The sequence below is a fragment of the Schistocerca nitens genome, chromosome 2 (genome assembly GCF_023898315.1).
Source record: "Schistocerca nitens isolate TAMUIC-IGC-003100 chromosome 2, iqSchNite1.1, whole genome shotgun sequence".
Classification (NCBI taxonomy): Eukaryota; Metazoa; Arthropoda; class Insecta; order Orthoptera; family Acrididae; genus Schistocerca; species Schistocerca nitens.
In genome coordinates this window covers 319,838,765-319,982,943 of record NC_064615.1, presented here as the reverse complement: position 1 = coordinate 319,982,943, position 144,179 = coordinate 319,838,765, and the positions used below count along the sequence as shown (strand labels likewise).

The window sequence follows — 144,179 nt, the reverse complement described above, 5'->3', positions numbered from 1 at the left end:
ATGCATGGCAGCATACAGCACCTGTGACGATCCTATTAAATATACAAGTATTGAACCACTGCACAGACCAGTTTAAAGTTTCATCACCTGTACTGTAGAAGGATGATCGTATCCCACAAACTATGCTGTAAGTCGCAAGAGACGCCCCCTGTGGCCCTTGTGGCCCTGTCTTGTAGTTTGAAACATTGTTTTTTTCTGCTCTAACACGCTTTGTACACTGCCAAGCATTTTGTTTTTTTGCCACAACTTCGAGATCTGTGTCAGGTCATAAACTGTCATTAAGTCGTTCTGAACCATGACCTCATGCAGACACCAAGGACATCACCCCAAAGTACCGTTATCCAAGATGTCGCACTGTGATGCGATTGACGTCATTCAAGACGGTTGCTGTAAAGTCAGCTGATGACGCGACTGACATCATTGTTTAAGACATTCTGATCTGTGACCTCTTGCGACAACATGGACATCACCCCAAAGAACCATTATCCAAGATGTCGCACTGTGCCGCAATTGACGTCATTCAAGACTGTTGCTGTAATGCCAGCTGATGACGCGATTAACGTCATTCAAGATGGCTGCTGTGGCGTCAGCTGATGACACGAGTACCGTTACCCAAGATGGCTGTAAAGTGCCATACCTCCCCTCCTGAGCCTCCATAGTGGGAAGTTTGAATTTTGGAGGGGAGGTAGGTCAATTGGGTTACCTCTAGATGTCGCATTGTGTAAATCATATCGTTACTGCTGTTACCATAATACACCACACACACTGGGTGATTTTATATAAAAGTCGTTGACAACATAAGGAAATTGGAAGAGTTTTGCGGCGTTATCATGGGTTTCCAAACTACATTTAAACTCTTCTGTTACATTGATGGAATAGCTGATTGCTCTGCATTTCATTTCAACTGATTCCTCATACTGCCAACATGTACACGATCACTGTTTCGTTGCTAGCCATCCCCAGAAGGTGTCACCCCTCCACCAAACTCTTTCTCCAACTCAAAGAAGCATTGTCGATAAATCATTATATGGTAACCAACAGCGTGACAGTGGATGTATGGGATGGAAAAGACACCCCTGATGTACTGAAATAATAAGCATTACAGTTGATTGTGTGACCAGTTTAGCAATTTTACAGTAATTTCAACACCGACCAATGATGTGACAGCATGTTTCCCAATTTTCCTCTCACTGGTGTTTTTGCTAATTTTTCACAAAGTGAAGGATCAGAACTATGCATTCTTTCATTTGCAGCTAACTGAAGTTCTTTATCTGCTTCATGTCTTTTTTCTAAATCTTAATTATCTCTATAGGCAATACCACGTTTTTTGTGAGTTTCATCTAGTGGATTTATTCCTTGCTTTCCTCTAGCTAGTCTTTTATGTAATTTGGTTCACAGAGCACAAAATCAATAGCCTGGTAGATGCATTTCAAATGATAGTTTGTTAATCAAAGTGTTAACTATGTCTTTCCCATAATTTTCACTTTGTCTTAATGTGTAGGAAGATTATTGAGAAATCTAATCAAATATGGAATTCCTTTTGGATTGTTGATAATGAAATCACTAAATTTATGCGTTAACATATGTTTTATTCCATCTTATTCATTGTGATAATTTCTATTTCCAGTTAATATTCACCGTAAATTACTGCTAATCCGTCAATTAAACTTCTAACATCATTTATCCAAACATATTCACTTGGTTTTTTCCCTGTTTCTTTATTAAACCTCCACCTAATTTCTCATCTTCAGTTGAGTCTAAATATGCTTCTATTATTGGGAAATCAAAATCTGAAAATTCTGTATTTGATTGTACTCATTTTAACTTTTGGATGTAACCATCAACAGTTTTCTACCGAACTATGTATTTAATACCCACTCTTGATTTTATTTTATTTGGATTCTTTTCTAAATATAATGTTTTTGAATGAAATAATATATCTACATAGTTTGATAAATGAACACCATCAAATTTTTCACCGATATCATCTATAATAATGTGTTCTTTAGTTAACAGGTTCTTTAGTCATGTGTACCTTTATATTCCTTTCCATTGATTGTTAACATATCTCCATCAAATTTTACTTGTTTATCACCATGATTTAAATTTGAATCATCTTGTCTGAAAGTATTTAAAAACCTTAGATTATATCTGACTAATTGTTTAGATTTTTTAGAATATGTCTGAGCTATGTAAAACCAATGTATTCTTTATGTCAACCGGGAGTAAAATATTTCCTAACTACATCCTGATTTTCAAGAATTTTCATCGAATACTACAAGTGAATTGTCTTGGCACTGATCTAGTGGTATAATTCCATCATTATTCTCGATGACAGTAATCTTCTTATTCTCTTTATCTTCAACCTTTTTCACATATTTTAATATTCTTTAAAATTTAAAAAACCTCTCTCACACCAGCCTGATTTAGCTTCACTGATCAGGATAGTAAAACATGTGTATATTAAGGGAATTTTCATTGACAAAGCAGGCTTATCACATTCACACAGTTCAATACTGTTCTATCCTGATTAAATTGAGCTTAACTTAAATTCCATAAGGCAGTGAAGCAATTTCGAAGTCTCGGTGCGACGAAAATTGTCAGTCGATCTCCTGGAAACATTTGTAATAATTATTAACTTTTGGTGATCACATGGGGAAGACCAGAGATCTGCTGGAAAGACCATGTTAGCCTATTTATTTGAAATAACTGGATATCTTGAGCATACAAAACGGCAGGTTCGTCCTGTGTAAATCAGACGTTCCCCACTGATCCCGCGCAACACAGCGTAGTAAGCAAACACTGTCAATAATAAACAGTTAAATAATACGCGAACACACTTACTTTAGTTTAGTTCATGTATTAAATTCCTTCTCATACAGAATCTCATCAAGATAGCGACTAGCCCAACGATACATACATATACATCCTTCTTTCACGACTAATCCGCAAGAAGTCCCTATTCTTTTCACAACAGAAAACATAGATAGCAGAGAAGCTATTCCATGGAGTAAATGAACGCTCCAAGGAATAATTGGGCTTGAAACTACTTTGCATTGATAATCGGTAAGATAAGAAGAGATATTTCGAGATATGTACTGAGTTATATAATTTATAAAATTTCTGAAAATATCGTGCAGAGACCGCTGCAAGAGACATTACATCACACCTTGCAGCGAGCAAAGTTGATATGTATCTATTGGCTTAGCTAACTCGTTAGTATTTGTGTAACATACGTTCCTATAAATTTTAAGAAGTTAGTAAGTTTTTTTTATTATTACAAGAATTGAAAGAGATTTGGTATCTTCGTTACCTAGATACCTAGTTTTTGCTTTCACGTGTACTGCGGCATACCCGCATCCCACGTACACAACCAGGGAAGATGGACTTCTATAGTTGTTAATCAGGTCTACCTATTCAGGAACTGGCCTTCACAGGGAAACCCCGGAAAACCTGGAGGCTTAGACCCCAACTAGGTATCACAGATGATAGGAAAGACAGAATAATTTAGAAATTTGAGAGATATTCTAGAATTCATAGGAAAGATAAAATCTGCCTCATAGCAAAAAAAAATCTTTACACATGCATATTTTTTTACAATCTTCTGAAAAATTTTCTACATCGATGTCTTGCTGAACTGCGGTGAAACAGGAACATGGAACACGGAACGGAGGACAGGCATCGCATTGGCGTACCGGAAAGGAGACGTAACGGATTTGAGAGACCACAAGGAACCTCAGGAACAGGTACTCAGGATTGTGGCATGAAACAATCAAAATTCGTCTAAGGAATGGTCAACTATTAAAGATTCCTGGAAGAGAAGGGTTAGTCGAATTTTCCAGATTCATTTTGAACTCAAATATGGACCTGATCCATCCAATCTTCCATCTGAGGAATGGAAAAATCCATTCGTCTTATACTTTCCACATCTAGATGTTTTAATCGATACTGTAGTTGCACAATATCACAACTCCAGATCGGAAAGCAATTTTGAAAACATGGATAATTTCATCCATCTTCTTGAGTAAGCCGAAAGGTTCTAATCCTGGTTTTAATTATTTATTTATTTAATTTGTTTTTTCGTTGGCTTTTCCAGGTGGAAGTAGATCTGAATCTTTCCTAATTTGGTTTCAAGTACGAATGTGGATAGCATGCCAGAATATTAAAACTTTATTATTTGAGACAATTTCCAAAAAAAATTATATCTTACTCATACATGATTAAAATGAAATTTTGCTGAAAGAGAACGTTTAATTAAGTCTTGCTGCATGATCTCTCCAGCTGAAATTAATCTTCGTTATTGACGATCAAATTTTTCTCTTTTATACTCCAAATGCCGCATTTTCTCATGAACATATATGAATGCAATATAACAATAAACAAATCCAACTGTAAAATGACACATTATTACAAATTCAATGAAGAACTTTCTTATTAACTCTAATTTTATAAACTCACACTAAGCTAGTTAATTAAATTCTCTTGAATAGAATTTAGCTCGCGCCAAAAAAAACCAGCAAGTCTTTATATCTGTGGACAGTAGCAATCGATTCTAATTTCCTAACGCGGTTCATTTGTTCTCCTGTGAACTGTCAGTTTACAAACACTAACTTCACACGAAAGCGCCGTATTCGATCATATAGTTTCAGTAAACTTATTCTCACTGGAGATTAACACTCCCTGAATGTATATTATTTCACACGCACAAGCTTCTTTGGTGATCATCGTGTAGACAGATAATCCGTAAGTCTTCACAGCAGCAATAGCTACAGTTCCACTTACTTTTCTAAATATTCCTGTACTATCACAGAAGCAATCGCTTACTGTTCATTAAACTATCACAGATGCTTGGCATGCTGTCATTTAACCTATCACAGTAGCTGAGGCATACTGTCCTTCACACTTCATTTTTAACACCCAAATACTTCATGCAGACTTTTCATTTAATTTGAAACACTTCCCTTAAAAGTACCTCTTTAGGTCTACATGGGGAAATAATCCTTTTATTCTTCCAGAATCCGGATATGCTAATAAATACGCACCAGGATTCGGTATATCAACTATTATATATGGACCTGTATAAATTAGATTCCATTTTCTGATGGTCTTCTTCAACCTTGATGACTTGATGTGTCTTCTTAAAAGAATTTTTTTGTCCTATATTGAAAGTCTGAATCCGTTTGATGTTTCTGTCATGGATTTCCTTTTGCTGTCTTGCTTTCTCCGTAATATTAATGAGAGCATTGCGAATTTTTTCTTCCCATGAAATAAACAAGATCATAATCCCACATCTGATGAATCAGTGGTTAAACAGAATCCGACGTTCATATCAGGGTGGTATAATAATGGAGCATTTATCAGTTGATCCTTAATTTCACAAAAAGCCTTTTCACAATCATTAGACCATTGCCATGGTACATCTTTCCTCAGGAGCCGGTTTAGTGCTTCAGAGTTCATTGCTTGAGTTTTAATAAATCGACGAAAAAATGAAGCCAAGCCTATAAAGCCTTTCAGTTGTCTTCTGTTTCTTGGAGTTGGAAAATTTTTTATCGCACTAATCTTCTTTTCTGTTGGAAGAATGCCTTTTGCATTAATCATATGTCCTAAGAATTTAATTCTCTGTAGAGAAAATTGTGATTTTTTTTAGATTTGCAGTTATACCAATTTGTTTGAACACAGCAAAAATCCTCCTAATAAGTTGTACATGTTCCTTCCAAGTTTTAGAGGCAATTAATAGATCGTCCACAAAAATTGTTATTCGACTACGTAGTTCTGGTCCTAGGGCATAGTCCAATGCAGAAATAAAAACTCCAGAGCTGATATTGAGACCAAACAGAACGACCTTGAACTGATAGCTTCTCCCTCCATATATAAAAGCAGTATATTTTCTTGAGTCCTTGTCTAACTGGACTTGCCAGAACGAACTTCTCAAATTAATACTGGTTAAATAGGATACATCTTGAAATTTCTGTATTAACTCATCGATGTTCTCCGGATGTGTGCGCACAGGTACTATAATTTTGTTAATTTCCCTTGCATCTAATACCAATCGAACTTTTCCTCCTGGCTTTGGTACAACAAGCAACGGAGAACAATATGGGCTGTTCGATGGTTCAATAAGATTCCAGTTTAACATTTTTTGTATCTCTTCCTGAACTGGTTGTTTTAATCGCCAGGGAATGGGATAGTGTGTGCGGCAAAATGTCTTATGGGGCTTAATCTGTAATGTACAAACATATCCTCTAATAATTCCGGGCCTTTCATCGAAAACTGACTCATATTCTGTTAATATATTGAATAATTGTTCCCTCTGACTATCCATTAGGCAATCTGACTCAGCAATCTTCTGTTTGACTGTTTGTCTCAAATCCTCTTCTTGAATTGACTTGATCGGTAGTCGGTACATATTATTATTTTCAGCACAAATCAACTGCACAGCAGCACCACGGAAATATCACCTATACACTGCCTCCTTTCTCAGTAAGATCAGTGTAACAAATTGATCTTCGATTTTAAAATGCACCTTTCCTTCTACCAAGTCCAACTTGCAATTGCAGGCTTGCAAAGTTCCAATGCCAAGAATACAATCTGCTAACAACTTTTCCACTACAAGGAATGTGCATTGTTTAGCTACATTTCCCAATTTTATCTCTATAAGCGTTTGTATCTTGACGTTCCGAGATTTTGCTCCCACTGCACCTATAACTCGGCAATTTTGTACTGGTAGGACAGGGATTTTCTTAATTTTACTAATTCTGCGAAACAAAGTTCCGAATACTACGTCTGTAGATGAAGCTGTGTCCAATACAGCATTGGTTAAAATTCCTCCCACTTCTGTGATGATCTCAGACACAGTAACCCTTTTATCTTCGACTACACAGGCCTCTAAGTCTCTCGTCAATTCATCTGTCATTAATTCGCCTTCATTATATCTCAACATTGCACCGGAATTAATTTCGTTTAAAACAGGTTTGCCCCTTTTGTATTCACCGGCCGACTTTATGGAGCATAAAGCGGCCCTCTTCAGTTTAAATGTCGATTAGTATTTCCTCTTGAATCATCTACTACTTCTGTTATGACTGGTTGTTGTTGATGACTGGTTGAGTTATTTGCTTCAAATCTAGGGTCAGAATTTCTGTACGCATTATTATTATTTGAAGACTGCTGGTTCTGCTAATCTCTTGCATTTCCAAACATTGGGTTGTATCTGTGACCCGTTCGATTGTCTCTGAATCTGCCCCTCGCAGCACTGTTATTGAAATTTCCATTTCCGTTGTAATTGTTTCCGTTGAATCTCTGACTATTCCTAGTATAATAATTATTAAATCCGTTTCCGTTCCGGTTTGCGTTTGGCGCCTCAATCGCTCTCCTCTGCATAACCGGTTGTCTTGACCGATGTTCATCTTCCTCGATCATATCTATAGTGTCAAGCGTAGTCATGAAAGAGTCAAGGTCATGCTCATTAATATACAGCATTCTGTTTCTGATGCTGGCCGGAAGTCGAGATTTTAATATGCCAATCACGTCTTGTAGAGGCATAGGCTTATCCCAATACCGCGATTTGTTTATATATTTCTCAAAGTATTTCTTTAAAGACCCATGTGAAAAGGAAAAAGGTTCCGGGTATAATACCTCCTGCCTTAAACGTTCTTGTACCCCTTCAGACCAGTATTTGGATAAAAATGCTCGTTCAAAATCTTCATATGTGTCCCAAGTTGATATCATATCAGATGCCCATATAGCTCCTGACCCCTGAATATAACCGGTCACGAAACTAACCTTTTGCCACTCACTCCAATTTTTTGGCAATACTCCCCTAAAACTTCTTATAAACACTACGGGATGAACATTTTTCTTGTCTGGGTTGTAGATCTGGAATTGACGTTGTTTCAACATTTTCTCCTCAGTATTGCTTTTACAATTACAGTCATTATGACTACCCTCATAGTGTTGTGATTGATGTTGATTGCAATAACGAACGTGTGCATTAATGTCCCTGCCTGTACTTGGTCGGGTAAATAATGTAGCTTCATTGATAGATCTTGTTATGGGTTTATTTCCTTGCTTGGAACACAAATCTTCTCGAGATAGATTTAAAGATCTCTCAATGTTTTCTTTCCATTGTTTAAGTTCTTCGCCTAGTTGCTCTTTGGCTTCTCGAAAACCTTTATTAAATAAATTTTCTTCAGAACTCTCGGTCATAGGTTGTATAGCTGCTCTGACCATATGTTCAATATTGTCTGAATAAATGATTTGCCTTTCTAAACTTAACTGCGAGAATTTTCCCTGCGAGAATGTTTACCTTATGATCAACCTCGTCTTGTCTTTCTTTTATGTTATTTATGGATTTATCCAAATTTTGGATGTCCTTCAGGATCTTGTCTTGTGATTGTCTCAAATCCTGCATATCTGCTGACATCTCATTTACTTGTTGCTTTAATTCATCTTGAACTTCAACTAATACCGGAATTACCGCCATAGAACATTGCATCTGTTCTTGTGCTTGAACTATCTGTGGGACTGACTCGACCTGCTCTTTAATAGTATCAAGTTTAGTAGCAACATACTCAGTTAGCTCTAGGCGTAACTTCGCATTTTCATTACACTGCTGAGTGACTTGCTCAATTTGAGCAGCTAATTTTAATTCTGTCTTTTAATTCTGAATTTTCAATTCTTCCGCAGTTTTATTTAATTTATCATCAAGTTTCTGAAAACACTCTACTAATTTATTATTTAATTCCGCTTGATTAGCTTCTAATTGCTCCTGGACTTTCACTTGATTGGCTGCTAATTGTTCATTCATTTCCCTTTTAATCTCTATTTGCACTTTAGTTAATTCTGTTACATTTTTGGCTAACAGTGTTAACTGCTGCATGATTACAGTCAATGGGTTTATTTCGTCCTGCTCAGATGACATCGAAACACTTAAGCTTTGTTGTGGGGCCTGACTAATGCTGCCGCTAGGCACTACTTCAGTTAAGCTAGCGTCTAATGTTTCACTAACCTCAGAAACAGCTGAGGGCTGTTTTGACTCGCTCTACTGTTGCATTGCCATTTTATCAGCCGCCCTAGTAAGAACCATTAATACACAGAACAACAAATATATAAAGTCATTCGCATCTGAGTTAATAATGTCACTGACCTAAATTTTGCATAATACTCACTTATAATAAACACTTCCTGTCTAAAGTTCAACTCAACATTCACTTAATGAATCTGATTCAAACCGATAGACATTTAAATAGATATTCTAAATTTCTATCTACAAAAATTTAATTGTATATTGTCTAGCCCGAACGACGTTCTCGTAGGTTGTGGCGAAATTGTGACTTCTGGAACAGGCCTCGTCTTCTTTTCTCTCGTGCACATGCAACATAAAATTCACACAATGTTTAAGTAATGCTCAAAAATGTGTCCTGTCACGGTCGCCAAATTTAATATTTTTTAAAATTTAAAAACCTCTCTCACACCGGCCTGATTTAGCTTCACTGATCAGGATAGTAAAACATGCGTATATTAAGGGAATTTTCATTGACAAAGCAGGCTTATCACATTTACACAGTTCAATACTGTTCTATCCTGATTAAATTGAGCTTAACTTAAATCCCATAAGGCAGTGAAGCAATTTCGAAGTCTCGGTGCGACGAAAATTGTCAGTCGATCTCCTGGAAACATTTGTAATAATTATTAACTTTCGGTGATCACATGGGGAAGACCGGAGATCTGCTGGTAAGACCGTGTTAGCCTATTTATTTGAAATAACTGGATATCTTGAGCATACAAAACGGCAGGTTCGTCCTGTGTAAATCAGACGTTCCCCACTGATCCCGCGCAACACAGCGTAGTAAGCAAACACTGTCAATAATAAACAGTTAAATAATACGCGAACACACTTACTTTAGTTTAGTTCATGTATTAAATTCCTTCTCATACAGAATCTCATCAAGATGGCGACTAGCCCAACAATACATACATATACATCCTTCTTTCACGACTAATCCGCAAGAAGTCCCTATTCTTTTCACAACAGAAAACATAGATAGCAGAGAAGCTATTCCATGGAGTAAATGAACGCTCCAAGGAATAATTGGGCTTGAAACTACTTTGCATTGATAATCGGTAAGATAAGAAGCGATATTTCGAGATATGTACTGAGTTATATAATTTATAAAATTTCTGAAAATATCGCGCAGAGACCGCTGCAAGAGACATTACAATAATTTTATAAGTTCTTAGTATTTTGGTTAATCTACACTTTTTGAATCAACATACAAGTGATTTATATTATACCAATTTAACCATCCTGGAGTTACAATGTAATTGTAGTCACTGATGTTTTTCTATAACCACTTGGTCGTATTAATGCACATGAAATCGAATTTGGCAAAAGTTTACCATGTTTATTTTTTTGATTCCTTGTCTATATTTCTTATCACAATGAAAAATCAATTGATAATTATGTTGCAAAGCTATTTGAGTTTGTAACCATAAAGAAAGGAAATAATATTCTGTCTAGAATTGAACATTATTTGTTTTGTCATCACTTTTGTTACATTTAACTTCATCTGTTGCAGATAAAATAAGTATGGAAGGACATATGCTTGATAAATGAAAAATGAGGAATAAGAAGAGTTGCATTATCCACTTGGAATGCTTGGTGGATTTTTCGAAGATTAGAAGGAAATTATGTGGGAGGGATATCTTATTGTAATCTTTACTTTGAGTTCAGTTGCTGGAGATTCTATTTTTAGTTTGGCTGATTACAGTGTTGCTAGAATTGAAATAAACGAAATGTTACTATTAGAAGATAAGATTGCAGTAGAATCTATGGAAATTCGCATCCTGTTGTTAAATATGAAGCAAATTATGAGCTTGAACAACGATAAAATATAATGAAAAATTCGAAAGTTCCCATAGGAACTTCAAACAGTTTCGGTAGCAGGCTTAAGTGATCACAAATTTCTATAATTCAGTAGAGTTTTATATACCAAGCTTCGTTTTTTGTTGCTTTTCAGACAAATTGTAAAAATTATCAGCTGGCTGATTCTTCATTATTCGGTCACGTTAAGTTACAGAATATATACCTTAAAAATTGAAGAAAACAACTTTTTCCTCAGAAAATATGGAATATTAATTCACCAAATATTTTCTTAAAGTATATGATGCATTTCTCGATTGGAAAGAGTTACACTACTGAAAGAAGAGTTACATTTTAGTCCATATAATTTCATAACAAATTATACAATTTATGTGATTAATATGACTCACAGAAAAATACTGCTACAAGTCAGAAGAAAACAATGAAATTAGTTGCAGCTTTTAATGAAAAAACCCTGCAGATATTCTAGCATGGAGTTGTGTAGCAAATAGGAAACTGATAATTTTTAAAATGAAAAATTGTGTTAAATATTATTTTTATGATAACTCTTTTTATGTAGATTATAGTAGCATTTTGAATTAATATTTGGTTGAAAATCGATCTACTTGGAATACTGTTGCCAACTGAGCGGCTGTGAATGAGTAGTCTGCTTGCTACAGGAGATGAGATAAAGATAATGCCGTTTCTGGCAGTGTGCAGCCCGCATCTCGTGATCGTGCAGTAGCGTTCTCGCTTCCCACGCCCGGGTTCCCGGGTTCGATTCCCGGCGGGGTCAGGGATTTTCTCTGCCTCGTGATGGCTGGGTGTTGTGTGATGTCCTTATGTTAGTTAGGTTTAAGTAGTTCTAAGTTCTAGGGGACTGATGACCATAGATGTTAAGTCCCATAGTGCTCAGAGCCAAAGAAAGAAAGAAAAGGCAGTGTGCAGACAAATTATATGTCCCAAGAAATTGTAAACATAGAATTGTATCGTTGAATATCGAGAGTCGCTCCTCGCCCGAACGCATAGCAACAGTGGGGAGTCGTGGAGCGTGGGCGGAGTGTTGTGTTCATGCCGTGGCTGCAGTGCGTATCTTACAAGTTATGGTAAAGTAATTGAGAGTGTTTGCTACACAAATTGTGCGTTTAATTTCAGTGATCACGAACAGTACCAATGGTTACCCAGGAGGTTATGTTTCTCTATGTCGTGTGTCGTCACGGGAGAACAACAATCAACCGCGTCGCGACGGTTACGTAAAAATAATGTGGACTGGTATGATCCTAATTGCAAGTTCTAAGTGAAAGAAACACATATCGTTTTGACTGGCTGAATATCACGAGCGCAGGTACTTTCTCGTATGTATATCGTACCCGAAATTTTATGGAGCATTCGCGTCGCGATTCGGACACGCGCACGCTCGTGTTATAAACTGTTGAATTGTTTAGCACTGTTGGAATTACTGTGGCAACCGTCGACTGATAAAACATCCGTTGAACAGTGATTATTTTGTGTTCTATGGCAGGCCGGAGTGGCCGAGCGGTTCTAGGCGCTACAGTCTGGAACCGTGCGACCGCTAAGGTCGCAGGTTCGAATCCTGCCTCGGGCATGGATGTGTGTGATGTCCTTAGGTTAGTTAGGTTTAAGTAGTTCTAAGCTCTAGGGGACTGATGACCTCAGAAGTTAAGTCCCATAGAGCTCAGAGCCATTTTTTTGTGTGCTATGCACCGTGTTTTTTGCATTGGATGCCATCATTTAGACAGCAATTTATACATCACAAAGGACATGGAGTACAGATACTGATCACGTCCATTGTGGAATAATGTTAACTGTGAACCCTGCAGCCCCATTCTGTGCAAGTGTTTAACAGAGTACAGTGAATTCTATCAGATAAACTTGATATTGTTGGTGTGAGTGGCTCCTCTCCCTGCTAGGCAATACTGATTACAGGACACATCATAGCAGGCAGTGCAGAGAGCAGCAGATCAACCGCCGCACGAAGGACCACGTACCTGGGTTTATGAACACAGTCGTTAAATATCCAGCCCCCTTCCTGTGTCTAGGGAGTGGCGTACAGTCTCGAGTGCATTTCTCAGTACTTCATATCTACTCCGTTTCCTCCCGGGCGTGTTATAAAATTGTGCTTGCACAGTAAAGCACCATATGCTACTTAGTATCTGTAGCGCATTAGGTGAGTGGATACAAATTATTAAATGTTTGGTAGCTGCATGTCATGGTTCGAATCTTGCTAAACTGTGAGCATTTTTTAAAAACCTTAGGTAGTGTGGCCCATGGTTTCTCCAAACAAGACAGGAGTTTTAATGAGAAAACTGTATTTTGAATAGTAAATATTCAACTAAAATTTAATTTTACATTTTTTACTCGTCATAATAGAGTATATGCCTAATTTGAAATTTATTTTTACTATTCAAGAATTTCATAAAGATAAGCATCAAAAAGATGGATATCATAATATATATTTTTTATTCTTTTAATGTAGAAACAACAGTTCATACAATCTTATGTCTGCTAAAAATCGAAGAACATATAAAAGTATAATAAATGGAACTTGTTTCCATTATTTACTTAAACTCGATTTATTATGAAGAAGGAAACATAACAGAAAAAATCATGCTCATCCCTTTTCTCTTAATTTAATAAAATTTATATTTTTTATAATTTTTGTATGAAAAAAGTGAGCCAGAAATTAAAAATTGGTACAGTAGGCTAAAATTGTAGGTATCCAACTTCAGACTATTCTTAGAATGAAGAGCTGTCTGAAACCTGAAGAAGAAAGCTCTGAAATATTTAGCAAGGCATGGAATGTATTTCAAAAAGGCAGATTAGGCACCACAGGAGGGGGAATGTTTATTGCAGTTGACAGACACCTTGTGTCTATTAAGGTCGAAACTGAGTCTGACTATGAAGTTATCAGGATGTGTGTAACAGGTCTAGGTGAACTCAAGTTAATTACTGGATGTTTTTACTGACCACCAAATTCTGCCATGACAGTTTTAGAACCATTCAAAGAAAGTCTACCCTCTGAAGCACGGAAATACACATATCTTGCACTACTATCTGAAGATTATAAAGGAGCAGAATGGGCTGGCTCTTCATGAACACCATGACTACCAGCCAACTGGACTATTCGATAGTGCTTCGCAATGTACACATGAAGTAGGAAAACTCTGTGAGCACATATTTTAATCATACTGAATGGCTTGTTTAACTTTAAAACATAATTATGATGATCAATAACTAAACTGATTCTTTTTGGAATTAGCTATGGAAAGTGTAATGATATGCAACAAACCAGGTTTGGAAGTGTATTGCAGTGATCAATACCATAACTATTAGTTCATTTAGGGCAAGTAAGATTTCTGTTAATAGGACAATTGTAACATCAGAACAATATAGGGACCAATAATCTCTACCCTGTCGATGATAAAAAATATAAATAACTATGAAACATCAACCCATCTAATTTATAGAATTCTGTTAATTGGTAGAAATGTCAGAAATTATCACATAACGTGGTAATTAAAGTGTTATAAAATCATGTTAGCCAAAAATATCTGAAATAACATATGAACACCTACCGTCAATCAGTAAAACAAACATAGGTAATTTTCGTAGTAATTAAAATAATTTGCAAAATGACAAATCCCAAAACATGTCAATGAAATTGTGAAAAAATACTTTTCATGCAAAGGACAGAACTACTGTTTATTCAGCTGGAAAGATCTAGGAACCTTGAATGCAATTTCGATTTCATACAATTAAGGAAACTAAGAAACTGATTGTTTGTTTTATATATTTCATGTAAATTCCAATAACAACATGGTTATCTGGCGGAATTGTATGTCTAAAACTCATAAGTGTACTTTATCCTACTTTGTAGGTATGTCAAACGGATTTGATGTGGTAATGTTTAATTTTAATAAAAAAGTGTAACTATAACAATGAATGAATTCTTTAAAAAGGTGTATAAGAACGAGAATTAGTGCACTGGGCATCATTGTTGATCAGAGATTTTGTGATATGCCGCCTATGTCACTTTGTGCTGTAAAAACGCAATGGAAAGTATAATTGCTCATCTGTTCCTTAATCCACAAAGCTTGCTGAATGCACTTAAAATGTTAACCCAGTTCTCAGAAAGAATTCCAGGACAACAAGAAGATATAAGTTAAGTATTCTGAGATGCACTGTTCATATTTCGCCAAGTATAAAATTAAAAGGAACGTATAGTAGCACCTCAGAAAAAAATCTCAAAAGTTATATTTATAAAATTTGTACATGAAAGCCAATTGGTAATTACTGAACAGCTCAATGAAAAGATCGAGGAAGAATGTTACTAACAAAATCCAATTTGTAACTAAAACGTTATTACATTTTGTAAATTAAGTATTATTGCAAACAGATATCTTAAATGTTTTTGCAATGATAACTGTTTTATTTTGGCGTATTTATTACTCGGAAGTAATTGTCATGATTTACAAATCTGAACTCTGTAACTTTTTCTCGAAAATTATTCAACTTATGTTTGTAAAATACGAAATCAGCACTTTAAACAAAGTTTGTACTCACATTTTAATTATTGTAAAGTATATAAAGAATGTCATCAATAGCCAGATAGAGTATTGTTGTATCATTATTTGGGCATAAAATATGTGTCACTTTGTAATGGAAATAAACAACAGTTCTAAAGTAATTAACTGTTTCAGCCACATCATTTTCTAGAACTGATCAGTTAAGACACACAGATCCTGAAATTACAGCAAATAAAGACTTCCTTAAAGTTGGAGATATTTGCAGCAAAGACATACACCCAACCTTCAGTGTCAAGAACCTAAGTTGAATATTAACTTTCATAGCTGACAAAGAAGTTGTGTTATAAGGTGACTCTACCTACTGAAATAGACTGGGATACCTATGGATTTATTGCAGGTGGTATAGACAGGCAGTCTTGTGAAGCACTTCTGAAGACGTTTTTCCAAAAACTGTCTTGAGCAGCTAGCTCAACAGCCCATACACACTGGAAATCTTGTAGACTTTGTAACTTCAAACAGGCCTGACCTTATCAACAGTGTCAGTATTCAGAGACAGATTAGTGTTCATGATGTCATCATACTGGTAATGGTTACATAAGGTAATAAATCTATCAAGAACTCTAGGAGAGAATTTTTGCTAGAAAGGGCAGATAAGCAGTTGTTAGCATCCCATTTAAAAAGTGGATGGATGTCATTTAGTTCCAGTAAGTTGGATATGTAGGAATTATGGGCAAAGTTTAAATGGATTGTGAATCATACCCTGGAGAACTATGTGCCGAGTAAGTGGATTAAGGATGGAATACATCGACTTTGATTTAATAACAAATCCCTGGTAATTGTTGTGGAAATGGAAACTCTCAGTTCAAAATAACGTTTAGATGGCGACAGGCAGAAAAAGTAAGTAGAAATTTATATATTTGTAAAAAGATCAATGTTTGAAGCACACAACAACTTCCACCATCATACCCAAGCAAAAGATCTAACCAAGAACTGGAAAAAATTCTGGTCCTAAGTAAAATCGTTATGCCGGTCGAAGGCTTCTTTCCAGTCACTCATTGACTAGTCTAGTATTGCAATACAAGACGGAAAAAGGAAAGATGAAGTTCTAAAGAAATAACTTGCTGACTGAAAGTCAGCTGCATAGCTCATTAACACATCAGCATCCATTGGTGACAAATCAGGAGGGTAACAAGTTGCAAACTAGAATTCTGTCTGCTTTCATAGTTTACCTCCTCAGTTAGTCTTGCTAAGATGGCTAGGATGTGCTCCTTCAGTAGGCTCCAAGGAGGGAAGGGGTTTACTAGTTATTGGGAACTCCAGTGTTACGCACATTATGGAACGCCTTAGGCAGATAGCGCTCAGGGCTGAAAAGAAAGCCAATTTGTACTCGGTATGTCTGCTGAGGAGCCTCATCCAGATGTGGAGGTGGCCATGCCTGTGCCTATCGAGCGTGCTGGGTGCAGTTGTCTGCAAGTGGTGGCTCACGTCGGCGCCAACGACGCCTGTCACATGGGTTCTGAGGCGATTCTCAGTTCGTACAGGCGGCTGTCGGAGGTGATGAAGACTACTGGCGCTGCGTGCAGATGTACGTAGAGCTCGCAGTTTGCAGCATTGTTCCCAGAGTTGATCAGGGTCCTTAGGGGTAGGGGCCAAGTGGAGGGTCTCAACCAGAGGCTTCGTCGACTCTGTGACGGTCTTGGCTGCAGATTTCTAGACTTTCGTTATCGTGTGGGTGCACTACACAAAGGAAGCAGCTACTCGGGAAGCAGAGTACTTGTAGAGTGCATATGAGGATTTTTTTAGCCTAGGCAGTTGTTTGAGGTGCTCTGATGAACACTCGCCAGTCGATATGCAACAAGGGAGGTCAAACGGCGTTCAGAATAAAGACGCTTCGACTGTCATAATTTTATCAGTAAACTGTCGAAATATTCGTAATAAAATTCCCTAATTTACTGCCCTCCAGGAAATTTCTCGCACTCAAATTATTCTTGGGACCAAGAGCTGGCTGAACCCAAAGTAGAAAGTTCTGAGATATTTTGCGAGTCATGGAACGTATATCGAAAAGACACATTAGAGGCCATAGAAATGGTTCAAATGGCTCTGATCGCTATGGGACTTAACATCTGAGGTCATCAGTCCCCTAGAATTTTGAACTACTTAAACCTAACTAACCTAAAGACATCACACACATCCATGACTGAGGCAGGATTCGAACCTGCGACCGCAGCAGTCGCGCAGTTCCGGACTTAAGCGCCTAGAACTGCTCGGCCACCGCGGCCGGCCCGAGGCCATAGATGGGGGAATGTTTAATGCACTTGACTAAAATATTGTCTCTAGTGACGTCGAAGCTGAGTGTGATAGTGAAGTTATCTGGTCGCGTATAATAGGCGTACGTAAAACCAAGTTAATTGTTGGATGTTTTTATCCCCCAACCGATTCTGCTGTGACAGTTTTAGAGTCATTCAAAAAAAGTCTACAGTCAACAGCACGTAAATACCCAGATCACGTAATACTAGTCGGTGGCGACTTTAATCTGGCAAGTATAGACTTGAATGTCTATGGATTCATTGTGGGGGCTACAGACAGACAGTCATGCGAAACACTTTTAAACACGTTTTCTGAAAACTGTCTTGAGCAACTAGCTTGGCAGCCCATATGCAATGGAAATATTTTAGACCTCCTAGCTACAGATAGGCTGGACCTTATCGACTATGTCGGTATAGTAACCGAGATAAGCGATCGTGATGTCATTATAGCAACTATGGTTACGAAAGTTAATAAATCAGTCAAGAGGGTCAGGAAATTGTTTCTACAAGACAGAGCAGATAAGCAGTTACTAGCATCTCGCTTACATAGTGATTTGTCTTCACTTAGTTTCAGTAAGAATGATGTACAGGAATTATGGGCAAATTTTAAGCAGATTGTAAATCTTGGTCTGGAGAGTATGTGATTAGTAAGTGGATAAAGGATGGAACACACCCACCACGGTTTAATAACGAAATTTGGAGGATGCTGCGGAAGCAAGGACTTAAAAAAATGGTTCAAATGGTTCTGAGCACTATACGACTTAACTTCTGAGGTCATCAGTCGCCTAGAACTTAGAACTAATTAAACCTAACTAACCTAAGGACATCACACACATCCATACCCGAGGCAGGATTCGAACCCGCGACCGTAGCGGTCGCTCGTCTAAAGACTGTAGCGCCTAGAACTGCACAGCCACTCCGGCCGGCGAAGCAAGGACTAATGCACTAACGGTTCAAAAGGGAATGTACAAATGACGACAAGCGAAGGTTAGCAGAGATTTGTGCATCTGTGAAAATATTTGCCCAACGAAATATGAAGGATTATAAGTCAGTAGTACCTTTGGTTTACCTATTCTTCTCAAATAGTCTTCCTCAATTATTTTTCTTATATTTGTGGCTGTTGCATTTTTAATGGCATGCATTTTGATATGTTTCGATAAAATATCAAATAGTGCTGCTACGTATCTTACACCTCCTTTACTTCTTGGATATGGACAAGCTTCGTTCAGGGATACTATATCTAGAGGTTTTTTTTGTGAGTATTGGGCGTAGCTCAGTATATTTTGACACATGGGATTGTTCTGATTTTTGACGTATTGCACACCTTCTTAATACCTGTAGGACTCGCTGTCTCAAATTTGGAAAATAACAAGGTTTTGCAATTTTTTCAGTACATTTGCCTACTCCATAATGTTCCCATACTTCATGTGTGCGTCTTATAAATTCGTCGAATACACCATTGACCAGATTTTTCATATTTCCTACGAAACAAAACGCCCTTGTACTCCTGATACCATTACTTACCTTTACACCTTCATCTTGTTTAAAGTTTTGCATGACTTTACTCTATCTGCTACCTTGCTGTTGTATAGTTTTCATTTGCTTACAAAACTTTTAATAATACGACTGTTGTGTTGAACTTTGAATTAATAACGTTTTGATTTCTGCATCTTACTCTGTTAATTCACTAAATTCATCTAAACCTTGTGGTAACATAGACAAGGCATCTGCAATAACGTTTTGACTTCCTTTAATATAAATTATTTCGAAATTGAATTCTTCTAAATATAGACACCATATAGCTAATCTATGGTGCAATAGTTTACATGTTAAAAGAAATTTCAGTGACTGATGGTCACAGTAAACTTTGTTATTCTTACCCCACAAAAATATGCAAACATTTTAAATGCCCATATTACAGCTACACTTTCCAATTCTGACAGAGAGTAAAATCTTTCTGCTTCTGATAATGTGCGACTAGCAAAACTGATGACCTTGGGTACTTCCTTACCTTCTTCTTCTTCTCGCATCTGGAACAAGCATGCCCCCAGCCCCAGAGGTGAGGCATCTGTGCATAGACAAAAATCCTTGAACATGTCAGGGTGGCTAAGAATGTTTGCATTGACTAATGCCTGCTTAATGTTATTAAAGTCCTCCTGACACTTATCATCCCATAACCAAGGCCCATTTCTGTGTAGAAAGTTGAGTAATGCATCACTCTTCATCAGTTGCTGTGGTACAAATTTACAAAAAAAGGACGCTAATCCTAAATGAGCTTTAAGTTGTAACCCTTCAGGCTTTCCTGGCGATCTAATGACATCTTGGGTTGTCGGGTGTTCTGCCGCATATCAGCGTCGTTCTTGCACGATATTTCGGTCACGTAGCTCGTAACCTTCATCAGGTGCAACCTGAGACTGCTCCTCGAGTAGACCTGATCCAGTATTTATGTCTGTGGCCTTCCCCCTCCACCGGCGGCAGCAGGCGTTCCCTCTGCGGTCTGTGTCCGCTCGCTGCGACCTGCTGGAGCGCTGGCAGCTAGACATGGTAGAAGACTGGTGTATGGGAAATAAAATCACACTAAACGCAGGAAAAACTGCAGATGTCTACTTCACAAGAAAGCGCCCAGTACTCAGAACCCAGCTTTCTCTAAACACTATAGCGTCCCCAGTGCTATATTACGAAAAGACTTAAAAAACAGTATCTATAAAGAAGAGACATTAAAAAATTGAATAATATATTTTTATCATGTAGCCGTAAAGTAATAATGCCTCTGTGTAGGTTTCGATTACAAAGGAATAATTTACAACAAAATGATCTAAAGAGACGACAAGATACGCTCTTTTGTTAATTTTTTAGTCGATTTCACTTCTTCTCTTGTCTTGATTGTGTATAGACGGACATCTTGCGAGTGCTGGCAAATGTAAGCATATTTGTATGAGTTAAGCAGATTATTTATATATATTGATTTCATATTATTGTGCACTTTTAATTTGTAAGAGGTGATCCCGATTTCATGTCCGCCTTCCTTGAATTAATCTGCATTCAAGTAATTTCCAGTTCAACAATCGCAGCGACCGATGCAGCCAACGACGCCATTACGTGGCGATATTAACTTATGAAAAATTAGCGGAAGCGAAATACTCGCCCGCTATTAACATAATATTAATTTTTCTCTACAGCCGCACGAAGTTGCAGAAATACGTAGCTTTAAGATTCTTATTTTCAGTACCATAGCCGAGAGCCAGAGCCAGGACTCCGACTACAATACAATGGTTAACAGAGGTAAGAAAAATACTCTCGCGCGGGTGTGGGTCGCAATTGTAATTAATAACTAAAGATTTCTTGCTTTAAAGTGAACTGACTAGCCGAGGAAATTAATATGAAAAGTTTATTACATTGTTCAACTTATATGCTCATGTTTTAAGATTCAGCGAGTCTAACATTCATTAACGTAACAAATAATTTGAGATTAATATTGTTAAAAAGGAGAACTTCAGGAAAGCATTTAATCGTAAATCAAAATTAAATGAAATATCATTTTTATTAAGGCCCACCACGTAAGTCGGCAACAATCAAAAAATAATAAAATATTAAATTACGACGGCCGACGGACGCGAGAACACCTAGGAATTCCCTCGCAGAGACTCCGTACAATACCTGGGCGTTACGTTAGATAAGAAAATTATCTTCCACCTACACATCGGGGAAAAGAGGAAGAGAGGTATAAACCTCGCAAAAGCCCTCCTACCCTTCTTCCTCAGCAGGGAGATGTGGATGAGAACAAAAAGAACGCTATAAAAAGCAACTGTTCTGCCAGCACTGACGTATGGGTGCTCTGCATGGGGAATCACGTGCCAGACCAACCACAAAAAACTGCGAAGGGTGCAAAACAAAGTTTTAAGGTGGATTCTGGACGCCCCACCATGGACACCCATACACGAGCTCCAAGAAGCAGTGGAAATCGAACGCAATTCCGACACAGTAAAGAGATTAGTGACCACACTATACAATAAATTAGATATATTAAGAAACAACTGAAGACACCTGAGGGACACAGGCACAGTGACACGCAGAACGTGGCACAGCCAGAGAGTGCCACGCCTTATCATCGAAAACCCTATAGAATAAGCCACCAGGCAACCATTAATCCATAGAAAAGTGTATATTATGTTTTGTTAGTTAAAGCAGTCATCACCACAGCAGTCAAATGTTGAAAAAATTGTTAAATCGTTTAGTTAATGGTACACCATCATGTAAATAGTAGATTAAGGATCTGTTGTTGTTGTGGTCTTCAGTCCTGAGACTGGTTTGATGCAGCTCTCCATGCTACTCTATCCTGTGCAAGCTTCTTCATCTCCCAGTACCTACTGCAACCTACATCATTCGGAATCTGCTTAGTGTATTGATCTCTTGGTCTCCCTCTACTATTTTTACCCTCCACGCTGCCCTCCAATGCTAAATTTGTGATCCCTTGATGCCTCAAAAAATGTCCTACCAACCGATCCCTTCTTCTAGTCAAGTTGTGCCACAAACGTCTCTTCTCCCCAATCCTATTCAATACCTCCTCATTAGTTACGTGATCTACCCACCTTATCTTCAGCATTCTTCTGTAGCACCACATTTCGTAAGCTTCTATTCTCTTCTTGTCAAAACTATTTATCGTCCATGTTCCACTTCCATACATGGCTACACTCCATACAAATACTTTCAGAAACGACTTCCTGACACTTAAATCTATACTCGATGTTAACAAATTTCTCTTCTTCAGAAACGATTTCCTTGCCATTGCCAGTCTACATTTTATATCCTCTCTACTTCGACCATCATCAGTTATTTTACTCCCTAAATAGCAAAACTCCTTTACTACTTTAAGTGTCTCATTTCCTAATCTAATTCCCTCAGCATCACCCGATTTAATTTGACTACATTCCATTATCCTCGTTTTGCTTTTGTTGATGTTCATCTTATACCCTCCTTTCAAGACACTGTCCATTCCGTTCAACTGCTCTTCCAAGTCCTTTGCTGTCTCTGACAGAATTACAATGTTATCGGCGAACCTCAAAGTTTTTACTTCTTCTCCATGAATTTTAATACCTACTCCGAATTTTCTTTTGTTTCCTTTACTGCTTGCTCAATATACAGATTGAATAACATCGGGGAGAGGCTACAACCCTGTCTCACTCCTTTCCCAACCACTGCTTCCCTTTCATGCCCCTCGACTCTTATAACTGCCATCTGGTTTCTGTACAAATTGTAAATAGCCTTTCGCTCCTTGTATTTTACCCCTGCCACCTTCAGAATTTGAAAGAGAGTATTCCAGTTAACGTTGTCAAAAGCTTTCTCTAAGTCTACAAATGCTAGAAACGTAGGTTTGCCTTTTCTTAATCTTTCTTCTAAGATAAGTCGTAAGGTTAGTATTGCCTCACGTGTTCCAACATTTCTACGGAATCCAAACTGATCTTCCCCGAGGTCCGCTTCTACCAGTTTTTCCATTCGTCTGTAAAGAATTCGCGTTAGTATTTTGCAGCAATGACTTATTAAACTGATAGTTCGGTAATTTTCACATCTGTCAACAACTGCTTTCTTTGGGATTGGAATTATTATATTCTTCTTGAAGTCTGTGGGTATTTCGCCTGTCTCATACATCTTGCTCACCAGATGGTAGAGTTTTGTCATGACTGGCTCTCCCAAGGCCATCAGTAGTTCTAATGGAATGTTGTCTACTCCCGGGGCCTTGTTTCGACTCAGGTCTTTCAGTGCTCTGTCAAACTCTTCACGCAGTATCTTATCTCCCATTTCATCTTCATCTACATCCTCTTCCATTTCCATAATATTGTCCTCAAGTACATCGACCTTGTATAAACCCTCTATATACTCCTTCCACCTTTCTGCCTTCCCTTCTTTGCTTAGAACTGGGTTGCCATCTGAGCTCTTGATATTCATACAAGTGGTCCTCTTTTCTCCAAAGGTCTCTTTAATTTTCCTGTAGGCAGTATCTATCTTACCCCTAGTGAGACAAGCCTCTACATCCTTACATTTGTCCTCTAGCCATCCCTGCTTAGCCATTTTGCACTTCCTGTCGATCTCATTTTTGAGACGTTTGTATTCCTTTTTGCCTGCTTCATTTACTGCATTTTTATATTTTCTCCTTTCATCAATTAAATTCAATATTTCTTCTGTTACCCAAGGATTTCTATTAGCCCTCGTCTTTTTACGTACTTGATCCTCTGCTGCCTTCACTACTTCATCCCTCAGAGCTACCCATTCTTCTTCTACTGTATTTCTTTCCCCCATTCCTGTCAATTGTTCCCTTATGCTCTCCCTGAAACTCTCTACAACCTCTGGTTCTTTCAGTTTATCCAGGTCCCATCTCCTTAAATTCCCACCTTTTTGCAGTTTCTTCAGTTTCAATCTGCAGTTCATAACCAATAGATTATGGTCAGAATCCACATCTGCCCCTGGAAATGTCTTACAATTTAAAACCTGGTTCCTAAATCTCTGTCTTACCATTATATAATCTATCTGATACCTTTTAGTATCTCCACGATTCTTCCAGGTATACAACCTTCTTTTATGATTCTTGAACCAAGTGTTAGCTATGATTAAGTTATGCTCTGTGCAAAATTCTACAAGGCGGCTTCCTCTTTCATTTCTTCCCCCCAATCCATATTCACCTACTACGTTTCCTTCTCTCCCTTTTCCTACTGACGAATTCCAGTCACCCATGACTATTAAATTTTCGTCTCCCTTCACTACCTGAATAATTTCTTTTATCTCGTCATACATTTCATCAATTTCTTCATCATATGCAGAGCTAGTTGGCATGTAAACTTGTACTACTGTAGTAGGCATGGGCTTCGTGTCTATCTTGGCCACAATAATGCGTTCACTATGCTGTTTGTAGTAGCTAACCCGCACTCCTATTTTTTTATTCATTATTAAACCTACTCCTGCATTACGCCTATTTGATTTTGTATTTATAACCCTGTAATCACCTGACCAAAAGTCTTGTTCCTCCTGCCACCGAACTTCACTAATTCCCACTATATCTAACTTTAACCTATCCATTTCCCTTTTTAAATTTTCTAACCTACCTGCCCGATTAAGGGATCTGACATTCCACGCTCCGATCCGTAGAATGCCAGTTTTCTTTCTCCTGATAACGACGTCCTCCTGAGTAGTCCCCGCCCGGAGATCCGAATGGGGGACTATTTTACCTCCGGAATATTTTACCCAAGAGGACGCCATCATCATTTAATCATACAGTAAAGCTGCATGTCGTCGGGAAAAATTACGGCTGTCGTTTCCCCTTGCTTTCAGCCGTTCGCAGTACCAGCACAGCAAGGCCGTTTTGGTTAATGTTACAAGGCCAGATCAGTCAATCATCCAGACGGTTGCCCCTGCAACTACTGAAAAGGCTGCTGCCCCTCTTCAGGAACCACATGTTTGTCTGGCCTCTCAACAGATACCCCTCCGTTGTGGTTGCACCTACGGTACGGCCATCTGTATCGCTGAGGCACGCAAGCCTCCCCACCAATGGCAGGGTCCATGGTTCATGGGGGAGGAAGGATCTAGATTGGCCTAAAGTTCTAGTGAAATAAGTCTAACCCCTCCTCCCCCCCCCCCTCTGTCGGATGTTAGACCGCCAAAATGATATAGCTTTAGAGCAAGATTACTTAGAATTTAACCAGCAGCAATAGTAAAGCGTAGGCGCCGACCAACTGCGCGCCTACGCCTGTTCTCGGCGGCCAAGTGGTGGGGAGCACTGCGCCTCAACCAGGTAGGGGCTGTCAACACCCTGGCAGTACGAGAACAGCGGCCGCCGAGGAGCGACGAGGGCAACGCTCGCCGAGCCACCGACTGGTGCAAAAAGTCAAACAAAGCAGTGGGAAGCAGCACCCACTGCACAGATCCTCACACCCTTTATCCTACGACGCATAAATCGAGGATGGTTGCGGGGCTGCAAGGCCTTATTGTTCCAACCATGCCCTCCAAAGCCAACGATTTATTTTTGTAAATAAATAGATCACAGAGCGTAACAACAATATCTACACACAAGTACATGTAGAGCCGAAGGCACTGCCATCACACACACACACACACATACACACACACACACACACAAAATGCCGATCCGTTTTCCGTCCGCTGCAGTTCTGGGCGTTCCCTCCGTGGTCCACGCCCACCAGACCAGCTCCTGGGTGTTCCATCTTCGGCCTGGTGCGTTTGGAGTTCTGTCTGGGTTGCCAGGCGTTCTCCCTGCGGTCCCCTCCCCCTCACTGCCATCTTCTAGAGCGCCGTCGTTCCGTTTTCGGTCCGCTGCGGTTCTGGGTGTTACCTCTGCAGTCCGCGCCCTTCGACCCCGCCCCCGGACCTTCCATTTTAGGTCCGGCGAGCCTGGCACTCTGTCTGGGGATCGTTTTCTATATCCACGCCATAAGTTCCTCTGTTCATGGAGTGCTACAGCTGTCCCCGTTGGTCCTTTAACAATTCCAGAGCAGTATCCATGGCTCTGCTTAGCTGGTAACCCATGTCGCAGTTCATGAGATTGTCAGTTACTTTTATCTCTATCGATTCCCTTATAACACTGTCCCAAAATCTGGGTGTCTGTGCTAGAATCTTGGTTTCATCATAATTCATGGTATGATCTAGTTCTAGACAGTGCTCAGCAATGGCAGATTTCGTCACCTGTCTTAATCGGGTGTGCCTTTGCTGTTAATTGCACCTGTTACCCACTGTTATTGTCGTCTGGCCAATGTAGCACATGCCACATTGACAAGGTACGAGGGTCACTCTAAAAGAAATGCATACTATTTTTGTGAAAATACAGTTTTCATTTTGCATGTGCGAAAGTTTTACAGTGTGTAGATACATCCTTCCTACTTGTTTTCAAACTTAGGTCAACCTGTTCCCGTGAGTGGCGCCGTTACAGCATGTCTTCAAGATGGCTGCTACACTTGACGTTCGTCAGAAGCAACGTGCTGTCATAGAATCCCTGTGCTGTGAAAACGAGACAGTGGGAAACATCCACAGGAGGTTGAAAAAGGTGTATGGAGATGCTGCTGTCGATCGCAGTACAGTTAGTCGGTGTGCAAGCAGGTTATGTGATGAAAGCAGGCACAGCAATATTGAGGATTGTCCTCGCAGCTGCAGGCCTCGTACTGCACACACTCCAGACAATGTGCAGAGAGTTAACGAATTGGTGACTGCTGACAGACGCATCACAGTGAACGAATTGGTCACGCTACTTTGGGATAGGGGAAGGAAGCGTTTGCAGAATACTGAAAGTGTTGGCGTTAAAAAAGGTTTGTGCCAGGTGGATACCTAGGATGTTGACAGTGGCTCACAAAGAAACAAGAAAAACGGTATGCAGCGAACTTTTGGAACAGTACGAGAATGGTGGAGATGAATTTCTTGGAAGAATTGTGACAGGTGATGAAACATGCTTCCATCATTATTCACCAGAGACGAAGATGCAATCAATGGAGTGGCATCATTCAAATTCACCCAAGGAAAAAAAAAAAAAAACAAAGCCACACCTTCTGCTGGACATCATGCCAAGTGGAACCACCATAAATTCTGATGCATATGTGATGACACTGAAGAAACTTCCAGCTCGACTGAGTCGTGTTCGACCACATCGGCAAAAGAAGGATGTTTTGCTGTTGCACGACCACATGCCAATCAAAAAACCATGGAAGCGATCACAAAACTCGGATGGACAACACTGAAACACCTGCCTTGCAGTCCTGACCTGGCTCCATGTGACTATCATCTCTTTGGGAAACTGGAAGACTCTCTTCGCGGAACAAGGTTTGAAGATGATGACTCCCTTGTGCACGCTGCCAAACAGTGGCTCCAACAGGTTGTTCCAGAATTTTACCGTGCGGGATATACAGGCGCTGGTTTCAAGATGGCGTAAGGCAGTTGAGAGGGATGGAAATTATGTGGAGAAATGAAAATATTATTCCTAAAGGATGTATCTACACACAGTAAAACTTTCAAACATGTAGAATAAAAGATGGATTTAAAAAAAAATTATGTGCGTTTCTTTTGGAGTGACCCTCGTATATTGTAAATGCCTGGTTTCCGTAACTCCAGGTCATCTTTAACATTTCCCACAAGTCAGAGCAGATAAGCACTTATTAGCATGTCACTTAGATGGTGATTTGTCTTCACTTAGTTTCAGTAAAAATGATGTAGAGGAATTATGGGCAAAGTTTAAGCAGATTGTAAATCGTGTTCTGGAGAGTTATGTGCCTAGTAAGTGGATACAGTATGGAAAACACTCACCACGGTTTAACAACGAAATTCGGAGAATGCTGAGGAAGCAATGACTGTTGCACTCTCGGTTCAAAAGGGAATGTACAAATGACGACAAGCGAAGGATAGCAGAGATTCGTGCATCTGTGAAAATATCTATGCGTGAAGCACACAACTGCCACCGTCACACCTTAGCAAAACATCTGGCAGAGAACCCGAGGAAATTCTGGTTGTATGTAAAATCGCTAAGCGGGTCTAAGGGTTCCATTCATTCCCTTGTTGACCAGTCTGGTGTGGCAGTTGAAGATAGCAAAATGTAGAGCGTAAGTTTTAAATTTCACGTTCAAGAAATTTTTTACTGAGGAGAATCGTACAAACATACCGTCATTTGACCATCAGACAGACTCCTGTATGGACGACATAGTAATAAGCATCCCTGGCATAGAGAAACAACTGAAAGATTTGAAATCAAATAAATATCACTTCGATTTTACAAAGAGTATTCTACTGCATTGGCTCCCTACCTAGGGTGCATTTATCGCTATTCTCTCGTCCAGCAAAAAAGTTTCAAGCGACTGGAAAATGGCGCAGGTGACTCCAGTATATAAGAATGATCAAAGAATGAACCCGAAAGATTACAGAGCAATATCCGTAACTTTTGTTTTCTGCAGAATCCTTGAACATGTTCTCAGTTCAAATACACTAAACTTTCTTGAGACTGAGAAGCTTATGTCCACGAATCACATGGCTTTAGAAGGCATCGCCCCTGTTGTGTAGGTACACGGGGAAAGACCCTCCGGATATAGTAAAGCTAAAATTTATTAAAAAATGAAACAGCGGTAACGATATAATCGAAGACCGACTATAAACGTCGCCAAAGACATTAGTTATGAATGCACAGTAAAGCCAGACAAATGACCGTAAAACATCATTCACTTTTTTGTACCTGACTTTGTTTCACTCTCTCGCACGTAGAAGTTTTGTTACGCTGTACAGCACGGAGTATGATGGGCTATGAGTCAACATATGTGTTTCTGAATAAGAGAAGACTTAATAACAGTATTAAGTATTTTTATTGAAGTGGAACAGAACTAAGTAAGAATAATTTCTTTATATTTTATCTCATCTTGAGGGGCACTGGTGTTCCCTGGAATCTGCTGCCTGCAGCTACAATTGAAGTTGAGGAAAAGAAGTCCACAGTCATAATTTTCGTAAAATTGACGGAAGGAGAAGCTTTCAGAAGACGAGAAATATAATTAAAATATATATAGTGATGGACACAGAAAAAGAAATGACGCAAGGTAAAGTGAATGAACAATAAGACCATTTCGTACACACAGAACATTGCATAATAATGCAATTGTACTAATATTCTCTTTTCCTTGCAAAGAAAAAGACAATTGCCAATTTCTTTCATTCTTTCTTTTAATTATTTTTTATTATAATACACTGTGAAACTCAGCTTAGCCTATGCTCACATGATATACTGCGAACTATGTATAAAGGGCAACAGGTAGATTCCATATTTCTAGATTTTCGGAAAGCATTTGACACGATGGCCCTGCTTGCTGTTAACGATGGTATGAGAATATGGAATAAGGTCATAGAGAGGCGAGTGGCTCGAAGACTCCTTAAATAACAGAACCCAGTGCCCCAGGGAAGTGTGGTAGGAGCGCTGTTTTTCTGTACATACATTTATGGTTTGGCGGACAGGGTGGGCAGCTATCTGCAGTTGTTAGCTGATGATGTACAGTAAGGTGTCGAAGTTTAGTGATTGTAGGACGATACAAGGACTCAAGACAAAATTCCCAGTTGGTTTGATGAATGGCAGCTAGCCATAGACGTGGAAACATGTAAGTTAATGTGGGTGAGTAGGAAGAACAAAGCGGTAATGTTCGTATACAGTATTACTAGTGTCCTGCTTGACACAATCAAGTCGTTTGTGTATCTGAACGTAACGCTGCAAAGCGATATGAGATGGAACAAGCATGCGAAAACTGTGGTAGGGAATGCGAATGATCGACTTCGGTTTATTGGGAGAATTTTAGGAACGAGTGTAGAGGAGACCACATTTAGGATGCTGGTGCCACCCATTCTTGAGTAGCGCTCGAGTGTTTTGGGATCCGTACCAGGTCGGATTCAAGGAGGACATCGAAGCAACTCAGGGGCGGGCTGCTATACTTGTTACCAGTAGATACGAATAACATGTAAATATTATGGAGTTGCCAGACGCATGTGGAATTGCAGTTCGGCTTTACATGGAGTGCTCTACGGCACTGTCCTCTTACTTAGCTTTCATTTCTCGCGATTCTTTTGCTCATTGCGAAGTCCCAAGAGACTGGAAAAAGTTGCAGGTGGCTCCAGTATATACGTAAAATTTCCGTCAGAACAGGCCTCGGCAAGCCCAACGGTACCGACCAGCCGCAGTATCATCCTCAGCTGATAGGAAATGGAGTGGCATGTGGTCAGCACACCACTGTCCTGGTCATTGTCCGTATTAATGACCGGAGCCGCTACTTCTCGATCAAGTAGCTCCGGACACTCACCCATCCAAGTCCTACCCAAGCCTGACAGCTCATAACTTCGGTGTTCTGACGAGAACCCGTGTTACTGCTGCGGCAAGGCCGTTGACGACTCCAATACAAAAAGGGTAAAAATGCACCAACAAAATTACAGTGAGTATTCTTAAAATCAGTATGCTGCATAATTCTTGAACATATTCTCAGTTCGAATATAATAAATTTCCTTGAGATGGAAGAGCTTATCCTGTGAACCATGGATGATGGGTAACAGCCAGATTCCATATTGCTAGACTTCCAGAAAGTTTTTGACACAGTGTCCACTAAAGACTGTTAACAGAGGTATGAGCTAGGGAACAGGTTCACAGATATGTGTGTGGCTCAAAGACTTTTAAGTAATAGAACCCAGTACACTATCCTCGATGTCAGGTGTTCATGAGAAACGAGGGTATCATCAGGAGTACCCATGGAAGTGTGATAAGATCACTCCTATTCTCTATACACATAAATGACGATGATGGACAGGGTGAGCAGCAGTTTGCGGCGTATGGGAAAGTGCCATCATTCAGAGACTAGGAGCACACAAGATGACTTAGATAAAGTTCCTATTTAGGTGTGATGAATTGCAGCTTGCTCTAAATGTAGAAAAATCTAACTTAATGGAAATAAGTAGGATACACAATCATGTAATGTTCGAACAAACAATAGTAGTGTACTGAATGACACATTTCCATGCATAAATATCTAAGTATAACATTGCAAAGTGATATGAAATGGAATGGGCATAAAAGGACGGTAGTAGTGGAAGGCAAATAGTCGACTTCTGGTAACTGAGAGAATTTTAGGAAAGTGTGGTTCATCTGTAAAGGAGACCGCATTTAGAACACTAGTGTGACCCATTCTTTAGTACTGTTCGACTGTTTGGGATTCCCATGTGGTTAGATTAAAGGTAGACATCGAAGCAATTCAGGGATGGGCTGCTAGATTTGTTACTGGTAGGTTCAGTCAACACGTAAGTGTTAGAGATTTGCTTTGTGAACTCAAATGGGAATCCATAGAGGGGAGGGATGACGTTTTTCCTTGAGGGACACTGTTGAGAAAATTTAGAGAACCTGCATTGGAAGCTGACTGAACGATTCTTCCGTCATTCGGTGGCTTGCAGAGTATGATGTACATGTAGAATTCTTATACTGTCCAGGTCTCGTTTTCATTTATTAACTTGCCTCGCATTTGCTGCATTGCGATGCCATTATTTTCCACCCAATCTGCTGTATCTATCATTCAAAGTCTCCAGAACATCCTCGAAATACATTTCTGCATTCAGAGCTAATACATCCATGTCAGACATCTTTCTTTTGCACTCTTGGAGATTTCAGGAGATATCACATCTTCAGCCTCATTCCTTCCAAGTAGTTCAGAAGGACTTTTAGAGCGATATAATTCATATGTCCTAGCCTCTCATGCCAGATTTGCAGTGTTTATATTGTTTTTGGCGAATTTCACCGAATTAGACTGGCTTCAAAACGGTTCCAGTTTTTTGCAGCGTTAATAACTAGCTGTCTTCCAAGTATTTGCACTTTATCAAGTAATTCACAAAGTTTTCACTTGCTGAGTCCAAATACCAGGAATTTGATTCATGAAATGCGTCAGCCGAAAATGAAATTGCTTCAGAACTTACAGAAGCCTCTTGAGAATTCCCACTAACTGAATTTGCAGAAACTTTTTTGTTTTTCTTTCTTTTATTACAGTCAGCTGTTTTGTGTACCAAGTCACCACATTTATGACATTTAAAACTAAACCAGTTTTTTCATCTGAAATGTGTATGTCACTTTCGCTAACATTCGTAAATTTGGATTTACTTTTAGATTTCCCATGACTGAAACTTTTTATTTACATACTAAACACCACATTCTGTCCCATGTATATTGCAGGTTTCTTCTTAGAGTTTGCACGTTTACTTTGCGATTCATCAGCATATTTTATACGTAGCTTAGCTTCAGACCTTCCGTAAATAGTATCTCGATTGCAGTTAGAGTGTCAGCGTATTGTTGTGGCTTTGTGAACCAAAGATTACACATAGCATCAGCTTCTTCAACCAGTCGACCAAATGTCACATATCAGTTTGTGAAATTCTAAGAGATGCTCACTCATTGAACTTTTTGTTGGATTTAATTTATAGAAGTAACAGACTAGCAATGCTTTTTGAGTAAAAAATGTCACACAAGGTTTTTCCCCATTCAAAACAGAACTGCAGCGTTTCATGTATTTCAGGTGTCTGACCTCAATTCGTTCTGTTGTATTTTAACATTTTTATTACGTTTCATGAGATTTTTAGTTTGTATTTTTCAGGTTCTTTAATTCCCATATCACCATATAGAAACATCTCTTGTACTGTGTATCCTTTTGTAGAGGGATCTAATTCAACTGTATCTTGGATTTTGAATTTCCAATTTCGAAATTGTTTCAATCGAAAAGTGGCATTTGCTTTTATATTCTTCTGATACAATAACTTTCTAAGCTGACGAACCAGAAATACAAAAAATAAACACTTGCACATTAATTACGTTTTAAAATTCCAACAATTTATTTTCCATCTCGGGACCGATAAACTGATGAAAAAAGTGATAGCAGAATGTGGTTGCAAGGGAGAAATTTTAGTTTTATTTATTCACTGAAGAAAGAACAATATGTAAGACATACTTTACAGCAACACATAATATTTGCACAAATCAAGTTGATTGATACTCAACGAGATGGCTGACAAGAGCGGCTGTAAATGAGAAATGCGTTTACGTTTATTCCCGTCAGCCACTAAACTGCGTGTCAACTTGCCTTTGTGAGCAGTAAGGTGCGTGTCCACTCGCAAGTAACTTCCGCTAGTAACTTCTGCACATCCTTGTGAGGTGTTTACGTTATAACAAAACTCTGTAATAGTTTATTTCTACAAGTCACTTTTGCTGGATAATTTCAAGAAATAACTGCAAGCAGACCTACTCGCCGAAATGTTTCCATTGGAGCTGCGTTATGAGATATCAAGTGGAAGATTATGGTATCATGGCTAAAAACAGAGCAACTGCCCTGTTGTTGCTTCATTATTATTGAAGAAAAAGCGTTACAAAAAGCAAAATTAACCAAAAAAGATATGTTTGTGTGAAGAAACGGATACAGAGAAGTACATGTTTAAGTTATAAGGAAACACTACTGGATCAAAAAAGAATCAGAGGGCTTATCTCAGATTAAATACTTTGTGAGAATGTCGTATGCTAGTTTCGAACATCTCTTGTCTATTGTACAATCAAATATTCGAAAACAGGATACAAAAACTTGGCAGCCTATAACATGAAAAGATAGCCTTTTCAAATACTCTTCGATTTTTGCAAACAGTATTTATCACTTTCATTAGAGTGCATTTATGGTTATGTTAAAATTTAAAAATCTGTTTAAATTTAAAGATGTCTGTACTGTCATTATACTTCTCTTCTGGTGAAATAAAGTAATCATCAAATTAATTTCGTACCTCCACGGCAGTGGTGGCTAATTATATATGGTTTGAAATTCCAATGCCGTAAAACAAGGTAACTTTGGGACAGCAAACAATTTTCAGCATCTGAATTACACGTCAACGCTACTCGTTTTCCATTTACATGCATCACTGCTACTTTAAAGCTAGTACGTGCTTCCGTCTGTTCAACATTTGGGAGCTATCGCGCCATAGTTGTCTGAGCACATTGGATTTGTTTCTGGTGACAAATTTACAACTTTGTTTGTTTTCCGAAAAGTTTCATACGGCAGCGGGAAACTCTGGGAACTGTGCATGTTACATTATTGACACACAGTACTTGATTTTTGACGTTTCGCGCCAGTAACCCATAACAGTACCTCTGACGAAAAAAAATCGTAACTGCAGATATTGAGATATGTTACGATAGAACTTTTGTTACGTTTGAAGCGACGTAAAATTATGCCTACATGGTGCGAGACTAGATTGTAGTTTATCGAGACGAGTGCAGTGGCGGACATTCACCCCGTTTGCATGACGCCCCTGGAACCGGATTACGTAAAACGATTTCCCAATATCACTGCTGGGTGGTCATGTAAACACTTCAAATTCGATTCTGGAAATCCGCTTCCAGTTACCGGTTTTCCAATTCTGCAATCGATTTTCCCTCCACGCGACTGACGTCATTCATTAAGACGTTACGATGCATGGCCTGTCGCAGGCAACAAGGACATCACCCCAAAGTACCATTATCCAAAACGTCGCATTGTGACGCGATTGACGTCATTCAAGATGACTGCCGTGACGTCAGTTGATGACGCGAGTACTGCTGCCCAAGGTGGCTGGAAAGTGCCACACATCCCCTGCCAAGCCCCCATGGAGGGAAGTTTGAATTTTGTAGGGAAGATAGGTCCATTGGGCTACCTCTAGACGTCGCACTCCGTAAACCATATTATTACTGCTGTTACCATAACACACCGCTCACACTGGATGATTTTAAATAAAAGTCATTTACAACATAAGAAAATTGGAGGAGTTTTACAGCGTTGGCGTGGGTTTCCAAACTACATTTAAACTCATCTGTCACATTGACCCAATAGCTGATGGCTCTGCGTTCCGTTTCGACTTACTCCTCATATTTCAGACATTTATGCGATCATTGTTTCGGTGCTACAAATTCTCAGAAGGTGTCACCCCCCCCCCCCCCCACCCTCACAAAACTCCTTCTCCAACTCAAACAAGCACTGTCAGTCAGTCATTATGTCATAACCAAGCGGGTGCCAGTGGACGGATGGGATGGAAAAGACACCATCGATGTACTCTAGTAATAAGCATCACAGTTGATAGTGCGAAAAATTTTAGTAATTTTACAGTAATTTCAACACCGACCAGTGATGTGACAGCATGTTTCCCAATTTCAGTATCATAGCTAAACCACCCCTTCACCACTTTGCGAGTATCATTGTGAATGTGGATAGATGACTGTGCAGTAGGTCCATTCATTGTTAATTCTCGAACACATATACAATCAAAGTATATCAGACAGCGTTCTACATATTTCTAACACCTTGAGCATAGTGATTAATTTACGATCTGTCTCTCTGTGTATGGGAGTCACAGAGAATTCTCGCTGTCTTAGGGTAAAATTAGAGAGTGAAAGATCTTCCTCACACTGTCATTGACCAACCTGCCCTGAAGCACCATCACCAATTTAATCTGCAACCGGTCGCAGGTTCGAATCCTGCCTCGGGCATGGTTGTGTGTGATGTCCTTAGGTTAGTTAGGTTTAAGTAGTTCTAAGTTCTAGGGGACTGATGACCACAGATGTTAAGTCCCATAGTGCTCAGAGCCATTTGAACCATTTAATCTGCAACCTTCTTGTAGTAGGCCGCTACATCCCATGTCTCATGAATGAATGAGTCCTCACCAATCCAAGTGCATAAGATTTCTCGAGATGCACCCATGTCGAGGATGTTAGCACTCCTTATCGATCAATGGATAGTAACAGATTTCAAAGCGTCGTGATGTAATAGCAGATGGTTAAGAAGAACAAGAAGCGGATGATTTTTATGCGCAATGGAGCTCCAGATGGATGGATTTTTACGTAAATTAACCAAGCTATCAACTTTAAAGTATTGTTCTAGAGTCCAGGATCAGTACCTGGAAGGTATTGGTAAGAGAGAACATAAACACACGCACTACTAAGGCTGCAATATTCTGCACTTAAAACGGACTGTAATGTTAGATCGCTTACGTTTCCAACCTATCAGTTGTATGGAATGTAGCGCTGTTAATATTCCAATGTAAGAAATATATTTCAAGTACAGGACATACAGCCTTCTTCCTGTTTTCTCTATGATAAACTATGTTATTGAACCGTAAAACGAAAAAACTACTTCCTTAAAACATTGTATGATACGAGTACAATATAGCTTTCCGGAGATGTGTAGCGCCCACTGTTCACATCCGATCATGGTTTGGAAATTACACAATGCCTCCATCAGCCCTATATAAAATGATCGTTAGTAACGGCGAATACCTCTTACAAGGAAACAGATAAATGCATAGCAGCAGGGCCGCACATGTGAAAATTACAAGTCATTCCGTCACTAACTCTGTAAACAGCATACCTGTCAGGCAAATGTGTGCACGGGGATTGCACTGCCTCACAAGCACCTATCGCTAACTTAGTTATGACGCTGACGTATCGATTTTACACCCAAAATGCGACAGGGGGGATGGAGTACATTCCATAAATCAAAGTTCGTTTAGAGGAATGTGTCACGTTTCATCACACATGAGATGGGAGTCCTCTGATGACCGACAGGTTTACCATTGACGATCGCAAGTAGACAGTGCTTTAAAACACGTACAGAACACATGGCTGTATACGATTAGAACGCAGGCTACGTTACGCGACGATGCATCCTGACAGAACAATGGAAAAATTGATCTGCAGCAACTTCTTCCTCTCTAGAATGCATATCAGTCAGCCATTAAATCGTAACTTGAAAGGTGGCTACACTGAGCCACAGCGCCAGAGATTGCGCCAAGGAGTATTATTCAGCCGCCTCCACTGGCAGTTCTTGTCGAGAAGTCGTGGTGGAGAGTGCTTATTGAGAAGTAGCAGTAGGCAGTGCTTGTTGAGATGTAGCAGTGGTGAGTCGTTGTTGAGAAGTTCCCATGGAGAGTGCTTGTTCAGAACTTGTAGTATTGTTTTGATGGGCTAGACACGAGATGTTGTTGGATTGGGGATGCTGTAATGATTGGAGTGTGCTTTTCGTCAATATATATGAAGGTAAAAAAATTCCTTTTTTTCATTATTTCAATGTCTTAAACAATAATGCCTCTTGGTCACAGGTTCACTCAACAAAGCACCTGGCTCGTGTTTTTGTATTAGACTGTATTTCTGGTTTCTATGTGCAATTATAGTATTTCTGTTTATTTACGTCTTCTGTAAGTGTCGCGACTCGGGTTTCAGTATTAACACATTTAGTAGTTAACTGTTCATATTGTTGTGTTAGGTTATTTATTCTGTCATTTGGTACAGATTCCTCGATTCTCTCAAATATTTATTCCTTATCGTGTGCATGTTGTAAATTTAACGCTGAAAATTTTTGTACTATCACGCGATCTCTTTCTTCCTGTTCTCTATCCTGTTCCTTTTGTCTGATTTCTATTGAAATTAATCTATTATTGTGAGCATTCAAAACCGGTTGTACTTCTTCTCTAATTTCTTTCTTTAATTCATCTTTCATGTTTTTGAAACATGTCCCTATTCGTGAATCTAACCGTGTTTCCATTGTTTCCATCTCTGTTTTAATTGTTCCTATTTGTGAGTCTAACCGTGTTGCCAAAGTTCCCATCTCTGTTTTTAATTCAGATCCTAACTGTGATCCCAGTGAGTCTAACCGTGTTTCCATTGTTCCCATATCAGTTTCTAAACGTGTTGTTTAAGTTCCCATCTCAGTTCTAATTGTTCCTATTTGTGAGTCTAACCCATCAACTGCTCCATATTAACTACGTAGTTCAAAATTCTTTTCGCCCCTAACATTTCCCGCAAAACTAACTTCCTTCGGCATAGCCATAAAGCTATCTGTGTTTGATACTATTCCAGAGTCTTCTGTCGTTAATCTCGTATTCTGAAAATTTTTTGATTGTGAAAAATTTTGAATTGGTTCCGGACTATTTTCCCGACTTATTAAATTGTTTTCAACTTCATTATTCATCATCCTGTTCTCCTGTGTTGGCGAGTTCGCCATGTTAACAATTTCGTCATTCTCACTATTCATCATTTTTGCCTTTTTCATCGATCGCGTAATCATTTACAAAACATACAAAACTCGTCACTATACGAAAATTACACACAATGACACTTTATCACCAACAATATCATTCACACGAAATGCTTCCCTCAAACACGATTAACGAACAATTGAAATCTTCATAATTGCACAAAATTATCAAACCCGTATACAAGACAACAAAAATTAAATTCTGTAAAAAAATACCATTAGAAGAATGACAATTACCAAATCTACACGTGCAATATAGACTACAATTACTAAACTACAAATTACTACAACAATACTACTGTCTGCTATTTATACAATCAGAAGAATTCCAAGGGACGATCCGAAGCAGCGGTCGCCACGTGCATGGGGGCTTAATTATTTATATTGCAAATAATTTTAATTTATTTTAGTAGCTGTCTGTACGATTACTCAGTCTCGTAAACGGTTGGCCCTGTCTGATATAGTACGCAATCTGACCGCATAGAATAACAACAACAAACGAAAGAAAACTTCCGTTAACACAATTAATTAATTAAGTCCCCAGCAACTATGAAAGCTACGAAACAACAAGGCACAAGTGTCGCTGTTCTGTGTGTGGAAGTGTGATTCAACGTACACATCTGGCACGGTTCTTCCTCAATAAGACCAGAAATTTTAAACATCATTTATACTGAAGTAATTGAAAAAAAAATAAACAGAAATACTATAATTGCACATAGAAACCAGAAATACAGTCTAATACAAAAACACGAGCCAGGTGCTTTGTTGAGTGAACCTGTGACCAAGAGGCATTATTGTTTAAGACATTGAAATAATGAAAAAAAGGAATTTTTTTACCTTCATATATATTGACGAAAAGCACACTCCAATCATTACAGCATCCCCAATCCAACAACATCTCGTGTCTAGCCCATCAAAACAATACTACAAGTTCTGAACAAGCACTCTCCATGGGAACTTCTCAACAACGACTCACCAGTGCTGCTACATCTCAACAAGCACTGCGTACTGCTACTTCTCAATAAGCACTCTCCACCACGACTTCTCGACAAGAACTGCCAGTGGAGGCGGATGAATAATACTCCTTGGCGCAATCTCTGGCGCTGTGGCTCAGTGTAGACACCTTTCAACCTCGTTACAGCTCCATCTCATTCGATCACCCCGTCCACTCTCTGTTATCCTTTAACGCAGATGCAAGTAAGTTTAGTGACGGATGGTTCTCTATCTTCCTGAAAAACATCAGATACAGTAGTCAACTCGCATGTATCACTGGTACCTCGATAGACATACAGTATAATGCTGCCTCGATGGAGAAAAATTGACTGCTTCCCTTCCCTTCGCTTCGATGTCGACGTTTTTCGGATTCCTCTTGCTGCAGCATACTTGTTCCCACGTACAAATTTTTCCGCGCGAACCCGAAGATACGCAAGTACTTTCTCAATTTCCCCGCATTTCGGTGTGTATTCGGTCTGTTTATACCTATTCCCTCGTCATTTTTCGCAATTCTATCGATTTTACGTCAGATCTATCCATGCGATCATGACATAACCCCTCGTCTGTAATCTAAAATTGCTTGTAAATGTAGCACAGATGCCAACACCTTGCCCATTTGCCCTGATCGGGAGGCGTAGTATAGCACTGTACTCGATTGTGTCCAGTCGCCTCCACATTTGGAGAGCGTTTGCTCTGTTTTCTGTATGTTTGTGTATATACATGTCTCACAGATGGCTCCCAGTACCTGTAGCAGACCCGAGTTAGCGTTCGAGTAAGGATTCGCTGCGCGTTATATCAGGATCGATGTCGGGATGCGGATCCACAATATGCCGCCCACAGGATAGGGTTTGCAGGTGGATCCACTGCGCACAATGTACGAAGCGGTGTTGGGATGCAGATCCACGATATACCACATTCGAGTTACCGTTCCAGGGTGGATCTGTAGCGCACTATATATACACATATCTTGACCGATGTTTGGAGGCAGAGCCACCACACATCGCATCTGGGATAGGGCTCGCAGGTGGACCAATCACGCGCTACTTGCGAAAACGTGTTCTATGTTCGTGTTTTGTTCTAGCACAGAATTAGTATAGTAAAATTATGTCATTATTTTGTCTGTAAGCACTACAAAGCACGATTATAGCTTAGTATTCCAACTACATCTCTGAATACGAGATACTTAAATGTTTCACAAATTCTCCAATGCATTGCTTAAGAACAAAAGCATATCAACACTACATTACCCTGCATTATTAGTGTGACGTTACTATAACACTACCTTAGTGCAATGAAAGTTGCAAAATCGGAGTATGTCCACCTGCTACACATCGATATTTACGTTTTTTTATCTACTTTTTTCCATAGTGTTACAAAGACCATATAATAGAAATGAGGCTGGACAACAAGCACACTGCAGTGTGAAAAGCTATTGCTATGAATAACAGCCATCCAAACATCATGTCCCACAGCACATATCTGAATTACTGAACGAGGAAATACAGCCACCGTATACACACCAGCAGAGGCAGCACAGTGATGAGCTATCTAATGTAGAACAACTGTTCCCGAACATTGAGCTCTCGTTATCGTTTACTTCAGCACCTCTTGTCAGACTGCTACCATGTCATGTATCGCCTATTAAGGTGATGTTATTCTGTGTAGTGTGCAATATAAATGTGTGTAATTAAAGGTTTATGCTCAGACCACAGGTTCAACCTAGTGGTAAAGATTGAAAATCCTCCATATAATGATATCAATGCAGTGCTTTCACACAACGAATGATGTGTATTATGTCACAATTTCTCAGCTATCTATATGTGCAACGTTCAATGGTTCAGCACCTCATGCATTACTAGATACCTATTCAGTATGTGTTGGTGACAACCCAAGAGCAGGTAAGATATATATAGCAACTGTAATTCCGAGGAGTGCACTCATATTCAGAAATCAACATACAGAAAAAAACGTTGTGTGTGTCATAGTGTCTTTTGTAAAAAAATTTTGATGATTTTTGTGCTTATGTACAGATTATGTATGGTTTGTCATCACCACCTGATATCGCTAAAGAATTAGGTGCATATCTGTATATATATGTACACCTCTCTAAATACGAAGAATATATTCAGAAATAAAGTGTTCTTAACATTGCATATACTAGCAAAGCTCTCATGTCCTGTTTCTCAAGTAACAGTAGAGCAGGAAGAGATGAGACAACATCCTTTCTATGACAGCATCATTGATGAGGTAGCACAAATGAGCTAATATATGTCATAGGAACCTACCTAAGTCTAAATGCTACATGGCACCATTAGTTCTGTTAGAAATATATTGCAAACAACTGTCTCTGATGTTGACAGCGTCCAATGAACACTCACCACTCCAGCAAGGTCTGCCTGTTAGAAGTTGCAATTGCTCCATAGATGAAAGAGTGAGGCTGTCTCCTCTCTCTCTCTCTAACACACGCACAAACACACACACACACACACACACACACACACACACACACACATTGGTGTTCATTCTACCATCTCAGCATTTGGTGCTCGATATGCCACTAGCATCACATTGAATGTGGTATCCCCTTCTCTACAATGTTAAATGTGTCGTTACAGAAGTGGCGGGGACGTTAATCCAAACGCTCCACTAGCCGAACTGTGTGTGACAGAGAATTATCCTATTACAAATGGTAGCCAGTATTACCATAATTAATGTCCACCCTCAGGTTTCATATCTTAATTAACGGTATTAGCTGCAAAGTATTGAGTATTTCCTGTAATTTAAGATGATTTTCGCAAGTCACCCTATCTAAGTACAATGCTGAAACTATCACTTCGAGGTGACTCATCCTTGTGTATAACATCACTATGAAACTGCCCCTACTAGACTTAAAATGATGAAAAAAAAATCACTCAACACTCAATCACAAACACACACACACACACACACACATGCGGGCGCGCGCGCCTCTTGACAACACAGTACATGCACAAATAATCTCGTTATGTCATCACTAATGCATGTATTAAAATGAGCACATCATCCTACTGAAAATGTGACATTTCTATATCAAATACACTGTGTTCACTGGAATAATGACGTCATGACATTCTCTCTGTAAGCATTTCATCAAAAATAACAATCTTCCATTGCTGTAAATGTTAAGCAAATAGCGTTGTGATATTTAAACAATTAAACCCCTGATTTGTACAAAGTGTAATATCCTCAGACACCGCTACAATCGTGTAAAAGCAGTCAACAGGAGATTACACCAGCAAGGGGCAGAAGCTGTGATCACAAGTTGCCCATGCTCGTCTATGAGACGCCATGGGTAGTGGGAGATGCCAATTGGAAACAGGCTGCATCTTTACAGAACTGTCAATAACCACAGTATGCAAGTAGCCTTAAAAATGCTCTAAATTATTTTTGTCATCATTTCTGTAAGCACTGATAACATTTCCAGTTAGGAATCGTTATTAAATTCATCACATCACAAGTTGCTAGTCATCCATTACATTACTATTCCTTGGTTATTTTCCTACGATTTTCGCATATATTATGACATCCTACATTAAAGAATTTCCGCAGTAGTATGGGAGCATATTGATTGTTGGATTTACATAACTCCATTTGCGAGGCTAGAAGGAAAGAGAATGACTAATAGTGGTATAAGGTACCCTCTGTCATGTCCACAGAACAACTTGCAGAACATGTATGTCGATGTAAATGTGAAAGTAGTGTGTTCTAAAGCTTTCGGGAGCCACAGCCATAAATGACATCACATTATGACGGGGAGGGACGAATTCGTAACACACACCACACCAAATTCCAATTGTGATACAAATTCTAGCAAGCCTCGATGCTGCTGCTACCGAAATGTACGTTTAATAGCAAGTCCATAGTCACATCTTTCAGTTTTTCAAAAATAGGTTGAAGCCCCTCGACGCCCACACCGGCATGATGGCCAACACAAAAGGTCTACTGCCTTCTCTGCATACTAGTTAGTTTTCACTAAGTGAGGTTTCGGAGGATGTGGGTACTGCGATGTTTCGTACGTCGGATTATGATTAACCATTAACACAAGCTCATCTGAGATAGATTGAGTCGAAAGTTGAACGAAGGATAGCGGTTTGAAGGGCAGAGGAAAAAAAAAGTACCAAGGCAAGAGCCAAGGGAAAAACACCTCTGCAATAGTTGGGTCAGGTTGTAGGAGCAGTAGCGGCTTTCTTGCTGCCTGTGACAGGTCATGGAAGGGTAGGCTTTGTTAGTAGTGGGTATCGCGCAGGCGGATACCTTTGACGTTGTGGAGCGGAGTTACTCAGAGGCTGCAGCTGGGTACTGGTGTTGGCTTCTCAGTCAGCAACAGAATGCTTGTAACAGTTGGGTTCATCATAGTTTAGTGTCTGATATGTCATATATCGGATCCACAGTGTTGGTGGTTTGTTTGTGCATTAGTGTGCGAACTTGTCGGCTTCCCTACTGTAGTCTGTTGGTCGACTTAAATAACAGCTGGCATATCCAGCCAATGTTGCTGATTTGCAAGGGCTTGCCGATGTTGACGCTTGTGAGTGTGTGTTAACTCATCATAGGTGGTTATGCCCTAGCTAGTAGTCTCTTTGACCGCTTATGCTTCCACCTATGGTTGTGAACATAGTTTCCCAGAGTAAGGATGAAAGGAGTGTCTCGAGTTCCTGTATAATCGTATGGCGAATTTTTGGATACTTCCTTGACAGTTTCAAACCGGTATTCATTGTGAAGATCCACAGTGCGGTGTAACGTGAAGCATTGCTAATGATGTGTAGCACTTTCTTCGGTATGATCTTCACGTGGCGCAGGCGTGTAGGAGCTGTGTATCCCCAAAAGGGTGGTGCGTACATGATCAGAGGTCTAATCAGTGTCATGTATATAGACCTTGACACCCTCCTATTCAGTGTACTCTCCCTGTTGAGAATTGGGTAGAGATATCTGAGCCTCACGTGCGCTCCGTTGGCAACATATTCTATGTGTAAGTGTGTATATGTAAGTTTTCGGTCCAGCCAGACATCGAGGTATCTGACTTTCTCTCAGAAACATATTGGGAATGTAGTGTACCTGTCTCCAGTGTTTGACGTTTGCACAGTAGCTTTGGTCTGCATGTGAACAGAACTGCTTCGCACTTGTCGATGTTTACTTTAATACGCCATCGTTCCAACCAAGGTCGGCAGTTCCGTCTGAATTCGTGTTCGACGGTTTTCAGTCTTGCACAAAGATGGCTGTGTCATCTGCGTAGATGGCTAACGTTGTGTTTTGTATTGCTAGAAAGTCATTAAGGTAGAGGTTGAAGAAGGTGGACTCCAGAATGCTTCCCTGGGATACTCCAGCTGGAATACCGTGTTGTGTCGATTGTTTGCCCTGCATGTCAGTATTGAAACGTCTGATCGTGAGATATGAGTGTATGAGACATAAGAGTCCATCAGGGAAACCAGCATCGCTTAGTTGAGCCTCCACCGCCTCATCAGTTTGTTGCATGTTGTTAAATTCGTGTGCGTCTGGAATATGACTATCAAGCATTTCCTTGAACAGTATCCAATTCGTGCACTTGTGGGTCAGTATTCCGAGTGGTTCTGTGTCCTGCAGTGTTTCTTCCATGTGTAGTATTACAGGCATATGGTCTGAGCCCAGATCGTTTTCAACCATAAGGTTAAGTGTGCATGTGATGCCTTTGGTGAGGGCTATGTCTAACACATCTGTTCTGAGTTGGGCCTGTGCTGGCACGTACATGGGGACGTCCGGACAAAGTAGAATGTAGTTTCGACCTAGAGCATGTTCATAAAGTTTCTTGCCATTGGAGGTACATATTCGTGAATTCTAGTATGGGAGTTTTGTGTTTAGATCTCCAGTAGCGGTTACCTGTGGTGCTATGCTGAGAACGGTGCTGATATCACGTGTTACTATGTTTTTAGGTGGGTTGTATAGCGACACCAGTGCGGCATTAGCTTTGTTGAACTTGATCCTGATGGCCGTAGCCTCTAGTCTCAAGTGCAGGTAGCCCGATGTTCGTGTGTTCTGTGTCTTTGTGTATGACAATGGCTGTGCCACCCCCCTTCCTTACCGTCCGCTCGGTCGGTACGATAGACACAATAACCTGGGATATTCTGCTGTTGGTGAGGCGTAAGCAGTGTTTCGTTCATAAGGGCGATTCGGATATCCTTTGGCTCCTTGAACACAACCATTTTGGTTCTTTTGTTTACGATCCCATTGCATTCCAAAACAGGATATGTGAGTTAGTGTTTGTGTTTGCGTTTCGGGTCTGGTGTGGTTGTTATCCATAAGAAAAGAAAGAAACGGAGAAACATATATCATCGGAAGAAATGGATTTGCCGGCCCAGATATCGGCAGCGAGAGTTAAGACGGAACATGTTTATTCACCAGACCCAGGAGCCTCGATGGTTAATTTGCTACCAACAGAAGCTACAGAAAATAATGTTCAAGAGAGGGTCCCAAATGTGCGAAGCGGGAACGTTAAGGTTCCATCATTTTGGATCATGAGACCGCAGCTTTGGTTGATACAGGCTGAGTGTGTTTTTCAGCTCCGCAAAGTGTTCGCAAACAGTGATAAATTTAATATAGTGGTCACACATGAGCTTGGAAGTTACAAAAGAGACAGAGGATACCTTGGGACAACAGAACCACGTCACGCTCAAGGAGACACTCATACACTGGTATACATTATCACTGGAGCAACGTTTACGAAAATTTTTTGCAGAAGACTGTATGGAGGACAAGAGCCCATCGCAGATACTCAGAACCCTTCGCACTTTGGCTGCACCGAATGTTCTTCTTGAACAGTCCTTACAGGTGTTATGGTTACAAAGACTTCCAGTCAACAACTTTATTTCCGTGACAAACGCTCCGTTACAGGACCACCAGACATTGTCGCAAACAGTTTAGGGCAGGCCTCTAAGTGTGCAACAATCAACAGTAGGCGAGAAGAGGGTACTGAGACAGGAAACAACGAGAATAGTATGAACACCGTAGCAAACACGAAGTATTAACGAACTTCCAGCATGCCAGTATGACTGCAAGTCAGGAAAAAAAGGTACAACGGAAAACTAGCCAAAGTTGCAAATTTCACATTTTTTATTTATTCGATGACTAGTTTAGACCGTGCGACTGCTACGGTCGCAGGTTCGAATCCTGCCTCGGGCATGGACGTGTGTGATGTCCTTAGGTTAGTTAGGTTTAAGTAGTTCTAAGTTCTAGGGGACTGATGACCACAGCAGTTGAGTCCCATAGTGCTCAGAGCCATTTGAACCATTTTTGAACTAGTTTAGAGCCGGGACCCATTTTCAAATCATCTTACATGACAGAAAACCAAACTTACAATCACATACAGTACAGGTATTACCAAATTTTTAAGAACACGCCAAAAATATAGAATGTATTGTTTCAAGGTTTCCGTATCAGATAGTGTGCGCTGTTACTGTTCTTTTGCACTTCATAATACGTATATAATTTTGACATGGTATTTGTATTTTTGGAAAGACCAATTTGACTATCTTGTACGTAAATCTTGTAATGATACACATTGAATTTTAGTATGTGCTTAAAAATTTGATAATAGCTGTACTGTATATTATTATAAATTTGTTTTTTTTTTTGTCGTGTAGGATGATTTGAAAATGGGTTTTGGCCCGAAACTAGTCATCAAGTACATTAAAAAAGTGAAATTTGCAACTTTGGCTGGTTTTCCGTTGTACAGACGAAGAATTCACATTTACAACGCATGCCTACAGGATACACTGTCGAACAGCTTGTCAGCACAAGTGTCCAAGCTCACTCTGCAAGTAGCTATGAGATATATAGTTACAACTGGATGAAGAGGAAGAATACTGAACCACAACCACTGATGGGACAAAGGTGCTGGTATTGCAAATGTTTTTGGGACCTTGCTCGCCAATGCACTCAACCCTGCAGTTACCCAAACTGCAAACACGAGCGTTAAATGACCCTAACGCTCGTCCGCAAACACACAGGCGCCAGGAACGGTATAAAATACGCGTAAATACAAATGCGATGTTGACCTCCAGGTATAGTTTCCAATGAATGGTTGTGCATGACTATGCTTCGGGTGAGAAATTTCTGATGGACACAGGGTCATAAATCAGTGTCTATCCAAGAAAGGCTACAGACACAAGGACAACTCAACACAACATGTATTGACAGCGGCAACAATTCGAGAATTCCGACAATGGTGAGAGATAACTGGAATTACAACTGAACCAAAATTTTCATCCTAGATATTTGCAGATTTACCTGAAACTACAAACACACTCCTTCATCATGAGTGATGTCTGTTCTGTTGCCCATGTCCGACAGAACACCACACGTATCTATATAAATGTACTCTACAGGTTTGCTGCTTTCAGCTAACGAAGTGAAAGCAGATTACCCAAAGAAAACTTCTATAAACTCTGAACAGTCTTTTTACATATCAGGACAATGTTCTCCCATATAACTGTTTCATGCATAAAAAGTTAAAAAAAGCTAGTCATCAGTGGGGCTCGAACCACAGAACCTCAGTACAATGACCTAACACTCTACCAACTCACCCATGGATGCTTAGTCATAGTTATGCTTTTGCTTTGTTCTGCTAGCCCCTTCTGCTAGATGACAGCACACAGTATGATACTCTATCGACTTTCAATGATTGGTACAGATCTGAGTGTCTGGCATCTGGAGGTCTGTGTGTCAGAATGATGCCAAATTTGAACAGCATATTATTGACACAAGGGGAAACATTATTGCGGGGAGGTGCTGAAAGTGTCACAACGTAAATAGACAACATTTGTGGCATTGTTGGTTAGGTAAGCCCATAAACTACATCCAAGTTGTACCACATGGGATGGGAAAAATCAGTTTTTCATTGTCTTGAGGCCAAAAACTGTATAAAACACAAAATGGCATACATTTTTAATTGTCCTGGGACCAAAAACTGCATAAAAAGCAAAATGGCATGTGTTTCTAATTGTCATGATACTGGCGCAAGACATATTCAGTATGTTCTCCACGGCTTTTCCCCATCCGTTGAATTGGAAAACGGCATGTTCCCCGCCAGACTGTAGTGTCTCAGGGTTCATTGCACAATGCATGCCTTCAATTCAGCTACATTCATAATTGGAGCACTGAATACAACATATTTCAGATAACTACACAGCCAGAAGTCACACGGATTAAAATCAGATGATCTGGATGGCCTGGCTGTAAGGAAGTGATGACTGATAATTATAGGATTTCTGAAATGCCTCTGCAACAGTCACTTCACTGGCTGTGCAGAGGAGCGGTATACTTCATACAAATTATCCTACCTACACATCCACGCTGTTCACGGGTTGGAATGACGTTGATGTGCAGAAGACCCTCATAGCGTTTGCCAGTGACGGCACAGGTAACAAGACCCGAAGGAATCATCTCCTTGAAAAAATAAGGACCTATGATAAAGGATGCTGTCAATCCACACCACACCACACCACACCACACAGTCACCTATCCAGAACGAAGTCTACTGGTCGATGTGCATGTGGATTTTCCATTGCGCATATTGGCGAGTCCTTGGGGATAGAAATGGGCTTCGCCTGTACATGGAATACTCCCATGGTCATTCACTATCCACTTCCATGCGAGCAATAATTCCAGAGTGAACGTTTCTTTTGGTGGCAGATTAGCAGGAAGCAACTCCTGAACATGGGTGATTTTTGTGGATAGTAATGCAGGACATTTCATAGGATTTTAAGCACAGGCACGTCCAACATTTGGGCTATTCCCTGAGCACTGCATGTTTTCACACCACTACACCACTTGGGCATCTCAGACACAAACTGAGGAACAGCCATGTGCCATACATCTGTCAGTGAGCACATTCCGACACCTACAGTGGCATCTATTGGTCAAATTTTCGATATGTGATTTTTTTTTGTTTTTGTTCCATGATGTTTCCCATTGGGTTAATAACATGATGTTAAAATTAGACGTCATTCTAAGCAGTATATGAAACCGGAACTTCAATTATGGACACCCCATGTGTTTCACTAGAATTTTCCTTTCTCACTCCTGTTCTACACACAAAATAACAGAAACAATGAAACTACAAACAGTGAACAACGTAATAAAAAAAAGTCTGACAATTAAATCTAGTGAGAAGGCAGTATTTTTCAGAAGCCTAAACACATGCAAACTGTAGGCAACATCAAGGTGGAAGGAAGTGAGGGTTTAGTCTCACCTACCCCACACCTCACTTCTCACAGGCATTCTTCTCTCTGCCTCCTGTATTTTAAGTTATTTCTTCTGACTTTGCTTTGTACTTTTTACATTTATTTGTCACTCTTTTTCTTGTTCTACACTAACTTTAGGGCTTCGCAAGCACTGTAATCTCTCTTATTTTGTCCTTAAGCTCCTTTTGCTAGGTTACAATAAAGAAAGTGCATATTTTACAGTCAGTGTAATCTATTGCTTCTTATCCAGTAGAACAGTACTTTTGAAAAAGAATTCACTTTTTCTCCAAGGAATCCGATGTACGTAAGTAGTATGAACTGAAATGGAGTTACAAATCTAGCAGCACCCCTTAAATCCTTTGATCTCCTTACATTCTAATGACTGAGGAGCCGAAACACTATCACTACTCATAGAGGGGTCAAACAATGGTCCTGAATATTGCTTCCTTTGCTGCAAAAGTATATTTCTCCAAATTTTATGTATATTTAAGGCCAAGCTGCCATTCATTATAATAAGTAAATGTTTTGCACAAGTCATTCTAAATCTTCCTATACTTATTCAAATATAAAAATTTGCTGTACACAACAATTGCACCAATACAGAATCTGAGATTTCTGCCACCACTGTCTGACAGGAAATAAGAAATCCAAATGCTCTTCCCAAAATTACATCTTTCTCCTAACATACTGTAACAATGTTACTATCAGTAAGAATGTGAACAAACTATTTGTGCTGGATTTATATGATTAGAACAGCCAACTGAATGTAAATGTTATAACTACAAGGAAAAGGTAATTCAGAAAATCAACAGACACAATGAGTGAACACACGAAGTTGTTTAAAGCATGTTTATTATGAAGGGACAGTCAAATGACATGACTTATTGCCTGGCACTGTGAACATATTATTCACACATCTTTAAAAACTCAGTCTTCAAAGACATCACAATCCAGTTATCCTCAAAATAGAATAAAACTCAGAATACAGTTAAAAAATAAAATAATAATTATGAAAGTTTGGGTAAGCCAATAACATTACCAGATCAATATGTTTCATAAGTATTTTAAGCCATGTTTTACACCAAAATGCAACAATAATAATTGGAAACTGAAAACATAAAACTTCACTGCCCTTGTGGTTTTCAGGAATCTCTAACAGCAGCTGGCACATGACTTAAGTTTTTTGGTTTAAGTTAACAGAAGTTGTAATTTCATATTAATTTCTGTCATGTAGCAGTGCAAAGCTATAAAGTAAAATGCCTAAGGCCTACAAACAAATATGAATTAAATTTTTCCCTCTTAATGTATTAGAGCAATCAATATTACTGTAACTGATTTACTGCTTACAAAACCCCTACAAAGCAGTAGAACAAAATGTGTCCTATTTAGGACAGTATGCACAACACCAAAAACAAAACAAAAAAGAGTTAGAAACAAACAAACAAACAAAATACTTTTCAGTATCTATTAATGCAGTGATCTACTCCCCTTGAAAACTTTTTCATGGGCAGACACCAGTAAAAAAAATTTACAGCCAGAAAACATACTTTCAGAATGGGAAGTCCATCCAGAGCAACTGATATTGGATACTGCCAGAAACTATGTTAAAAAAATTATTGACTTTAAATGCTTTATTAATTATACCAATTTTATCAGCTTCTAAATATTTAACACACAGACATGAAGCACAACCCATTACTATCACAACACAATAGTTATGTCAAGGAATAACTTACTATTATGCCAAGACGATTTTACGAAAAAATTTTATTAAGGGAAGCTGACTGGCCATAAGCCTGATTAAAAAAAATATATGGCAGACTGGGCAGGAAAAAAAAATGGTTATATTGATAAAACTATGGCGTGAAATTGCATCATGATATTGATTGTGGGGAAGGGGTGGAGGGGGAGGGGAGTGTGGTGGAGGGAGAGGGGGGTGTGGTGGAGGGTGGGGGGAGAGGTAGAGGGCAAGGGGGGGAGGGAGAGAGGGGGGGAGGGAGAGATTCGTGTGGGGGAAAGACATGGTAGGTGTCAGAGACTTTATCCGAGTGAAATCACCACTTGAAAGCAGTAAATGATATAGAAATTACTTAAAGGAACTCAATTTCATTAACATAAACATCCAGAGAATAAATAAAAACTATCAGAAATGTGAAATGATTATTCCAAGGATAGCGTTAAGTAATTTCCAAATCACTTTCTTCATCCGAATCACTGTCTGGCAACAGAGGTAATGACTGTTTATGTTCACTGTTTTCATATGACAAGTTTGATGTACGAGAACTGCTTTCTGAGTTAGTGATACCATTTACAGTCTTCTCTGCTATATTGTTATTCGCACTTGAACTGGTTTCTGTAGCAACTGGCTTCTCCCATTCAGCTAGGTCACGTTTAACAAGTTCTGCAGCAACAGGTACATCCTAAAACACAATAATTAACTGTTTATTGTCTAAAAAAGTTCTAAATATATACTGACCTACTCTAAAAATGTCAAATAGCAGGTAGTGTACAAATTGCTAACACAAGTATTTAAATGCTGTCACAATCAATTCTAAGAATCATTAGGTCTTATTGAGGGAAGTACATCTTTACATTATTGTGGAAAATGTGCACGAGTCACTGTAATTCATTTACAGATATTTGCACTTTCAGTAGGGACAAAAAAATGAAGTTATTCTGATTAATCCTTGAAACTTTGGTTCTATATGTAAACTCCAGCAGGTTTAAAAAAGGTGAAATTATTTAAAATAATACCTGAATCACTGTTGAATCTCCTGTATAGGGCCAACAACACTGAATACCTAAATACACTTCTGCACATTATGTGACACATTTATACAGTGCAAAGTACCTTGGGTCCTGTGGTGTTGACAAGTGATACACACGGAACAGGACTGCCTTCACGCTCTTGTCGCTGGTCTGTACGTGGCCGTTCTCTGTATCCATCCACTCGTGCCATAATTACAACCCATTGTGCCACATGGCACAAATCCTCCATGAGTTCCCTAGCTTCCTCTGACCACTGATCATCTCTGAAATATAGAAGGTATCAAATATAATCTTGTCCAGAACACTTTAGGATATGGGAAGGGAAACTTCCTCATCTCTGACCGAAGAATTAGGTATTATATAAGCTCACCTGAACATCAGGAAAACAGCAGATATGGAACAAGGATAAGTACATCAGTGAGAAACCAAATATCTTTTTCAAACTTTCTAATGAGAAAGGAAGATCACACTGTAACATCCCCCTAACAATAAGGTCAGTAAAAAATTTCTTACATCTTCTTCCTAGTTCACATCTGTTGTTCGAATGGCTCAAATGGCTCTGGGCACTATGGGACTTAACATCTATGGTCATCACTCCCCTAGAACTTAGAACTACTTAAACCTAACTAACCTGAGGACATCACACAGCACCCAGTCATCACGAGGCAGAGAATCGAACCCGGGAACCCGGGCGCGGGAAGCGAGAACGCTACTGCACGACCACGAGCTGCGGACCACATCTGTTGTGTATAGTACATTTGTATTTCAACTCTGTAACTCAAAAGTGCTACAGATTTTTGATGCAGACTTTAGTTGAGATAATTGAAGTTTTTACTTTTTCCACAAGCCAACAAAGAAAATTATGAGCAGCAGATGTGTATATACTGCTCTGAAAAACTTAAGGATGGGCTAGATAAAGTAACATAACATATTAACTACTTGGTGGAAATAAATGAAAGTGCGGGAGCATGCTGCCACAGATCTCCTGGTCACGCACAGAAAGTTAGATGTCAAACGGCACAAGATCAGCATGACTACGTGCCAAATGGGGCTGGTCCTGCAACATGAGGCAGCTGAAGGAAAAAGAGTGTGTGTGTGTGTGTGTGTGTGTGTGTGTGTGTCTGCAAGCAGTTATGGTGGACTGTGGTGGTGTTTGTAATTACAACATGGCCCAGAGACAACATCTGGATCACTTCACCTGTGAAAGAATCACTGGGAACCTGGAAGAAGGATGAAGTGTGACAAGTGTGGCCCAGGGATTTAGTACTAATCACAGCACTGTTTCACATGCATGTGGTGTTGATCAACAACAGCAGCACATGACCACTACATTGTGCAACAGGTAAGAAGGAATCCACATCAAACAGCAGTGCAGGTGCAACCACATTTAATAGGACTGAAAGGCATGCAGTCTTATCTTGCAATGTGGCACAGTGACTGCGTGGGGGTGGCTCTTTGCCCAAAGACCCACACATTATGTTGCACTGACAACTGCATATGTGTGGCACCATTTATGATGGTACTTAGAGCACAGAGACTCCGACCAGCAGATTCAGTTCAAATAGCAATTCTTGACGTACCCTCATAGATGATAAGATGGGAAAATTTAGTGCCCCCAAGAACATTAACAAACAAGATCGTTTTTGTGGTCCAGGTTTTATGATGTGTGGAGGAATAATGTTGTACACTATCCAATCAACATTACTGTGATACTTCTTTCCAAAGAGTGTCATTTCAGGGATGCATTCTGTCACAATTTCATTTTTATGGATGACAAAGTGTGACCACATCACGCTGCAAAGGTAGAGCAGTTCTTGGAATGAGAGGATATTCAGCAGATGGAGTGGTCTGATTGTTTCCCCCGACTTAAATTGCATCGAGCACAAGTGGAGTGCATTGGGGTTACATATTACTGCACGTCCACAATCATCAATGAGCATTCAGCAGTTGCCAATAGAGATGGCGGAGGACTTTGTGAAGTCCCTTCCACGAGAACTTTTCATCAACCTGGTTGCCAGCATGGGAGCACATTGCAGAGCATGCATTGCTATCCATGGTAATCATATCCTACTAAGAACCATGTCCCGCCTTTTGTAATGTCCAAGGGACCATCAAGAATCACTGTGACTTCAGTGTGATTATTGTCTTTGAATAAACTGTCATTTTTAATCATCCAATTGTGTATTTCTTCCAGTTATCTTCTGTATTATACTGTACGATTTCTTTATATGTACGGTGTAAGTTTCGTTGAGCTATTTACTTGGTAGTGACACACCACGTTAAACTTACTTTTGTCCATATGTTCTGCACACCAGTGTAGTTTGGAAAATTTGTATTGAACGAAAAAATGAGTTACATATCTGAAAAATTTGTTGTAGACAGTTTCAGTATTCCACGAAGTTCCAAAACAGTGCACACTCTACTGCAGATGAAAATTTAATTCTGGAAACACCCCTTGGCTGGGGCTAGGCCATTTATTTCCAGAGTGTTAATCCAACGACATACAAAGAAGCAGTTGTGCTAAGTTTGGAAAGCACGACAGAAGTACTGTCAGAAATGAGAGTGTGGGGTGTGTTGTGCACTTGCCTTGATAGCTCGGTCAGTCAGAGAATATCGTGAGAAAGGCAAGAGTCTGTGCTATAGTTCCAGCCCTGTACATAATTTTAATCTATCAGAGATTCACTACAGTGCATGTTCTGCTCCAGAAAATTTCATTCTGCAAATCTAAGTTGTCAATATATTATATCAGTGGCTGTCCAACTGTGGCCTGTAAGCCACTTGTGGCCTGAATTAAGAATTTGTGCAGCCTGTGGTTCTCAACCAGATTTTATAATAATATGCATCTAGCAACTAACAGCTGAATTCAAAACCATCATCTACTGTTACCAGCTTCGAGTCGGTTTTCCTGCTCAGGAACAAACAAAAATACTTAGAGAGGCAATAATATTTTAAAGACACGTTTAATTGTAATTGATGTTGGTGAATTCGGCAGTGAGCAAAGTAAACAAGTGGGGGCAAAATTGTTAGCAAAATAATTGCATCATATTTTACATGTACATTACAAATTTAAGAATTTGCAATGTGTAGTCCAATATTATGCTAAGTGCTGTGAAGTGCACAGTAGAGAGAACTTTTTACTGTATCATATATTAAGCCTTTAGTCCTGTTTCATTCATGGATGGAATGTGGGAAGAATGACACCTTGTACACCTTTGTGTGAGCTGTTATCTGCCTATTTTATCTGTGATAGAGACTTAGGGGGCTGAGGAATATTCACAGTATCTACCCTGAAATATAGTTCTTGAAATCTGATGCACAGACAAGTCGTGCACAATGTTATTCGAGACGGAGTACGAAGGTTTCTTTTCTATCGTTTTCTGATATTACATAATACATTAATAAACTGAAAAGTTAAGCATGGTATTTAACTCCTAAAATAATGAGCAACAATTTTGGAAACCACTCAGTGGCAAAGATATGTAAATCATTTATTTTGTTCATCTAGGTGAATGATCAATTTGCATTTGGATTTGTATCTGAAATAAATTAAATTTACAGAACAAAGTGGACTGTATATGAACAAATATTGCTGTGAACGCTACAATACAGCATGTGTAATGAGTGGTAATCAGCAGTTCACGCTTATTTTATTCACTGTGTAAGCTGCACTCACATTAAAAGCAATTTTGTGTAAAAGAGTTAGCAGAATTGTTAACAAAACATAGCTCACATGTGCAGAGTTACCTTAAAGTATGCACAGCTGTCCTGACTTATCTAACACTATTTAGATTGTTACAAATGATGGGTGTTCTTTTCCAGGATAATACTGATCATTATTTACTTAAATTGCATGATGTGTCGGGGACAGATATAAAACTGGCACAAGCTGTAGATAGATAAAAGAGTATGCACATGTATGTAAATGCAATATTTAACTATGTGGATGTGGAAAGCTACCTAAAAAAACACATCCAAGCTGGCCAGCACATAGGGCCCGGTCATTAATAAGTGCAGTGGATGTGATTGTGGGCCAATGCGCCTCCCCGTGTTCCAGAAGTGGGCGCTTTAGCACGCTCAGTTATCCATGTGTGTTGTAGAATAAAACTTATCAAATACAAAAGACAACTGGCTGCATATTCTGCCTACATAAATTCTCAAATAATGCTAAGCCTCACGCAAACAAGTGTATGAACAGCTAGATGAGAAATGGTCGACAATCTGAAAACAAAATCTGGTTTGCCAACCTGTCAAGAAATTGCTCATAAATCATGTACAGATCTGCTACAAGTTTCTACACAGGCAATCAACTCCACTAACAAAGTCATCAATGAACCAACACAAAGTTAACAATGAACCAACCTGGACCATAAATTCGGCCTCCACTAACCACAAACCATTCCAGGATATATGACTCAGCACTTTCATTTTTGGTAAACACATTTATCACTACTGAACTGTTGAAAATGGCTTTGAAAGAAAAATAAGAAATTGTGTTTTGTGTACTTATGTCGCTTTCCCTTTTCTGTTCCACTCACGAATAGTTCACGGGAAGAACGATTGCTGACAACCCTCCGTGGGGGCTTAAATCTCTTTAATTTTATCTTCACAGCTTTTTTGTGAGATATACGTCAGAGGAAGGAGTATATTGGCTGACTCTAAACTTCACCACACCTTGAGACAGAACACGTCTCATACAGCATCTGACATTGGAATTGGCTGAGTACCTCTGTGATGCTTCTGCACTTACTACAAGAACCAGTAACAAAACATGCTGCACTTCTTTGGATCCTTTCTATTTCATCTATCAATCCTATCTGGAATGGATCCCAGACTGATGAGCAATATTCCACTACTGTTCAAACAAGTGTTTTGTAAGCTACTACATTCATTGATGGACTACGTATCCTGAAGTTTCTTGCAATGAACCTCATTCCTACATCTGCCTTAGCAGCGATTAATTCTTTGTGACTGTTAAACTTTAAATCTCTCTGTATGCATATTCTTGTATATGTTATGGAAGTAACTGCTTCTGGCGATTGTTCTGCAATCGTGAATTATACAATGAAGCGTCTCCCTGTCTACATATTCACAATACATTACATTTGTTTATGTTGAAGGCCATTTGCTGCTCTCAGCATCTAGCGTCAATCCTCTGTCATCTTCCTGCATTTCACTAAAATTTTCAACAGTTGCACCTTCTCTGTAGACAACACCATCATCCATGAAAAGTATCAGGGAACTTGTGATGATGTGTATTGTCATCAATATATTGTGTGAAAAGTAGTGGATCTGTAGCGTTCCCTGGGTGGTAAGCATGAAGTTACTTTCACATTTGAAGACCTCGCTCAACTGACATTTTGTGTGTTACTTTTACATCTGAAGACTTCTCTGCATTGCGAAGCACGTGCTGTGTTCTGTTTTCTAGAAACGATCAATCCAACCACACGGCAGATTTGATATTCTACACACTTGTATTTTGTTCATTAGACGGCAGTGTGGAGCTGTGTTGAATGAATTCCAGAAAACGAGAAACAAGGTACCAACCTGGACACTTGTATCTACTGATATCTGGGTCTTGTGGGCGAACAGAGCAAGCTGGGATTCGCACAACTGTTGTTTTCAGAACACATGTTGATTTCTACAGAGGAGATTTTCGGTCGCCAGAAATGCCACAATACATGAGCACAAAACAAGTTCCAAAATTCGACAACACACCAACATCAGAGATGTAGGCCTACAGTTTCACGCATGTGTTCAACAACTTAGAAACACTTTAATAATTCAGAGACCTACAGTTAACTGCTGCTAAAAGATGGCCAAGTTCTTTCGCATACTCTATGTAGAATCATACTGATATCCTGTCAGGTCCAATGGCCTTCCCTCTGTCGAGTGATTTCAGTTGCTTTTCCATACCTTGATCACTTATTTCGAAATTTGGAAAAAAAAAACTTTGCACTTTGACCTTTCCTGTGTCGTCCTCTGTTTCAAAGCCGTTATGGTCATGCACTGTCAGGACAGATGGCTTCAATCCACTTACTGATATAATGTAAGACCAAAACTTCTTAGAATGTTCTGTCAAGTTGGTTGGTAGAATTTTACTTTTGAATCTGTCAAACGTTTCATGCAGGCCATACTTATGCTAATTTTGGCTTTGTTTGATTTTTGTTTGTCTGTGATGCTATGGCTGTGTTTAAATTTGCAATGAAGCACTCTCTGCTTTTGTTGCAGCTTTCTAGTGTGGTTGTTGAGCCAAGGCGTGTTCCTTTTATTCTTCACAACTTCACTTGGTTCATACCTATTTAAAAGATATTGTACAATGCTCTTGAACTTTGTCCACTGATGCTCAAAACTGTTAGTACTGGAGATTAACTTTTGATGTTGACCTGTCAGATAATCTGACTCTTGCCAAACAGAAACATTTTCCCATCTTTCTTTGTTTTCCATTTAACAGCCACGTTCAGTGATACTGTGATGGCCTTATCATCACTTATTTCCCTTTCTACACAGAGTCAAATGGTTTGCATGTTACAAGCATGTTCAAGAAGATACCTTCACAAGTCGGTTCCCTAATTAACTACTCAAGGTAATTTTTGGATATGGCACTTAGAAAAATTTCACACTATTCCAGACCCTGATGACCACACTCCCCCCTCCGCCCCATGCCCAAAAAAATCACTTGAGCCTTCCAGGAAGTTGAAGTCCTAACCTAGTACTACAACATGCCCAGGAAACTCCTCATACATTCCACACCTTCTGCTCCCGAGACAAGGGGGTCTGCAAAAGCATCTGATGACTATGTTTGATCCACCTTTAACACTTATCTATACCCAAATTATTTTGCATTCAGAATCTGTATTAATCTCACTAGACAGTACGGTATTTTTGATGGCTATAAACACACCTCCACCACCAGCATTCAACCTATCTTTGTGATATATATTCCACTTCGAATTTAGAATTTTATTGCTATTGAAATCTGATTCCAACCACATTTCTGTGCCTACTGCTGTGTTGTTACTATTTACATGTGAGACTAGACCTTTTTTCAGACACACTTGCAGGTTTCTACAAAGAATTTCTCTCTCTCATCTGCTATCACAAACTGTATCCTTTTGGGACTAAGAATGCATCTAATCTGGCCTGTGGATGGATTTCTCTGGACTAAAAAACACCAAATCTGCAGGTCACATGTAATTCAGTACCCTAGTACATGCCTGACCTATTTAAGGGAATTCTACGTTTCTCCTCCCGAAAGTGGGGGTCATGAAATTCACATCCAAGATCATCACAGAATTGTCAGAGCCTCTGGTTTAAGCTCCTACTTGGTTCCAATCCAGAGGACCATGATTATCTCTGGGAATAATGCTAGCTGCCTTCACCAAGTCAGCCAGCCACCTGTAGGAACTGAGGATGGCCTCTCAATCTAGGTGGCATGCGTCATTCGTGCTGACATGAGCTACGATTTGCAGCTGGGTGGACACAGTATGTTCAATCGCTGCCAACAGAGCCTGCTTCATATCTATGATAAGAACCAACCCCCCCCCCCCCCCCCCCCTTACCCAGAGTGCAGACAGGGTGGACACTGGTCCTCTTCCTTGACCTGTCCTATCACTGGAGCTCCCAATGACAAGTAATCTCACCCTCTGTGTTTGTCAGAGATCTACATCTACTTCTGCATACATACTCTGCAAGCCACCATATGGTGCATGACTTAGGGTACATTGTACCAACACTAGTCATTTCCCTTCCTGTTCCATTTGCAAATAGAGCTAGAGCGAGAAGAAAAAACTACTGTCTATGTGCCTCCATACAAGCTCTAATTTCTCTTATGCTTGTAGTCCTTATGCGAAATGTACATTGGCAGCAGTAGAATTATTCTGCAGTCAGCTTCAAATGCTCATTCTCCAAAATTTCTCAACAGTGTTCCTCAAAAAGATCATCATCTTCCCTTCAGGGATTCCCATTCGATATGCCGAAGCACACCTGTAATATTTGCGTAGTGATCCAAGCTACCACTAATAAATGTAGCAGCCTGCCGCTGAACTGTTTCAACATATTCCTTTAATTTGACCTGGTGGGGATTCCAAACACATTAGCAGTACTCGAAAATGGCTTGCACTAGCATTTTACATGCGGTCTCCATTACAGATGAACCACACTTCCCTAAAACTCTCTCAATAAACAGAAGTTGATCATTCACCTTCCCGACTACAACCCTTACATTCTCATTCAATTTCATATTGCTTTGCAATGTTATGCCTAGATATTTTATCAACCTGACTGTCAAGTCGCACACTGATAATGCTATATTTGCATTATGGGATTGCTTTTCTTACTCATCTGCATTAACTTACATTTTTCTACATTTAGAGCTAGCTGCCATTCGTCACACCAACTAGAAACTTTATCTAAGTCATCTTGTTTGCTCCTAGAGCTACTGAATGACACCACCTTCCAGTACACTACAGCACCAGCAAAGCGTCACATACTGCGGCTCATCCTGTCCGTCAAATCATTTATGTACACAGAGACTAGCAGGAGCTCTGTCACAATTCACTGGTTAAGAGCCATTCATATATCCAAAAACTTATTCTGTATGCTCATACGTTTGTTAACGGTCTGTGGTGGGGCACTGTGTCAAACCCTTTCAGAAATCTACGAACATGGAATCTGCCTGCCGCCCTTCATCCATGGTTCGCAAGATATCATGTGAGAGAAGGGCAAACTTAGTTTCACATAATGGTTTCTAAAACCATGCTCATTTGTGAACAGAAGCTTTTCCAACCCAAGGAACTTTATTATATCACTCGGGAAGAGTGGTCACAGATCAAAGAGGCAAGGGATCCTGTGCAGACTCTGAAGTACTTTAAGGAGTGAGAAATATGTCAAAACTGTTGTTGAGGTGTAATGGGTCATCTGTGAGGCTGGTACCTATGTTCGCCTTCCAATCAGAGATTCATGATCCTGCTGCTGTTTGTCATTCACTGTCAGGTAAGTGTCAACTGGCTGGGACATTCAAATCAGAAGGCACAGAATCATCATGGATTCCAGGCAGTTCTGTCAGCTCCAGAGGTGCCAAAGAATTTGTATCACTTGCCCCAATGCAACCACAGTTCTGAGCAGCAGCCTGAAGCCTGCTGACCACAACCAACACAGCTTCCAACTGTTTACGGACAGTGGCAAATTCCCCCTGCATTCGTACACAACAAGTGCAGTCCCTAGCCAGCTTTAATATATTTTTATCTATATCACAAGTAATGTAATACTTCTCCAAATAGTCACTGCGTGCCACCTAAGTGCTGCTGCTACACTACTTGCAATTTATACTATACAAGAAAGTGGACTCTCACAAAGATAATGCACTAGAATTTATATATACACTATTCTGCACAGTTTACTGTACAATTCCCTTCTTCACAGAAGTATATAGAAACAGAAACCAGAAAAAATTATTGTGTATAGAACAGAAACATCTGCTACTCCACCACACTTGTCCATTTGGCTATGTGCAGCCACTACACGCACAATATTACGAAAGGATGTGACGAGAAAATCAGAGATTGATCAGAGGAAATACTGGTGCTGCTGCTCATTCGACCCAAGACAGCAAGCAGAATTTCATCCTGCATATTCCAGTACACTTCATGAGCAATTCTGAGCATATGTGAAAACATTTACATGGCAAATACTGTTGTTTTTAATAAGAAAATTAACTATTTTGTAGTCTGTCAGACATTAAACAAGATGTATACTGATTTTTGAAAGAGAGAAGAACAACGAACCAGCTACGCAAAGATGATAGTACACAATGGAGTAGTTCCTTTGGAAAGGATATGAAAGCAATTTTCTTCCCCATCTTTGTCCATTCAGAGCTTGAGCTCTGTCTCAAATGATGTCCTATCAATTGCATATTGAATCATAATCTTACTTCTTTTTTCTACATGCACATCTTTATAATATATCAAACTTTTAGAAACTCTCTAATTAATGAATTTAATTAATTTCATTTCAGAAGTATGGGACTTCTACAAGAAATGAAATTTTACATAATGTAAATGTGGTGTGTGGGTGGGTGCGTGGGTGAGTGAGTGAGGGGAGGAGTGGGGGTAGAGGGGAGTGTGGGAAGGGGGGGGGAGGGAATTAAGGAACACATTTTACATCAAAATACAAAATACAGTGATCCAAATACACAAGAATTGATCAACAAAGACTAAGAGTGATTTCTTTTTCACAGATGTTTATTATTACTCCACTGCAATGTTCACATGACCATTTTCAAAGTACTCCCTCCCCATACCCCACTTGAATGCAGTTTTTATTGCGTATCTGGCAGTCTGTGCTTCCTCAGTTTAGCCAATACTGATGAATAGTATGCTACTGTAACAGCAGTGTGATGGGAATCCTGCATGCCGGTAAATCATTCCACGACAGTCTAAACATAAAATCATCACTTTCCCTTCTGATGGAACAACTTTTGTCTTTTTCCTGTTGGGGAACCTTGCAATTTCCACACTGCACTGGCTTGTTTTCCTTCAGGACCATAATGACACAACCATGACTCATCACTCGTGATAAGAGTCCAGCAACACATCCCCTCCATCAGCAAAGAGACACAGCACCTCACTGTTTGTCTCTGTCTCCATTCACATAGCCTTTTGTTTGGGAATCAACAGACACAGCACCAACCGGACATGAACATGGATCATATGGAGAGGATAATATGTAATGAACCTTGCCGTTGGTGGGGAGGCTTGCGTGCCTCAAAAAAATGGCTCTGAGCACTATGGGACTCAACTGCTGTGGTCATAAGTCCCCTAGAACTTAGAACTACTTAAACCTAACTAACCTAAGGACATCACACACATCCATGCCCGAGGCAGGATTCGAACCTGCGACCGTAGCGGTCGTGCGGTTCCAGACTGTAGCGCCTTTAACCGCTCGGCCACTCTGGACGATACAGATAGCCGTACCGTAGGTGCAACCACAACGGAGGGGTATCTGTTGAGAGGCCAGACAAATGTGTGGTTCCTGAAGAGGGGCAGCAGCCTTTTCAGTAGTTGCATGGGCAACAGTCTGGATGATTGACTGATCTGGCCTTGTAACACTAACCAAAATGGCCATGCTGTTCTGGTACTGCGAACGGCTGAAAGCAAGGGGAAACTACGACCGTACTCTTTCCCGAGGGCATGCAGCTTTACTGTATGATTTACCTCTTGGGTAAAATATTCCGGAGGTAAAATAGTCCCCCATTCGGATCACCGGGCGGGGACTACTCAAGAGGATATCGTTATCGGGAGAAAGAAAACTGGCGTTCTATGGATCGGAGCGTGGAATGTCAGATCCCTTAATCGGGCAGGTAGGTTAGAAAATTTATAAAGGGAAATGGATAGGTTAAAGTTAGATATAGTGGGAATTAGTGAAGTTTGGTGGCAGGAGGAACAAGACTTTTGGTCAGGTGAATACAGGGTTATAAATACAAAATCAAATAGGGGTAATGCAGGAATAGGTTTAATAATGAATAAAAAGATAGGAGTACGGGTAAGCTACTACAAACAGCATAGTGAACGCATTATTGTGGCCAAGATAAACATGAAGCCCACACTTACTACAGTAATACAAGTTTATATGCCAACTAGCTCTGAAGACGATGAAGAAATTGATGAAACGTATGATGAGATAAAGGAAATTATTCAGGTAGTGAAGGGAGACGAAAATTTAATAGTCATGGGCGACTGGAATTCGAGAGTAGGAAAAGGGAGAGATGGAAACATAGTAGGTGAATATGGATTGGGGATAAGAAATGAAAGAGGAAGCCGCCAGGTAGAATTTTGCACAGAGCATAACTTAATCATAGCTAACACTTGGTTCAAGAATCATGAAAGAAGTTTTTATACTTGGAAGAACTCTGGAGATACTAAAAGGTATCAGATGGATTATATAACGGTAAGACAGAGATTTAGGAACCAGGTTTTAAATTGTAAGACATTTCCAGGTGCAAATGTGGATTCTGACCACAATCTATTGGTTATGAACTGTAGATTAAAACAGAAGAAATTGCAAAAAGGTGAGAATTTAAGGAGATGGGTCCTGGATAAACTGACTAAACCAGAGGTTGTACAGAGTTTCAGGGAGAGCATAAGGGAACAATTGACAGGAATGGGGAACAGAAATACAGTAGAAGAAGAACGGGTAGCTTTGAGGGATGAAATAGTGAAGGCAGCAGAGGATCAAATAGATAAAAAGACGAGGGCTAGCAGAAACCCTTGGGTAACAGAAGAAATATTGAATTTAATTGATGAAAGGAGAAAATATAAAAATGCAGTAAATGAAGCAGGCAAAAAGGAATACAAACATCTCAAAAACGATATCGACAGGAAGTGCAAAATGGCTAAGCAGGGATGTCTAGAGGACAAATCTCACTAGGGGTAAGATAGATACTGCCTACAGGAAAATTAAAGAGACCTTTGGAGAAAAGAGAACCACTTGTTTGAATATCAAGGGCTCAGATGAAAACCCAGTTCTAAGCAAAGAAGGGAAAGCAGAAAGGTGGAAGGAGTATATAGAGGGTCTATACAAAGGCGATGTACTTGAGAACAATATTATGGAAATGGGAGAGGATGTAGATGAAGATGAAATGGGAGATATGATACTGTGTGAAGAGTTTGACGGAGCACTGAAAGACCTGAGCTGAAATAAGGCCCCTGGAGTAGACAACATTCCATTAGAACTACTGACAGCCTTGGGAGAGCCAGTCCTGACAAAACTCTACCATCTGATGATCAAGATATATGAGACAGGTGAAATACCTTCAGACTTCAAGAAGAATATAATAATTCCAATCCCAAAGAAATCAGGTGTTGACAGATGTGAAAATTACCGAACTATCAGTTTAATAAGTCACAGCTGCAAAATACTAACATGAATTCTTTACAGACGAATGGAAAAACTGGTAGAAGCCGACCTCGGTGACGATCAGTTTGGATTCCGTAGAAATGTTGGAACACGTGTGGCAATACTGACCCTACGACTTATCTCAGAAGAAAGATTAAGGAAAGGCAAACCTATGTTTCTAGCATTTGTAGACTTAGAGAAAGCTTTTGACAATGTTGATTGGAATATTCTCTTTCAAATTCTGAAGGTAGCAGGGGTAAAATACAGGGAGCAAAAGGCTATTTACAATTTGTACAGAAATCAGATGGCAGTTATAAGAGTCGAGGGGCATGAAAGGGAAGCAGTGGTCGGGAAGGGAGTGAGACAGGGTTTTAGCCTATCCCCAATGTTATTCAATCTGTATATTGAGCAAGCAATAAAGGAAACAAAAGAAAAGTTCGGAGTAGGTATTAAAATCCATGGAGAAGAAATAAAAACTTTGAGGTTCGCCGATGACATTGTAGTTCTGTCAAACAGCAAGGAACTTGGAAGAGCTGTTCAACGGCATGGATAGTGTCTTGAAAGGAGGGTATAAGATGAACATCAACAAAAGCAAAACGAGGATAATGGAATGTGGTCGAATTAAGTCGGGTGATGCTGAGGGAATTAGATTAGGAAATGAGAGACTTAAAGTAGTAAAGGAGTTTTGTTATTTGGGGAGCAAAATAACTGATGATGGTTGAAGTAGAGAGGATATAAAATGAAGACTGACAATGGCAAGGAAAGTGTTTCTGAAGAAGAAAAATTTGTTAACATCGAGTGTAAATTTAAATTTCAGGAAGTCGTTTCTTAAAGTATTTGTAGGGAGTGTAGCCATGTATGGAAGTGAAACGTGGACGATAAATAGTTTACACAAGAAGAGAATAGAAGCTTTCGAAATGTGGTGCTACAGAAGAATGCTGAAGATTAGATGGGTAGATCACATAACTAATGAGGAGGTATTGAATAGAATTGGGGAGAAGAGGAGCTTGTGGCACAACTTGACAAGAAGAAGGGATCAGTTGGTAGGACATGTTCTGAGACATCGAGGGATCACCAATTTAGTATTGGAGGGCAGTGTGGAGGGTAAAAATCGTAGAGGGAGACCAAGAGATATATACACTAATCAGATTCAGAAGGATGTAGGTTGTAGTAAGTACTGGGAGATGAAGAAGCTTGCACAGGATCGAGTAGAATGGAGAGCTGTATCAAACCAGTCTCAGGACTGAAGACCACAACAACAAAAAGAATAATGCCATGTGAAATTCTCAACACTTCACTGAGGTTATCCACCGATCCTCACATAGAATCATAGCAGTCATGTTGATGTTGCCTTCAGTCAGAGTGGAAGCCAAAACACCAGGCCCACCTTTCTTTGAATTCCTTGAACATGTAAACACTGCTGCACAAGGTAGTACACCTACACCATATTCTTGCCACAGCTTTTCGTTAGTTGCAGTGGCTGCATGGTTTAAACGAACAAATAATTCTCATAACGCGCCTTGCTGCACCTATCACGTGACCTCCACAGTTTGGTACACGAAATGCAAAGAACGTCTACACAATAGAGCATTACTACCAAACTACTGATACGAGGGTGCTGCCACCTTTATATATAAAACTCTTTTCAGATATTCATGATACAGATGGGAAACTATCATGGAAGCTACAGGAAAAAAGTCAGCCCTTGTAAAAGTCAGCCCTTGTAAAAGTCAGCCCTTGTAAAAGTCAGCCCACGTAAAAGTCAGCCCACGTAAAAGTCAGCCCACGTAAAAGTCAGCCCACGTAAAAGTCAGCCCACGTAAAAGTCAGCCCACGTAAAAGTCAGCCCACGTAAAAGTCAGCCCACGTAAAAGTCAGCCCACGTAAAAGTCAGCCCACGTAAAAGTCAGCCCACGTAAAAGTCAGCCCACGTAAAAGTCAGCCCACGTAAAAGTCAGCCCACGTAAAAGTCAGCCCACGTAAAAGTCAGCCCACGTAAAAGTCAGCCCACGTAAAAGTCAGCCCACGTAAAAGTCAGCCCACGTAAAAGTCAGCCCACGTAAAAGTCAGCCCACGTAAAAGTCAGCCCACGTAAAAGTCAGCCCACGTAAAAGTCAGCCCACGTAAAAGTCAGCCCACGTAAAAGTCAGCCCACGTAAAAGTCAGCCCACGTAAAAGTCAGCCCACGTAAAAGTCAGCCCACGTAAAAGTCAGCCCTCATAATTACATCAACTTCCTCACCATACAACCTTGCACCCTATGTCCAGAATCAGTGTCACAAAGACAACACAAGCAACATGTGTCCAGTGGCAGTAGCTTAACATCTTTTGCTATATTTGGTGAACACGCTTTCGAAAATGTCATTATCGAATATTCACGATATTAGCTAACAATGAAGTGGCAAAAGATGTAAAAAAACTGTATGTACAATTACATAAGACAAAACAGATTAAGGATGTATAATGTAACAAAAAAAAATAAATAAATAAATAAATAAATAAAAATAAAATAAAAATAAAAAAGTATCATTTATTTATTAACTCGTCCAGCGATTAGTTCATGATGATATAGGAATTGTCATCATTATACAATGAAGTACACAGCATCCACCACCATCACTTCTGAATTTTTTGCAGATGTTCCAAGTCATAAAGGCAAATAAAACAAGACCATCCTGTAAAATAAGGAGTAAATGACGTGGCATAAGTTGAGCAATCACAACAGAAAAGAATGCATATGTTATATACGAGGGTCATCCAATAAATAAGGTAACTTTTTTTTTGCCTCAAAGCACAGTTTTGTTCACGATTTAAATAAACCTTATTTTTCCTGAATTCTTTCCTTATAAAGCTCTATTTTTTAATATAATTTCTGTTCAATTCTATGGCCTTATGCCACCTTAATGTATGCCATCATGGAACCGCTCTACTGGTCTGTGTCTCACCCAAGTTCTTGCTGCACCAATAACTTCCCCATCACAGCTGTAGTGTTTCTCAGGGAGTCCTACCTTAAATAGAAACTGACAGATGGAAGTCAGAAGGTGCGAGATACAGGCAGAAGGGGGATGATATTTTGAACTTTTACAAAAGAAACGATGTGTGATACCACTCTGTATACTGCCATTTTGTTTCAGTCTCAAAGCGGTGAGTCCATATTCCATTGGCTGTGACAATGATCAACAAGAAATAGACACCATAGCCTCGTAATGAGCAAGCAATTTGGCACAGACATACTTTTTTCATTTTTATGCTCTTTGGTTCGTCTTCGAGGAACCCAGACGGCACAAATCTTCAAACACGCTAACTGATAAACAAGTCTGGTAGCACTACTAACAGGTGTCAAGCTGAGCACTGGATTGCTTGATTGATATTTGTCAGTCACCTCAAATAACTGCCTACACATGGCAAAACTGCAGTTGTGACATCTGTGTGCAGCTGGGCTGTGTGTGGGCAATCAGACAAATTTCCTCCTCCTTGTTTTGTTGATGGCAGATGCTACACTCAGCAACTTAGTATGCTTTTACCCAATGTGTGGTGTCCACAAGACATTCTGGAAATTCCTGTGAATATTTGCAAAAGAAATTCAATATCTGCTCTTTACTTGAAACATCCCTCACTTGCGAACAACATTTTGAATGGTTATAGTGCTGGCACCTACTGGATGTTACTAGAAATATATGAAATGATGCAGGAATGCTTGAGGAGGTTTTAAACAAAATTACAACATTTTTGAAGCAAAAATGGCCAAGGATAAAAAAAGTGTTGCATTACTTATTTTATACCCCACATAGTATTAGTAGGGATAGGAAGATTGTGTGTAAATAATAATGTGAAATCAGCAGTTATTAGTGACATAATGTGAAATTGACAGGTTTTAGAAATCTTACAAAATGTAGCATTTTCCTAGTTCCCGTGTAAAAATATAATAAATCTGAAAGCAGCAGTGTAATATACTGGTAACTGATACTGAATGTTGAAATCTGATTTCGCCTTTTCCTTAAGGTTGAGGTTCACATATAATCTTAAAGTGGCTTCATTTCTGATGTAAAAGACTATAACTCTAGATGCTACATCAAATGAAAACACAAAATTGTAAAAATAATACATTATAAATATTGAAATGAACATTATCAATGCTTCGTTTTCCTGCCATGCACATATATATCTGTGTGATGTCCCATGTCCTGTATTGTGACTGGCAGAAGCAAATCAAACAGGTACCAATGCTTATGAATATTAACTACCATATTTGGTGATTTTCATATCTATACTTTTGTACTATGAAAATATGCAATTTAATTGATGCACTGCATTAAAGATCTCGCCAAACAGTGCTGCTTCGGGTACAATTTGTTGCGCAAAAAGTACCTGGAAATGTGACGTTGCCAAATGAAACTATTACTATTTCAAGCTAAATGGCTTGATCATTGTGGGAAAAGAATTTTTAGTTACAACATCTGTATTCTTTTGCGAAATATAAAGAGACAAATACTTCAGACAGATGTGAAGGAAACCATGAAATGCACAGGGTTGCACCTTCAAACTAGGCTAACAATTACTATGGCAACCGATCTATACAAGTCTTGTGTCCACAGCCTTAGGTGCTTCTTTCAACCACAGGATGATGACGGTAACTCTATTAAAACCAACATGGAAAGAGTCTTCTGAAGATGTGGTACAGCAGGTCTCAACTGTACAGATTTTTTGAAGACATACAAATTCCTTCATAATTTTGTGGGAATGCAATTTTACACATCAGCAGAAAATATGGACATTGCCAAATGGCTGGTGTTTTACTGAATGCAGTTTCTTCTCCATGTTCAAATAGAGACGATGCGCAGCATGTTGTCTCAGAAGAGAACTTCAACATTTACAACAATGCTTTCTCTTGAAAAACTGTCTTAACAGATGAGAAATAATAAATTTAGCATAAAAAGGCAGAGCTCCTTTTAAAAAAGAACCAGAAACAGTACTACGGCTGCAAATTGATATCAAGTCCTATAATAAATGTAAATGCATTGTGTAATGTCTAATGAAAATTTGACAGTTGCAAAAATATTTTAGAAATCATGCATTTTGCAATCTTAAAACCGAAAAAATACTGAATCTGTTTCAGAGTTACAGTAATGCAGATGTTATTTATTAATAATGTAATGACACCACCTAATATCAACAGTCTGTTATGTCAGGTACAGCCTTTATTTAAGTGCTCATTTTATGCTCGCCAAACTGCATCATAACTTCTTGCATTTCAAACTCAATAAAATATAATTTTTCAATTGTTGCTATACAATGAAGTATATACATTTTCTCTTCAGTTGGTTTTATAGGAAGAGACCAAGTACTTGGTGGGTACTAAGTCTTAATAAACATACAGAACAACATCATTTCCACAAGGTTGTTAGTTTACATGCATGCTTTATTAAGCACCAGTAACTACTTTCGAGTATGTGCCGATTTTTATGTGCACAAATGGATGTGGAACTTATGAGGATAGTGTATCCACAACCATTTGCGCACTAGAGAATGAGCACATGCTTGAAACTAGGTACTGGTGATTAAAATACTGATTTGAACAACAGCTTGGTGGAAATGCGGTCGTTCTTTAGACCATGGAATTTGTATGAAAGAATAGGGTGTAAGAACAAGAACCTGATGGAGTCTCTTTACCTTTTGCAGGTGATATAACTTTTTTATTCTCTCGATGTAGTCCCTAAACAGTTCAACCAACTTCTGGAGGCAGAAGTGGAGGCAGGATTTTTGATCCTGTTTTAGAAAAAACAGTTCAGAACAAACATTATATCTATAGTCAGATGACTAATGGTAAATCAGGGGGAAATGAGTAAATAGCCTTTAACCCAAGCAGAACCAAGTTTACATCTCAGTACCATACAGTCCTCCCACTAGACGCTCTACATGCAGATGACTTCCTCACAATGAATCATAAAATATCTGATATGATAACATCCTGAAATGCGCCCATCTATAAAAATAAGGTTTATGGACACACTAAGTTCCTAGCTAAACACTAACAAACAGAAAGTCAATATATGGCTCAAACAATGCAAGGAAGCACTCCAATGAAGAAGAATGTGAGCTTGTTAAGCAAATGTGATAGAGAGAGAGAGAGAGAGAGAGAGAGAGAGAGAGAGAGAGAGGGGGGGGGGACAACTGTTTTAAAAAGAATTTTGTTTAGATTCCACTTATTACATGGTTTTCAGCAGTAGATTTTTCTTTGAGAATTTTGTAAAGCTGGGACGGCCACGAATTCCGCACACACTCGCGAAGCTCTATCGCCTGGCTGCACACTTACCCCACTACCCTGCCATGCTGTGAGCACAATGTTGTTGATACACGCAGCTGTCACTATCTCAAAACCAATCAAAACTTTTTCCACCGTAGATAGGAGACCTCGTGTCTCCTTGTAAAAACAACATATACTGGGCATGTATGCAATGTCATATATCTAAGTTAATGTCCCATCAGCATTAAACAGACTTCTGCAGTGAATTAACGAGAAACAAAAAGGAGTTGTATGAAAGTTACAGAAACAATCTAGTCTCATTATCAAATGCAAAAGAAATGACAAACTAAATGTTCACTACTTCAGGCTGTTATCAGATTCCAATCAGAGTCAAATGATGGAAACGAAATTAATCATAATACATACATTCATCCATCTTCAAGATTACATCAGTTCGTAGAAATTGATCAGCAATAACTTACTTTGGCTTAACATTTGCGAGGCAGCATTCAATAGCCTGGAATCGAAGTCTTAAGAAGTCTGTTCGCAAGTGAAACACCTGTTTCTGCTTGACATCAGCCGAGTCCCCATAATCAAGATAGAAAAGCAGCAAGTCACTTTCTTTTGGATCGTACTCATCCAGAGTAACATTTCTCACTATGGCCCTATACCACATTTCATCATTAGTAAAGGGTGCTGCCACTAGCTGTCCTACACTTATCTGAAATACAAAAACTAAATATGAACAGTAATAAGGAGAAAAGTGAAGCAAAAATAATGAAATGATATTTTACTGATGGAAAATTATCTGTAGCGGCAAAATGAAAATATGACTGACTCACCTCATTTACTCTATGAATTTCTTGATTTTCCTCTTTGCTGTAATACTGCGTCATTTCTTCTACGAGATGGTCTAGTTCAACTGCATGTTGTCCCACCAACTGAAAGAAAAAAAAAACAGTTCCTACAAGGAATCTGTTTTCTCCACCCTGCCCCCTCCTGTACATGCACGCACGCACCCAAATGATATTATTGCGAGTTGTCCCTGCTCCGTACACCCTTTTTGCCATCCCATTCCTCTTCTATCCAAACCTTACTATAATAATACCTTCATCTTTTGTTCAGACATCTTTACATCTTGACCTTCCTCTAACTTTTGATCTTGCACTCCTTTTCATCGGTTTCATAGTGATCACATACCTCTCACCTGCCACACTTAGTTGTATGCACTATGTTATAGCTCATGCAGGATACGGTGGCCGATGCGCAGTGACCAGTTTTCATCCAAATCACTGGGTGAGTTCATTCATTTGTTCAGAAAGGGAGGCCGAGAAACGTTTGTCACCTTTCGGCCAGTCGGCGATGACAGACTTGACATGCACACTCTGCAATCTTTTTCAAGTGATTTTACAAAAACTATTCAGTAAAAGAAATTCATTTTTGCTTTACTTACAGCTTTATGCGAGGCTCATGATGATGTGTCTTACTTTCATGTAAATATCACAATAACTATGACCATTAATGAAATTATGTGTACAGTGTGAAATTTGGAAAACTGTGCAATCAAAAACTGAGGTTGCTACGATTTTGTATTTGGTGCACAATATGTTGTGTATGAAATTTAGCTAACATATTGATTCTTTATACTTGGTTACAGGTATCTGTCACCAATCTCGAGAAAATAAATCTAATGTAGCATACTCATTTCCAATCGCGTCATGCTGGCGATACAGCCAGAGTGAAAGATCCACAATGTTCCTCATATTTCATAAATGGTTTCAGATATCTAAATGAGATTCTGACAAATGATAGCACCCAAAGAGGAGAGTATTTGATCTATCATTATTATGTAAAACTCAATTATCTACCGTGTTATTCCAATAACTGAAGACTTCTTCAGTGAAAGAATGTAATTTTTAAGAGCCATCAATAGCTGGTGAAACAAGAAGTGCTGTGGGTTTTGGAACAACATATATGAAGACATCGCACTTTTTTTCCTTTTTCTTTATGGAGGATGTGACTTTATTTTTACTCAGTTTCTCACTTAATAAACCACTGTTTCAGAATTCTCTCACAACAGTGTGAACTACGTTGTGTTTTGACCAAAGAAGCAAATTTTGACACAACAACCAGAGAAATGTGTAGGTTTTACTCAAAATTCGCCACTTATGACACTTCTCTGAAAGCTACAAATGGCTGACAAACCAGGCGAAAATAGATACCTGCATTTTCAATGGAATTCTTTTTAAATACTAACAAAAGCAGAAGTAACAGATCTTTTTGAATGGTCACCTTGCAAGTGTGGGCATGGAGGGGACCCAGTTAATATTTACAAAAAATGTGAGTGTGGGCTTCAGTTGATGACTTTCCTCCTACAGTGCTCTGAGCGACCCCTGACCACTGCCGCTCTCCCCATGCTTCCCCAGCTGACTGCACATCTATTGACCACAGCATTTTGCAAGCACTATATTACTTATTTTATTTACACATCTAGTTAAACAAGGCCAAATTGCGGAGCAAATCTCCAAGGTCATGGAATGTGTCAGTACATGAAATAACAGATAAAATAACGTTTATGAACACCCCCCCCCCCCAAAAAAAAAAAAATAAATAAATAAAAATAAAATAAAATAAATCAAGGAACTCCTCAAAAGAATAGGAGGAGAAAACTCTTCAGTTTTATTTTTGAAAGGACGTGGATTACTGTTAAGATTTTTGAATTCTTGTGGTTGCTTATTGAAAATGGATGCAGCAGTATACCACACACCTTTCTGTACAAGAGTTAAGGAAGTGTGATCCAAATGCTGACTGGATTTCTGCTGAGTATTAACTGAGTGGAAGCAAGTGAACAGGGGTTGAAAAGAGGTTTGTGAGCTTACACCACTTATTGCCCAAACTGCCCGTTTCTGAGCCAAAAATATTCTTTTAGAATGAGAAGAGTTACCCCAAAATATAATACCATACAACATAAGCGAATGAAAATAAGCAAAGTAGACTAATTTTCGTGTTGAATGATCACTTACTTCAGACACCATTCGAATAATAAAAATGGCAGCATTAAGTCTTTGAACAAGATCCTGAACTTGGGCGTTCCACGACAGTTTGATATCTATCTGAAAACCTAGAAATTTGAACTGTTCAGTTTCACTAATCATATGCCCATTCTGTGAAATTAAAATGTTGGGTTTTGTTGAATAGTGTTTTAGAAACTGTAAAAACTGAGTCTTACTATGATTTAGTGTTAGTTTATTTTGTACAAGTCATGAACTTTTGTCATGAACTGCACTATTTGAAACAGAGCATATGTTGCACACAAAATCCTTCACTACCAAGCTAGTGTCATCCGCAAACTGAAATATTTTAGAATTATCTGTAATACTAGAGGGTGTATCATTTATATAAATAAGGAACTGGGGTGGACCTAACACTGATCCCTGAAGCACCCCCCATTTGACTGTACCCCACTCAGACCCCACATCACAGCCATTCTCAACACTGTGAATAATGACCTTTTGCTGTCTGTTTTTAAAGTAAGAGGTGAGCCAATTGTGAGCTACTCCCTGTATTCCGTAATGGTCCAACTTCTGGAGCAGTATTTTGTGATCAACACAGTGAAACACCTTAGTTAAATAAAAAATATGCCTAGCCTTCAAAACTTTCTGTTTAATCCATTCAGTAACTCTCAGAGAAAAGAGAATATAGCTTTTTCAGTTGCTAAATGACTTCTGAAGTCGGACTGTACATTTGATAGCAAATTATGTGATACAAAATGATTAATTATCCCTACATACACAGCCTTTTCAATAACTTTAGCAAACACTGATGACACAGAAATAGGTCTAAAACTGTCTACATTATCCCTTTCTCTCTCTCTCTCTCTCTCTCTCTCTCTCTCTCTCTTTTATAAAGCAGCTTTACTACTGAGTAGTTTAATCATCCAGGAAACTGGCCAGTCTTAAAGGAAAAATTACAAATATGGCTAACTACAGGACTAACATGTGCAACACAGTACTTTAATATTCTGCTAGGCACTTCATCATATCCATGAGAGTCCTTAGTCTTCAGTGATTTAATTACTGACTCTGTCTCCCCCTTTGTCAGTATCACAGAGAAGTATTTCAGACATCAGTCTCAGAAAGGCATTTTACACGAGAGTTATATGATTCCCTGTAGAAACTAAATTTTTATTTAATTCACCAGCAATGCTCAGAAAGTGATAATTAAATACTGTACATATAACTGACTTATCAGTAACAAATATTTTTACCATGAATTGACTTTATACTGTCGACCTTATGCTGCTGACCAGACACTTCCTTCACAACTGACAATATGGTTTTAATTTTATCCTGTGAATTAGCTATTCTATTTGCATACCACATACTCTTTGCCTTCCCAATAACCTTTTTAAGCACCTTACAATACTGTCTGTAATGGGTTACTGTAGCTTGATTGTGACTATCGCTAAAATTTTGATACAATTCCCACTTTGTTCTACAAGATATCCTTAACCCTCTAGTCAGCCACCCAGGCTGGCTTTTACTGTTCATACCCCCTTTAGAATGTTCTAATGGAAAGCAACTCTCAAAAAGCATGAGAAATGTGTTAAGAAAAGCATTATATTTGTCATCTATGTTATCGGCACTATAATCATCCTGTCACTCTTGTTCCTTAGCGAGATTTAAAAGACACTCTGTCGCTGTTGGATTAGCTTTCCTACATAGTTTGTAATTAAATATGACTTTTGTTTGAGTACGAAAGCCTTTTAGTGTTACAATTTGCACATCATGGTCTGAAAGGCCATTCACCCTATAGCGTCCCCAGTAAAATAATACGAAAAGACTTAAAAAACAGTACCGTATTTATAAAGAAGAGACATTTGAAAATTGAATAATATACATTTTTCTCATGTACTCGTATTATAATAATTTCTCTGTATAAGTTTTCAGGGCAAAGAAATATAACAAAATGATCTAAAGAGACGACAAGATACGCTCTTTTGTTAATTTTTTAGTCGTCTTCACTTCTTCTCTTGTCTTGGTTGCGTGTAGACGGACATCTTGAGTGTGCTGGCAAATGTAAGCAGCATATTTGCACTAATTATGCAGATAATATATTGATTTAATATTATTGTTCACTTTTAATTTGTAATAGGTGATCCCAATTTCATGTCCGCCTTCCCTTGAATTAACCTGCATTCGAGTAACTTACAGTTCAACAATCGCAGCGGCCGATGCAGCCAACAACGCCATTACGTGGCGATATTAACTTATAAAAATTAGCGGAAGCGATAAACTCGCCCGCTATTAACATAATATACATTTTTCTCAACAGCCGCCCAACGTTGCAGAAAATGCGTCACTTTAAGATTCTTATTTTCAATACAACAGCCGAGGCCAGTAGTGTAGCGCTTGACACAGTCACGTCGATTAAATATTTGGGCGTAACATTGCAGAGCGATATGAAGTGGGACAAGCATGTAATGGCAGTTGTGGGGAAGGCGGATAGCCATCTTTGGTTCATTGGTAGAATTTTGGGAAGATGTGGTTCATCTGTAAAGGAGACCGCTTATAAAACACTAATATGACCCATTCTTGAGTACTGCTCGAGCATTTGGGATCCCTATCAGGTCGGATTGAGGGAGGACATAGAAGCAATTCAGAGGCGGGCTGTTAGATTCGTTACTGGTAGGTTTTATCATCATGCGAGTGTTATGGAAATGCTTCAGGAACTCGGGTGGGAGTCTCTGGAGGAAAGAAGGCGTTCTTTTTGTGAATCACTACTGAGGAAATTTAGAGGACCAGCATTTGAGGCTGACTGCAGTACAATTTTACTGCCGCCAACTTATATTTAGCGGAAAGACCACAAAGATAAGAGAGATTAGGGCTCGTACAGAGGCATATAGGCAGTCATTTTTCCCTCGTTCTGTTTGGGAGTGGAACAGGGAGGGAAGATGCTAGTTGTGGTACAAGGTACACTCTGCCATGCACTGTATGGTGGATTGCGGAGTATGTATGTATGTATGTATGTAGAAGTAGACTTACCGAACAAAAGTGCTGGCAGGTTGATAGACACACAAACATACACACAAAATTCAAGCTTTCACAACAAACTGTTGCCTCATCAGGAAAGAGGGAAAGAGAGGGAAAGATGAAAGGATGTGGGTTTTAAGGGAGAGGGTAAGGAGTCATTCCAATCCCAGGAGCGGAAAGACTTACCTTAGGGGGAAAAAAGGACAGGTATACACTCGCGCACACACACATATCCATCCGCACATACACAGACACAAGCAGATGAAATGTCTGCTTGTGTCTGTGTATGTGCGGATGGATATGTGTGTGTGTGCGCGAGTGTATACCTGTCCTTTTTTCCTTTTTTTCCCCTAAGGTAAGTCTTTCCGCTCCTGGGATTGGAATGACTCCTTACCCTCTCCCTTAAAACCCACATCCTTTCGTCTTTCCCTCTCCTTCCCTCTTTCCTGATGAGGCAACAGTTTGTTGCGAAAGCTTGAATTTCGTGTGTACGTTTGTGTGTCTATCGACCTGCCAGCACTTTCGTTCGGTAAGTCACATCATCTGTGTTTTTAGATATATTTTTTCCCACGTGGAATGTTTCCCTCTATTATGTAGAAGTAGATGTAGATGTAGCCAGAGTCAGGACTCCGACTACACTGCAATGGTTAACGGAGGTAAGAAAAAATACTCTTGAGCATGTGTGGGCAACAATTGTACATAATAACTAAAGATTTTTGCTTTAAAGTTACTGACTAGCCGAGAAAATAAATATGAAAAAATTTATTCCATTGTTCAGCTTACATGATCATGTTTTAAGATTCAGCGAGTCTAACGTTCATTAACGTAACAAAAATTTCCACTGAAGATTATTATTGATAAAAAGGAGGACTTCACAAAAGCATTTAATTGTAAATCAAAATTGAATGAAATATCATTTTGATTAAGGCCCACCACGTAAGTCAGCAACAATCACCATTACCAATAATTTTTTGTGGGAAATAATATATCAAATTATGACGGTTGACAGACCCGAGAACCCATTTACTAACAGAATGCCCATCTAGTAACGAAGAATGAATAAAAAATATTGTCTCTGGTTATTCTACTGTTCCCCTGCACCCTAATTGGGGAAAAAAAACACATTCTGCATCAGACCATATGAGTTTAGGAGATCTATCAACATCCTTTTTCTTGCACAATCATAAACAAAATTAATATTGAAGTCATCATATATAACTGATTTCTGGTACTTCCATGTAGTGAACCAAGAATCCTCTCTAGCTTGAGCAGAAATGCTCTGAAGTCATAGTTATGGAACCTATAAAAAACAATTAGAAGTTTAGCTTCACTAAAATTAAACTGCCCCAGAACAACATTCAAATATCTGTTCAGTACAGTGGTGTGAAATGTCTATGGACTTAAACGAAATATTGTTTTTTTTTACGTACATGGCCACTCCCCTACTCTGCAAGGAACTCCTTGAAAAGAGCCAGCTAATCTGTATCCTGGTAAAAGAAGCCTCTGAATTGTCAAATTATTTAAGTGATGCTCCGATGTGCCAATAATGTTATATAAGAAGTTCACAAACTTTATCTCCAATACCTCTCATATTTTGATGAAATATGTTAATTCCTTCTCTACTTGGAAACATTATGTTCTCTGAGGGTGAGCCCTTAGTTAGAGGGACTTCCTTTAAGCAGGTATACCTATCAGCTGACTTCAGTCTAAAAAAAGGTGCAGCTCTAACACCAACTACTACAGGAATTTTTCCATGAGTGATCCCACCACACTCACTACACTGTCACATAAAAGCTTTGCCAGCCACCCCTTCCTATACCACTGATTAGTGCTGCCCATAACCTATTCTTAACCCTCCTACATAGTTAGCCCCTTTCCCCTCCAACCATCCTTTCTGAGAAAAATATTCACATTAGTGGCCTACAGCACCATCCGATGAAGGTATCACAGAACCATTATTTTCTACACCTCATGTAGCTAGACACTAGAATCGTGGTGCTGGTGGAAATTAGGAAAATTTAGACCTAAGTTAATGAAACTTGTGTTATTTTTTCCAGCACCATGACCCTCACATTCAGCTGCATAGAGTCCAGAAAAACATTGCCTGTCATTTTTTTCCTAGCACTGTCTTCATGAACTGAGCTATTTGTTGGAGAAAGGGATGTATTTTTTATAACAAATTTCAAGGTGTAGCTAGCAGACCCAGTTCTTTGAACAGAATTCGACAGGACGTGAATTCACACCACAAATAATGCATATTACACAGTTTGCGACTCTGAAAACTTTTGTCTGACTTTAAAGAATTGGCCCAACATATAAGACAATAAGATATCACAGAATGAAAGTAAGCAAAGTATGCCAGCTTTTTTATTGTATTGCCACTAACCTGCACAAAGAAACAGCCAGGATCTGTCAAAGCAGAAACAAAAACAGGAATGTAGCCATCTCCTCCAGCAGGATTCAGTTTCTCTGACACATATGACTTGTGGCTCTGGTAAAAACAACAAAGTACACAAATAAAAGCCGCAAGAAATAGGGTTGAGTTATTAAAATTTTGATTAATTCACATATTTTTAATACCAAACATTCCAATGCCCCAGGTTAAAACATTTAATTCAGAATTAAGCAATTTTACATTTAATTAACTCTACATTTCATATATTTTAGAATTAGATGTTACTGCCATATCATCTTAGTTATGTTCTCAAAATATACTGCCTCATAATTTTTCTAAAAGTAAACCACGTGATATGTGAAGTATACTCAAAAGACATATCTGAATTTTTCTTTTAACAATACCTTTATTCAACCTACATTTAGACACAATCACCTTCAAAATATTTCCTGCTCTATTCTCACACCTCATGCTTATCCTAGAGTTCTGGCACACAAAGAGAAGTATGCTGCAATTAGGGCAATACCAGCTTGTTTCTCTCCTGCTTCCTTTGTCAGTGGATTGTCTGATCTTCTTTGAACAAATCTTGCAAACCCATGGTAGTTGTTGCGCCATCTCAGATGATGGAATTTTATCAGGAACGTGTTATCCTGCAAGCTTATTACTAGGAACAATTTCTTAAACTGATGTCATGCTTTTCTGGAAGAGTCCTCTGGCAGTTTCCTAGAACTGTTCCCACTAAGATATTTTTCCCTCCAATTCCGAATCATGCACTTATTTCTCTAGAGTTTCCTAAATTTCTCACTCAACAAGCATGACATTTTTAACAGGATTACAGAAAACATCAAAGCCTAATGAATACATGCATGAATCTCATAACACAAGCACAATGGCTCACTCAGTAACAACAGCAGTTCTTTCATTACATACTGCTTCTATTGAAGCGATTAGATTAGATTCAGTTTTCATTCCACAAACCCAAAAATGAGATGATTATTGTGGGTGTAGAGCATGTCAGAAAGTATAAAATAAAAAACATAAAACATTTGAATATAATACTTACTACCCTAATCATTTGAAGAAGATTGTCAAAATAGGTAAATACATTATAGTAAACTGGAACTGCTAATATTTACAGAATTGACACACTGCCAGAATGAAACATTGTCATGCACTTTTAATAAATTTGTCATACACAAAATACCTAATCTTGAGTGTTGTGATCAAGTACTGTCAAAACTGAAATAGCTTTATATATCAGAACCCTTAAGAAACCCAAACTGTGACTTGGACAATATATTATTTGCAATTAGATGCTTGAACACAACCTTTTCAAATATTATTGATAAAGTTGAAAAGTGAAATTTGTTGATAGTTTGATGGTATCTCTTTATCCCCCCTTCTTGTAAAGAGGCTTAACTTCAGCATATTTTAGCCAGTCTGGAAATGTTCCACTGATAGAGAGATTGATTACACAAATAACTTAAGATAGGACGCAACTCACATAAGCACTCTTTGATTAACTTCATTGATATGTTATTATAACCACTAGAATACCGAGCGAGGTGGCGCAGTGTCTAGCACACTGGACTCGCATTTGGGAGGACGGCGGTTCAATCCCATGTCCGGTCATCCTGATTTAGGTTTTCTGTGATTTCTCTGAATTGCTCCAGGCAAATGCCGCGATGGTTCCCTTGAAAGGGCACGGTCAACTTCCTGCCCTAATCCGATGAGACCGATGACCTTGCTGTTTGGTCCCCTCCCTCAAACAACCGAACCAAACCCACTAGAATACTTAAGATTTTAAGGATTTTATGATGGATGCTATTTCTTTGGGAGACGTGTAATTTCCATTTTACTGAATTTGTTTTTAAAGACTGGTCTCAGATATTCCATTGCACTGTTCACCAAATCTGATAACCCCATGCTGTCAGAAACAGAAACAAAGTACATGATGAGGTTTGCAACACTGTTTGCACTTGTTACCGATGTCTCATTTATTTTTAGAGCTATCTGTTTGTCTTCCTTTTTGGCCCCGCCTGTCTCTGTCTTCACTATATTCCATACAGCTCTTAATTTTGTTGCCTGATTATCTTTTACTCATAATAAAGCTGCTTTGCTTTCTGGATTACTTGCTTAGTATTTTGCAGTATTCTTTGTAATGCATTACAATGCTATCAGAGCTGCTCCAAGACAGTAGATACCGTTTCCTTTTTGTCCTACATGATACCTTTATTCTCTGTGTAACCCATGATTTATTTTTTGACTTCTGTTTGATCTCAGTTACATTTAGGAGAAAACAATTTTTAAAAGTAGAAGTAACTTTATTAATGAATGCTTTGTATTTTCTATCCGAGTCAGAGGTATTGTAAACATCTATCCGTTTCACGTCTTTGAACAATCTTCTAAAATTCTCAATTTCTGACTGATTTATTACGCTCCTGTGCTCAGATTTAATAGATTTTTTCCCCCTGTCTAGTTACAACATTTAACACAAGAAGCTGCATGTCATGACCAGACAGCCCATTTACTGTTGGTTTTCTCATATGAGTACTTTTCCTAGATTTGTCCACAAAGATATTAATAGCAGTCTCAGAGCATTTACATACACTATGTGATCAAAAATATCTGCACACCCACAACCACACATTTTCCATATTAGATGCATTGTGCTGCCACCTGCTGCCAGGTACTCCATATCAGTGACCTCAGTACTCATTAGATATCATGAGAGAGCAGAATGGGGCACTCTGCGGAACTTACGGACTTTGAATGTAGTCAGGTGAATGGGTGTCACTTGTGTCATATGTCTGTACACGAGATTTCCACACTCCTAAACATCCCTAGGTCCACTGTTTCCAATGTGATAGTGAAGTGGAAACATGAAGCACAAAAGTGTAAAGGTCAACCTCATCTGCTGACTGACAGAGACCGCTGACAGTAGAAGAGGGTCGTAACGTGCAACAGGCAGACATCTATCTGGACCATCACACAGGATTTCCAAGCTGAATCAGGATCTACTGCAAGTACCATGACAGTTAGGCGGGAGGTGAGAGAACTTTGATTTCATGGTCGAGTGGCTGCTCATAAGCCATACCTTGCTTGGTGTAAGGAGCGTAAACATTGGACGATTTAACAATGGAAAAACGTTGTGTGGAGTGATGAATCACAGTACACAATGTGGCAATCCAATGTGGGTATGGCGAATGCCTGGTGAATGTCATCTGCCAGCGTGTGTAATGCCAACAGTAAAAATTGGAGGTGGCAGTGTTATGGTGTGGTCGTATTTTTCATGTAGGGAGCTTGCACCCCTTGCTGTTTTGTGTGGCACTATCACAGCACAGGCCTACACTGATGTTTAAAGCACTTTCTTGCTTCCCACTGTTGAAGAGCAATTTGGAGATGGCAATTGTATATTTCAACACGACTGAGCACCTGTTCATAATGCACGGCCTGTAGCGGAGTGGTTACATGACAATAACATCCCTGTAATGGGCTGGTCTGCCCAGAGTCCTGACCTGAATCCTACAGAACACCTTTGGGATGTTTTGGAAGGCCGACTTCGTGTCAGGTCTCACCGTTTGACATTGATACCTCTCCTCAGTGCAGTACCCCGTGAAGAATGGGCTGCCATTCCCCTTCCAGTAATTGTTCACTGACAGAGCTTTTCAATAAAGCCACATTAAAAATCACCAGCAACCACTATTTCCTTGTTTTTTTACAGTGAGATGGGACAATAGAGCTTCCAGAGTCTTTTATGAAGAGGTTAAAGTTTCCTGAAGGTGCTCTCTACATACTTACTACTATAAAGAACTTATTATGAAATACTACTACATTGCACAAGCTTCCAAGTGCTGCTCTGTGCAATATTTATTAATGTCAATATTCTTGAAATCAAAACAGTTTCTGCCAAATATGGCAACTCCGCCTTTTTCTCCATATTTTCCCTATAGAAGAAGCTACCTTGAATCCTGTAACATTTAACATATCTATACCGGTGGTTACACGATGTTCACAGAGGCAGATTATGTCAGCTGGTTTGCTTAAACCTTATGCTTCAACACAAATAAGCAACTCATTAAGCTTACCCCTTAGTCATTGGATATTCTGATACAAAAAGGGCAATATTGATAACTGATCTTGTGCACCGGCTGAATTACAACTGTCAATTTTTAATATCTCTAATTTCAATCAGAGGCTGAATGCATGAATTGTCTATATTAAAATTTGCTTTCTGGCTGCCTGTTTTATCAATGTGAATGTCATTTTCAGTCTGTCTTTGAACATCTTTGGTTTCTCACCTCCCTACCCTAAAGAACTGCTGTTCTGTTACTTGTAACAACTGGTACTTTACCACTTGTGATAGTGCCCCCCCCCCCCCCCCCTTAAGTTATTTGCTATTAGTCCAGACAGGTTTCCTCCCTTCCCTTTCCTATTGAGGTGAAGGCCATATCTAGTATAGTCCCACCTGCTGATAGAGTCAACAGGAACAACACTGATATGAGACCCCATACCTGATCTAAGCAGCTGTTCCATCTCTTTAATTAACTCTCCTAACAGAAGAGTTTAAATGAGGCTGGTCATGGCACCACAGAACAGGTACAACCAGTATGTCTCGTTGCTGAAGCTATCTTTACCAGGTCACTCTCAGTTGAATAATTAGGGTTCCTGTCTATGTTGTTGCATTTGTGCCACTGGTGCTTCAACTGTTGGAAATATTTTTTTCAGTCATCTTTAGAAATGGCTGACAGCTCCTCCCTCATTTTTGTCTTGGATTCTTCAATGTTGTCAAATCAGTGTCCTTTCATGCCCCTTTCCAAGTGTGGAAATAACAAAAAGTTGCACAGAGCCAGGTTAGATGAGTAGGGCATGTGGAGCAGCAGAACCATGCCAATTTTAGCCAAAAACTCTCTCACAGAGATGACTGTGGGGGCAGGTGTTTGTTATGGAGGAGAAACCAATCTCCTGTCTACCACAAATTGGATCTTTTTTGACAAACACTGTTGTGCTATCTTCTTAAAACTTCCAAATAAAATGTTTGATTGATGGACTGACCCGAGGGAACACACTCTGAATGAACTGAGCCCTTGGCATCAAAAAAGCAAATCCAGAACGAGGTTTGTCATCAATCAACATGTCGCCATTTTTAAATCTGGCAAACCACTCATACACTTGAGTTTTTCCCATAGCATCAGCTTGGTAAGCTGTTTACAACATTAAAACAGTTTCAGCAGCATTTATACCAAGCAGAAAACAAAATTTCACAGCTGCACACTGTTCACTTAAACTTGCCGCCATAAAAACAAAACAAGAACAAAACAGCATTAGGAAAAAAAAAAAATCACCAGGTTGTCAACACAGGCGGCAATGAGTTGTGCTGTACACACCTAGTGGCAGTAAGCTCTCCCCACAGCATATTATTATTATTATTATTATTATTATTATTATTATTTTGGGAGAGGGGGTGGCATGTGTGTATGTGGGGGGGGGGGGGGGGGGGGAGGTTGTACCATCTTGTAAAAGTTCACAAACATTGGTGTCAAAGCAACTTTGTTGCAAACAATGTTATTAATTTTTATTATGACAGCAGTAACAGTAAACATCTTTCAGTAAATAGCTACCAAACATTCTTTGCTTCTTAAGTGTTATAAGCATGGCAACTATATTAAGACGCAGATTTTGTCATTTCCAATGGGTTCTCTTACACACAATATGAATCTTTTCCTTCTGTCCACATGATTCCTTCTGAAATTGTATTGGCCCAATAAAATATGGAGCAACCACCTTCATTTCAGACAAACAAATGATAATATTCTACCACATGCCTGTAATTTATTACGTAGCATTGTTTAACAAACTGAAATTTGATTGCCTGGGTATGAGGTAATATCCTGGATTTGTCTTTTATTACCTTTCTTTTGAACTGCTCTGAGAAGTGTAGTTTCCCCTTGCTTTACTGCAGTGAAAAATCGGGAACAAGAAACAATTACTGAGGTTCATTATAGAAACAACAGTAAAGTTAAAGAAAGTGTTCTTAATGTATGGTTAATAGTGAGGTTAAAGAGATGGATAACTAGCTGTGATGGACAGGGATATGGAGATAACTAGCTGTGACCTTTACAATGGAACCATCTCAGCACTTGACTTAAAATTATTTAGGGTAACCACAGACAACATAAGTCAGGATGGCTGGATGGGAATTTAGGTACATCTCCTCCTGAATAAAAGACTAGACTTATGTCATTCAATGTGAAACTAAAATTAACAAAACTTACTGATGAGGAATCATTAGTGGCAGCAGCAGTCAGACACAGAGCTTTATCTGGTTTCCTAGGAGAGCGGTTGGCAATACTCTCTTGCATTTTTGACCGTATCTCTCGGTCCTCCTCCACCTTCTCTTTTATTAATGCTATAGCCAATTCTATCTGTTCTTCTGTGCCTTTAATGACCACTCGTCGCTCAGGTTCCACGTTACCACCATCTACAAAATACAGTCATTTATAAAAAAACATTAGCTTTTCCAGTATAACGTCAATATTTGAGGGGGCAAGGAATTTCAAGACACTCTGCAGCTAAATAATCCTTAGTTAATAAACAGAACTTATAGTCCTCCAAGCACATACTTACATGTATCTCTAGATGATGAATATCTATCTATTTGTATTCTTGCAGAAGATGCACTCGATATATTTCGGATATTTGTGCCATTTTTGCCAATTATTCTGCCACAAGCTGACTGAAAAATAACAGAAAAAGAAGGGAATAAACTTGTAAAAAAAGTTATGTCAGATATCAGCAGTTCAAGATTATAAGAAGCTAAAATATTATTAGATATGTTGTTATTCAAGTTATGGATGATCTGGATTCGCCAGTGCATTGAATATAGTAAATGTTAAATGTATTTTTTTTTTACATGCAAAGTATTTGTTGCATTAAGACGCTGCTTTGATCGTAAGTATTAGCTCTAGAACAAATTTTGATAATTTTCATTGTTAAGTATGTAACAGCTGTATAAGATAATAAGATAGAAATATAGTTGTTAATGAGTCAAAAATACAATTATCATTTCAGTCATAAATCATAACAAATAATGGGAATAAATGTAACATTACACAAGCTTCAAAACTACGTATAGGGAAAAATAATTTTGTTTGCAGCTCAACACCTCTGAAGTTAAAGGTATTGCATGAGTGAAGTGAAAAACATTTTTTTAAATTCACATTTCTTTACAGTCACTTTTTATCTGACATTTGGCATCTCAGAATACTGTTCCAAGGACATTAGTTGGAGCCCATCTTCTTACTTATCGCATCAAAAAAACAATGAGTAATTTATATTCAGTATATGAATTACCATTAACTACTACGGTTCTGAAATATTAAATATTTTCAAAATAAACAGTAATGCATGCACAATTTAAATACATGTAACCCACTCCAACAATGAGCACAAACTACATTTAGTTTGGATAATCTCTATACTTCATTGCAAGAGTAACATTCAACTGGCATTGCACTAGTGTGATGTTGAAACTCACCTCAGGCACAAAGGTTTCCCGTGTTGTTATTAATGGCTGGTTCATAATTATGTTACGAATCATTAAGCGTGCCTTCTCAGCTGCTTCTGGCATTCCTCTTATCTCACAAATCCTATTGTAAATCTCTTCTTCCTCTGTGCCCAGGGAATTCAGTGTTGAACATAACTGATAATAGTGATAAAAAAACACAGAGGTACAAAAAACTAACATTCTATGCAATACATTTTCAGTACGTACTTTCTTCCTTCAGAGAGATTTTTGTGCATGTTTCCTCCTGAATCTGCTTTATGTTGGACCCACCTCGTCCGATGACTACACCAACACTTTCTTTTGGAATCTTCACTTCTAGTGTCACATATTTAGCGAATCTAGCTTTGTCAATTACTTCGTATTCATCTTCGTTCTGCAGATAATGCACAATGAAAAATGTTAAATACTGGTACGAAACATAAAATACGAAGGCAGATCGGAAAGAAATGTACAATAATTTTACTACTAAAAAGTTTAATAGGTGAAAAAAAAATCATGCTTGAACGTGCAATGTTCTTAACACATTTCTCCTATTGTGGTACCAGTTTCAATATGCCCTGTTGATAGAAGTTTGTTTGGCAGGGTAAGTCACCTGCAGGCCACTGATTTCACTTCTTCAGGCCAGCCAAGATGTTCTTTATGGGATCAAACAGATGAAAATCAGCTGATGCAGGGTATGGACAATATGGAGGATGCTGGAGCACCTCCCACAAAAATATGGTGATTTTCTCACTAACAGGAGCAGCGACATGGGATGGGGAGGGGCAACCATTGTCATGAAGACGTTTGACACCGTCAGCCTTAATGTTGTTGTGTTTGTCATGAAGGTTATGATGCAACTTCAATAAAGTTTCGATGTAGGCTGCAGTATTGACGGTGGTCCTGTGTTCAGCAAAGTCCACCAATAACACACCACGGATATCCCAGAACACTGTCATGAGCACTTTCCAAGCAGACTGAGTAACTGACTTTTTTTGTACTGGGGAACCAGCATGTTTCCATTCCACAAAGGCCCGCTTGTTTTGGGTGTGTAGTGGTATGCCTATGGCTCACCACCAGTAACTTTTCAGAAAGCCATGCCCTTCTGCAGCATAATGTGTTATATGATCCAAGCTTGACAACAAGTACTGGACCTTGTGGTTGTCTGTAGGTTCTCAGGCAACCAGTGAGCATTAACTTGACAAAGTTTCAATGTGTCATATACAATATTGTACACCGCACCATATGAAATGTTGAACTGCTGTGATAAGGTTTGCAGTTGGTCCATACAGTCGTCACTATACATGCTACGCATTTCCCTGTGAATTTCACTGTGCTTATGCCCTTTAGCCCACAAATACTGAATTACACTTCATTGCTCTTCACAAGTTGGCAAGAATAATGTGCCACATTTAGTTCATAGTTCAGGCTTCTCTCGCTAGAGCTGCACATGAAAACAAAATACCCTCTGTAGTGCAAACTTCAAACTGTAGCACCATGAAATTTCAACATTCCAGCTGTAATACCAGCGGGGTGGGGGGTGGGGGGGGGGGTGGGGGGAAGTATTGTGCATTGCTTTCCGATCCTCCCTAGTACACCTTATATTAAGAGTAATACTTTTTTATTTACCTGGCTATGTTAGGTTTTTCGGACACTTTCTCATGTATTACATTCTTAGCTATTCTATTTAGAGATAACATCACAATTTGCATGAAAAATCAGCAATAATAAGAAAAACTGTAGTAATGAACATAATTACTAAAAGAAATAATAATATCAGTCCTATGAACATTGGGATATGTTCATTTATCATGACACAAAATATCTATTCCACAGAAATAATCAAAATAATATAACGGCATTTCAGTAGTTAAAAATTACAATAAAATAAAATAAAAAATAAATCTGGCAGAAAGTTACTAGCCCAGGAAAAGATGAGAAACAACATACAAAAACAACAGCAGAAGTTTCTTACATCTGAAAGTATAAATACAAATGACTGTATCTGTATAACTTCCTGGCAAATTAAAAATGTATGTCGGACCGAGGCTCAAACTGAGGTACAGATGGAAGTAAAGCTGTGAGGACGGGTCCTGAGTTGTGCCTGGGTAGCTCAGTCAGTATAGTACATTCCCACGAAAGGCAAAGGTCCCTAGTTACAATCTCGGTCCAGCACCCAGTTTTAATCTGCCAGAGAGTTTCATATTAACACACACTCCATTGTAGAGTAAAAATTTCGTTCCGACCATACCTATCTTACTATCAAACTAGAAAAAGGGATTTCAAACAATTTGAAGTTAAACCTGTTGCTGATTTGATTAAGAACAATACCAGTGTTTGGTTGTGCAAGGGTCACAAAAATTGACGGCAAATAATTGTGCAGTTCACATGATTTAAAGTTCCACAAACCTTACATAATCTGTATTCAGGCTGTTATGTGAACAATTTTGGAGCCAGATCAATTAAAGAGTGGACACATGGCACTTTCTGTTTTCCAGGAGGCCCGTCTTGTCTCTGGAGCAATACCAGGGACAATTAACATTATAATATCCCAGTGGTTTCTTCGGCTATACTTAGCTGCCAGATTATGTAGTTTGATACCATAGTTGCACTGGCAGACGACCAAGTCTAGTGCTCATGGGTGTCATTGTATATTTTCTCCCAAACCTCTGTTGAACAGCAGTTACTGGAGCCAGGGGAGGAGGTGACACACTAAAATACTCAAAATATTAGTGCTGAAGTTTTTAGCATTGTTAGACTATATGCTAACAATCCTGATGACAACCCATAGGGGTGGACGTAAACATAAAGAGGCAGACATGTAAAGCAGAAATGCGCATTGTATGGAACAGATTCATCCAAACTTGGTACATATATCACTTATTGCCTGCGAAAAACATTGGGAGCATGATTTTCCTAATACTGCTGGATAATTGGTAATCATTTCAACTGAAAGTCTGAAGATCATAATCTTTTGCCCCCACCCCGCGTATTCGTGAAATCGGCATGTAAACTGTTCAATTTGTGGATAGTAAGACAATGAAACTGACATTGTTGAATATGTATTGTCAGAATATTACACTTTAGACAGACTCTTCAATGTGGTAGACTGTTGACAGCTCCAGCCGTAGAACTTTTTATGTATTAGTTGATTCACTAACTCCAATTAAAACTCAATAAACTGAAAATAACTCCATTACACAAACAAGAGCTCAATGAAGCTATTTTGTCCACTCACATAAGAGAACTGGACAGAAAACGTGTGGGAGGTACAGTCTGCCTCCAAGATGAAAAGCAAGCAGCACTTAAGGCAGGGAAAGCTGCCTTTCATGGAAGAACACTACAGCTGCCACACAGGATGACGGACTCAATTTCCCCTCTTAGTAGTGTAGAATAGTGCACAGCAATTAACATAGAATCTGTCCACATGCGTGTCTTGCATTAGGATTATTATTTACTCACATCTGTATTCAATGTAATGGTAATGCTCTTTGCTGAAAATAAAACACCTTCTGTGCACATCTGTTGGTTGGTTGTTTTGGGGAAGGAGACCAGACAGCGAGGTCATCGGTCTCATCAGATTAGGGAAGGACGGGGAAGGAAGTCGGAGGTGCCCTTTGAAAGGAACCATCCCGGCATTAGCCTGGAGCGATTTAGGGAAATCACGGAAAACCTAAATCAGGATGGCCGGATGCGGGATTGAACCGCCTTCCCGAATGCGAGTCCAGTGTCTAACCACTGCGCCATGCACATCTGTAATTAGCATTGCCAGTGATTCATAAGGTGCACTGCAGAGGGTCTGTACAACTTTGTGAAACACCCTGTAGCTGTTTACTGTGACATTGGTTAATTAAATATGGTACACACATTTTGTGTGTGTTCTTAACAACCTCATTTAACAATAAAAATTAATTTTATACCATTAAAACACTATTTTTAATGACCTACAATTTTTCCATCCCCTGCAATGCAGACATAGTCCCAGAGAAAAATTGAATAGGGCCTTTTGTAGGAAATTTAATGTAGTTTAATTGTGTACTGCCATACATTTTTGCTAGAAGCTGCAGTTTTCGTGTTATTCAACAGGAATATAAAAGAAGTGATCTTTAAATGCTGACACACTCCCTGCCGCACTCACACGTTGGAAATTTTAGAATGTCGTTCATGGCACTCCCTCTTACCTCTTCACAAAAATTTGCACATACACAAAATTTTTCAGGTATTCATGTTTCTTTAGTCTGGGCTAGCTGGCTGGCACAGTGACCCTCATCAACAATCCACAAGATTGGTTCTATCTGGGATCAGCAGTCTTCCTGAATCACCTACAAGGCCTGCTAACACTTATGGCTGTCTGGATGGGTTGTGCAGACTATAATGTCTGTGTTAATTTTTGCACCCAGTGCCCCAATCCCGTTTAATTTACACAATGGGTATTTGTGACCATAGCCAAATAATGTACACTAAAATCATTCCACCAACAGACAAATACAAGAACTATGCTCAATGCTCTGTGCTGTCTGTCAACTGCTCCAACTTATATTTACTTCTACATAAAGTTTGGTAGCTTCCAGCTGTTTTCAATGGAAGCCTATGCACAACAGTATTGTTATAGTCTGCAGCAGATGGCATTTACAGAAATTTGGCAACGCCTTTTGTTAGTGTGTGGCATGTTACATCGTTCATTACCTCTGCATTGTTACAGCACAATCTAACTAATACAACAACAGAAAGATGGGGATGAGGGGGGGGGGGGGGGGCAGCAGGGCGGGGGATGGACAAAACAGACCGAATGGCATAATAACCAAAGCAAATCTTTGGATGAACCCTGTCAGTGATGGCAGCTTGATCAGTATTCAGCTTACATGGGTTCTAAGTGCAGTGAGAAGAAAGTAATTCAGGAAGGAACGAAATCAAATGGGGTCTTACAAGATGTTCAGCAATAACCTGGTATTTTGCAAAATGTTAATGAGGTGTCACCTATGAACAATAATTCTATGAAAGGTGGTGGTTGTTGTTGTTGTTGTGGTCTTCAGTCCTGAGACTGGTTTGATGCAGCTCTCCATGCTACTCTATCCTGTGCGAGCTTCTTCATCTCCCAGTACTTACTGCAACCTACATCCTTCTGAATCTGCTTAGTGTATTCATCTCTTAGTCTCCCTCTACGATTTTTACCCTCCATGCTCCAATGCTAAATTTGTGATCCCTTGATGCCTCAGAACATGTCCTACCAACCGGTCCCTTCTACTTGTCAAGTTGTGCCACAAACTCCTCTTCTCCCCAATCCTATTCAGTACCTCCTCATTAGTTATGTGATCTACCCATCTAATCTTCAGCATTCTTCTGTAGCACCACATTTTGAAAGCTTCTATTCTGTTCTTGTCCAAACTATTTATCATCCATGTTTCACTTCCATACAAACACTTTCAGAAACGACTTCTTGACACTTAAATCTATACTCGATGTTAACAAATTTCTCTTCTTCAGAAACGCTTTCCTTGCCATTGTCAGTCTACATTTTATATCTTCTCTACTTCGACCATCATCAGTTATTTTGCTCCCCAAATAGCAAAACTCCTTTACTACTTTAAGTGTCTCATTTCCTAATCTAATTCCCTCAGCATCCCCCGACTTAATTCGACTACATTCCATTATCCTTGTTTAGCTTTTGTTGATGTTCATCTTATATCCTCCTTTCAAGACACTGTCCATTCCGTTCAACTGCTCTTCCAAGTCCTTTGCTGTCTCTGGCAGAATAACAATGTCATCGGTGAACCTCAAAGTTTTTATTTCTTCTCCATGGATTTTAATACCTACTCAGAATTTTTCTTTTGTTTCCTTTACTGCTTGCTCAATATACAGATTGAATAACATCGGGGATGGGCTACAACCCTGTCTCACTCCCTTTCCAACCACTGCTTTCCTTTCATGCCCCTCGACTCTTATAACTGCCATCTGCTTTCTGTACAAATTGTAAATAGCCTTTCGCTCCCTGGATTTTACCCCTGCCATCTTTAGAATTTGAAAGAGAGTATTCCAGTGAACATTGTCAAAAGCTTTCTCTAAGTCTACAAAAGCTAGAACAGAGGTTTGCCTTTCCTTAATCTTTCTTCTGAGATAAGTCGTAAGGTCAGTACTGCCTCACGTGTTCCAACATTTCTACGGAATCCAAACTGATCTTCCCCGAGGTCGGCTTCTACCAGTTTTTCCATTCGTCTGTAACGAATTCATGTTAGTATTTTGCAGCTGTGACTTATTAAACTGATAGTTCGGTAATTTTCACATCTGTCAACACCTGCTTTCTTTGGGATTGGAATTATTATATTCTTCTTGAAGTCTGAGGGTATTTCGCCTGTCTCATACATCTTGATCATCAGATGGTAGAGTTTTGTCAGGACTGGCTCTCCCAAGGCCGTCAGTAGTTCTAAGGGAATGTTGTCTACGCCGGGGCCTTGTTTTGACTCAGGTCTTTCAGTGCTCTGTCAAACTCTTCATGCAGTATCGTATCTCCCATTTCATCTTCATCTACATACTCTTCCATTTCCATAATATTGTCCTCAAGTACATCATCCTTATATAGACCCTCTATATACTCCTTCCACCTTTCTGTTTTCCCTTCTTTGCTTAGAACAGGGTTTCCATCTGAGCTCTTGATATTCATACAAGTGGTTCTCTTTTCTCCAAAGGTCTCTTTAATTTTCCTGCATGCAGTATCTATCTTACCCCTAGTGGGATAAGCCTCTACATCCTTACATTTGTCCTCTAGCCATCCCTGCTTAGCCATTTAGCACTTCCTGTCGATCTCATTTTTGAGACGTTTGTATTCCTTTTTGCCTGCTTCATTTACTGCATTTTTGTATTTTCTCCTTTCATCAATTAAATTCAGTATCTCTTCTGTTACCAAGGATTTCTACTAGCCCTCGTCTTTTTACCTACTTGATCCTCTGCTGCCTTCACCACTTCATCCCTCAGAGCTACCCATTCTTCTGCTACTGTATTTCTTTCCCCCATTCCTGTCAATTGTTCCCTTATGCTCTCCTTGAAACTCTGTACAACCTCTGGTTTAGTCAGTTTATCCAGGTCCCATCTCCTTAAATTCCCACCTTTTTTCAGTTTCTTCAGTTTTAATCAACAGTTCATAACCAATAGATTGTGGTCAAAGTCCACATCTGCCCCTGGAAATGTCTTACAATTTAAAACCTGGTTCCTAAATCTCTGTCTTACCATTATATAATCTATCTGATACCTTCTAGTATCTCCAGGATTCTTCCATGTACACGACCTTCTTTTAGCTATGATTAAGTTGTGCTCTGTGCAAAATTCTACCAGACTGCTTCCTCTTTCATTTCTTTCTCCCAATCCATATTCACCTACTATGTTTCCTTCTCTCCCTTTTCCTACTCTCGAATTCCAGTCACCCATGACTATTAAATTTTCGTCTCCCTTCACTACCTGAATAATTTCGTTTACTTCATCATACATTTCATCAATTTCTTCATCATCTGCAGAGCTAGTTGGCATATAAACTTGTACTACTTTAGTAGGCATGGGCTTCGTGTCTATCTATAATGCGCTCACTATGCTGTTGGTAGTAGCTTACCCGCACTCCTATTTTTTTATTCATTATTAAACCTACTCCTGCATTACCCCTATTTGATTTTGTATTTATAACCCTGTATTCACCTGACCAAAAGTCTTGTTCCTCCTGCCACCAAACTTCACTAATTCCCACTATATCTAACTTTAACCTATCCATTTCACTTTTTAAATTTTCTAACCAACCTGCCCGATTAAGGGATCTGACATTCCACGCTCCGATCCATAGAACGCCAGTTTTCTTTCTCCTGATAACGACGTCCTCTTGAGTAGTCCCTGCCCTGAGATCCGAATGGAGGACTACTTTACCTCCGGAATATTTTATCCAAGAGGACGCCATCATCATTTAACCATACAGTAAAGCTGAATGCCCTCAGGAAAAATTACGGCTGTAGTTTCCCCTTGCTTTCAGCCGTTCGCAGTACCAGCAGAGCAAGGCCGTTTTGGTTAGTGTTACAAGGCCAGATCAGTCAATCATGCAGACTGTTGCCCCTGCAACTACTGAAAAGGCTGCTGCCCACCTTCAGCAACCACACGTTTGTCTGGCCTCCTCTCAACAGATACCCCTCCGTTGTGGTTTTGCACCTGCAGTGCGGCCATTTGCCATCTGTACCGCTGAGGCACGCAAGCCTCCCCACCAACGGCAAGGTCCATGGTTCAGGGTGGGGTGGGGGTGGGGGTGGGGGGTTAAAAATGGTTAAAGGTTAAAAAAGTAAAATTAATTGTTCTCAGAGTACAGACAAAACTGGCCTCCTCTCAACAGATACCCCTCCGTTGTGGTTTTGCACCTGCAGTGCGGCCATTTGCCATCTGTACCGCTGAGGCACGCAAGCCTCCCCACCAACGGCAAGGTCCATGGTTCAGGGTGGGGTGGGGGTGGGGGTGGGGGGTTAAAAATGGTTAAAGGTTAAAAAAGTAAAATTAATTGTTCTCAGAGTACAGACAAAACATGTCATAGTTGTCATTTACAACACAGAAAAAAATGATAAGAAAGAAAAGAAAAACATATTTATATGGACTTTTGGGGCAATAAGAAATGGTCTAATAGGTATAGTTTTAGGAACAATCAAAGTGTTACGAATGGTGAATTGTGAGAACATCTAAAACTGCACAAAATTATGGAGACCTGAGAGAAAAGAAAACTTAGGGGAATGATATCAGCCTTAGTTGTTATCAGACAATGCAAATGGTTGCAAATATTAAGAATGCATGTATGAAAAAAATGTGCTGCAGATAATTCAGGCTACATGTACTTTACAGGTGAGTGGAAAAACAAACAATTTGATTGTGGTGAAGACCTGGACAAAAAGCTTGGAGAATTTTGAAAAATTCATGGAAAATGAAAGTAAATTTAGCTGTTCACAATTTCAAACTGTATAATACATGACTGGACAGATTATGGTACCCCAGTGTCACAGTATTCTATAGGCCTTCGCTTAGAGGTAGGTATTTCTGTACTTGAAGGATGCTGGTATAAAATTTTTAAGTTTCACACCACAAAGAAAGATAAAACAACTTGCAAAAATAATAATTTTAAAAGATGACTATTTTGCCACAACTGAGAAATCATAAATATTTATTGGACAAGGAACAGCAATTAAAATACCCTTAACTAAAAAGTTAAAGAGTTTTTTTTTCTTTTTGGGGGGAAATTGTAAAAAACAATTTAGTTTCAAAATACCATCCTTGTGCCAACCAATCCTATTACATAATGAAGAAACTGGGGTAGCTCTTGGTTCCAAAGAGCATGAGCAAATTGTGACATGCACCACTTAGTACAGATTCATATATCTGTAAAATGATCGATGTGCAAAGCAGACAACTACCACTGTCACACCTGTAAGACATTGGCCCCTTACTTAGCTTGCATTTATCATGAATCTCTCGCCCAATGCAAAGTTCAAAGTGACTGGAAAAAGTGCAGTTGACTTCAATTTATAACAAGGGTAAAAGAACGGATCCACAAAATTACAGACCAATATTTGTAACGTCTGTATGCAGCAGAATTCTTGAATATATTCTCAGTCTGAATATAATAATTTCCTTGTGACGCAAAAGCTTCTGTCCACATCTCAGCATGGTTTTAGAAATCATCACTTGTGCAAAACTTTGATTGCACTTTTCTCGCACAATATCCTGTAAACTATGGATGAAGAGCAACAGGCAGATTCCATATTTATAGATTTCTGAAAAGCATTTGACACCATGCCCCAACGCAGACTTTTAACGAAGGTGTGAGCACATGGAACAGGTTCCCAGATATTTGAGTGACTTGAAGACTCCTTAAGTATTAGAACCCAGTAAGTTGCCCTTGATTATGAGTGTTTGTCAGAGAAAAGGAGTATCATCAGGTGTGTCCAAGGGAAGTGCGATAGACCACTGTTACTTTCTATATACTCAATTGATCTGGCAGGCCAGGTGAGCAACAACCTGTCGCTGTTTGCTGATGATGTGGAGTATGGGAAGGTGTCACCATTGAGTGGCTATAGCAGGATACACAATGAGTGTTTGGGATCCGCATCAGGTCAGATTTAAGGAAAACATTGAAGCAATTCAGAGTCAGATGCTAGACTTTTTACCAATAGGTTCGAACACTTAAGTATTACAGAGATGCTCTAAAAACTTAAATTGGAATCCCTGGAGGGAACACAACGTTCTCTTCAAGGAACACTATAGAGAAAATTTAGAGAACCGGCATTCAAGCTGACTGTAGAACGATTCTGCTGCCACCAACATACATTTCACATAAGGACCACGAAGGTAAGAGAAATTAGGGCTCATACAGAGGCACACAGAACGTCTCTTTTTCCCCTCGCTGTATTTGTGAATGGAATGGGACAGGAAATGTCTGATAGTGGTAGAGGGTACCCTCTGGCATGCACCATATGGTGGCTTGTGGAGCATGTCTGTAGACATAAATGTAGATGTAGAAATGCTGGGTATACTGAGCAACTAAACATTCTAAGTTGGTGTAAACTGTGTAACTGCATGAACTAATTTTACATTAGTTATCCCATTTCAGCACTGGAAGGTGACTGCTGGAAGTAATAGGGTGACAGGAAATACAAAAGCCCTTGTTACTATGGAAACAACCAAATCAACAAGAAGGGCTTCAACACACAGAATATTCTACCGGAATCTGATGAAAAGTGGGGAGGAGCAGATTAAAGTGTGAAAGAAGGAAGAGAACAACCATAATTTCCACACACAGCAGAAAATACGACTGAAAATGACCCCAGCCTCTGCGAGTAAGCTCTTTGAAGGGCTGGTCCAAAAGGTACCTGTTGCACCCCCAAACCCCCAATGGTGTGTCAGGTCCAGCATCTGTAATGCTAAAGGTGATGCCAAGCTCATAATCAAAACAGAAGAGGATCTGAGCTTTGTACAGTCGCAAGATGCAGAGAGGTCTATACCCCAGCTAGTGTTACTGAGTCAGCAAAGAGTACCAAGATGTGAGCTAGCGCGTCTGCTGAAGTTGGCAGATATGGGGAGGCCATGTCAATCAGGCATCGAAGACCAGTCCCATAAAGCAATAAGATTCCACCACACTGAGCAACTGGTCGTCAAGGTAGAGTTCTGGGTGTCAATGGACAGTATGACTGAGACAGAAGCGCATGACCCATGCCTTCATGGCTGAAAACCAGAACCCATGGGAGACAGCCCAGGAGTGAACATTTTCATGGTGCCCTGCTGTCAGCGTTCAGCAAAATCCACAGCTGAGGAGCAATAATAAATGCAAAACTGTCAGCACAGATGATGATGACGATGTTAGGTTTGTGGGGCACTCAACTGCATGGTTATCACCGCCAATACAAATTCCCAACCTTTGCTCAGCCCAATCTCGTCACTTTCACGAATGATGATGAAAGATGAGGACATCACAAACACCCAGACATCTCAAGGCAGGTGAAAATTCCTGACCCCGCAGGGAATCGAACTCTGGACCCCATGCTCGGGAGCGAGAATGCGACCGTGAGACCACGAGCTGCGGACCTGTTAGCACAGAGGAAGGGTGGCACTGTAGGGCACTGTGGGAAGTGCCAACTTGAATCTGAAATGCAGGTTGTGACAAGAAGTTTTGGACAAAAATGAGAGTGGGCCCCAGAGAACCCACTTGTGCACAGTGATGAGGATGTGGTGATGCCATATAGTGTCATAAGCCTTTTTTGGAAGTCGAAGAAGACAGTGATAAGTTGTTGACTGGATAGCAGACTCTAGTCAGACCAAACTGTCAGCAGTAGAACAACCATAACAAAAAATCACCCTGCGACAGAGTCACAAGACCCAGAGACTCAAGGTATCAACACAGCTGCTGGCTGATCATCGCCTGAGCTTGCAAACAACGTTAGTGAGACTAATTGGCGAACAGCTGTCCATCTCACGAGGGTGTTTCCCCAGTTTCAGAATGGTGACAAACACAATCTCTTGTCATGGAAACGGGAATACACCTTCGTTCCTGATAAGGTTGGAAAGAGCAAGCATGTAAATTGGCAATCCACCTATAACTGTTTGTGCAACTGTGTGGATGAGGTCTGGCCCTGAAGCTCTGTCAGGACATCGCGCTACAGCACTGAGGAATTCCCACTCACTGAATGTAACATTATGTGGCTCCAGGCAACATACAGTGAAAGATAAGTTAATTTGCTCCACCCGCTGTTCCATGATATGAAATGCAGGGCAGCAATTCTCAGATACAGAGGCTCGAGCATAATGTAAAGCAAAATGTTCACCAACAATGCATGTGTCAGTGTAGACAACAACATTCAGAGAGATAACAGGTACACCACTGTGAGACCGGCGTCCAGAGCAGCATCAAATTTTGCCCAAACCTGTGAGGGTGGGGTACAAAGTCCAATGACAACAACATACCATTCCCAGCATTCTCGTTTCTGTCTTTTTATGAGGTGGCAGATCTGGGCACAGAGCTGTTTAAAGGCAATGAGGTGATCCATTGACAGATGTCAGTCATAGCCTTGGAGAACTCGTCTGCAATAACTAATGGCCACGGAAATTTTGGGGATTCACCAAGTTACTATCTTCCGATGGGGAAGTCCCGATGAATAGCAGATTGCTAAGCCAGCTGCCTATAGAATGGCTGCAGTTGTGCTTTGGACAGCCACATTATACATCCATGTGGTGGGGTGCTAACAGTGGTGGCAGAGGCAAAGGCATCCCAATAAGCTTTGTTGAGAGCCCACCTGGGTGGATGCCCACAGGAGTGATGTCGAGGAAAGGTCATGGAGATTGGAAAATGATCACTGTTGCACAGGTAATCATGCACTCTCCAAAGGAAGAAGGGGAGAAGACCTGGGCTGCAAATGGAAATGTCAAGGACCAAATACAGCCCACATGCCACAATGACGTGTGTGGGAACACCAGTATTTCAGAGGCGAAGATCAAGCTCTGGGAGCAAGTTTTCAACAGCTTTACTGCAGCAAACAGTTTTAGTTCATCAAAAAAGGTCATGGGCATTGAAATCACCCAATATTAAGTGGGAGGTGGGTAACTGAGAAAACAGTGAATGTATTTTGGGACACTTCACTGTCTGGAGGGAGATACATATTACAAACGGTGAATTTCAGAGACATCCTCACATGAACAGCCACAGCCTACAAAGTCATACTGAGTGGCAAGTGTTTGCTACAGACAGATTCAGAACATATGTGCGAACACCGCCCAACAGGCTTTCATGGTAAGTGTAAGTTTCAAAATAGCTCCGATGGCTGCAGAGGGTAGGAGCCTGCATTACTGGGAACCAAGTTTCCTGAAGAAAAAGAAACACATAAGAGACATCGTAACTCAGCCAGTTGGTGGGAAAAAACAACAGTTCTACTGGATGATCATGCTATCAGTATCCTATGGAGACATTAAGGGGCCATGGAGGCAGGTCATGCATCAGGGCTGTCTACAGTCACCAGTTACGAGACTACAGCATAGATACAGGGTGTATACACAGACAAGAAAAGAAAATAATTCCAGGATTTCTCGGTTAAAAATACATTTTCTCCCAGGTGAAAATACACTTTTTCCTTGTTAAGTGACAGTATACTTTTTCTCGGAACAGTAAAACTTATCAATCCTTTGAATGGTTATGGTTTTATACACCAGTGTAGAATTTCCCGGGAAAGGTCTTTGAAGTGCAGCAAGATGTACGCTGCATATTTTCGTATTATGAAAGTATAAATTTGAATTCCACCAAACACCTCATGTCACTTTCAGAAGCACTGAAATTGAGATTGGAATGCACTTTTGTAAGCCAGTCATAGCTCATGTCACGTGATCTCGCCAGCCGATGACAGTGGATATTAAGAGCATAGGACACATGACGTAGTCAACCAAGCAACATCACTGTTAAGTAGCACTTATACACAAACTGGAAAAGTCAATGGTTTAAATTAATATACATAGTGTCACTACAAGAAAAGCAAAACTTTCACATATAATATTGGTCTCTAAGATTAATAAGCTGCAAGAGAAGCTACACTTTCACATATAATATTGATCTTTTTTGCGGGTGTTACACTCTAAGCTACATCACACAAATGTGACAGTAAAAGTTTTAATGACAACATAAATGTCTGATATTCTGGGCTCAAAATTTTTCTAAATGGTCTTCCTCAAAGAGTTGATTTTTAAATGAGAGGCAAATGCTCTGCGATTTAAGAAATTCATTGTTCGAACATAGTTCAACTTGCATAAAAGGAAATTTACATCGAAAGTAATGCTTTTCAAACAACCATTCCAATATTTTCCTGCGGCCTGTTAGAAATAGGTTCGTTTCAGCAGTTGCCAGAGAGTACCAGGTAACAGGCATAACCACACTTGCACAGCTGTGATGGCGTGGGAAGCCTGTATGCTCGTACGTATAAAACATTGAAAGATCTTATATTATGTCATAAAAGAAACAAGACATCAGAGGATACTCCAAGAGCATTGGAATTTTGTGAACCGTATCAAAAATAGATAATTCAGCTTACAGTGCACATTCGTACATCCAGATTCAGATGTAAATTTTCTTCGAGAACCAGTACATATTATCTCACATTTGGTTCTTTATTATGGCATAATGCCATATGTACTAGAAGATGAAATTATGCACTTTTGAAATGCAGTGAACAGTTGAAACTAGCCAATAGTGTGGAATTAAACACTTCGTTTCAAATAAATTGACTGCCTCAGCAGAAAAGATTAACAAAAGCCAAATTTCTTTAGCAAACTGACAAAAATAACTTATTGTTCTGCAAGGCGATTAACGCTCGACTGTTAGAAAGGGGGAAATAAAATCTGAAACTAATAACATATTTTAGCCTTCTGTAATTATGTGAATGTATTTTTTTATTTCACATGATAGCTCCCGGCCACAGAAATCCGTTTTGTTTTCATTTGACGCGAGAGCAACAAACGAAGAGGAAGCAGCAAAATCACTAAACGTAAACACGGGTCACGTGGAGACTACCCACCTCCCCACTACTACTCAGACTGCTCTGTGCATTAGCCCCGATCTATGATATTTCCATGGCAATATTAGATAGTGGTCCCCCCCCCCCCTTCCTCCATCCCTCGAGAATTTGAGATAGGATACCAAAAATTTAAAATCGAATTTTCAAAAATATGTTCATTTTGTAGTGCATATCTTTCTGAAGAATCTGATATATACAACATGTGTTCAAGGAAATGTAAGACATGTTATTTGGTCTTAAGTGCACCAAAGTGCAGTGCCACACCTCTACACACAGCATTCTTCTATCACACGCCATTGTACTTCGCTCTGTGGAATTCAAATGTATATTTTGTAATGGATGCCATCAAACTATATTCAGGACAGTGGAAATTAAAATGTCCTGTGGTGTCTCTCCTGTTACCAATTGGTCAGTTAGACATCCAGCCCCTCTTTTTTCTTTTAAAAAAAAAACACTCACAATTAATATTGGATGGGATTATTTGTATCCCGGAGAACAAGAACTCTTCAGAAAATTTGCTCTCTTTATTGCCCATTAGCTAATAACTTGCCTTTTTTTTTGTGTAACATAAAATTAAATCTTCCATAATTTGTGTGATGTCCCCATTTCTTCTCCTACCTCATTCTAACATGAAATCAATAAAGACAAGTGACAAGCAAGATGGTACACATTTCTTCAATCCTCAAGTCCTGGCATTTTTTCCTCTCTAACCCTGCTACGGCTTTACATGGTGTCCTTTCCTTTCTGCGATAGGATCTATTACCTCATTAAACTGCATCAAATGTTTTGCCACAAGAAAAAACGAAAAGTCATTGTCTAATACTGAAAAAGCTGTTAATACAAACAGTACCCAAGACTGGTGTGGTTTCTCGATCTGATTACGTGAATTTTGTCACTGTCTGCTACATAAAATGAAATAGGCATGTCTAACATTGCAGCAATTTGAACATACACCAAACAAACAGACTGTTTTAGCACAAACGGTCACTTTTTTTTAACAAGAGAGAATATAATTCAGAAAGTACCAATATCAAATGCCTATTAGGCCTACTACAAGCAAAAAGCTTTATGTTCGGAAATAGTTTCACATTTCATTCACACTCTCAAGCTTCTCAAGCATGAGACCGAAAAGTAGTAGAACAAAATTTTTAAATAAATTTGGAATCATCATATTCTTCCATAATTTGTGTGATGTCCCCATTTCTTCTCCTACCTCATTCTAACACGTCATCACTAATTCTGTCACTATTCCTGCCAGTGTTAAAATTTATTCTCCGGTTAATTTCACTAACCCTGCCACAATCAACTGCTTAGTTATCTGGCGTTTATTCTCCTGTTAGGCGTACATGTTCGTACAACATGTTTTCTGTGCTACTTCCAGAATAAAACTTAGGCAGCTCCTACCAGGGTCTTTATAACTGTCCGTTACTAGTGTAGCAGTCCGGCCAAAAATTTTCTACCAAAATTTCGTTTTCTTGGATACACCAAGAAGATAATACATAATCTTTCTAGCCTGTTATTCCTGTTAGTAGTTTATTTCCACTCTGGTAGTCTGAATCTATGGATTTCGCTGGTAATTATAACAACGCTGATCATTCGCAAACCCAGTCAATCACATAAATAAACAGCGATTGACATTCACCCGTTCGGCTTTCTTCTGCTCAGCTCGTATAGCCCCGTCGCCTTCTGTCTGCAGGAAAGTTTATTTCTAGATGTGACGGGGATTCCCCTGGCAGAGACATGACATACACTATGCACACATTCAAAAATCAACTTATGATTCATTCAGAAATAAACTTAGAATATGATCACAAATGTTCAAAAACCAACAGGGATGTGTTTCAAAATCATATGAATAATTGATAGACCAACATGCACTGGATACTAGACGCTTTGTGAAAAAAGGCTTTTTCCTCAAGAATATAAATTCTTGCTGTCTGGGGCCGATATCCCAGTTTGCCCCCATTGAATCTGGCAGCTTGCGCGCGCCAGTAAAATTTTTCCAGGTAGCATCTTGCTGCTACTGGTTATACAGCTAAAAGCTGCACTTCTGTAGCCAGAAACAGGAGAAGGTACTACACATGCATGACTCAACTGCGTATGCCCATGAGCCCGCTAGCAACTGCTCAAACGAATCTAACATAAACAGTTGTGACATCACGCTCAACGGAGGCAATTTGTTGTTATGAAGCACTGCACAGTCTTCCTAAAGCCTTTGACACATTTTGCTGTTGGCAGACGCTTGTATGAGTACTGTGTTTTGTTGTATATTTCGCATTTTCTTTTTTTTTTCTTTCTTTTTCCCTCTCGTTCATGTTTTATTGCTGCAATATTATTCTGCAGTAGTGAGATACAGTAATATCCTTCGTTAGAGTATTGTTTCTTACCAGTCAAAATTACAAAAATTTAACTAAAAGCTAAAACAAAACAAAAAAATCTTGGAAATCTAAAAAATTCCCGGGTTTTCCCCGGTTTTCTCCCGGATGAAAAAATTCCCCGATCTCCCGGGTCATATACACCCTGTAATACATATTGGTTCGGAAACAATGGTGTGTGTGTGTGTGTGTGTGTGTGTGTGTGTGTGTGTGTGTGTGTGTGTGTGTGCGTAGGGGGAGGGGGGGGCATAGGGGCCACCACAGACACCGTCTCAAGAGGTGGAATGTCCAGAGCCTGGTGGCATGGGGGTCACTGGTCTCCCTTTCTTGGAAGAATTCCTCTTCTTCTTGTTCTCTTTAGACAATTTCAATGTCTGTGAGGACTTGTCTGCCCAAGATTCTGGGGCAGAGGAAGAACACTAATAATGACCTGCAACCCGTGGCTCTTTCTGCCAGTGGCTGGCATCTGGTTGTAGATAAGCAGATTAGTGGCAAGAGAGTATCACAAAGGACCTCTTCCTGGAAAGGGCACTGCTTCTCTGCCCACGGATTGGGGACTGCGTTGCTGGTAGTAGGATAGTTGAAGCCCACTAAGGGGGTGCGGGCGGAAGCAATAGGAGGAGAGTGGCGGGGGGGTGGGTGGGTGGGGGGGGGGGGTCCCAATCACCAAAGGAGCCGGTGTTGTCTAGGAGCCTGAGGGCCCGACATAGAAGACATGGATGGCAAAGGCACAGTCAATAAAGAGGATGATGATGTACATACACTATGTGGTCAAAAGCATCTGGACACCTGGCTGAAAACAACTTACAAGATCATGGCACCCTCTATCGGTAATGGTGTTGGCTCACCCTTAGCCTTGATGACAGCATCCATTCTCGCAGGCATATGTTCAATCAGGTGCTGGAAGATTTTGTGGGGAATGGCAGCCCATTCTTCAGAGTGCTGCACTGAGGAGAGGTATCGATGTTGGTCAGTGAGGCCTGTCACAAAGTCGGCCTTCCAAAGCATCCCAAAGGTGTTCTATAGGATTCAGGACAAGACTCTGTGCAGACCAGTACATTACAGGGATGTTATTGTCGTGTAACCACTCTGCCACAGGTCATGCATTATGAACAAGAGCTCGACCATGTTGAAAGATGTAAGTGCCATCCCTGAATTGCTCTTCAACAGTGGGTAGAAAGAAGGTGCTTAAAACCTCAAGGTAGGCCTGTGCTGTTATAGTGCCACAGAAAACAACAAGGGGTGCAAGCCCCCTCCATGAAAAACACAACCACACCATAACACCACCACCTCCATATTTTACTGTTGGCATTACAAACGCTAGCTGATGACGTTCACCAGGCATTCGCCATACCCACATCGGATCACCACATTGTGTACTGTGATTTGTCATGTTTTCCCGCTGTTCAATCATCCTATGTTTATGCATCTTACACCAAGCGAGGCGTCGTTTGGCATTTACCAGTGTGATGTGTGGCTTATGAGCAGCTGCTCAAGCATGAAATCCAACTTTTCTCACACCCTGCCTAACTGTCATAGTACTTGCAGTGGATCCTGATGCAGTTTGGTATTCCTGTGCGATTGTCTGGATAGATGTCTGCCTATTACACATTACGACCCTCTTTAACTGTTGGCGGTCTCTGCCAGTCAACAGACGACGTCGGACTGTACGCTTTTGTGCTATACGTCCCTTCACGTTTCCACTTCACTATCACATTAGAAACAGTGGAACTAGGGATGTTTAGGAGTGTGGAAATCTCGCGTACAGAACATATGACACAAGTGACACCCAATCACCTGACCACGTTTGAAGTTCGTGAGTTCCACAGAGCGTTGTCCGATGACTACTGAGGTCACTGATATGGAGTACCTGGCAGAAGATGGCAGCACAATGCACCTACTATGAAAAACATATGTTTTTGGGGGTGTCCGAATACTTTTGATCACACAGTATAGTGCACGCCATTGTCATACATGTTGGATGTTGATGGTCGTATTTCTTTTTGGCCTCTTGATACCCCAGTAAGTCACGAGTCTTGTATTCTTCAATTTTCTTTTTTTTTTTTTTTTTGAAAGAAAGTGCAGCCAGGTGAATAGGCAAATGGTGCTCCCCACAATAGGCAAATGGTGCTCCCCACAACTGATACAGATGGAGGGAGGTGCACAAGGAGCATTAGTATACAATGGACATCCACAATCATTACACGGGGCAATGGCGATGCAACACAAAGACGTGCCCAAATCGCAGTCATTTGTAGCACCATATGGAAACATACCGCTTTACACTGCATCGATACACCATCACCTTGACATTTTCGGGCAATGAGTCAGCTTCAGAAGCAAAGATGAAGACTCCAGTATCAACCCTATTGTCCTTTGGTCCCAAGTGGGCATGACAGAATGTGACATTCAAAGGTGATACCCTGAACTATATTGAGACTGGTACAGGAAGTTGAAGTTATAGTTACAAGAATGTCACACAGCTTGTCAGAGGGGAGCAACACCTGTGACTGAGCAGGGGAGGCTGTTTTAATAAAAATGAAGCCACTTTTTATTTTTGAAATAGCTGCTACTTCCCCAAACCAGTTCTTGGCGTGTTCAACAAAGAACAGTCACTTTGCAGTCAAAAACAAATCCCCCACTGGTCTCAAACAAACTAAGTATGGAGGGGGTGAGGGGGCAATTTCTTCCCTTGTCTCTGAGCCCTATGTTCCTCCCACAGTGTAGCCAAGGAAGGAAACATTTTGGGGTCATATCTTCATGTTGTGGTAAGTCTTACCTTCAGAGAAGACTGCTGGGGCCTTGCAGCCACCAGCAGAAGAATGTTTAATTCGTTTCATGTGCGAATCTTCCACCAGGGTGCCACCCACTCCTAACAAAGACACACCGCATGCATGCCACAGCAAAAGTTACCTGGCCTGTAAACTGTTCCCCAAAGTCCTTGTGGCCCAGCCATGACAGGGATGTAATTCTTGGTATGCATGGGGATCTCTGCTTGGTCAAGGGGCTACCACCATGCACGTACTTGATGACCCCCCCCCTCCCCCCCTCCCAACAGAATGGCTACCATGCTTCATTTCTGTAAAATTTGGAAAAGAAATAGCAGGTCAATGATGGGAACCACATAGTTCAGAATGAAAAGTTATACAGTGCTGGAAGGGAATAAAACGATTGTCTAAAAACAGAAACAAAATCCAAGCACCATCAGGAACAAGAAGACCATCCAATGGAAAGGAAGATGGGGAAAAAGAATAGTAGAAGTATAGACTTTCATTGCAAGGAAAGGGAAATAGAACTGTTGGGGCTCTGTAGTGGACAAGCACTCACAAAACAGATGAGAGCTCACTGGAGGTTAGGTTGATGATATAGGGTTACACTGGGCACATTACAAGACCACCTCAGGTTTGCATTTGGACAGCATGCTTTACATTTCTGACATGTAAAAAATGGTAGCCGTTGCCCTGTATTTGAGGTCTCCATAGTATTATCCTTCAACAAGATTACACATTGTTCTGACTTAGATCAATGCAGAGTGTGTTCAACTGTTATCTTAGTGAGCAAGTTCTCCACATCCATCACCCACTGAAAGCATCTGGTCACGGATCGTTGAGAGAGTATCTCACCATTATTCTCTAGCCACTGCTACTGATGAACTCTGGCACAGAGTTGAAACATCATGGAATAATGTACCTGTATTTTCCATTCTCAGTCCCACTTGATAACAAGCCAGGATGCAGCCATTGCTGCTGCCAGAGGTTGCAGCTCTGTGTATTGAATTTCACATTGTGCATACACCCACAAGCTAAACATATAATCATGTATTATTCGTACTATACTGAATCTGTAAAGTTTCCTTATTTGCTATCCATCCTGGTGTCACAATTTTAACGGGCAACAGTCTAGCAAACTATTCATAGATGTCACTCTCCAAAACATCCTCAAAGGTACCACAGCTGGTCCTGTTTTTTATAAAGAGGGTGATTTTACCTGTAAAATCAATTGGTTTGTGAAAAGAGGAAACCAGCTGAACAATTGATAACTAAAGATGCAACACAAATCGAGCTCTAATTTCAGTTTGTGGGCGAATCCATTTGTGTGTGGGGCTACTTATCTGATTCTATGCATTCATTACATGTGTTGTCTACTTGGTAATCTGGTAGTTATATGCTGTGGGATGTACTTATGTGGCGAAAGCTTACAATGAAGAAATGAGAGAATGAATTTTGATATTTTCCTCTTGCTTAAAATAATATGATGGTGAGATCTAGCCTACTCATTTAGAAACAAAATGATACATGTGAGATTTCAGTATTTATGCTGACACTCCCTTCTCCCCTGATGTGACAGATATATATGTATATGTGCCCTACTGCAGAACTATGTTCTCTGAATCTTATTCACTGCACACAATTCCATCCACAGGATGAGACGTGATCTACAAACTGCCATAGTTCTGCAAGCAAAGTCTAACGATTCCCACTCAACTGTGACATTAATCAACCAACAAAAAATTAAGAAGGGTTAACACTTACAATTAGTAAGAGGAACATGGTTGGTTGTGAGCTGTTAATTGTATTCACACGAAAAAGATGTCTCACATATCTTTTAAAAAATAATATGCCTGACAGAACTTACATTTTTTAAAAGAATATACAGCAGCACAGCACTAATGCCCGAAAGCGAAAGTGCAACAGCAATAGGAACAAGAGGTAACTTAATATTCATTGTTGAGCTAACAGCTGGGTTCTTCCATCAATTCTCAAAAATGTACAGCCTGCAAAAAGTAAGAAATGATGACAAATCAATAAAAGTTAATACCCATTATTACACTGAGAATTAGAACAACATACAAATTCACAATCAACGAATTAATTGTATTTTTTAAACACAATACATTGATGGATTTTTCCTCATTTGTGCTCACATTTTTATTCGAATTCTGTTTCACTGGTGCAACTTTGGCTAGTTTTGCATTTGTGAAGCATACAAAGTACCTCTGCAGTTTGGTGCCACAAAACTGATAGGTCCACTGTCACTGCAACAGTAGAAAACAATTTAAAAAAGAAACTGGAAAAATATAAATGAAAATTACGAAATAGCATAGTTGACGGGCCTAGTGCCAGTTTATGGGATGCTTAGATAGTATATATGCAATATGTTTACAAGTGTTAAAGTATCTATTAACTGGTATATAATACCTGCCATCTACAGATTTCTGTATAATGCACTCATTTTAATTTGATAAAAAGGAAAAAAAAAAACAATTTTTCAAACTTTTTTACAAATGAAACCATTATAACCAGGGTTAGAATTTTTAGGCACAAATTTCAGAAGAAAAAAAGGAAGGGGAAGAGTGATAAAATAAGGTTAAAAAGTGCTCATTTACTCAACTAATTCAAAAAATTCTAATTTGTAGAATTCTCGGGTGTCTGGCCAGGTCACATAGTAATTCCTCCACAATACTTCAGCAAACAGACACGTTGCCATCTTCAGGTGGTTTCTGATGAATGCTGTGCTGCTCCTCTCGATATCCTGTATACAATGTGTGTCCAAAAACTGACGAAACATATTTTTTTCTTTTTTTCAGATTTATTGCCAATATATGTACAAAGCTTAAAAATTCTTCAAAGGAGTTACTGTTAGCTCTCAACACATTTTTACAGCACTTCAGCCTCTGGAAGGCCTGAACATTGTCCTGCCTTTTAGATGTCCTCACTGCTCTCAAAACAGCATCCTTTGTGGGTCATTTTAATCCTGGGGACCAGGAAGACGTCAAGTGGACAGAAATCAGGACTACAGAATGACTGCGGCAGCGCTGTCACGTTGTGCTTGACCAGGTACTTGCGAACATGCAGAGATGTGCGGCTGGGTGCATTGTCGTGACGCAGCAGCCTGGTAGTAGCGACATCTTTTCACACTTGGAGGACCTTTTTTCTTAATCTTTCCAGAACATTGACTTAGTGGGTTGGTTGGTTTAAAAGAGGGGGGAAAGGACCAAACTAAGGGGTCATCAGTCCCTTGTTTCGAAGGAAACAATGCCACAAGGGTGAGAATAAGACAATGAGACTTACAACACAAAACAGAATGAAAGGAAAAACCACAACCACAACTCCAGGGCAACAAACACTTAAAGAGGGCAAAAGGGGACAAGAAAACCACAAAGGCGCAAGAAACAGGTAGAAGAGGTTAAAACAAGACGGCAGGTTATCATGGCTGGCTGACCATAAGGATAAAAAGGAAAAGCCAGCCACTCTGCAACACATTAAAACCTCCACCATGAAAGCACTAGGGTGGAGGACACACAGTGACAAAGGACATGTGCTAAAACTTACAACAAATGATAAAACTCACCCTCACGAATAAAACGTAAAACTAAAGCTGCCATTGAGGCATTGTCACCCAACACCCGAAGGTAGGATGCTGGGAAAGTTAAAAGTCCGCCACAGAGTGGCTAAAAGTGGACAGTCCAGCAAGAGATGTACGACCGTCATTTGTGGGCCACAGCGACACCGAGGTCGGTCCTCGCAATGGAGAAGGTAGCCATGCATCAGCCACGTATGGCCAATGTGGAGCCGACACAGAACCACAGAGCTCCTGTGAGAGGCACGCACGGAGGTCTTCCACACATTCGTTGTTCCCTTAGTGGCACACAGCTTGTTGTGCATACTGAGGTTAAGCCATTCCGTCTCCCCCCAAAGCCACAAAACCTTGATGCATAATACTGAACGCAGGTCAGTTTCAGAGAAGCTGATCTCCATAAGCAGTTTCTGCGTAGCCTGTTTGGCCACCATGTCAGCAAGTTCGTTGCCTGGGATTCCGATGTGACCTGGGGTTCTGACAGATACCACTGAACAACTGCACTGTTCAAGGGCATAGATGGACTCCTGGATGGTTGCTACCAAAGGATGATGAGGGTAGCACTGGTCGATAGCTTGTAGGCTGCTCAAGGAGTCAGTACACAGGAGAAATGACTCACCTGGGCATGAGCGGATGTGCTCAAGAGCATGAGGTATGGCTGCCAGCTCTGCAGTTAAAATGTTGCAGCCATCTGGTAGTGAGTGCTGTTCTATATGTCCTCCATGAACATATGCAAAGCCGACATGACCCTCAGCCATCGAGCTATCAGTGTAAACCACTTCATGGACCTGGCACATGTTGAGAATCGAGAGGAAGTAACAGTGGAGAGTCGCAGCGTTAACTGAGTCCTTAGGGCCAAGTGAAAGTTCCTGGCGAAGCCACGGCCTAGGTGTACACCATGGAGGTGTTTATGAATGAACCTCAAGTATAGGTGGTAAAGGCAAGGGCTGCAGTTCGGAGAGAAGGGATCGCACACAAACTGCAATTGTAAGCCCTGACCTGGGCTGCCGATGTGGGAGATGAACTGCCATGGGCGTGAAAATGAGACAGTAATTTGGAAGTGAGGAGAACTACAAATGAGTGCAACGTAACTGTAGAGCAATTGTGCACGCCTAACTGGCAATGGAGGGACTCCAGCCTCACCGGACTCGTCCTAAAAGCTCCTGTCGCTAGGCGAATGCCACAGTGGTGCACAAGGTCAAATACATGCAATGCTGAGGGTGCCGCCGAACCATAAACCACACTCCCATAGTCAAGGCGGGATTGAACAAGGGCTCTGTAAAGCTGTAGCAGCGTAGAGCAATCTGCACCGCAGTTGGTGCTGCTCAGGCAGTGGAGGGCACTGAGGTGCTGCCAGCACTTCTACTTAAGCTGACAGAGGTGAGGAAGCCAAGTCAATCGGGTGTCGAATAGCAGTCCTAAGAATCGATATGTCTCCACTACGGTGAGTGGATCGTCATTAAGGTAAAGATATGGTTCCAGATGAAGGGAACGATGCCGACAGAAGTGCGTAACACACGACTTTGTGGCCGAAAATTGGAAACCGTGGGCTAGAGCCCAAAACTGCACCTTGTGGATGGCTCCCTGTAGGCACCGCTCAGCAACACCAGTACTGGTGGAGTAGTACGAAATGCAGAAGTCACCTGCATACAGAGAAGGTGAGATGGACAGCCCTACAACTGCTGCTAGACCATTAAAGGCCACTAAAGCAGAGAGAAACTCACTATAGAGCCCTGCGGGACCCCATTCTCCTGGATACGGGGGGAACTGTGGGATGCACCAACTTGGACATGGAAAGTACAAAGTGACAGGAAATTGTGGATAAAAATTGGGAGTGGGCCTCGTATAATGTGGCAAGGATATGATGTAGCCTGGTCATGTCACATGCTTTTCGTAAATAAAAAAAAAAAGACGGTAACCAGGTGTTGGCGTCTGGAAAAGGCTGTTCAGATGGCAGACTCGAGGCACACAAGGTTATCTGTGGTAGAGCGACCCTGACAGAAGCTGCCTCGACATGGAGCCAGTAGTCCATGTGACTCCAGGACCCAACACAACTACCGACACGCCATATGTTCCAGCAGCTTACAAGGAATGTTGGTGAGGCTGATGGGCCGATAGATATCCTCATCAAGCGGGTTTTTACCAGGTTTATGCACTGGAATGATGGTGCTCTCCCACCATTGCGATGGAAAGACGCCATCGCGCCACATCCGGTTGAAGATGATGAGGAGATGTCGCTTGTAGTCAGATGAGAGATGTTTAATCATTTGACCGTGGATCTGATCTGGCCCAGGGGCTATGTCGGGGCAATGTGCAAGGGTACTGAGGAGCTCCCACTCTGTAAATGGGGCGTTAAAGGGTTCATTGTGGCGTGTAGCGAATGAGAGGACTTTCCTTTCCATCCGCTGTTTGAAGGTGCGAAGTGCTGGGAGGTAGTTCTCGACGCAGAGGCTAGAGCATAGTGCTCAGCAAGCGCGTTTTTGTCGGTAGATAACATGCCATTGAAGTTGATGCCAGGGTCACCTGTTGGGGTCTGGTACCCAAAAAGACATCTGATCTTTGTCCAGACTTGGAAAGGCTATGAGGTGCTCCAGGCAAGGGTGCCACTTATGCCCCTGTAGAGCTCTCTGACACTCCTTAATTGACTCAGCGACTTCTGGCGACCACCAAGGGACCACCTTCCACCGGGGGCACCCCAAAGAGCGAGGGATCACATTTTCCACCACAGTAATAGTTGTTGTAGTCACCTGCTCAACCATCACACCGATGTTACCGCGTGGGGGAGATTCAGTGGTGACAGTAGAGGTGAAAGTTTCCCAGTCCGCCTTGTTTAAAGCCCAGCTGGACAGGCGTCCCTGGGCCTGACCCCAAGCCAATGACAGGAGGATGGGTAAGTGGTCACTACCACACAGGTCATCACGTGCTCTCCAGTGGATAGATGGGAGAAGTCCTGGGCTGCAAATGGGTAAATCAATGGCCGAGTAACTACCACAAGCCACACTGAAATGTGTTGCAGCCCCAGTATTTACGAGGCAGAGATCAAACTGAGACAGTAAAGTTTCGGCATCAGTGCCTTGGCCAGTGAGCATGGTGCCACTCCACAAGGTGTTACGGGCAATTAAGTCTTACAAAAGTAGGAAAGGTTAAGGGAGTTGTTCAATCAGTGCAGCTAATACATTCAGGGGTACTGCACCATCTGGAGGAAGATATACATTGCAGACAGTTATTCCCTGCATTGTCGTCCTTCTGACAGCCACAGCTTCAAGAGGGGTTTGAAGGGGCACAGTTTCACTACAGACTGAGTTTAGGACATGAACACAAACTCTACCTGACACTTGATTATAGTCGTTACAGTTCCTTACCTGACACTTGATTATAGTCACTACACTTCCTGTAATATCCCTTATAGACGTGGAGGGCAGGGGTCCACATTTCCGGGAACCAGGTTTCCTGAAGGGCAATGCAGAAAGCAGGTGTAAAGCTTGACAGTTGCCACATCTCAGCCAAGTGGTGGAAAAAACTGCCTCAATTCCACTGGAGGATGACATCATTGTGATACTGGGAAGGCATGGAACATTCAATGAGGCGGATTACGCCTCAGGGTCACCATCTGCCACTGACTTATTGCTTGAGCAGTCTATATCCATTGTGTCTGAGGGTCTGGCGAGATCCAAGTCCTCAGCGGACGCCAGAATCTCCACCTTATCCCCAGATACAGAGCTTGTAGGTAGCGATGGTAAGGGTACCACTGCAATTCCCTTGGTCTTGGGGGTCTTCCTGCTGGATTTCTCTGGCTGGGAGGGCTCACTGATTCAGTCTCTGGGACTGAGGATCGTAAAGCCGTACGACCAGCTGCTTTTGGGCACTTCAGCCACTGACGGGCGTCATCTTTCCCATTAGCAGAAATCTGGGAAGGGAGTGACCCAAGGAACCCCTTCCTGGTGAGAGGAGCTGAAGAAGCCTTATGCTTCTCCATCTCAGAAGTGGGGACTTGTGTCCCTGATGGTTTGGGTGGGGGTGGGGGGGTGGGGGGCAGTGCTCCCAAGGTAGGTGGTGCGGGAACAATGGGGGGGGGGGGGGGGAAGAGTGTAGCTTTCTGGCTCTGAGACCCAACTGGAATTTTTGGAACTGATGAGGCTCCAACTGTTCTCGAAGCGGCGGCATATGAGGAGATCATAGCCTCAGGATGTAGGCACTCATATTTTCTCTTAGCCTCAGTGTAGGTCAGTTGGTCCAGGGTATTGTATTCTCTGATTTTCCTCTCTTTCTGTAAAATCCTGCAGTCTGGCGAGCAAGGTGAATGATTCTCTCCACAGTTGACACAGATGGGAGGCGGGGCACATGGATTATTGGGATGTGATGGACGTCCACAACCTCAACATGTGATGCTGGAAGTACAGCGGGAAGACATATGGCCAAACTTCCAGATCTTAAAGCACCGCTTCAGGGGAGGGATATATGGCTTGACATCACAGCAGTAGACCACCCCCATCACCTTCACCTTCTCGGGTAAGGTGTCACCCTCAAAGGCCAAGATGAAGACACCGGTGGCAACCTGATGATCCCTTGGACCCCGATGGATGCGCCGCACGAAATGAACACCTCGCCGCACTAAATTGGGGTGCAGCTCGTCATCAGACTGCAAAAGAAGGTCCCTGTGGAAGATAATACCCTGTACCATATTTAAGCTCTTATGTGGCATGATTGTAACAGAAACATCCTCCAACTTGTTACAAGTGAGTAAACTCTGTGACTGGGCAGAGGATGCTGTTTTTGTCAAGACTGGCCCAGATCACAGTTTGGATAAGCCCTCCGCCTCCCCAACTTGTCCTCTAAATGATCTACAAAAAACTGTGGCTTCACTGAAACAAAGGAGCCCCATCAGTTCTTGTAAATACAAGGTACCAGGGTGAATAAGTTTCACTGCCATCCTTAGCCTGGCGTTCCTCACACGGTGTGGCCAGGGAGGGGAATAATTTAGGGTTGTACTTTCTAGCACTGTGCTGAGACTTGGAATGCTTAGAGACTGCTGGTGTTTGATCATCAGCAAGTGATGACGTGGTATGCTTCATCACGCATTATCTGCCCTGATGCCACACACTCCGACCAGGGGCCTTCCTCATGGGCGCCACCAAGCCACAGCAAAGGCCACCTGGCAGGATGGCCATTGCTGGGAGTCCTGATGCCCCAGGATGATGGGCATCTACTCCTTGGCATATGTGGGAAGTTAACGGCACAGGCATCAGCAGAGTGATCCCTGTGTTGTCAGGGGGCTAGAACCAACAGGGTACGTGGCAGCCCCATCACAACAGACTGGGCACCTGGATATGAGGTGCAAAGAAGTCCATGGTCATCGTCGATGCAAAAAGCGACACTGCATAGTTCATGGTGGAAAACGCACCCAGGAAGGCGTCCTAGCCCAAGAGATGGAGAATGAGCTGGACTGCAGTGCGACTATGAGAAAGTGTTCGTACATCCATATTTAAATACCATCAGGTAGGACATCAGCTGGTATAATTTTCATTAAAAATGAAACTCTTTCAGCTGTACTTAAGATGTCATATTTTTTTTTAATAAAAATATGAGAAAGTGGGCTAGAGATCTCAAGGCACGATGGACAAGATGCACCACGTATGGTGCCCTTCCCCAATTGGCTCACTCTTTGGGTAAATTTTGAAAACTGGAGGTCAAACGCTACAGGGGACTATCACATAAAGGCCAAAACATGTGAGACTCCTTTTAGTGGCCTCTTAAGAGAGGCAGGAAAACCTCGGGGCCTATTCTAATCACCAGACCTGCAGGGGGGCATTGACTTAGCAAAGAGCGTTAACAATCTGTCCTTGGAGTACAAACTATTTGTGCACCACACACTTTCTCTCAAAGAAGACAATCAGCACCGTTTCTACCTAGAATTTTCTAACCCTTGCCTTCTCGGGGATGCTGAGGTGTATCACTCCAAACTTAGGTGCTTCATTTCCAGGTCGTATAGGAAAGTCCATGTCTCATCGCCAGTAATAACATTGTCCAAATAATCTGGTTCAATGTCCACATGTTCATGCAGTTCACTCGCGATTAACACTCAACTGGCCATTTGTTTGTACGACAGAATTTTTAGCGCCAGCTTGGTGCACACCTTTCTCATGTACAACTCCTTCATAGCAGTGTCAAACAAGCAACTTTCTGGAATGTTTAGAGTGTCAGCTAAAAACCAAACACTCAATTGACAGTCAGAATTCAACAATTCACCAACACAATTCACATTGTCTTCATTTCTGTTTGTTGACTGTTTCCAGAGTGAGGGCCATCGTTCACCCCTTCCTGGCCCTCCTTGAACTTCTTCACCCACTTCCTAACTAGCACATAACTCATCGCAGACTCACAATAGGCTTTCTTTAACACTGCATGAGTCTCTGATGGCTTGTTATCGAACTTTGCGCAAAACTTGATCGCCCAACATTGTTTGACTGAATCATGACAAAGTCACAAAAAAGAGATGCACTTATTGAATGATGCTGATGCTACTGTTGCTCTGAGCAGACTGAACTTTGGTGCCCTCTAAAGATCGTCCTAGGGCACTGTGACCAATAGCGGCGTGGCAAAAAAATATATTTCATGACTTTTTGGACACACCTTGTATGCTGGCTGTTACCACAAGAGGGAGCCCGAAACATCGGGAAGGAGACAATCCATAATTGCATTTATGGCAATGGCAAACAGTACAACACTTAGCACGGAGCCCTGGGGTACCCTGTTTTCTTGGGAGAAAGTACGGGAAAAAGTAGTGTTCACCCACACTTTAAATGTGCGCTCTGCCATAAATTCACGAAGAAAAAGGGGCAGCCGACCTCGAAAGCCCCAAGAGAACGGTGTGTGGAGGATGCCTGTCCTCCAACAGGTGTCATATGCTCTCTCCAGATCAAAAAATATTGCTACTGTTTGGGATTTCCTGAGAAAATTGTTCAGGATATAAGTGGAGTGAGCAACAAGGTGGTCAACGGCGGAATGATGCTCTCAGAAAGCGCATTGGGCAGGTGTTAAAAGACTTTGGGACTCCAGCCACTAGGCTAAATGGCAATTCACCATATGCTATAAAACCTTACATAAACTACTCATGAGAGAAATGGGGTGATAGCTGAAGGGGAGATGTTTGTCCTTTCCAGGTTTCGAAACAGGAATGACGATAGCTTCCCGCCATGTCGGTCCAAATTCGATTATAAAGGCGAAGGAGGTAGCGCAGACTATGGTATAATAAATGCAGCAACATTTGGATGTGGATACCATCCAGTCCTGGGGTGAAAGAGCGAGAAGAAGAGAGTGCGTGTTGGAGTTCACACATGGAGAAAACAGTATTACAGCTTCCGCGATTTTGAGAGGAGAAAGCAAGGGGTCACACTTCCGCTGCACGTTTCTTCGGGAGAAACGCTGGAGGGTAATTTGAAGAGCTCGAAATCTCAGCAAAGTGTTGACCCAATGAGTTAGAAATTGCGACGGGGTCCACTAATGTATCACGCGCGACAGTGAGCCCAGAGACCGGGGAGAAACTAGGTGGGCCTGATAACCGTCGAATCCGACTCCAAACTTCCGAGGAGGGAGTGAAGGTGTTAAATGAGCTAATAAAGAATTTCCAACTTTCCTTCTTGCTATCGTGGATGACGCGATGGCATCGCACACAGAACTGCTTACAGCGGATACAGTTGGCCAAAGTAGGATGGTGGCGGAAAACGCGAAAAGCATGTCGCCGCTCACATATTGTGTCACGGCATGTCTCATTCCACCAAGGAATTGAGGGGCGCCGGGGCAAACCGGAGGTGCGAGGTATTGAACGTTCCGCAGCTGTAAGAATAACATCTGTAATATGAGTGACCTCATCGTCGACGCTAGGAAAGTGACAGTCATCGAATGTCGCTAGAGATGAAAAAAGTGTCCAATCGGCTTGAGCAAACTTCCAGCATCTCAGGCACATATATGGCCATTGTGGCTGCAATCTAAGGACACACGGAAAGTGGTCAGTCGAGTATGTATCAGCAAGAGTGAACCATTCAAAGCACCGAGCTAGCGGAACAGTATCGACTGAAAGGTCCAAATGAGAGAAATTTGTCGTGGAGGCTGGCAAAAATGTAGGGTCCCCAGTGTAGAGGCAAACAAGATCTGTTTGGTAGAAGACGTCTACCAATAGTGAGCCATGTGGACAAGGAAGCGGAGATCCCCAAAGCGGGTGGTGGGCATTGAAGTCCCCAACCAGCAAACAGGGGAGCGAAAGCTGACCAAGAAGATGAAGGAGATCAGCTCTTGCCACTGGTGTGGACAATGGCATGTATACAGTACAAAGAGAGAAGGTGTATCCAGAAAGGGAAAGATAGACAGCAACAGCTTGGAAGGAACTGTTTAAGGGAATTGGGTGGTAATGGACAGTATCATTGAGAAGAATCATGAGTCCTCCATGTGCTGGAGTGCCATCAACAGAGGGGAGATCAAATCGGACTGACTGAAAATGAGGGAAAACAAAGCGATTGTGGGGACGCAGCTTTGTTTCCTGAAGACAGAATATGACCGGCGAGTAGGATCGTAAGAGGATCAACAATTCATCCCGATTGGCTCGAATGCTGCGGATATTCCAATGGATAATGGACATAGGGTGGACAGAAAATGGAAGAATGTGACCAAGGTTGCCCTCAACTCAACGACTGCTCAGAGCTTGTGACCGACAGCGAGGAACGGCATTCAGCCGAAGGCAGATGATCCTGATCCATAGGTTGTTTGGGAGCAGCTCCTGCCACCAGTGATTGGCCGGTCGATCGGCCGCCAGCCGTGCGCCGCTGCGACACACAAGACGGACGTGGACGGGTACCGCCAGGTGGTGCTGTAGATGAGACACGCCGTGGCGGAGAAGGAGAGGAACTGGTTTTCTTATTAGCCTTCTTGGAAACAGGACATTGAGATTGGGGAGGAATCAATGGTTGTGAAGTCAGGGTACGTAAAAAATCTTCACGAGTATGCTCTTTTTTGGAAGTCCGGGTGTCTGATTTTGGGGCTCGTGGTTTAGCAGAACCCGATAAAGGGTGAGCCATAGAGTGAGCAGGTGATAGTGGGGAGATTGTGCTGGCCGATCTGACAACCGTGGCACTAAAGGTGAGATCACAAGTCTGCGTGGGTGAATCCTTTGTAGGCCAACGAGAGGCAAGGACAGTGCTGTATTTACCTGCGTGAGGCACAGTGGGCTTTCGACTTGCGAATAACTTTCGAGCAGCAAAGGTCAACACCTTTACTTCACTCTGATTTCCTGAATGAGCCATTCGTCTTTGAAAATGGGGCAATCTCTAGAGGAAGCAGCGTGGACACTCATACAGTTGAAGCAACGAGGGGATGGAGGTGGACAAGCACCCTCATGGGCATCCTTGCCACACGTAACGCATTTGGCCGGATTGGAACATGACTGGCTGGTATGATCGAACCACTGACACCGATATCAACGCGTAGGGTTTGGGATGTAAGGGCGAACGGAAATTATCTCACAGCCCGCTTTTTCAATGGAAGTTGAACTCTGTCAAATGTCACGAAGACAGTACGGGTTGGAACCAAGTCCTTGTCAATCCTTTTGATGACTCGATGTACAGCCATTACGCACAGGTCAGACAGGTAGTTTTGAATTTCCTTGTCAGACAATCTGTTGAGGGAGCGTGTATAAACCACCCCACGTGATGAATTTTAAGTGTGGTGCGCTTCCATCTGGACAGGGAAGGTGTGTAGCAGTGAAGTACGCAGCAATTTTTGTGCCTGGACGGCACTGACTGTTTCTAACAACAAGGTGCCATTTCTATTGGGAACAACACTTTACAGGACCTGCAATTTCGTCGACACCTTTCTGAATAATGCAAGGGTTGACTGTGGAGAAGTCTTGACATTCGTCCTACTGAGAAACAACAAGAAACTGTGGCGCTGATGGAAGAATTGTCCATGGCTGAGACTCGTTTAACTTTCGCTTGTGAGCAGACATAGTAGATGATGAGGAAACCATTGCGGAAGTATCCCCCATGATTACCGGCGTCTCCAATGGCGTGCTCCTTCCTTGTGGGGGCCAAGCCCTCTCTGAAGGCATTCCCGCCTTAGGTGACTGTTCACACCTCAAGTCACACCTCCTGAGAAACGGACGGAGGGACCAATTGGCACTTTCGGAAGGTACCAGCTCGGGTAATCACCCCTCCCTGGGCCTGGCCGTCACCAGGGAGTATGTACGTGTCCTACCTGTCTACCCGGGGTGGGGAATTACGCATTACCCCGTCGCCGGCTACGCATGGGAATGCGTGGGTCAACCTTCAGACACACACAGGGAGGAAGAAAGAGAAAGGGAGGAACAAAGAAAAGGAAAAGAAAAAAGAGAGGTCTGAAACGCCGCAGCGGAGAAGAGGGTAAAGAGAAGAGGTAAGGAAAAGAGAACAATAAAAGGAAGGACAGAGACTTGCCAGCAGAGAAAGCGAAGAAGAGAGACTGTTTTACAGTTTCAAGAATCCGTCTCCGGACGTAGGCACCAAACATACTCCCAGGGGGGAGAAAGGGAAGGGAAGAGGCGGTGGTGAGGGGTGGGGGGGAAGATGGGGATGGGGAAGGATGTGGAAAAGGAAGGTATGCAGCCTGGAAAGGAAAGACGGCCACACTAGCTCGGGGCCCTGTGCACGCTACGCACGTATCCACAAAAGAGTTGTGGACCCCCTGGGGGGAGATGGCAATGTACGTGTCAGCCGAATTATCATGGAGGAATTACAACGTGACCTGACTGGACACCTGAGAAGTCTATAAATTAGAATTATGCTGGGAAAACATCAGATCACATATCAAGCACCTTTACAGGGAGAAAATGCTTCAATAGATGAAGATGTTGGACAAGCTGCAGAACAAGGAGCAGCTGCTCTGCTAACTCACATTCCTGCTTAGATGTTGAGATAGCAACACGATACCATCTTTTGCCAATATCACACAAAATAAGGACTACAGCAGCCATTTGCACCAGAAAACAACCCAGCTTGGTGCTGGTGAAAGAAAGAATCCACTATACTGAATGCTGTCTGGACACCATCTCAGAAGATATCGGAGGTCCACCTCAAAACAGCTTTAGCTCTCTCCCCCGCATCATGGAAATGGGCTGAGGCTGTCACAGCGTACAGGCAGACAGCATATGAGGAAATGCTACCACTAAACAGATGTTGAAGTCTGAATGGTCTGCAGCATGGTAGAAAACCACCCAAGAACCACTTAAGCATACCGTGATCAACCAACAATTGTGGACATCATAAGAGTGAGAAACATGTCACCTATGCTCTATCAGCTGATGAGGCCGAAGAAATACGCTGTGAAACACGTTGCACGCTCACCGGGGCCACAGCACTGAAGTGCAACCTCTCAAAGGCAGAGAGAGAGGCCACCTGCAAGCTATACAATGATGCTGAGCTGGTTGTCCTGCTTGCTAACATAGGGAACTCTATGGTACTGCCCCTGCATTCAGAATATAAACAGAAAGTGTATGAACTTCTCGACGACACCGTCTATAGGAAGATAGGAGGAGACCCAACAGGTCGCCTCCAGAGAAGAAGCATTGAAACTCTTTGCAGTACCTTTGATGCAAGAACTGCCAAAAAGCTTCGACCATGAGCTGCTGCACCACAAACATTGTATGGGCTGCGAAAGGTCCACAAAGAGAATATCCCACTGCATCTGATAGTAACAAAGGAGCAGCAACACATGGATCAGCCCAACACCTGACTGCTTTTCTGAGTCCATTTGTAGGAAAATGTGAACATCACATTAGCAATTCTACTCACTTTGTAAAACATCTACAAGAACTTCGCCTCCACAATTGCGACTTGTTGTTGGGTTTCAGTGAGTTATTCTCTTAACCAGCATACCATTGAAGGACTCCGTGGAACTGATAAGGAAGAAATTTGACACCAATCTGACGAGGCTCTTTGAGTTTGTACTCTCTTCAATGTATCTCCTACTCAATTGTAATTACTATGGACAGACAGATGGTGTCGCTATGGGACATCCCGTCGTCAGTTGTGGTGAATTTGTTCATGGAGAACTATGAGGAGAATGCCCTAGATTAAGCTCATTATCACTATGTGAATGACATCTTCATCATTTGGCCACATGGATGGGACAGTGTAAGCAAATTTCTCCAACATCTCAACTTGCAGCACTCCCACAGTCAGTTTATGGTGGAAGTGGTACAGGACGCTGCCCTTCTGTTTTTTGATGTCCTAGTGAAACGGAAACCTGATGGCAACCTAGGACACACTGTGTACAGGAAGCCTACACACACTGATCTGTATGTGCATGTCTCCAGGTGTCACCACAACTCAGTGTGAAAGCAATATATGCACACTCATTCACAGTGCACAATCAGTCTGTGACCAGTGGTAAAGTTGCTTTATAAAAAGGGAGAAAGGGATAAGGTAGACAATTTCAGACTAATAGACTAATTTCTATGCCATCAGTGTTTGCTAAAGTTATTGAAAAGGCTGTTTATGTAAGGACAATTGATCATTTTATATCACTCAATTTGCTATCAAATGTACAGTTCAGCTTTAGAAGTCGTTAACAACTGAAAATAATGCTATATTCTCTTACCTCTGTGAGGCACTGGATGGGTTAAACAAAAGGTTTCAAACACTAAGCATATTTTTTATTTAACTAAGGCATTTTATTGCATTGATCACAAAACATGGCTCAAGAAGCTGAACCATTACGGAATACAGAGAGCAGCTCACAATTGGTTCCCCTCTTACTTTAGCAACAGACAGCAAAAGGTCATCATTCACAGTGTTGAGAATGGCTGTGATTGGGGTCAGAGTGGGGTACGGTCAAATGGCAGTGCAACACTGGACCAGTTTCAAATGGTGCAGTTTGTGACAAAAGTTCATGGCTTGTAGAAAATAAACTAACACTAAATCATAGTAAGACTCAGTTTTTACAGTTTCTAAAACACAACTCAACAAAACCTGATCTTTAATTTCACAGAATGGGCATATGATTAGTGAAATTGAACAGTTCAAATTTCTAGGTGTTCAGATAGATAGCAAAGTGTCTTGGAAAGCCCACATTTAGCATCTCGTTCAAAGACTCAATGCTGCCATTTTCACTAATCGAACAGTATCTGAAGTAAGCGATCATTCAACATGAAAAGTAGTCTACTTTGCTTATTTTCTTTTGCTTATGTCGTATGGTATTATATTTTGAGGTAACTCTTCCCATTCTAAAAGGATATTTTTGACTCAAAAATGATTTTTTATATATATTCTTCACTGTTGTTTCTTGTTAACAATCATCACAGATTGTTCTCAAGAATTAGCAGCTTTCAATCAGTTAATACTCAGCAGAAATCCAGTCTGCATTTGAATCACACTTCCGTAACTCTTGCGTATAGGGGTGTGTGGTATACAGTTGCATCCATTTTCAATAAGCTACTACAAGAATTTAACAGAAATCCACATGCTTTCAAATCGAAACTGAAGAGTTTTCTCAAGGATCACTCCTCCTTTTGAGGAGTTCCTTGAAAAATTAAGGCGATCAGTATGTTATATTGTTGATTTCCTTTACTTAAACTTAAAGCTTGACTTTTTTTTTTGGGTTCAGAAACATTTTATTCTATCTGTTATTTCATGTAGGATGGGTACAAAACTCACTGAAACGTTGCGACAAGATGACGCCACCACTTGGCTGATAACCCGAGAAGAATTCATCAATGCACAAGTTGTATCTACAGACCAGAACAGTGGTGTAAATTACTTAGAGAAAATAAGACTTATGAACTACCACACCATGAACCTAAAAATTGTTTTGAGATTATGAATTTTGCAGCAGTCAAAACAAGTTGCAATACTCTTTAAAAATACTGTATCAGAAACAGAAGAAAGGAAAAAAGTGGACTTATTTAAGAAGATGCCTGGGAGAAAATATAAATATCAAACAGACCTTGCAGCAGTAGGTTTTTATATTACTAACAGCAATGACTCAGCTACTACAATCATTTTCCGAAGGAAGGAAAATTGTTGCACTGAAACTAGGAGATACACAATCATTGAGATATTTCATTCCTCCAGTTTGCTAAGCCTATATATTTTATGATGGTTTACCATCATTCCAAAGAGAAATCAGCTTTACAAAAATGCACTACTCTAAACAGAAATCTTTAATTTTACACAAAACCAAATAGTATTTATTGAATAAAAATCCTTGTAGGCCTACTGTTATTACCAAAAGAACTTAGTGCCAGTTAATGTTGTTATATTGTGGAAATTGAAAGTTTGCCTGATGACCAACCACAAATTCCAGTGGTATCTAACTAATAGCCCCCAATGTAATGTGATCCCCTCCCCCTTCTCTTCATATAACGAAACTTACAGTGACATCATTTTGATAAAAAAAAATTGGTGTTTAGGCCTAGTGATTGTGTACATAAATTAAAAATAGACCAGCTATGCCATTCCATAACATACTTTCATAGCATAATGCCTGATAGTGGAACACCATTTGCCTACATTCCATGAGGAACAATAGTAACCTCCTCCATTATAAAAGGCTGCTGACACAGTTTCCCAGACAGGCAGGTGTAAAAGTACCAAGAATGTCATTTTCAATTATTATGTTTGTAAGATTGTAGGCCTATATGGTAAAAGAGCACTCCGCAAATGTATAAACTGTTGTGAAATGAGACCTTTAAGTAATTATGTGCCTGGATTTATGAATTAAACTTTTAATTATTTTTTACCATTTATGTTTATTAGTCTTCTAATGCTGTAATAAGCTGACAAGTACCATTATTGTAAAGCATGTGCAGCCACATAAAAACTATTACATTTTTATTCCAGTGTTGTGTTAGCATTCATGATATCTTTATCAGTAAGTTTATGAAAAGATCTATTTTATTGGTAAGTGAAATAGCGTTTTCTTCCAGTACTGCGATTAGACAATAGCCATACCTGTATGGACCACTGTTAAAATGTGTAAATAGGTCTGGGGAAACAAATCGGTCTTCTTGGAGGCATGGGTAAGTACAAATACCTAACAAAGGCGAATTCCCCTGAATCAATTATTCAACTACGAACTGATGTGTTACAATTATGGCTGCAAATACACCGGCTTGAGTCTAAACTCACTCCATATTTATTTTGCGTCCATATTCCACGGTTGTGTCGACCATGAAAACCTTTAGCTTGTGAAGCCCACGGATGGAGGTTACTATTTTCTGCGACATTTCCGTTCTCTTGCTTTCTACTTTATTTCAAAGCGGAAAACATATTAAAAATCACACAGTATTTTTAATCTAGCAAATGGCAGTTTGAAATGTCATGGTTAATATTATGTATACAGTGACTGATTAAATGTCTTAAAACTCTGATACCAAATACTTCTGTTTTGCCCAACGCGGTTTCTCTACACATTTCACTCAGTCGCAAAGTGAATGAGAAATTTTCCGAGAGAGACGCAAATATGGCGTACAACTGCCTCGTACGAAAATCCTACAGTTTTAGATCGAATATGACGCAAACACTAGAGAAAAAATTAACGTACCTTCTATGTATCTTCAGACGCACCACCCCAAGCTTTCAAGCACACAAGCGACAAGGTGGGTCACACACATAAACATAGTGATGACACAATATCATTGTAATCCCGTCGAATGGACCACTATACGAAAATCGGACTGTTATCTTGAAAGTTTTAAGGTAATGCTTATTAATTAGCAACGCAAAAATCACTTAAAACCTATTATTTATATTTACTTAGTACTCTTTTTCAAATATCACATTCTGTTGTTTCGCTTTCACCAAATTACAGCAGGTTTGCCAACTAGCGACACATACGGAAAAGATACCATTGGATACGATTGATATTACTTGTTTTCCTTTTCCCCCATTCATGATATTTTATCATGGGAACTATTAAGTGCATAAATATTTTTCATTTCTGTTTATATTTTATCTGACAAGAGGTAGCAACTTAATGGTTTTAATTTGAAGGTCAAGGCGGTTCAGCTACATTCAACGTAAAATGCATCATGTTTCTACATCTGTATCCACACTCCACAAACTACTGTGAAATGCATGGCAGAGTGTATTTTCCAATGTACCAGTCAGAGTTTCTTCCCATTCCATTCATATATGAAGCAAACAAGAATGATTGTTTAAATGTCTCTTTGGACGTTTTATTAAAACTAACATCGTCCCCACGATCCTGTAAGGGGATTGTAATATATTGCTAGAGACATAATTCAAAGCCAATTCTTGAAGCTTTATAAGCAGGCTTCCTCGGAATAGTCTGTCCCTAAGTGTTTACCAGTTGAGTTTCGTCAGTATCTCTGTGACAGCCTCCCACAGGTCAAACAACCATGTGACAATATGTGCTGCTGTCCTCTGTACTATTTTTTTTCTTTACTGTGATTTCATTCCCTGTCCCATATCGGCAGGGGAGGGCTGTCAGCGCCACAATCCACCGCTATTTAGCCGAGTGACGTGACAGCTAATACAAGAAGAAAATGTTACATATAAAGGCGATAAAAAATGTGGACAGAAAACGTAGTAAGGGGAGATAATGGAGGTAAAAATACACTGACATGGAGACGTTCATGGGGGGACAATTAAAAAAGTCGACATAAGTTAAAAAACACAGTTGGCGATTCATAGAGAACAAAAAAGACACTGAAGTCACACGCATGGGTTAAAAGTTGGCCACAGTATTAAAAACACTCCAGAACAACACACTTTAAACCCACTTGGAGCACACACGATGAAGAATAAAACTACCAGGTGGGACCTGCCGAGAGAAAGGCGTGAGAGGATGGAAAAGTAGGGGAGAGCAAGGTGTAGCAGGGGAGGGGGTGGGATGAAAAGAGTAGGGCATCAGCAGATGCACCAAGAGGCAGGAGAGAGGTGGGGCAGGAGATGAAGATGGAAGACAAGGCAGGAGGGAGCGCAGAGACACTGAAGCAGAGCACAGGAGAGGGATGGGGCGTAGGAGGGAAGGTCTCTCGGGAGGGGGGAGAGGGAGCGCTGAGGAGGCAGAAGGAAGGTGGGGTTACAGTTGGTAGGAAGGGTAGAAGTCAGGGCAAAGCTCATCATCCAGGAGGGGTAGATGCTCGAAGTTGCATTGGGAAAGGAGGTGGAGGGTGTGGAGATGGAGAGAGGGTGGGACATAATGGTAAAGGCGCGGAAACAGGCTGGGTGTGGAGAGGAAGGGAGACACCAGGGGGTGAGGGGTATTGAGACGGCGGACAATATACAGGGTGTGGATGTGTTCAAGGAAAAGGAGAAGGTGGGGGAAGGGGATGAGGCCGTAGAGAATGCGTGTGGGAGGCGGGAGGCTGATGTGGAAGGCGAGGCGGAGTGCATGGCATTCGAGGATTTGGAGGGCTTTATAGAACCGAGGAGTGGCGGAAATCCAAGCAACGCTGTCATAATAAAGGATGGGGCGGATCAAGGATTTCTATGTGTGAAGGATGGTGGAAGGATGCAGACCCCACATCCAGACGGACAGGAGTTGATTTGTACTATGTTCTGTTCATCATAAGAATAAACTTGATGTAAACATTACACCATGTATTCTTGCGCGTTTGCTCGAATCTCATTGAATTTCGTTTCACGTGGAGCAGAAGCCAACCTGTGTCCCGTACAGTCAATAACGATCATAAGAATACATTTTATGCAGTGTTACATGCACATAGACTGAGCGATAATTCGGGACAACAGCTTTAGTGGCGCATTAAGCTTATACTGCACAGGTCAGCCAGCTGGTCCAACTAACCTGCATTGATGTGAGCAGTTGCAGTTCAGATGTTAGAACAGATTTTTAAAGAACATGAAATAATATTCAGCAAAACTGCAGCACTACCACACGCATCTTAGGTGAACCCCGTAAAATGCTCTCATTCTCAACTAACACAGTATCTTAATTACAAACAAGAGTGATGAAAATTCCTAACTTAAACACAGGGTAGTGTGATGCAAAAGTATAGAGCAGGAATTTCACTATGTTGTCGAATACTGAAGCCGCTGAAGGTATTAATTACAGTCAATTGTCTGGTATAGAATAAAATAGCCGTTTGTTGCCTCGTGAAATAAGCCATTGACTTAATGTACAGGAGACTCGTCAAAACACAATAACTGGTTTACATTTTCCTTATAATACCAGTAATATAATACATAGTAATGAATAATTACTTAATTCAACAATTAATAATTTTTCTTCAAAATTAATAAACTTCTAAAAATGAACAGTCCTAAGTACTTGCTCTCTTCATCTCAAATTTTCAGTATGTCATTTATGAATTCTTCTACTGAATAGTAACATTTCTGCATTAGTTTTTCATATAAGGATTTTTTCAGTGTTTCTAAATTTATGCCGAGCAATTCTCTTCCTTCCACTTTGTTATAAATTTTCATACCCACATAATATGGAGTCTGAGCATAAAGTTTTAAATGGTGGGTGGAGAGCATAAAATCATTTTGATTTCTGGCATTGTAATCATGTCAGGAATGATTTGCTACAAATAAATCGGGGTTACTGTGTACAAAGATAATCAGCTCATATATGTATAGTGAGGGAACACTTAATATACTTAGATTTTTTAGGAGTGGGCGACATGATTTTCTTCACCCTACATTGTGAATATTTCTAATGGTGGTTTTCTGAAGTTTTAGTATTCGACAAATATGGTTTGATTTACCACAGAATACAATTCCATACCTTATTACTGACTCAAAGTAGCTATGACATTCTACCTTTCTTATGCCCATACTGGTAGCATTGTACAATATCCTCATTGCAAATGCTAGGCCATTTAATTTATTTGCAAGTTACTGTATATGTCATCCCCATGATAGATTTTTGTCTAGTTACATTTCTGGGGATTTCACATAGTTTCCTGGTTTCTGTGACTGACCTAAATATCATTTAATTTTGCTTGTTTTGTTTTAAATTGCATTAATTGAGTCATGTTTAATTTTAACCTATTTAAATCAAACCAGGTATCTAATTTTTCTTAAGTATTTAATACAGTTTGTGGAAGTTGATCAGTATTATTACTTTCCATGATTGAAGATATGTCATCTGCAAATAAAACTGAATGACACTTAATATTAAGTGGCAGATCATTTACATAAAACAGAAACAGAATACGACCTAAGACAGAACCTTGGGGTACTCCATGTGAAATGGTTTTCCATTTTGAAGTATAAGTTCCTCTCTCTGATGATATAACCACCCTTTGTCTTCAGTTGGTTAGATAGGACTTAAATAATTCTAATACTGTACCCCTAATTCAACACTTTTCCAGTTTACAGAGTAGCAAGGAGTGATTCACACCATCAGAGGCATTTGATAGGCCACAACAAATTCCTGTGGCATGCAGTGAGTTGTCTAGAGATGAGTTAATTTTATCAACAAAATTATTTTTAGCAGATAGTGTGGTTTTGCCTTTTTGAAATCCATACTGATTTTTGAGATTTTTTAAAAATTTTTCTACGAAATTTTGAATTTTTATGGTGGCTACCTTTAAAAATATTTTTGATAGTAATGGAAGAAGAGAGACTGGGCTATAGTTTCCGATATGTTCTTTTGTGGTAATGACTTAGTTCCTTCCTTATCAGTACCCGAGAAATATCTTTCAGTTCTGGAACTGTTGATAACGAATCGATCAAGAACAGAATCCATGAAGTCACCCAGGCACTGCATTTTCTCCTTTTCTTTTATGATGTGCCATTCTTCGGGTATACCCCGCCAGCGTTCGGCAGTGACATGTGAAAAAGCTGCGTGCGTTAGTTCCAGTACTTCTGGTAACTTAAATTGGCTTCAGATCCGTTATGTTGCGTTCATATTGTAATGGTATAGTGGCAAATGTAAAAATGCAGCATTTGTATGTTGTGCTCAATGCTGTGAAAAAGATTGTTTTTCGTGTTTCTACGACACTCATCATTCTGTTTCGTCTGAGACTACATCTGTGGTACAAAAAATAGGCAGTGCAAATAAAGAGTATTTGGTTTTTCATTTTTGACCTGAAAATTAAATTGTTATGTTTTCCTAACTTAACCAATCTTTGTTAACAATATTTCATAAAATATCGACAGTTAATAACTTATATTTGAAACGAAAACAGGAATTTTGCATGCAATATGTAATTAGAAACAAGAAGACGTGCATTATTCATAAAAAATGATGATGAATTTTACAATTACGATATTTAGGAATTACAAATGGAAAGAAAAAAAATGACCAACGTGAGACTTGATCCAGCGATCCATAAACAGCATCAGAATGTACTATGCTACCGATTCTGCTATACATCCAACGTGCCTTTATATCTCTACTGTATTAAATACAGACTCTTAAAAAACTTCAACGCCGATTTTTTCTGAAAATTTTGAAAAACATTAAGAACAACCTATTTCTCAGCACTTTTTAACCATGTTCTACATGTGTGGTTTACTACAGCACAAGAAGCAGCCTCAAACATTTTCATACTGCATACTATCACCGCGACAATCAGAGCACAACAGTACAGAGACAGTAATTGTACACGATTTTTTAAATAAAAACTACGCAGCTAAAGCATGACTAAGAAAAACGATGATAGCTGTCAATACATTAGAATATCTTAAAGTTTCATTCAACCCAACTAAGTAATAGGATATCTAATACATAAGTAGGACCTACTTCCAAGAGCGTAACAGCACAAGTGTATGTGTGCTATGGCTTCTGACCAATCATCGCTTTTATCACTGTTTACATCAGGTTTATTCTTATGATGAACAGAGTATATACATTCAATATCTCCTTTTAGTTATATTTGGTATGGATCCAACACACTTGAGCAATATTGTAGGATGGGCTGCATGAATAATTTGTAAGTAATCTCATTTGTATGCTGACTGCATTTCCCTAATATTCTACCAATAGGCCTACCTAAGGCTGATCCTACCTGATCGTTCCATTTCATGTCCCTACAAATTACAAAGTGTTACACAGGTATTTGTGTGAGCTGACTGATTCCAAAGATGACTTGCTGATACTGAGGTCACAGGATACTGCATTATTTGGTTTTCAGACATGCACAGTTTTACATTTTTGAACATTTAAAGAATGTTATGAATCCTTGCACCACTTTGAAATCTTATCGAGATCTGACTGAATGATCGTGCTGCTTTTTTTCAGACAGTACTTATTTATATGGAGAGTGTGCAATAAGTAAGTTTCCTTAGTTCATATATAAAAAATTACACATAATATATCATGCTGGAATAACTTTATTGACACTGTACAATGCATTTGTCACTTTTCTACGTAGTCGCCCCGTTTTTCCAAACATTTTTGGTAACATGATACAAGGTTTTCCAAACCATTGTTGTACCAGGTTGGTTCCTGTGCTTGTAAACACCTGTCCACTGTTGGTGCGACTTCATCATCAGTGTTGAAGTGACGCCATTTGATTCGTGGGAACATGTGAAAATTACTTGGGGAGAAGATTTGGTGAATATGGAGAATACAGGAACACTTCCCAGTTGATTCTTCCAAGCTCCACTTGGGCCATTCAAGCTGCATGAGGCCGAGCATTATCATGAAGGAAGAGAATTTTGCGAGACACAAGTCCAGGATGTTATTTTTTCATGATATCTCGCATATTCCTCAAGACATTACAGTACCTCTCTGTATTCATAGTGGTGTTGCGAGGCTGACAGTTCCAAAAAATGGTTGCCATAACCGTCCCTGAATAATGCGTTTCCTTGGCCTTTTTTGGGGCACTTTCGCCACGTTTCTTCCACGCAATGCTCTACCTCTTCCAGAGAGGTCGAATGGTGGACCCTGGTCTCATCCTCATTTAAATGCTAATAGAGCCTTCCCCACAGACAGAGGTTGACTCCCAATGGACAATGACAGCGGATAGTTGTTTTGCTACGAAAAAACGAATGACAGGGAGTAGCTCACAAGTGGATGCACTTTTTAGAGGTAACTCCATTCTAACTGTCTGCATACAGGCAGGATACTGCAATATATACTGTGAGCCAGTGTGCAAAAAGTCTGAAGTCACTACGAATTTTGTCTGCAAGATCATTAATATACAACAGGAACTCAGACAAACTGGGAATATGTAGACATATAAACCGTTTCAGAAGAAGGGCAGACAATTATTATGAGAAGCAAAAGCCAGTTCAATAACCAGAACCCTAACAAATTGAAATAATGAAAGTAAACTGACGTGGGACACAATCAACACTGAATGACATAGCCAAACAGTGAAATAACAGAAATTTTACTAAGTCAATGAGAAATGAGAGCAACATCGTTACAGTTGGAACAAAAGTTGCTAATATATTGATGCTATACAAAAATTAAGTTGGGACAGAAGTCATTAACAATCGAAGTGCTCTAGAGATCTTGAGCACCCCCCCCCCCCCCCCCCCACACACACACAGTGTTCCTGGAACCGTGACAAAGGCAGAAAGCTTTATAATAATTCAGAAATTAAAATCCAAGACGTCTACAGTAGATGATGAAATATTAAATTAACGAAGAAAGCATGTGAATGAAGAAATCACTGAACTTCTTTTGGATACAACAAACTGCTCATTTATGGAAAGAGTATTTCCACAAAAAATAAAAAGCTTTGGTTTCTCAAAAGTACTAGAGATGCTCTTGTATATGAGGAAGACTACATTCCTAGATCAAACATTGTATTCTGATTCCAGTACAACATGGTTTCCAAAAAGCGAAATCTACGAAAGCTGCTATCTTGAGTCTAACAAAATCAGCTATACATGCATCAGACAAAAAAAATCGCTGTATCTGCTGCATTCCTGGATTTGTCTAAAGCCATTGACCAATCATCCATAAAGCACTAATAGAAGAACTTGAAAACTATGGTACAAATGGACATGCTGTGCAATGTACTAAATCATATGTCCATAACAAAAAGCAGTATGTGACAACAGTATCTGAATGCGGACCTGAAATCAGAGATATTAAGTATGGTGTACCTCAAGGATCTGCACTTGGCCAATTCTGTTCAACCTGTTTGTAAACAATATTTAAGGCAATGAGAAGGATAAAAAATACTGTAAGCTGATGACATGAGATCAGTGAATGTAGAAGAGCATCTGGAATTACTGCAAGCAAGCGCCTTTATTTAAATGAATTATTCAATACAGTGGGTCATAGAGAGTGACTTTAATGTAAATCTACAAAAGGACAACGTTCATGGAGTTCACAAACAGAGAAAAGGAAGATCTCATAGATACAGTCACAGATTAAATGAGACTGGAAAAAAATACTTCTATAAAATTTTTGAGAACTGCACTTGACAATAATCTCCAATAGAGACAAGATACAGACAATGTCTGTTATAAACAAAGCACCAATATTATGAAACAGCTTCCACTTAATTCTAACAAATAATTTCTATGTACTGCATGTCATGCTTTTGGAACCGTTCTTACAATATTGAATTACTGTTTGAGTGATAATAGAAAAAGAATTTTTGTATTTGAAAAAAAAGGCCATCAGAACGATTTTGAATAAAAAATGGACTCATGCAGAACTACCTTCCTCAATCTAAAGATATTGACATTTCCTTCCATGTGCATATACAAAACAATAATTTCATTAATCATGGCAGTACATTACAAGAATCAAATGCAGCTGTTCATTTATATGACACAAGAAATAAAGGCTAGGTGAGAAGTATACCATGCAGACTGAGAGCTGTTGAAAGAGGTCCTCAATACTCAGCTGTACAACTGGTAAAGCGCCTTCCAAAGAGTTTATGTGATACTATGAGCCGAAAAAACATTCCAGAAACTTCTAAAGGATTACTTAACCGAAAAAGAATTTCGTTATATAAAGGGGTGTAGTACGAGGAGGGCTATTATTAATTGCTTGTATGTACTGTAAGCATCTGAAAATATTCCATTATATAGTATGTAAATAACTTTAAGACCTAAATACAATTCGAGAAAAAATGTATGTAACATTACTATCATCATTATCCATTTGGTACTTATGTTGTAAAATGAGGGCTAAATATCTTAAGATATTAGATTAAATTGGCTAGTCCTATATTGCAAATACACATGACGTATGTAATGTAATCGAATGAGACCCAATAAAAATCAGTCAATCAGGGGTCCCAACAAACTTCCTTGTGGCATATCTTAAGTTACCTCTACTTATGTCGATGACTGGCCATTCAATATAACATGCTCCATCCTCCCCACCAAAAACTCCTCAATCTAGTCACAACCATCACTTGATACCCTCTATGATCATATTTATGATAATAAGTGTAGATGTTTTACTGATTCAAATGCTTTTTTTGAAATCGGCGAATACTGCATCTACCTTATTTCCTTTTAAGGATATCATGTGAGAAAAGTGCAAGTTGTGTTTCACATGATTGATGTTTTCGAAATTCATGCTGGGTGCCGTGAAGGAGGTCATTCTGTTCGAGATACCTTATTACATTTGAGTCCAGAATATGTTCTAAGATTCTACAACAAATGGGTGTGAAGCATATATTGGATGGTAGTTTTGTGGATCACTACTGTTACATTTCTTGTAGGCAGTTGTGAACTTTACTCTCTTCAGATTACTAGGCGTGGCCTTCTGTTCAAGGAATCTACCATAGATTATAGTTAAAAGTGGGACTACTCACACACAGATTTGGTGTACAATTGATACTAGTACAGATTCCATCGGTTTCTGGACTTTTGATCAATTTAAACGATTTCAACTGTTGCTCGACACCACTGACACTAATAACCGTATCTGCAGTCCAGAACAACAGCCCATATACCACACTCATCGACATGCAGCTCAACATGTAACACCTATTTTTGACTTCATTTGTATCTGTATCGATATTTCTATGTCAATTTGTAGTAATGATAATGTATAATGTTGTATCTGTCATGGAAATTTTTTGACTATGTATACGTGTTTCAGTTATCTGAAATTTTTGAACAATGTTGTTTAAATTATGTGAGTGAATTCAGACAACTACTGAAATAATTGTTATGTCATCATCATCATCAGTGTTCTGCCAAAAGGCTGGTTTTCAAATGTTAGTTCTCCTAGCTGCCCGGTCTTCTGCCATCCTCTTCAGGTCAGCATAATTTCCTTTTCCCTTTATGTCATCTATCATCTTGTATCTCCTTCTTCCTCTCAGTCTTCTCCCACAAATCAATCCTTCCAAAGCATCTGCTAGCAAGCACTCCCTTCTCAATGAATGTCCCAACAAGTTTTTTTTCCTTTCTCTTACAAACTTCAGCATACATCTTCTCTCACCAACCCTTTCCAATATTCTTTCATTACTCACTCTTTCCATCCAGCTTATTCCCTGTTCCATCCAGCTCTGCCCTGTTCAGCATTACTACTAGTTTCATGTGTGTCAGTATTTGGTTTTATAAACTGTTGCACATAATTGCGTGTTGTTGAGAGGCATATGTTGCTGTTTACTATCTCATTGGCCATTGTTATGTAATGTACGATAAATGACTTGGTCCATAATTAAGGAACATAGGGTTAAATGTAAAAGATGTGGGGAAGCCCCACAGCTATGGAAGCAGTCGACAGAGTGGAAAAGGTGTGGTTGCCGCGCAAGTGGCAACTCGTCCTTTACAATGAGTAAGGAGTCTGGGCTGAGCAGTGCTGTGGTTAAGATCTCGCTAACAGAAGCGGGTTATGGTAGCTCATATCCCTGGAGTTTTGAGGCCAGAAGAGCTTAAGGGCAGTATTTATCGGCCTTGGATGCTGAATTTGGTGATACCATTAACATGGCATTGTTTTTGGCCCTATACAGATATTATTTCGACGTTATGAAGGTCGGTAGCAGGGCAAGGCCAACAGTACTGCCATGACTGCATCACTGTCAGGTTAGTAGCCACTGAAAATTGCGCCTCCAGTCTCACCAGCTTCCAATAAATTGTTTTGTATTTGGCACTCTGTAAATGGACCAGGTATTTGTGAAAATTACTCTATTTTAATAATAATTGTGGTGTTACTAAAAACTCAGTCTTACACCCGTGATCATCCCAAATCACAAACCTGGACAGGATTCCTATCCTAGTGAATTTAATTCCGAGTGTCCTGATTTATTATAAGAAAGTGGCTGAACTTGAATTTAATGTTGTGTTGTCATTTGCATAGCCAACTATAATTTTGAGCAGGTCAAAAGACTGCTTATGGAACCACATTTATTATTTAGAGAGCTCTAGTTTGTTATGCTTTATTTAACCAATAATTAAAGATAAGAATACTTACCTTTTTTCATGCATATTGGTGTAGTTTTGTTAGTGAGCATGGTTTTTTAGACCATGAAAGTTTAAGGGTCCTCTTGCCTAGTTATTTAATGAAGCAATGCAAAGGCTCCTTCAGGGGTAGCTGGAATCCCAACAATTTTGGATGTTATTGTGTGTTTCTTGAACATAATGAATGTCTGAATGAAGGAACCATAACGAAAGAAAGAAAGAAACGCTTGCAGACATTTTTATAAATCCGATCAATCGTCCATAAATCATGTGGACAGAAATATGAAATAATTAATTATTAAGTCGTAACTCAAAAAATTTGGGATATTATTGGGTATTTCATGAACATAACGAAAGTCAAAAAAAGCTTGTAATTGTTTTTAAAAAGTCCCGTGAATCATGCATGATTGTGTCAACACAAACGTGAAATAATTAATTATTAAGCTCTAATCCCAAGAATGTGGGATGTTATTGTGTGTTTCATGAACATAACGAATATCTAAACGAAGGAACCATAACCACAACGAAAGTAAAAAAAAGCGTGTACTCATTTTTTAAAAAAAAATTCGATTAATTGTGCATAAATCATGTGGAGAGAAATGCGAAATAGGGAGAAATTGAAGTGTTTCGTATTTTTATAAAAGCCAGTGGATTGTACATAATTATTCTAGGCAGAAACGTTAAACCGAGAAATTAATGTGGTTCCAAAGATAATTTCGAATGTTGCTGGAATTTTAATTTTGCCTTCATGTTGCAGATCAGTTCAGAAAATCTTGCTCTTCAGAAATAAATTATTGCTGATGATTATAATGTATAATGTAACCTGTTTATAACACATCATTATTTTTCTTTATTCACTGTATACTGTGAAAAAACAATGATATTTCATTTATAATTTTACTCACATTTTAATATTTAAGCAGTAGCAACAACAAAAAAATAAGTTTCCTAGTAGTTGCCAAATGATGTTGAACACTGACTGTCACAATGGGTGAGTTACATGACAAAATAACCTCAACAGCCCACAGTTTTTAGCAGCACCAAGTGATGTTTCACATGTGATGGTGGAATACTGTGTTTGTTTATTCTCTCAATACACATGGTTTAAATTTTGGGGGTGTTTGGCATTATTACTATAGCTATTTTCATGTTGCCTAAGAGTCGTACAAAAAGTAGCTGAAAATGGCAACAGCACTCACCGCTTTCAGTTTCTTGAAATGCTGGTAAATGTGACTTGCATGTCATTGTTTTTTCACAGTATACAACATATGAAGAAAAATAAAGACATGTTATAACAGGTCAGTACACTATAACCATCAGCAATAATTTATTTCTGAAGAACAAAAGTTTCTGTGCTGATCTACAGCATGAAAGCAAAATTAAAATTCCAGCAACATTCGGAATTATCTTTGGAACCACATTAATTTCTCAGTGTAACGTTTCTGCCCAGAAGAATTATATACAATCCATTGGCTTTTATAAAAATACGAAACACTCTAATTTCTCTCTATTTCACGTTTCTGTCCACATGATTTATGCACAATTAATCTCATTTTTTAAAAAGTGACTATATGCTATTTTTTACTTTCGTTATTGTTATGGTTCCTTCGGAGAGACATTCATTACACCAAGATGTACACGCATAAAATCAAAAATTATTGAGATTACAGCTTAATAAGTAATTCAACTGGGATGAGCATACCACACAACAGCTGTCACTTCGTTTGTACACGTCTATTTACATTTAGCTTTCACATTATCCGTGCAACCTCTGTGGTACAACTGCAAAGATCTATACACGTACTTATGTAGTCGATTTAGGTTATTTACGTCACAATGACGTAGCGTTACATCACTATGACTAGCGTGAGATGAATGCTACCCCTCCTTCAGAGCCAGAGTAGTTAGATTTGCATCCTGTTCAGCTGTCGCAAAACGAGTTTAAGAAAGAACTGTTTACTGTGTTATCTATTATAATGGAAGTTGGTTAATACTTAAGCGTAGAGACCCTGTATTAGGCAACGAAGTTATATGTCATGATCATTAGTAGTTCCCCTGATTTAAATGCAGAATTATTTCAAGCTTTTCCCTGTCCAGTATTGCTACTAGTTTCATGTGTATCGGTATTTGGTTTTATAATCTGTTGCACCTAATTGCGTGTTGTTGAGAGGCATACGTTGCTGTTTACTATCTCAATGGCCGTTTGCTTATCTGACTTACTATTTAACAATACATTTATCTGCAAGGTTAGGTTACTGTGTTAAAGTGTGAACGGATATAAGGAAAGAATTTAGTGTGAGTCTCCAGGAAGGTTAGGTTAGCGACAGCACTGCCTTCTGATTTGTCAATTTGCTTGACACAAGAATGCCTAATCAGGTTGTCAACCTGTTTTAATAACTAATTTTACAACTTGCTTTTGTGCAGGGAGAACAACTGTTCCTGACCCACCGTTTACTATTGTTTATGCTCTGCTGGAGAATTCCGGAAACAAATCCCAGTTTGATTGCTCTGTTTCCATAAGGGTATCTCACAGTCACATCTTAAAAATTCCTTGCAGAGGTATAATGTTAACATCGATTGCCTTTTGAAGGTGGTCAGTGTTAGCATCACAAACCAAATTTTGCACATAATCACAGGAACAATCAGAAACATTAAAACTTTCTGGTTGCATATTCTCAGCAGTATAGTTCACCCATTTTTGCAGTGAGAATCTACTCTCAAGCACTTGATTACAAAAATAACTGGTGATCCTTACCTCCCTATATATGAAGACGGTCTTGAATTCAATAAAAACAGACTTTGCTCCCATCGTACACCTCTGAAAGGTGCAAACTTTTTAGTGGGCAATACAGCAACAACAACAGACCGATGGGCAGAAATATGGCAGAAAAACGTTACCCCAGAAAATCTGAATATGCCCTGCAATCCAACGAGGCCACCAGGCTTTGAACAGCATCGCTAGATCTTGTCTGCACTGGACAGAATAAGGACAAATTGTGGATGATGTGCTGATTCAATGCGCAAATGGAGATTAACAACATCGCCCAGCTGTGACCGTGGTGCAGAACGATACACTGTTCAGCACATCACAGGTGCCCAAAGCGATCCCTTCCTGGTGACCTGGGGCAGGTGTGTTGGCAACAAAGATGTCAGTTGTGTACGTTCAGCAGTTGGATATGTTTCTGTGACATGTGCTTTGTAAATACAGTAAACTGAATTAACTTAAAATTTTGATTATTTCTTATCTGTTAAATATGCGGATATGTATTGTTAAAAAAGATGTTTTGTTGTGTGATGTGATGCTGGCCATAAGCTAAATCTATACTAATAATAAACTTCTAAAACCTTCATGTGTGTCTGTTTGTCTTTGACATCCTAATATCCAAAACCACTAGACGAACCTTGAAGGGGTATTCGCACAAAATGATGAAAGGAAAGAAGTTTATCGCTTACTATATTTTCGCTGTTCACTTTCGCGCCAGGCATGATATTTTAATTTATTACTTGTTTGGTAAAGCGTCACGCATTATCTCACTCCTCGAACCCTCGCTCACAGAGAAAATCAACGAAGTTCTCAACGTGTTCACAAAGCTGCTTCACGGTCTCCTGACAGCAGTGATCAACAGGTAACACAACTGGGCGCTTACCGTAAGTACCATTCATTATCTCGCGCTCCAGAAACGTTTGCGCAGTGTGAGGAACGCTTGCATCTTGATCGGGATCGTCACAATATTGCTAGAGAATACGTGATGACCAATACCAGCAGCGTTCAGAATTAGTAAGGTGGGAAAATGAATGCAAGCGTCAAGATAGTGAGAATATTACAGTGAGTGAAAGGGAAAGAATAATATGAAATACTACAGGCAGAGACTAAAGAACAGCGCCAAGCTCCCCTAGACGCTTATCGACTTCGACACTCGCTAATTTCATCTGAAAATTCAGAAGAATCTGAAGAAATAATTGCAGAGCATGACCAAGGATGATAAGGAAAACACTGCATTTACAAATAACCCTATGACTGATAATGCCACATTTGCTTCATTTGGTGGAATGGTAGTATACTGTTGATTTTGGAAGGCTCAATGGCGAAACGAAATGGCTGGAATGTTTTACTCGAATGGAAAAGTGCCTACTGAAATTTTTCGGAACCGTCCTGAGTTTTTAAAATCTGTACGGAATGGTGACCATCCACAATCAAAATACTTTTTAGATAACGTCCCTCATTACAATTATGCGCTTCAAATGACCTCTTTTGGTACAAAATAAATAACGGAAGGAGATTCATGTCTACCTTTCAGGTTTAGGGCCAGGTTTACCACCTTATCGGTACTTTGCTACAACAAAATGGGCCCAATTTTCTTCATATATATTTTGTTTCCAATTACGAAGAACAGGCAAGTTTTAGCAACCGAAACTTTCCACAACTTATCAATGAGCTGATTGATCTGCCACAAAACACGCTGCTGCAAGTAAATCAATATATATTTTAAAGCTGCACTAGAGTCCATTCCGCAGCGGCAAAACAATGGTTATGTATTTGTCATTAGTGCAGATAAACGACCCACTGCTGGATACGGCGGCAGACTCTGTGTCCCTGTCACAAATGAAGTCGCAGCTGTTTTGGTAGATCAGGAATGGGAATAGCGTGATACAGTATTGCCCACTCGAGGCGATCGCTTTCAACGCATTTACGAGACGTGTCGATCTTACGGCGCTCTACAACACTCATTAATTTATTGGCAAGGAGAAGATGGACATAATTTTGGATTGTATCAATTCAATCCTACCTAGAACGAAAACAAAAATGTGTCATCCCAATAATTTTATGCTCATGAGCTGCAAATAGATGAAATCATTTTGTCTACTTGCAAAGATTTCGTGGACTGTTCAGCCACTTTATCGTAAGTATGTACTGGAAATAGAGACCGAGCACTCAGTGTACTTGCGCACCAACCAGAGATGGTTGTAAGCATTAAATATTATTTGCTAGTGGTAGTAGTTTGTTCATCCACAGACAATTTACATTTCACAGATTTCATCAGAAAATACATAGTATATAAAAATAAATTTACAGCCACACACACATACACACATAAGAATGTACAGTATCCTACAAATGCAATTATGCATGGTACCCTACACGAACTTGCATTAAAACTGTATATACAACTTTGATTAATTGCATAAAAGATATTTTTCGTGGATTATTGTTAAGAATTAGATAAAAAAACATAATAGTTGCAACACTTCTGTTCAAAATATTAATTCAGATCATAGCAAACTTCTGACTGAAAATTCTGTTGACTTTGACTATCGTATACAGTATCAACATAGTTCATGAATATATTTTCTAGCTATTAGGTTTTTGAAGGTACCCGATTACACTGTAACAGCAGTTGGTGAACTTGAATACTGCTTCCTTAAATGTAGACAACTTTTTCGTTCCTTTTATATGCACTGGAAGTTTGTTATACAATTTTGTACCTTGAACATTTGTTCGTTTCTGTTTAATAGCCTTGTTTACTCTTTTTAAATGGATATTCTTGTACTATATGAATGCAGATCTGAGTTGGTTTCGAAATTTTCAATGCACCTTTCTATGTTAGTCACACTTTTTTGTATGTAGAGACATAGTAAAGGTAGAATATTTAGCTGTTGAAATAGCTGCTTGGAGGCTGTTAACCTCGAACTGTTTGTAATTATTCTAACAGCTCGTTTTTGTAGTGTGATGATGGTTTTTAGATTTGTTGTATTATGATCCCAGAGGGTGAGGCAATAGGTAACAGCAGTGTGATGTGAATGTAAGCAAAGTAAATAGTTCTGTTACTAGACACATTACTAATTACACAAAGTGGAAAGCAAGCAGAACTTAACTTGTTAGCGAGATAGTGGATGAGGGCTTTCCATCCTAAATTTTCATCTATGTGGACATCTCAAAATTTTGTGACAGCTGCTCTCTTAACTTCTTTATTTTGTATTCTGAATTCCAGGTGATTTTGTGACTCTGTTTCCCTGTAATGAATTAATTAGTTTTTGAAACATTTAAAGTTAACATGTTCATTTCAAACCAATTTTGTAAATATTCCAAAACTCTAGTTGCAGATGTTGGCAAGACTTGGTTTACATCAGTTACAGCAACATTTGTATCATCAGCAAACAGGGTTGTATGAGTACCACTGATTGGAAGTTCGACATCATTTACATAAATTAGAAATAACCAAGATCCTAGAGCACTTGCTTGTGGTACCCCAATTTTTACAGTTCGAAAATCAGATCTGTAAGTAACACTTCGGCTTTTAATGTTGACTGAGATAATTTCTGTTTTCTGTCTTCTATTATGGAGATAAGACTGGAACCATTTTTTCGAAGTACTTGTATACCAATAGCTTCTAAGTTGTTTAGCAAGATATCATGTTGAACAATATCAAAACCCTTCGATTAGTCCAAATTTTTTCCAATTGTATTATTGTGTCTATCTAGCCTCCTTCGATATTTTCAGTGAAATGGGAAATAGCTGATTCTGTACTCAATCTTTTCCGAAAACTGTGCTGGTTTACAGAGAAGAGATTGAATGTTTCAAGGAAATTTGTAACTCTGTGTTTCATGACTGTCTCTATTACTTTTGAAAATACAGATAACAAAGCTATTAGTTTATAATTTCCCACTTCATCTAGACTGAAGTGCCAAAGAAACCTGTATAAGC

General features: G+C 40.0%; 1 protein-coding gene across 1 annotated transcript; it reads right to left on the bottom strand.

Annotated features, from left to right (window-relative positions):
- Positions 1-50,365: 50,365 nt before the first annotated feature.
- Positions 50,366-127,012, bottom strand: LOC126236101 (tudor and KH domain-containing protein homolog). Its single transcript, XM_049945171.1, has 12 exons — positions 126,756-127,012; positions 109,759-109,869; positions 109,470-109,608; positions 87,635-87,800; positions 87,398-87,531; positions 86,488-86,596; positions 86,136-86,341; positions 79,852-79,956; positions 72,276-72,374; positions 71,916-72,154; positions 52,382-52,562; positions 50,366-51,950 (listed from the first exon to the last, which is right to left on the bottom strand). Exons 3-12 carry the CDS (start codon positions 109,557-109,559, stop codon positions 51,708-51,710), a joined length of 1,572 nt encoding a protein of 523 aa, XP_049801128.1. The 5' UTR covers positions 109,560-109,608; positions 109,759-109,869; positions 126,756-127,012; the 3' UTR covers positions 50,366-51,707.
- Positions 127,013-144,179: the final 17,167 nt, after the last annotated feature.

Bases quoted from the DNA above. Each gene is read 5' to 3' on its own strand.
- LOC126236101 (XM_049945171.1), bottom strand. From the start codon at position 109,559: ATGAATATTAAGTTACCTCTTGTTCCTATTGCTGTTGCACTTTCGCTT. The intron at 86,597-87,397 runs GTGAGTTTCAAC...GTTATTTTTCAG, and splicing joins GGGAAACCTTTGTGCCTGAG to TCAGCTTGTGGCAGAATAAT. The intron at 72,155-72,275 runs GTGAGTCAGTCA...TTTGTATTTCAG, and splicing joins AAATTCATAGAGTAAATGAG to ATAAGTGTAGGACAGCTAGT.